At 40.8% G+C, this 102,084-nt stretch overlaps 20 non-coding genes and 1 pseudogene across 20 annotated transcripts; 11 read left to right on the forward strand and 10 right to left on the reverse strand.

The window, feature by feature from the left end:
* Window positions 1-9,629: 9,629 nt before the first annotated feature.
* trnat-cgu (transfer RNA threonine (anticodon CGU)) lies at window positions 9,630-9,702 on the reverse strand. Its single transcript has one exon. It is a non-coding gene; the product is annotated as a tRNA-Thr (tRNA).
* A 13,338-nt stretch (window positions 9,703-23,040) lies between these two features.
* trnav-uac (transfer RNA valine (anticodon UAC)) lies at window positions 23,041-23,112 on the forward strand. The gene has a single exon. It is a non-coding gene; the product is annotated as a tRNA-Val (tRNA).
* A 4,893-nt stretch (window positions 23,113-28,005) lies between these two features.
* trnas-aga (transfer RNA serine (anticodon AGA)) lies at window positions 28,006-28,087 on the reverse strand. Its single transcript has one exon. It is a non-coding gene; the product is annotated as a tRNA-Ser (tRNA).
* Window positions 28,088-33,694: 5,607 nt separating this feature from the next.
* trnaq-uug (transfer RNA glutamine (anticodon UUG)) lies at window positions 33,695-33,766 on the reverse strand. The gene has a single exon. It is a non-coding gene; the product is annotated as a tRNA-Gln (tRNA).
* Window positions 33,767-37,129: 3,363 nt separating this feature from the next.
* On the forward strand, window positions 37,130-37,202 carry trnak-cuu (transfer RNA lysine (anticodon CUU)). Its single transcript has one exon. It is a non-coding gene; the product is annotated as a tRNA-Lys (tRNA).
* A 1,603-nt stretch (window positions 37,203-38,805) lies between these two features.
* Window positions 38,806-38,924, forward strand: LOC116682391 (uncharacterized; annotated as a pseudogene).
* Window positions 38,925-40,906: 1,982 nt separating this feature from the next.
* trnav-aac (transfer RNA valine (anticodon AAC)) lies at window positions 40,907-40,979 on the reverse strand. Its single transcript has one exon. It is a non-coding gene; the product is annotated as a tRNA-Val (tRNA).
* A 241-nt stretch (window positions 40,980-41,220) lies between these two features.
* On the forward strand, window positions 41,221-41,292 carry trnad-guc (transfer RNA aspartic acid (anticodon GUC)). The gene has a single exon. It is a non-coding gene; the product is annotated as a tRNA-Asp (tRNA).
* Window positions 41,293-45,794: 4,502 nt separating this feature from the next.
* Window positions 45,795-45,866, forward strand: trnaw-cca (transfer RNA tryptophan (anticodon CCA)). Its single transcript has one exon. It is a non-coding gene; the product is annotated as a tRNA-Trp (tRNA).
* A 2,756-nt stretch (window positions 45,867-48,622) lies between these two features.
* On the reverse strand, window positions 48,623-48,695 carry trnav-aac (transfer RNA valine (anticodon AAC)). Its single transcript has one exon. It is a non-coding gene; the product is annotated as a tRNA-Val (tRNA).
* A 5,580-nt stretch (window positions 48,696-54,275) lies between these two features.
* On the reverse strand, window positions 54,276-54,349 carry trnan-guu (transfer RNA asparagine (anticodon GUU)). Its single transcript has one exon. It is a non-coding gene; the product is annotated as a tRNA-Asn (tRNA).
* Window positions 54,350-55,922: 1,573 nt separating this feature from the next.
* Window positions 55,923-55,995, reverse strand: trnar-ccu (transfer RNA arginine (anticodon CCU)). Its single transcript has one exon. It is a non-coding gene; the product is annotated as a tRNA-Arg (tRNA).
* Window positions 55,996-57,001: 1,006 nt separating this feature from the next.
* Window positions 57,002-57,074, forward strand: trnam-cau (transfer RNA methionine (anticodon CAU)). Its single transcript has one exon. It is a non-coding gene; the product is annotated as a tRNA-Met (tRNA).
* A 429-nt stretch (window positions 57,075-57,503) lies between these two features.
* trnak-uuu (transfer RNA lysine (anticodon UUU)) lies at window positions 57,504-57,576 on the reverse strand. Its single transcript has one exon. It is a non-coding gene; the product is annotated as a tRNA-Lys (tRNA).
* A 1,530-nt stretch (window positions 57,577-59,106) lies between these two features.
* Window positions 59,107-59,179, reverse strand: trnav-cac (transfer RNA valine (anticodon CAC)). Its single transcript has one exon. It is a non-coding gene; the product is annotated as a tRNA-Val (tRNA).
* Window positions 59,180-61,530: 2,351 nt separating this feature from the next.
* trnag-ucc (transfer RNA glycine (anticodon UCC)) lies at window positions 61,531-61,602 on the reverse strand. Its single transcript has one exon. It is a non-coding gene; the product is annotated as a tRNA-Gly (tRNA).
* Window positions 61,603-62,103: 501 nt separating this feature from the next.
* LOC116682390 (5S ribosomal RNA) lies at window positions 62,104-62,222 on the forward strand. The gene has a single exon (XR_004330422.1). It is a non-coding gene; the product is annotated as a 5S ribosomal RNA (ribosomal RNA).
* Window positions 62,223-85,723: 23,501 nt separating this feature from the next.
* trnar-ccu (transfer RNA arginine (anticodon CCU)) lies at window positions 85,724-85,796 on the forward strand. The gene has a single exon. It is a non-coding gene; the product is annotated as a tRNA-Arg (tRNA).
* A 1,535-nt stretch (window positions 85,797-87,331) lies between these two features.
* Window positions 87,332-87,405, forward strand: trnan-guu (transfer RNA asparagine (anticodon GUU)). The gene has a single exon. It is a non-coding gene; the product is annotated as a tRNA-Asn (tRNA).
* A 7,400-nt stretch (window positions 87,406-94,805) lies between these two features.
* Window positions 94,806-94,888, forward strand: trnal-cag (transfer RNA leucine (anticodon CAG)). The gene has a single exon. It is a non-coding gene; the product is annotated as a tRNA-Leu (tRNA).
* A 1,463-nt stretch (window positions 94,889-96,351) lies between these two features.
* On the forward strand, window positions 96,352-96,434 carry trnal-cag (transfer RNA leucine (anticodon CAG)). The gene has a single exon. It is a non-coding gene; the product is annotated as a tRNA-Leu (tRNA).
* Window positions 96,435-102,084: the final 5,650 nt, after the last annotated feature.

Consider the following 102,084-nt stretch of genomic DNA (forward strand, 5'->3'; position numbering starts at 1 on the left):
GCTTCTTTCAAACAAGACCTAACTGACATATGGAAGTTAAGAATTAATTAGGAAAGAGATTAAATTAGGTGGTGACTTGTACCAGTGTGCTCACATATGGATGGTATTATAATGTTGGCAAAAATTGAAATGTATAAAAAGAATTAAAGGAGTTGGTTTGAAGAATGAAGCTTAAGTCAATTGATTGACACAAAATAGAGTATAGTGCTATAAACGGTGAGTGTTTTCCTTAATCTGAGAACTTCAAAAGATGTGTGGATTTTCCCAGTTTAAGGGAAAAAACAAGTGTCAATATGTTCAATTATGTTTGGTTATTTTAATATGCACCTATCTGGGTATAAATCCTGAAGTTGGTTTCATTTGATAAACTGTTAACTTTTAAAATTCAGAGTTCAGTTTCACTGTTCTCAGAGTTTGACCCTGCTAGTAACCACTTCATCTAATGTGTTAAATTCCTGGATTGGGGAGATTTCATGTGGGTGTGGGAGATTGCTTCTAAGTGGTCCTTAGCAGGCATGCATTGTGGGTTGTTCTCATAAGCTAATGTAATCAAGTCTATTGTAATCCTAACCCGCCCCCTGGGTGTTGCTTAAGGCCAGACACAGCTTAAATAAAACCTCAGTCAAGTCATTTACAGTTACCTGACTGCTAAGACTCTTTGTGTACAGCTGATCTATCTCTAACCCTCTTGATTTGACCATGTCTCTTCTGAGTAAGTATGAATATTGTTGTGTTCAATGGTGCCTCTCATTTTTAAATTATTGTTTTTCTAATCTGCTTTCTTTTTTTCTCTCTTTAGGAATAGAAACTTTCTGGTGTGCAAGTTCTGCTTCAAGCCTCAGCAGAGCTTGCCAGTACATCTTAGGAGAGTCTGTTTGAAGAATGGACCTCCTGAGCTTGTAGCTGAGGTGGTTGCTGAAGCCAAGAAGACTGCTCATAAGCTTCTCATCATGTCTCAGTGTGGAACTATGACGAGCTCAAAAAGATCGTCAGGGATCGCCGAGACCTTGACGTTCTTGTTGCGGTGATGAAAGAAGAGAGGGGCTTTTGTTATTAATGTAACAGATTCCCCTGCAGACCCTTCTTCAGCCGTTCCGCCACCGCTCCATCGTCTCCTCAGCAATCTTTGCTGAAGGCCAGATGGTTCCTTCTGCTGAAGGCCAGATGGTTCCTGTGGCAGAATGCCCGATGCCCAAGCTAGTCAACCTCACCAGGATGACTCCCACAAGGACATTGAAATATCACTGAATAAAAGAAGAAAACTGGGTAAAGCATGTCATGTAATGTTGTATATGGCTTCAAAACCTGTGAATAAAAACTGGGTGGCTGGAAAGCCAAACCTGGGCAAAATGATTGCACTGCTATGCTATAAATCATAGTCAAAAAGTAACACACCTGTTGCCTTTCTGCTGGGACAATACAACGTTCACCCAAATCTTGTAATACAGACTGAAAACAAATGCTAAGAATTACATTGGTGGGGAAGGTGGCTTCCAGTACCAATGAGATACACAATATTGTTCATGAAGGCACATCTGCGGTTTGGTATACTGTGATGTGTTTTGGGTTTGCTACAACTCTTAAAGAAAGTCTCTCGTTGTCGGCAGGATTCAAATCTGCGTAGGGAGACCCCAATGGATTGCTAGTCATCGCCTTAACCACTTGGCCACGACAACCTGAAAAGCCAAATGTTCATAAACTTTCAATTAGTTAGTAGTAGTTACAAGACACGGGCGAAGTGCAAATCAAAGTGCACTGCCTGTGTCTGTGGATCCTCATGGAGGCAGCTTGATTGATTGATGTGCTCCCTTATTTGTACCATAACAGAGATCTAATGTTTTATCAAATCGGGTTGGGCAAGTAAACTTTCTGGTTACTTCTTGACAAATAAAGCAAGTAACCACACAAAGAAAACTACTGCGATGGCTGGGAATCAAACCGAGGCCAACTCCATGGAAGGCAGCTATGTTCACCACTATACCACCATCACTGGACAACACAATATTCACTGAAAATCTTGTAACACATCTGGGCATTGAGACTCAAATGGGCTCTATCACTGAGCTGCAGCCCCTTAAGATTTTCAGATTCTTTGACTTTTTTGTGAGATCACTGAATGAGAGAAGAAACCTGGGTGGAATATGCCATGTTAATGTTGTATATTGCTTCAAAACCTGTGGTAGTGGCTGGAAATCAAACCATGGCAAAATGCTCGCACTGCTATGGTATAAATCATAGTTAAAAACTGACATCACTAAAAAAAAGCAACTGCGATGGCTGAGACTCCAACATCGGTCAACTGCTTGGAAGGTAGCTATGCTGACAACTAAACACCATCACTGGGCAACGTACTGCTCACTGCAAATCTTGCAACACATCTGGACATCAAGACTGACTTTGCATTAATCACCATGAACACAAGGAGATCGCCTTTAATACTTTTCTCTTTCAGAATAATTTTTATCAAAGAATTTTATAGACTGGACAATAACACTTGATGGAGATGCCGGGGATTGAACCCGGGGACTCATACAGCAAAGCATGCGCTCTACTACTGAGCTACATCCTCTGCACATTCTCAGGTTTTTTCTTTTTCAGAGATCATTGAATAAGAGAGAGAACCCTGAGTAAAATATGTAATATTTCGGTTGTATATGGTTTCAAAACACGTTGTTTTGAAACAGGAACTTAATCTTTCAAATATTATCCTTTATCTATCATCTATATCTCCTTTATCCTGACCATTTCCTGACCGGGAATTGAACCGGGCTGCTGCGGTGAGAGCGCAGAATCCTAGCCACTAGATCATCAGGGAGTCACATCTAGCAAATATATCTTTTTAGATGTGAGTTTCCTTTTCACTTACTGGAATGACACATATTGTTTTTAGGCGAGGACTTTAATCTGCCCCAGTGGGCGCTGTAGATTACTGCCTGATGAAGCCAACAGAACCACATCATCTGCAAAGAGCATGAAAGGAATTCTAAGGTGCCCAGACTTGACACGCTCCCACCTCCTGCTGCACCTTGAGACGTGTTGTTCATGTCCAAGAGTTGTGCTCTTTCCATCGCTTGACAGTATTCCCATTTAGGGTCAGGAGTTCTCCCCTACCAACGGTGTCCACCAGGGTGTTGGTGGGTTACCGCCCCTAGAGGCACCTAAGATCCTAAAACCACAGCTCCCTGTCGCAGCTTCAGCAATGGAAACTTTTAACATTGTCCACTCAGGTCCAATGCCCCCAGCCTCCACAGGGATGCCCGAAAAGCTCCGCCAGAGGTGCGAGTTGAAAGTCTGATGGACAAGGGCCTCTTCCGGACGTTCCCAGTTTACCCGTACCACCCGTTTGGACTTACCAGGTCTGTCCAGAGTCCTTCCCCATCCCCTGACCCAATTTACCACCAGATGGTGATCAGTTGACCGTTCCGCCCCTCTCTTCACACTAGTGTCCAAAACATACGGCCTCAGATCAGATGAAACAATTATAAAATTGATCATTGATCTTTGGCCTAGGGTGCTCTGGTACCACGTACACTTATGAGCACCCTGTGTTTGAACATGGTGTTTGTTATGGACAATCCATGACTAGCACAGAAGTCCAACAACAGACAACCACTCTGGTTCAGATCAGGGAGGCCGTTCCTCCCAATCACGCCTCTCCAAGTATCTCCATCATTGCCCACGTGTGCGTTGAAGTCCCCCAGCAGAACTATGGAGTTCTGGAAACCCATACAGGACTCTGTTCAAGGTCTCTAAGAAGGCAGAATATTCCAAACTCTTGTTTGGTGCATATGCACAAACAACAGTCAGAGTTTTCCGGTCCAATAATGTGGAAAAAATAATGTTCCTTAATAAAAATTGATGAGTGGTCCCTGTCCCACATATCCCCCGGCCATAGTTACAAAAGCACACCCAACTTGTGCCATATTTTCCCAGCACATCCTCTGTTTCCCCAAGCCCTCCTTACCTAATACCCGATAATACAATACACAAATCCATCAATCTTTATTTTAAAAAGAATGCTATCCCATTGTTAGTACACATGAGTGTCACTAGTCTAAAGCCTCCTGTCCTCTATCTTGTCGGGATCATTTGGATGCAGCCTTGGCCCTTCACCAGGCGAGGTCGCTGTTACTGAAGCTTCTAGTAATTAACCCATTTTCAAACCAATTCCTCTAAGTGGTTCAATGCTTTACCAAAGCTTAATTTGCCCTTCACAATCAGCACCTAGTTTCTTGACTTTGTAATGCCTTATTTCTACTGTGAAAATCTAAAATGAGTTGGGCCATAATTCACTTTTATTTATATCCTTGCTTTTCCTAATGGGACATGTCAAAATGTCAAAAGGTGCATTGTTTGATAGCCCATCTCTACACATCCATGTTCTACTCCCACAGGTGGTTCAAACGTGCTTGTTGTCCCTTAAATTCACAGTTTATTTTTGTGATTTATTGGTGTTTTTTTCTGTATTTAAAAAAACAAAACAGAAATAATCTGTAAAATTAACAGGAAAATGTACAGATTTTTTTTTAACAGTGTGTCAAGTCCTGACCATTCCCTGACCGGGAATTGAACCCTGGCCGCGGCGGTGAGAGCACCAAATCCTAGCCACTAGACCATCAGGGATTCATCTTTCATTTTTATCTTTGTAGATTTGAGTTTCCCTTTCACTTCCTGGAAGGACTCATATTGTTTTAGGCGAGGAATAGCGCCTGGCTAGAGTTTAAGAAGGCAGGACATGACAGATTACACATCTGTCACATAGTCAGTTTGTAGTCTTAAATACCAAGTCTCTTGCTGTTCCTTGACTAGTTGGCCACCCCTGCTTTACAACCTTGAGGCGGGTGGGCTACAACAGCAGAAGACCCCACCGGGTACCACTCATCTCCACTACAAATAGGAAAAAGAGGCTACAATTTGCAAGAGCTCCCCAAAATTGGACAGTTGAAGACTGGAAAAATGTTCCCTGGTCTGATGAGTCTCAATTTCTGTTGAGACATTCAGATGGTAGAGTCAGAATTTGGCGTAAACAGAATGAGAACATGGATCCATCTTGCCTTGTTACCACTGTGCAGGCTGGTGGTGGTGGTGTAATGGTGTGGGGGATGATTTCTTGGTACACTTTAGGCCCCTTAGTGCCTAATTGGGCATCGTTTAAATGCCACGGCCTACCTGAGCATTGTTTCTGACCATGTCCATCCCTTTATGGCCACTATGTACCCATCCTCTGATGGCAACTTCCAGCAGGATAATGTACCATGTCACAAAGCTCACATAATTTCAAATTGGTTTCTTGAACATGACAATGACTTCACTGTATTAAAATGGCCCCCACAGTCACCAGATCTCAACTCAATAGAGCATCTTTGGGATGTGGGAACAGGAGCTTCGTGCCCTGGATTTGCATCCGACAAATCTCCATCAACTGCAAGATGCTATCCTATCAATATGGGCCAACATTTCTAAAGAATGCTTTCAGCACCTTGTTGAATCAATGCCACGTAGAAATAAGGAAGTTCTGAAGGCGAAAGGGGGTCAAACACAGTATTAGTATGGTGTTCCTAATAATCCTTTAGGTGAGTGTATGTGAGTGTCAAGTAATGTTATTGTTGGATTCAGGTCCAAATTTTGACATTTTAGTGCAATGCAAAGGTGCATAACAGATTGCTTTCTACTTACCTGGAGCGATGCAAAGCAGGGGTGGCCAACTAGTCAAGGAACAGCAAGAGACTTGGTATTTAAGAATACAAACTGACTATGTGACAGATGTGTAATCTGTCATGTCCTGCCTTCTGAAGCTCTAGCCAGGTGCCCTTCCTCGCCTAAAACAACATGAGTCATTCCAGTGAGTGAAAAGGAAACTCACATCTACAAAGATAAATTTCATAAATGTAACTCCCTGATGGTCTAGTGGCTAGGATTCAGCGCTCTCACCGCCGTGGCCCGGGTTGAATTACCGGCCAGGGTGTGGTCAGGACTTGACATCTTCAGGTGTAAGGTTTGTGGACTTGTTTTTTGTTCATTTAGATTTGTCAAATTCTTCCTCATTAGTTTATTGCTAGAAATCTAACACTTTTAAAGACTACAATGTCCTTTAAATCAGCTCCCAAACAGCGGATGTATCCTTTTGTCATCATTGATGGGTCATAAACACTTCATCTGCCTCTATCTCAATAACAATTCTTTTCATTTTTTCAAACAGTAACTTGTAATGAAAAATTTCATTTAACCAATGATTTTCATATTAATTATTTATAATAAGATCTCCAATGCCTCTCAGAGTAAATGACTTCTGTGTCTTTCCTCAGTGTCTTCTCCTTGTAGGAGACAACTGGATTTGCTATGACTTTGCCTTTTCCCACCAAGGTCAAAATGGCCTAAAGTCTGACAGAATCAGTTTTGTGATTATCATAGCAGGTCCCGGGTCAAGACCATAGCCTATCCAAGAGACAAGATGATCTTTTTCAGCTAAGATAGAATGGCCGGTCAACAAATTTGAGGGCTCGCTGATTCCACTCTGAAATCCCCAAAAAAACAAGGAAGCAATTTCAAACAGCGGGGGTAAGTTAAAATTTCAATTCTGCTGAAAGAATGATTTAATTTGGACATTGAGACATTTTGTTTGGTGAGACAAGTACTGACTGTGTACAGGTACAGTCTGTTATGTATAACAGATAAAAAGCGCAAATTGACATCATTCCATCCAATACGGGCCAGACGGGGTTGACAGATAGATTTTAAAATCATTAAAGATAAACAGTCATCGCAGCTGTTTGAAGGATTTCCGCAAAGTTTACCGAGATTAAACTGGGTCGTATAGTGGCGATTATACAAAAAGAGAGAAGTACTTCCACTTGTTGTTACCTGTCGTTGCTATAGGTAACAAGAGTTCACAGTCACACGTTTCCTTAGGGGCCCGTAGTGGATGAAATGGTATAACATTTGGCCCTGGATGCATAGAATGCCTGCCATATTGAGCGTCAAGATGGTGTCCTGAAAAAAGGTTCTTGAACTCTATTTTCCTCACCTCTTTTTTGTTTCTTGTTATGTCTCGGCAAGAAGTATTATGCTTTTGGGTCGTCTGTCCATCTCTACATCAGAATCAGAAAGTCTTTATGGATCCCTGAAGGTAAACTCTGGAAAAGAATGCTCCTTCGAGCCAGATTTGAACCAGCGACCTAAGGATTTCAGCTTTATGACTCTACAGTCCTCCGCTCTGCCAACTGAGCTATCGAAGGGAGCTAGCACATAAACATACACTTCCCATTCTTGTGAATGTGATAACACAGGACCCCCTGGAGGGAATTTCAGTGATAGAGCGCACTTCCAGTCTCAATGCCCAGATGTAGTACAAGATTTGAAGTGAATATTGCGTTGCCCAGTGATGGTGGTATAGTGGTGAGCATAGCTGCCTTCCAAGCAGTTGACCTTGGTTCGATTCCCAGCCATCGCAGTAGCTTTCTTTGAGTGATGTTACTTGCTTTATTTGACAAGAAGTCAACAGAAAGATTACTTGCCAAACCTGGTTTGATTAAACATTGGATCTCTTTGGGCTGCTCGATTATGGCCAAAGTGATAATCACGATTAGTTTGATCAATATGGAGATTATCACAATCATTTGTTGATTTTCTACTCCAAAGTGCTGGAAAGGAAGGTTTCACCAATCGTTGAACCTCAGGTTAACAAGGAACAATCTCAGCAAGGTGATTGATGGATGATTCTAGTTACTTCACCAAGTTCAGGCCAAATGACACAGCTGTAAGAGACCACATTGGTTGGCTTTCAGCTATGTAATATGTGCAAATGGCAGTGGTGGGATTTGAACCCACACCTCCAGAGAGACTGGAGCCTTTATCCAGCGCCTTAGACCACTCAGCCACACTACTTGCAAGTAGCAACTCTCCACATCGTGACAGACACAGGCACCGTAACTAATAGTATGCTTGTTAATGTTATTGGAAAAAACCTTTGCGAGGAAAACGCCAATACTTTATTAAAAACTGCCAATACTTTATTAAAAAATGTTATCACACTTTGTCATTTTTCTCTGGCATTGATTTTAGAATATTGTAACCAGCATTAAGTGAGTAAAAAAACAAACATGCAAAGTCAGAGTCGTTATTTCGAGCCGCACGTTGGGTGGTGGTTCTGGACAGTATCAGATGGCAGTATTGGGGCAGATCGGCTGTCAATCGCAAGATTACCAGTTCCGTCCCAGTATAAAAATCTCTGAAATTTACCAGTCTAAAATGTGCCTGCATTCTATAATCATGGCCTGTGCTGACCTCTTGTTCCTCAGATCAAACTAAAGTCTGGTGACAATGCATGTTTAAATTCTAATACTTCAACCTATTGTTGTAAAACTTCAACCTATTGTTCTAGAACTGCAGCTTAACATTCTAGAACTACAATGTAACCTTTTAGGACTATGAGCAACCTTTTGGTAACGCAACTTATAAAAATTCTAAAACTTCAACCTATTGTTCTTGAATTGCAGCTCAAATTTCAAGAATGAAAGCTTAACTTTCTAGAACTGCATCTTAACATTCTAGAACTTCAACCTAACATTCTAGAACTGCAGCTTAACATTCTAGAATTTAAAGCTAACATTGTAGAATGGCAGCTTAACATTCATTTACTTCAACCTAACATTCTAGAACTGCCAAGTAACATTCTAGAACTGTTACATTTCATAACTTTTAAGTAAAATCTTTGGACTGCAACTCAACACTTAAGAAGCGCCTGGCTAGCTCAGTTGGTAGAGCATGAGACTCTTAATCTCAGGGTTGTGGGTTCGAGCCTCACGATGGGCTGTGGTGTTTTAGAGAATGGGAATCCCTCAGTTCTGCACAGTATCAGATGGCTGTATTGGGGTGGATCGGCTGTCAATCGCAAGATTAGCAGTTCCATCCCAGTGTAAAAATCCCTGAAATTCACCAGACTATAATGTGCCAGCATCATGGTCTGTGCTGACCTCATGTTCCTCAGATCAAACTATAGTCTGGTGACAATGCATGTTCAAATTCTAGAACTTCAACCTTTTGTCCTAGAACTGCAGCTTAACATTCTAGAACTACAATGTAACATTTTAGAACTGTAATTAACAGATTACGACCGCAACTCTTAAAATTCTACAACTTCAACCTATTGTTCCAGAACTACTCACAAACAAAACAACAAACTTACTCTCATTCAGAAGCCATAGAAGAGCGGTGCAAATATTTCATCCGAGTGATGGCTTGTGGTAAGAAATTGGTCCTGACTCTGTTGGTTTTGGCGGAAAGTGCTCTGTAGCGCCTACCAGAGGGGAGAAGCTGGAATAGGTTGTGTCCGGGGTGAGATGGGTGAGAGTGCGCGAGGCCATCCGTCGTCACCTGCACACTTGATGAGTGTCATCGGTGGAAGTCTAAACCAGTAATTCCCAAACTGGCTGACCCTAACAGCCCACCTGCACCTATGAAAGCCAGCATTCCACTCCACTGGTATAGACTGTTTTCAGCCAAATATAATGTTATAAGACAAAATCACATGTCACTTTGGTGCTCTGCAAAATCAGGCAACTGGTAACTCTGTCGCACCGGTTAAGAATCACAAATCATATACACACAATACACTTCATTAAGTGAGAACCAGGCACTGCTGGGATTTGGACCCATGATCTCCTGTTTACGAGACAGGCGCTTTAACCACTAAGCTACAGCACCTTCTACAGGTAATCCTGTCTTGCAAGAATACAACGAGCTAATGAACAGGGTTGCTTCCATCCATCCATCTTAGTCCAGCAGCTTCCGTAGGGGACCCCTACGAACTCTGGACAGTGTCCTTGAGCGACGCCTCAGGACTCACTGTTCATAGGCAGGCCTACCCAGAACATCAGAAGTCCTATCTATGCAAGGTCTTCGAGAGATGAGAGATCCTTTCCCCAAAGCCCTGGTAAAATCCAACCTCCATGCCAGAAGTCCCCTCATCACAAAGGTCATTAACCACTCCCTCCGGTCAGGCCATGTTTCATGGAAAGCCATGAAAAGCTTAAAACACAGTCCTAATTTAGTCCTCCTCAACAGTTAACATAGCGTTTGCTGTGTGGCGTGTCTGTTTTTTAAATATTTCTCTCATGTTAACAGTATTGACCAATACGGTAGGCATTCTAAACTCTGCTGACACGCTCACGGCTTGTAGGCAGTGTGCAGGAGCCCTAAGCTTCCAAGGTAAGACTGAAGAAATTCATGATAATAAAAACTTTATAATTTTCACACTAAAGTTGAAAAAACACCTCCAATAAAAGGCTTTTATTCGCTTTACATGGACACATGTAATGTAATGGTACAAAACAACATCACATGTCACTTTTTTGTTGCACATGTTAAGTATCAGCAACCATGTGTTAACACTTTATTAAGTGATAACCAGGAACTGCTGGGATTTGGACCCAGGACCTCCTGTTTACGAGACAGGCGCTTCAACTACTAAGCTACAGCGCCTCCTGTAGCAAAGTTCTTCTTACAAGAGTACAATGAGCTAGTGAAAAGGGTTCCCTCCATCCATCCATCTTTGTCCAGCAGCTCCAGCAAGGGACCCCAAACTAGTGATGGCCAAATGAAGCTTCGTGAACCAGTGTCTTTATTTTCTGAGCCCACTAGATGGAGCTCTCTGTTCCACAAGTGGTTGAGAACATAGTGAATTGCAATGCCTTAGGTCTTTCTCTTAAAACCAAGAGCGCCATCTAGTGGGCTCAGAAAATAAAAACACTGGTTCATGAAGCTTCGTTTGGCCATCACTACCCCAAACTCCCCTTTGCCGAGCCACATCAACCAGCTCTGACAGGGGGATCCTGAGGCGTTCCAAGGAGATCGGGCTTTCTACTCAGCTTGCCTAGGCTTGGGGGATCAATCCTATCCAGTAGCCAGTCTGCAGAAGAGGTATAAGTACCTGGCAATCCGTGCTGCGCTAGCTATGCCTTGCAGAAGCATGTCTCAGATCACGGTGCGTCTGGAGAAAGCGTCCGGTCATCAGTGGAAAGATGTTTCTATGTGGATAACTGCCTCCTGAGCCTGCCAACATCAAGGAATGCCACACAGCTAGTGAGCAAGCTACAGGTCCTCCGAGCCTCCGGAGGGTTGGAGCTGCGCCACTGGGCCAGTAATGTTTCCAGCGTAGTTAATCACCTGCCAAAAGAGGCCAGATCAGACAACCTTGATCTCTGGCTTACTCAAGAGGTAGCAGAGGCTGCAGTGTACAGCGTACACAGTGTACAAACATACTTAGGCCAAATGAACAGAAATGGCTGATGAATTAACTTTGTGTATAGTGTGGCTTAAACTTGAATTTAATTCATCATCTTTAGTCTGCGTTAACGTAACATGCCTTTTTCATTTGCAACCAGGGTTTAATGGGTAGCAATGATGCAAACAGAGGTAATCTCTGCAACAACAACGTGCTGTTGGGAATTGAACCCAGGATCACCTGTTTACTAGACAGGTACTTTAACCAACTAAGCCACAGCACCTCAGGGTGTGAACCCAGATGCCCGGCCATGTTGGAGGAACTCGGTGTAAACACCTGAACAGATTACAGTGCAGTATTGTCCACTTTGGATACTTTGTGAATGTAGCCATGTCTAAACAACAGAAAAGCATCAAAGATGCAAAGGCATTTAGGGAAGGATGATATTTCGAAAAATTACAGTTTATTGACGGTGCAGATCCTTACGAGTTGGCTCCCTCTTCTTAGATCCATAACGACCCGGTGATTCTTCCTTCAGTTACATATCCCGATATAGTCAACTAATATCAAATTATTTATTTATTAATTTTCATTCCAGCAGCATCAAAGATGTTGAAATCAGGCCTGGAAAAATTACAAGAACAGCTCTCACAATGCAAGTTACAGAGTGACAACAGTTCTGGTTAATACAATCATGGAAAGAAGAATGTCATTACTGACTCTGATGAGTAACGGTTTTAAGAGGGAGGGTGTGTGACGAAGTGGGTTTGCTCACCACTTGTCCCATACAGGTCATTAGTAAAGTAAACACACAGTCACGTTAGTTTCAGTTCCATTTTATTAGGTTGCAAGTTGAAACATGGTTTTCCCTGTATTGATACTTACAATTGTTTGTTCCGTTGTTCAGTTCCACCATGCAAGACAATTGGTTGGGGAGGGGCCGGCCTAAGTATTTCCTGTTTTATAGGAATAGGGTGGTCATGGATGACATCACCGGGCCAAACCAAGTAGAGGGTTTTCTTTTGTATAGGAATGTTTATTTTGGTTGTTTTTGGTCATTGTATAAAAAAGGTATGCAAAATCCTGACCTGTTTTGTAGTCAGCAGGATAGGAGGGAACTGGTGACCAAGTTCCATAGGTTAAGAGATGGCAAGGTATTATGGTTTGGAGTAGATCAACCTGCTTTAGGATGGGATGGACTGAAGCAGTGGGGTGGGAATTGACAACCCTATATAAATGGGGGGATTTCTGCTCCTGGGAGGAGAGAGGGAGGTGAGGCTGCGCTGCGCTGCGCTGCGCTGCGCTGCGCTGCGCTGCGCTGCGCTGCGCTGCCCTGCCCTGCCCTGCCCTGCCCTGCCAGGAACATGTGCCTGTTATTGCTACTATTAGTTTAATGTGCCACTGTCTTTAAGTTTGATGGGTTAATTATCCGTGTACTCACTGCAGACCATGGAAATAAACTAATCACCTTTGAAAATGTGCAATGTTCGAGTCTGCCAACCTGCCGCCATCCTAGCCACTCTGGCTAACTCTCCACGAATGTGTAAAACTAAAAAGAAGACACACAAGACCAAAAACTAACAAATTAACTACAGCTATTCTGACATTCCTGACCAGGCATATGCCTGTTGGCCAGTAACCCCCCCCCCCCATCAGTGTCCCGCATCAAAACCAAAAACAATACACAAGTGCATGAACAGGAATTAATTACAAATGTTTACAATAATACAGTACCAATGCAATAATGAATGGGTACAACATGAACACATGATTTAGGAAACGTTGCTGGTTTTCAGCCCTAAAGTGGATCAGCTGCTGTGTCCTCCTGTGTGATACAGGACGGTATATGTAAAGCACGTAGCGATGTATCATAGACCGGTAATATTAAAATATATAGTCTATGCGATGTATACAGTCCATTTAAGGCAGAGAAATGCGGGACTGTTGTAAAAATCAACGTTAACGTTAGTGGTTAGCGATAGCATACGTTGGCGTTAGCATAGCAAGCTAGCGATTTTTAAAAAGTTTCAGTTAGGAACATGGTTGCAAGCATGTATGGACAGGACTGTATAGACCACAAAATAAGACTTAAATCAATTATTTAAGCCGAAAATACCAGAAATGCGTCTCTCTGGTCGATGCGGCAGCCATTGTTGCCTGTTGCACATTGTATATCGCTACCCCTCGGTTTCAAGTAAGCTGGCGTTCTCCCTTGATTTTTTCATTCATTGTCTATGGTTCCTAGGGCCATACACCCCTTACCCCTCGATCAAAAACATTATTGGGACAGCACTCACGTGAGCGCTCAAGACGTAGGGAAAGGGGTAGGGGTAAGATAGAGAAATGAGATTCAGCCTAAGACCTCTTGTGTTAATCTGACTGATAGGGTTATGGAACATAGTGGTAGACCAAGGCCTCCTGTGGTAATCTGACTTGAAGGGTTTTGGAGCGTAGTGTTAGACTAAGACCTCCTGTGACACAAACTAAGCAGTATGCTCTCCCTTTTATACCTCAGGCTATTGTAGACAGCACAACAACCACTTCAAACATACACATTTTACAGTTTTTATTGTAGATTATCTATACAATATTAATGCTCCAGTTTTAATGGGTGTTACAGCGGGTATGAGCACTCTAATTTCCATTTTAATGGATGAAATAAACATAACATAAAGACTGTACTCTTCAGCAGGAGGAAACATTTTACAAACAGATGCATTGTTAATTTTCAACAGCCTGGGAGTGGACTTTATATGGAGACAAAGCACAGCAATTAGCAGAGGATGGTTTTGATTCATCAACCTCTGGGTTATGGGCCCAGCACGCTTCCGCTGCGCCAAAGCTGGGGAACAATAGTCTGTAAGGGGGGGGGAAGAAGAGGAAAAAGGGGAAGAGGGAGGTAAGAAGGAAAAAGAGGAAAAGGAAGAGGAAAAAGGAGGAAAAAAGAAGAAACGGGGAAAAGATGAGAAAGATGCTAAATTACACACATAGTGTAAGAGTTTTATAGTTTCTATTAAGTCAGATTTTAATTTAATTGCTGAAATTGGAATGTTTCTGGGAAATAAGGGAAGTTTAACGTAGATTCAAAGGTCACAGGTTCGATCCCCACCCAGCACCAGATCTTAGGTTCAATCCCCACCTAGCACCAGATCTTAGGTTCGATCACCACCTAGTGCCAGAAGATCCAATTCCACTGTCCACAACTTTATTGTTCTACTAAACAAAGTTTTGGAGGAATAAGATATTAGTAAGGTTGGGAAACAATTTAAACAAATAATTTATAACGTTTAGATTGACTTTTGAACAATATATCTGATTTTAGTACTGCATACATTTAGTAATTGAGCTATATTTGGTCAATATTAAAAGTTAGTCTTTATAATAAGTATTGTTTAGTAATAAATAATTTTCTCTTTCTTTAAACAATGTATGACAGCTAAAAGCTAGTATGTCTTACAGTAATCATTGCAGGGAAGTAGGGTGTATAAAGGCAAGTCATATGCTCAGCAGTGTGTACACTATAATTTGGAATAATATTGAAATGAAGCCAATTAATATAATACATGCCAACTTTATTACATTATTGATCTCAACAAAACAATATGTCTTTAGGTAACGAATAATATTGTTTAGCACAAGAAATGACTGACTATACAAAGGTTTTTACGCCAGGGAGGAAAATAAGAGAATCAACAAACTAATTATGTACAAAGACTAAAACACACATAACATATAAATCACAATACATCATAGTATTGTATGCATAGTAAAATCTAACTATTTACATTTTCTATTTACATTATACATTTACATTTTTGATTTTTTAATCTGATCCAACCACAACTCTTTTGACAGTGTTTCTGTATTTGGGCAGGAGATAGTGCCTTGATATTGGCTGTGCCCAGTTTCTGCGGTCCTGAATTGTCCACACTTCCTGCAAGTGTCGCACTCCACCTTCCTCTTATTAAACCTTGCCTTAGAGGCAGGGCGACCAATGGCAGGTGGAGGTGCGGATGGAGCAAGAGGGGCAACCGGTATATGGGGGGCACGGTATGCTAGTGTTGGAACAGCAAACAAAGTTCCTGGGGCTTGAGGATAGACAGAGGTTGCTTGAGGGAAGAACGACAGAGGACCAGAAGCAGGAGGCTGTGGAAAAATCTGATTCTGGGCTGATGGCTTTGGCATGATAGCTTGTGGGGCAGCGGTGACAGGGGCAGGAGGCTGTAGAAAAAGTGGATTCTGGGCTGATGGCTTTGGCATAATAGCCTGTGGGGCAGTGGTGACAGGGGCTACTCCCTGCCACCACTTTGTCTTTGCCAACCCCACAGTGCTTGGGGGCAGGTTGTAAACATGTTCAGTGCAGTGTGTTTGAGGAGGAGCAGCAGCGTGGATGTTGGCAGGTGGAAGGGCCTCCGAGGCCACAGCAATTCGGGCAGGTAGATTTATTCCTTGCAGGATCAGTGTAACATCCTGGCGCTTCACCCGTTTATTATGCCACTGCATGAGGGTTGTTTGATTGATCTCAACCAGCTGCAGTGTAGTGCTGTGCAGGATGGCTCCATTACCCAGAATAAGCTGCCGGATTTTGCGGTAATCCTGCAGGACACAAGTCCATCTTGTAGTATAGTCCTGTACTTTACCCTTTACTTTCCTTTTTGGATTCTTGTGTAAATCACAGAGTCTGATACAAATGGCTTCCACCAAGCGGCAGCAGTCTGGCCACTGGGCAGGGGAGGCAATGGATCCCAGCACACACCGCTTCAGGCTCTCCACACCAGGAGTAAACTCTGCCCGTAGTTTTGGAGACCTGAACTTTCCTACTATGAGCCTGTCTTGGTGTCTGGCAGCAAACACCACCCGTTGCTGGTCATATGGCAGCAGGCTCTGCCAGAGGTCAATGATGGTGCTGGCCTGTTGGTTGCTCAAGGTCAAACCAGTATGGCTCTTCAGACCCACCAGATACTCTGCTAGACTGTCCACAAGATCCATTCCCGGCATGTTGTGTTCATCCACAGCCTGAAAAACAACATCAGACCAACGATTAAAAGTTATCACTAATATTACGCACACAATACTATGGAATAATTACACATTTAGGTATTCTTTTTCTTAGCTATTCTTTAATCCCTCTTACTAGTTGTTCTTCAGGCATGGAGACGGCTGCAGGCTGGGTAGCTGGGGTAGACACAGAGGCAGCAGCAGGCTGGGTAGATGGGGTAGACACAGAGGCGGCAGCAGGCTGGGTAGCTGGGGTAGAAACAGAGGTAGCAGCAGGCTGGGTAGCTGGGGTAGAAACAGAGGCAGCAGCAGGCTGGGTAGCTGGGGTGGACACAGAGGTAGCAGCAGGCTGGGTAGCTGGGGTAGAAACAGAGGCAGCAGCAGGCTGGGTAGCTGGGGTAGAAACAGAGGTAGCAGCAGGCTGGGTAGCTGGGGTAGAAACAGAGGCAGCAGCAGGCTGGGTAGCTGGGGTAGACACAGAGGCGGCAGCAGGCTGGGTAGCTGGGGTAGACACAGAGGTAGCAGCAGGCTGGGTAGCTGGGGTAGAAACAGAGGCAGCAGCAGGCTGGGTAGCTGGGGTAGAAACAGAGGCAGCAGCAGGCTGGGTAGCTGGGGTAGACACAGAGGTAGCAGCAGGCTGGGTAGCTGGGGTAGAAACAGAGGCAGCAGCAGGCTGGGTAGCTGGGGTAGAAACAGAGGTAGCAGCAGGCTGGGTAGCTGGGGTAGAAACAGAGGCAGCAGCAGGCTGGGTAGCTGGGGTAGAAACAGAGGCAGCAGCAGGCTGGGTAGCTGGGGTAGACACAGAGGTAGCAGCAGGCTGGCTGGATGAAGCAACACACTGGCCTGGAACAGATGCTGATGTTATTAGGTTCACAACTGTTGGGTCTAGATCCTGGTCCTCAAAGCCTTCATCTTCCTGCTCCTCCTCAATGTTGATATCTTCCAACAGCTCATCTGTCTTCTCAGAGTCTGGGTTCATGTCCTGAATGGGCTGCCCTGTCTGATTATGCAAGTAGTCAACACCAATGAGCTCTCCTGGGAGGTGGACAACATAATAAAGAGAGATCTTATTAGCATGAATGAGCACAAATACATAAATAAACAATAATATGTAAATGCAGAGTTAATGAATGTTGAATAACATGCCTGCTGCTTAACATACCGGTGTATTTGGGCGGAGGCTGGAAAAACGGAACATACTTCCGACCAAGCACCTTCAGACTATTGGTGTTGACCGACTGGACAAGGTCTCCAGAGTAGCTGAGGAGATGCGAGGGTTTGGTGGCAAGAGACTGTGCAGCCCGGTCCTGGTTCCACCTGCTAAGGCCTTCTAGCAGAAACAGCTGAAAGTTTAGGCTGTTGGCCTTTGTTCCTGAAATTAAATTTGAATTCCCTCATTACTGAGAAGAATAGTCAACACTATATTATATTATAATATAATGTAATATAAATTATAACATATATATACACATAAATAAATATACATAAAACAATCACCTGGAATAAACCTGTTCAGGTGCAAATGAAAGGATTCCAGTGATGTTGAGCCTCTTGCACACCTGTAGTTCTTCAGAACAATGCCCTCCTTGGTGGTGATGGAGCCGGTCTCTGTGTAGAGAGCCACGCCTGGCAAATCCTGAATGCACTTAACGTGTCTCTTTTGCACACGCCAGATATGCTCCATTCTGACCCGATCCAGGAGTGGAACACCCAGCAGATCTCTCCCCTTTTCCCCCATTAGTTCCTGCAGCAGGTGGTCTGTAAGATTGATGGTGGTTTCCTGTCCTCTGGTCTTTCTTCTGCAGTGGAGAGCAAGCTCGTATTTAGTGATGTTCTTATCCACCATTGCATCAGTAATACCAGGAACACCATCTTGCTGCATTTGCACTCTCTTGGAACGGCGTAAAACAGCAACATCCTCTGGATCCCACTCAAAAATGCACGTTGATAGACGTGCCATGAAAATGGGGTACAGAGGATGGGCATCTGTGGTACAACCAGCTGCTAGCCGTCGCATGAAGTGGTAGATGTCCAGACGTATGTTGAGGTCTGGCCATCCACCAAATCTTCTCTGGAGTTTGGTCTGTCCATCTGTCTCCATGCAGCAGCCAGTGTCCACATAAATCAGCTTTGGGGGAGGCACACCTGCCTGGCTGTACCTTGTCATGATGCCATCCACCATGGCATCCAGGCCAGGTCCTTCCTGTGCAGTCAGCACACTGACAAGAATCTGACCCAGCTCATTACTGACAGAAGTCATCCACAGTGCCGTCCCCTTTGCTGGCCCTGACAGCTTCTTGGTGATCTGTCATTACACATACAAAACAAAAAGTGATTCATATCTTAAGTAAACCTGCTGTGGCAACTATGATAACACTGCATTTTTTATGTCATGTTGTAATCTAAAAATGTTTTACCTTCTTGGTAGAGTCCATTTTATAATAGACCCAAAGACAGAAGTGATTCTGGCCTTATGTGGTCTATTCTACTCATGATGTCCTTTCCGTAGACTGTCATAAGCCACCTGTGGGTTGGTACAGCTACGGGCTCTGGGGGCTCCTGACAGACTACAGGAAGAAGGCTAGGACGTTCCATGAAGGCTGAACACTCGCCAAGGTACCTGGCCAGGCGCTGCAGCCACTCCTCACTGTGGTTCTCCTTTAATTGCTTGGCCAGGCGGGCCGAGCTGTTCCCAGTGTCCTTTCCCTCAGTAGGCGTATGACACGAATGTCACATGCATACCTACAGTACATAATGCAAAATGAAAATCAAACAGAAATCAAGGGACTGTGACAAGATAAAGTCAAGAGAAGAAGAAAATCACTGAGGCTGGAGAGGAGGAAACGACTGTGATAATTATAAAACAATGTGTGTGGACAGACAGCAGCTCACTTGTGTGTCAAGATGATACGGAACTCTGACCGGTGAGGAAGGTCCAGCTGGTCTAAAATACTGACACCCGAAGACAGGTAGGATGCTTTGCATCCTGAGTTGCTGCACCTGAGGGTCTCCGTGATCATCAAATAGTTCCTGTCGATATCTAGTACCAGTCGTGCCCTTTTGTGACTACCTCCTCCTGTGAGGTGCCCCCCACATTTGGGACAGATCACTCTGATCCTCCACAGGTGGTATGGCATCCACACAAGAAGGCGGTGGCAGAAAAAGCGTTCTGGAGTGGGGACCTGGTGGTAGATCAGGGATGGGGTAGGTGGATCATACCAGAGTTTCAGGTCATCCCTTAGACGCTGGTTTCGCCACAGTGTAGATGAGATCCACTGCTGGTCTTGAACAGGGAGGCTATTTCTCAGTTTGACAGGCAACCAGGATTGACAGGATCCAGATGATGCAGGCAGAGGCACTAGTGGGGCAGATAAAGTAGATCCATCCTAATTGACAGAAAGAAAAGAGATTGGTGTATAAAAGATAGCTATTGTAAATTTGAAATGTTGAATAAAAAGAATAACTTTTGTAAATGTGAAACAAAACATTAAAAAAAGAATTACAGAGCCAGCTGAATCTGAGGGGATATCAATGGCAGGGCGCTTGTTGGTCCTCACAGAGACTGTAGAAGAGGAAGGGGGAAGAGAGAAAGGGGAGATTGTCCTTATGGTTTTAGGATTGGACGCAGAATGGGAGACAGTGGGACTGACAGAGGCCGCAGCAAGGTTTGATTGAGGTGCAGCAAGAGGGATGGTGGTTTTTATTGCAGAGGTGTCAATCAAACTGCCAGATGACGTAGTGGCAATGCTGGAAACAACCTGGAAGATAAGAGAAATTGCATGCAGAGTAGCACGCAAACTATTCTCCCAAAGAGATACAATTTTAAAGTTTCAAGTTTAACACAAGGTCTTTTTAATTCAGTTTATTTAAGAAAAAGGGAGAGCAAACTAATAAAAGGCATTATTAACTAAATGCATTATAATTAAACAATATGTGGCATCCTACCTGAGAAGGTTTCCTGGCCATACTGAGGTTGGGCTTCAGTGTTGCAGTATGTGAGCCACCGAACCGTGGTTTGAATAACTGGGGAAGGATGAAATGTCCCAAGTTACAGTAAATGATCATAGAGTTGTACAGGTCAAAGCAATATACATGTAATTAAAGCTACTGTTGCATTGATTCTGTTTATATGTTTTATTAAATAGTAATGCTGGGTACCATTTCAAGGGAGAATTTGGGTTGCACTGGACCAGCAGAGGGTCCAGCAGCAGTTGGAGCAGCAGGGTCAGCAGCAGTTGACGGAGCTGGGCCAGCTGCAGCAGCCGGTGTGGCTGTCTGCACATTAGTTTTCTAATACAAATATCAAAGAAATCAACAGCCACAAATATAAGTCAATTTTAACAACATACATTATGATTGCATCTTTAGTATTTATCTATCATTTAAATATCCCAATTAACTTTACCTTCTTAGTGTGGAATCCACACGTGCAGACCTGTGCTCCACCGAAAAGAGACGTCTGCCCCCGCTGCTGGAGTGGACACTTCTCTATCTGTAAATAACCAAAATTAAAATGCACCAGAATGTTACATGACATTAATTAATTGTTGATAGTTGTTAAAAAAACATGTAAAAAGCCGTTCCTTAAGATAGAGCTCATGCCATCTCTTTTGCCTCGGGGCTGGTCTATTCCCAGCATCAGTAGGCCAGACCCCTGTAGCGGCAAACGTCCTCAGCCGGGACAGCCATTCATCGTCCCCCATGGCACGATGCCTCTTACCCTTAGATGCCATCTGAGATTAAAACTCAATAGGACAATAGAGCAATAATGTCAATAGTTAGACACTTAATAAGGTCCCTTTATTGTATCCAAAAAGACAAAACTATAGTATAAGATTTAATCAAATAATTATATATTACAGGCATGACCATGGAATAGCTCATTTCTATCATCTATATCTATCTACCTTTATCTTATAGTAAAGCATGATGTAACATTGCTAGTACAGGGGCTTGAGTCATAATTGAGGCTTATTATAATCATTATCAATATTAATATTATTATATTACAATTATATTTTATTGTCAACAAATACTACAGTGGACTGAACTTGGGGTAAACGTTTGAATGCTAATCTTAAAGTAATATAAATTATAAGGGACTGATGTCAATTCAATCAATTTATCATTTCTCTCTCTCTCTCTCTCTCTCTCTCTCTCTCTCTAAAAATTATAAAATATATTACAATAATAATTTTTTAAAATAAAAATTAAATTACAGCTAACGTTAACTTAAGATACTGACTTTACTTAACATATTGATGTTACTTTATACGTAACGAAATACACGTAACGTAGCCTATCCTGTTGACTAACGTTATACTCTTCTCAACTAGAAAAGTGCACCGCAACATGACTTCGCAAGAAAATAAACACATAGCTACATACATTACATGAACATGTAACAGGTTTAATGCACAACATGTGACGGTGACGTTTGGCCTAACGTTACCGTAGCGTTAATACACTAACTACTACTGCTTACAGTAGCATAACGTTATAAGCTTGTTCTTAACTAGCAAAGTGCACAACAATATGACATTGCGGTCAAACAAATACATCAATTACATGAACTTTTGACAAGTTTAATTCATGAGATTTGGTGCCAGTAATAACTTTATTTATTTTCCGTGGAAAAATACCGAGATGAGTCGTCTTCTCTTGCGATTGCGGCAAAGCTGCCATTGAAGCCGAAAATGCGTTTTGATTGGTAGGAAATGGAGATGGGCGTTGCCAAGAGGAGGCGCTTTTTTGATTGGCAAGAAATGGATATGAAGTCTCTCGTGATTGGCAAAAAATGGAAGGGAGCTTTGGGTTTGATTGGTAAGAAAAGGAGATGAGAAAGTGGACAAATACGTTCTGGGTAGCGCCACTCTGCTCTGGAATTTCTAATCAGGGGCTGGAAAGTCTGTGATTCACATTTTGATGGAAGGTGGCAACCAAGGCTCCAACAGTTTACGGGTTGCAAAGTTAATCATTTTGTAGACCTTGCAACTATCTTTTGTGTGAGCTTCCTGATTACTAAATGAATAAAATGGAACTGAATTACCTGGACATCAACTTCCTAGCCTCATAGTTGTTGTTTTATGCCCAGGTTGAGTAGGGAGGGAAATGTAATGCATACTCCTACGTTTTATCTTCATTTAATATTTATCATGAAACGAGGAAGTGATATAGAGCCCTAGTAAACAAAAAGTGAGAAAAACAGCAGTGAGAGAAACAAATCAAGGGACTGAAGAGCAGGAAGAGGGAGAGCCAGAGGAGTTTGGGGAGTTTGGAGAGAGGGCATGTGATGAAAGGGAGGGCTCTGACACAGAGAGGGATATTCCAGAGGGTGAGGAAGATGAAGAAGAGAGTGAGGAGGATGAAGAAGAGGGTGAAGAGCATGAAGAAGAGAGTGAGGAGGAAGAAAACCTAAATGGGACAGAGAGAGGAACAGCCAGAGGGACAGCAAGTGGATCCATGTGGATCAAGTACTGCACCATCAGGTTTGTAATGAAGAAGGTTCTTACTATTTTCAAAGCAGTGCAATTACACTTTCATTGTAGGTCTACTGTGTGTCCTTAAAATGGTGCTTTCTGCTGTCAAATTCTTTTTTTGTGTCAATATGGCTCTGTTTCTTTTTTTAAGTACATACTTGGCCTACATTTTGAAATGCATGCAGGTATACATGCATACAGTGGTATGCATGCGTTTAGGAACCCATACTGATGTTGACCAAAAAGAGGAATAAAAAAATCATCTTTAGGAAATTGAGCTTAATGCCTTAATTTAATAAAAAGGAAAAATCCAATCTTTAAGGACACTGATTACATTACCCAGTGATGGTGGTATAGTGGTGAGCATTGCTGCCTTACTAGCAGTTAACCTGGGTTCGATTCCCAGCCATCGCAGTATCTTTTGTTGTGTAGTTACTTGCTTTTTTTGTCAAGAAGTAACCAGAAAGGTTACTTGCCAAACCCAATTTGATAAAATACTAGATCTCTGTTATGGTACAAATAAGGGAGCATATCAGTCAATCAAGCTGCTTCCTCGAGGATCTACAGACACAGGCAGGACCCTACGATTTGCCAGTGTCTGGTAACTCCTTGTAACCAATTGAAAAGTTTATGAACGTTTGTGCAAACAGGTATAACGCTGCTTTTCAGGTTGTTGTGGCCGACTGGTTAAGGCGATGGACTAGAAATCCATTGGGGTCTCCCCGCGCAGGTTTGAATCCTGCTGACAATGAGAGGCATACTTTAAGAGTGGTAGCAAATCAATGACACAATTTGATAAATCACAGGTTACTGAATTGCAGATGTACCTTTGTGAGCAATATTGTGTTATCTCATAGGTACTGGAAGCCATCAGTCTCCACCAACGTGTTTCTTCTCAGTCTGTTTTACAAGATTTGCAGTGAACGTTGTATAGCAGGGCAATCATTAAAAAGTCAAAAAAATCTGAAAATCTTCAGGGGATGTAGCTCAGTGGTAGAGCTCATGCTTTACATGTATGAGGACCTGGCATCTCCAGCAGGTATTATGGTAGAGTCTTTAAAAGAGCTGCAAAGATATTACCTCCTGTGGTAATCTGACTGGTAGACAGCACAACAAGCACTTTAAAGGTACATGGTACTATTTACAGTATTTTTCAAGTGTAGTGTAATGTATTTAATGTTTTATGCTCCAGTTTTTATGGGTGTTACAGCAGGTATGAGCACTGTAATTTCTATTTTTATGGATGAAAAAAACTTCACATGCTATTAAGTTAAACTTTCAGCAGGGGCAGACATTTCACTTGCGACACTTCGTTAAACATCAACAGACTGGAAATATATTTAGTGCTGATATGAAGCACAGCAATTAGCAGAGGATGGTTTCAATCCATCGACCTCTGGGTTATGGGCCCAGCACACTCCCGCCGCGCCACTCTGCTCTGCTGGTCATGGTCAGGGGCTGGTAAAACAACCCGAAATATGTCGGTCAAAGGCAGAAAGGAACTGTTCACTTGTGGCCATTAACGACAATTAAAAAGACAAACTTGAAAATTAAAACAAATATTATGCATTGTCATGTTTCCTGTATTGAGTATCATTGCCAAACATAACACTATACCTTTTAAAAGCGAGAAGTAATACCCTGTCTCCTTCGTATAGCTCCCAGTTGGGGCAGTGCTGGACACTGCTCTCTGGGCAAATCCCTTTTAGGAAGAAACCTCTGATAGATGGCCGGTTGGGTTTGAAATGGCAATAACAGACTGGCAATAACAGTCACAGTAAAAGATAATGGAACAGTGACTAGAAATAGTAGTTTGTAGTAGTTCATGGCACAGCAGGCAGAGATGGCAAAAGTACTCACTTTCCGTACTTAAGTAGAAGTACAGATACTAGTGTTAAAAAATACTCTGGTAAAAGTGGAAGTACTGATTAAACTTATTTACTCAAGTAAAAGTAACAAAGTACTGGCTTGGAAATTTACTTAAGTAAAAGTAGAAACCACTTTTTATGCTTTTTATATGCTGTTGCCTACATTTTAAATGGATGTCTGCCAAAAGGCCTAAAACATCATATATATGATTATTGTGACAGAGAATGGGACTCCAGGTTAATAAGATTCTGATTAATTTGCAAGAAATGAATTCAGTTTTGATTCTGTGAGAATTCACAGATCCAGTTTCTCTTTTTTAATCTTCCCCTTAACATTTAGAATCTGCATGTATGTGTGCGTGCTCAAACATGGCTTCTGGAAAAAGAAAATAAAGGATAAAATATGAATTACTAAACAGATATTAACTAAGTTCCCCATACTTTTAGAGTTGCAACTAACGGATGGCAGCAGCGTATTAGAAATGAACTGACAGCTAGTAAAGCTTTGAAAATAGAGTGCTAATAAAGGGTAATGTCTATTTTTACAAGTGCTGTAAAAGTTGGAGAAATCACAAATTCAATGTGCATTGTATTACTTTTTTTATTAATATGCAAATAGACAATAGACATCCAGCAAAAGTCAAATGGCAAGTGATGTATGCCCACAAATCTGTAGCTGTACATGGATTTGTCCTGGATCCCTTCAAGAACTTGGGAGCAACAAGGGTATTCAGACCTTCTGTAATGCTTAAAGTGTCATAACTTAATTGTGTGTAGGACAGTGGGTTTTAAAAACGTGTTTTTAGATACTGTATATTTGCACACAAATTACACACTTTTCTCTATAAAATAGCTGGCCAACCACCTTCATCAAACTAAACAAAAACTATCTGTTACACTGGGGAAAAGTCTTGAACAAAAAGGCTTTCCCATTGAGAGCAGGAGCTCAATGTGAAAGAAAAAACTCAGGGACATGGAGAGAGAGACTGCAAGTGATCAAATGTACAGTATAGCTCAAAGTCTGTGTGTGCTTGACGTAGGATGAACATCCAAGACCCTTCAAAACTTGTGGAATAACTTCTAAGGCAACATAACAAACAGAACCTTTTTTTTAATGTGTGTGGGTGTACACACATGGGTATCAGTGTGAATGTGTGTTTGCATGATATAGAGAAAGAACCCAAAACTACCAGAAATCTCTGTTTAGCTTCAAAAGAAGCTGGTTTTCAAAGTTTATGGCATCAACACGGGCCCTTTTTGGTGTAGAAATCAGGCCTGCAGCGCTGAACAGTCTCTCGCAGGCAGCGGAGGCAGGTAGTGCCGTGTTAAGCCTCAATGACAGGTGGCATACTGCTGGGAAAGACTTCAGTACATCCATTGTATCACCTGGACACCCCAGGTAGGTCTCCAGCTGTTTGGTATTTTCTTGGGAACTAGAGTGCTTGATTGCTGAAAAAAAGTCCTCCTCCTACGAAGAATGGGACGTATCCCCTTCATTCACCACAACTTGTTCCTTCAGGTGACTTTTGATGTAGTCAAGGCCTATGGAATACAAAAACCAATTAGATGTCAACACTCAAAGATGATTTATAACATTATTTTGAAAAAAAAATAAAATGATTACATAAATATTGCCATTTTGTTTGCACTAAGTTAGGGATACTTCAAATGCTGGACTATAAACTATTATAAGTGTAAAGTAAACATTGCAAGACATACCCAGTTTTAGGATACATTCATCACTTGTCCAGAAGGTCTTGAATTTGGGGACGAGAATGGCAGCGGCAATTAGCTCTGGATCTGTAAGCATCTGTCCAAAACGTTTTTCAAGCCCTGCTAGAAGTGCTTCAATCAAAGGCCGACAGGACTTTGAGGAAATGCAGAGGTGCTGGAGCTTCGCCTGGAGTAGTGTTATTGTAGGTACCAACCATCCCATCTGTACATTGGCCTCTCCCTGGAGAACATCAAGCGCCTTTGCAACTGTACTCATAGTCTTGGTATACTCTGCCAGAAAAGCAAGCTCAACAGGAGTGAACCTGACAATAAAAACAAAAACAATTAATGAATATAGAATTTCATTCATAGTGGGAATCAAAGTATTCATTAAGAAATTTTAAACCCATCCTTAACTGCAAGACATTATCTAAATATGAAGCTATCTCATATTGCAGTCAATAAATCTACAAAATAAAATGGTAAGTACATACATAGTATCTTTAGCGCACTGCAGACAGCTGTGATTGCTCCTTCTCCTTGTTCCTTAGGATTCTCACAATCCTCTCCCCGGCAAAGAAAAGGGAGTTCCACCGTGTCTCATTTGGCCTCAGGAGCTGAAGTTTGCAGTTATCTTCTATGATTTCAGCAGCTGTGGTAGATCTTGAGCTTTTGCTCCACAGACTTGAACACTTGGAGAATGCTGAACGAGACAGCCGCCTGTACACTGGATTTCCATTTGCTTTCAAGGCATCAGCAGTGGAGATCAGGTTGAGAAGGTGGCATGTACAACGTTGGTGCTTTGGCAGCTGGTATTCCAAGCCATTATCTTCATCCAATATTGTCCCGGCTTCAACAAACTCGACACCTGTGATATCTCCCCCCTCTTCTTCATCACTCTCTCCTCCCGTACTTTCCCTCGCACCCTGAAGTGCAGTATCTGGATTGTTATTTTCTTCCAGCTCACCATAGACTCTAAAGGCCTTTATGAAATTTGAAGCATTGTCAGTTGTTGTGCAAACAATCTTTTCTTGGATGTTGTACTCCACGTGTATATCGTTGAGAGCAATAGCAAGGGCAGAAAAAGTATGCAACCCTTTTAGCTGTTTGCATGCTAGGGCAGCATAGCGCCTCTGCAGAGTTGCACTATCTAGCCAATGCGCAGTGACACCTATAAAACCCCGTCGGTGTGTTGTCCAGCAATCTGTGGTGGTTGCAATAACCTCAACTTTCTTCAAGGCCAATTTCAGATTATTTTTCCTTTTCTTGTGTTGCTTTCTCCACTTTGTTTTACAGAGTGAAGAAGCATCGTGCCATGGGGGACGATGAATGGCTGTCCCGGTACAGGGGTTTGACCTACTGAGGCTGGAATAGACCAGCCCCGAGGCAAAAGAGATGGCATGAGTTCTATCTTAAGGTACAGCTTATTACATGTTTTTTTTTAAACAACCATCAACAATTAATTAATGTCATGTAACATTCTGGTGCATTTTAATTTTGGTTAATTACAGATAGAGAAGTGTCCACTCCAGCAGTGGGGGCAGATGTCTCTTTTTGGTGGAGCACAGGTCTGACCGTGTCCTTTCTGCTGGACAATACAACGTTCACTGAAAATCTTGTAACACAGTATCTATGAAGTAACACAATATTGTTCATGAAGGCTCATCTGCAATTTGGAATACTGTGATGTGTCATTGGTTTGCTACCACTCCTAAAAAACACTTCTCGTTGTCGGCAGGATTCCAACCTGCGCGGGGAGACCCCAATGGATTTCTAGTCCATCGCCTTAACCACTCGGCCACGACAACATTATATGCAGTGCTATACTTGTTTACACAAATGTTCATAAACTTTTCAATTGGTTAGTAGTAGTTACCAGACACTGGCAAAGGGCAAATCGTAGTGCACTGCCTGTGTCTGTGGATCCTCGTGGAGGCAGCTTGATTGATTGATATGCTCCCTTATTTGTACGATAACAGAGATCTAATATTTTATCAAATTGGGTTGGGCAAGTAACCTTTCTGGTTACTTCTTGACAAATAAAGCAAGTAACCACACAATGAAAACTACTGCGATGGCTGGAAATTGATCCCAGGTCAACTGCTTAGAAGGCAGCTATGGTCACCACTATACCACCATCACTGGACAACGCATTTGATGTCCTTAAAGGTTGGATTTTTCCTTTTTATTAAATTAAGGCAATAAGCTCAATTTCCAAAAGATGATTTTTTAATTTCTCTTTTTGGTCAACTTCAGCATGGGTTCCTAAACGCATGCATACCACTGTATGCATGTATACCTGCATGTAAATTAGCCGCATTGACACAAAAAAAGAATTTGACAGCAGAAAGCACAATTTTAAGGACACACAGCAGACCTACAATGAAATTGTAATTGCACTGCTTTGAAAATAGTAAGAACCTTCTTCATTACAAACCTGATGGTGCAGTACTTGATCCACATGGATCCACTTGCTGTCCCTCTGGCTGTTCCTCTCTCTGTCCCATTTATGTTTTCTTCCTCCTCACTCTCTTCTTCATCCTCCTCACCCTCTTCTTCATCTTCCTCACCCTTGTGAATATCCCTCTCTGTGTCAGAGCCCTCACTTTCATCATATGTCCTCTCTCCAAACTCCCAGAACTCCTCTGGCTCTCCCTCTTCCTGCTCTCCAGTACCTTGATTTGTTTCTCTCACTGCTGTTTTTCTCACTTTTTGTTTACTAGGGCTCTATATTGCTTCCTCGTTTCATGATAAATATTAGAAGAAGATAAAACGTAGGGGTATGCATTACATTTCCCTCCCTACTCAACACGGGCACAAAGCCTGTCATTACTTTACACAAATGTAGCTATTTGTTATTGCAATGCAACAGCAAAGACGGATGAAGTTACGTGTTAACATCATATCATTGTGTAGTGTTTTGTCCTCAGATTTATTAAGAATTATTTAAATTTTAAAATGTTCTATGTAAGTCAATTAGATGTGTCGCACTATATGTAGTAAAGTATACGCAGGAATAGTTAGCAGGGACCTTTATTTTGAAACGCATGACAAGCTACATGTTTTACATAGTAGAAGCACTATGCCGGAGGAATCATGGTATCCGAGTTGGACTCTTTATTGATTTTCCCACGACAACATTGGCTGTAAGTTTAGTATTTATTTCTGTCGGTACTACTTGCATTATTCTTGTAGCTGTAAAGTTAGTAAACCTTTCATTCATTCATTATTGAATTCACATCGTTTCTCTGCTAGCAATGCTATCTCGATGTTTATGCTAGCGCTACGTGTGTGAATGTACGTGACGCTATTAGCTTTACTCTGATGTTTCTGCTAGCGCTATGTGTTTTAATGGGTAGTTAGCACATTGTTCATGTGTTGTATAGTTAAAGATAGCTTAGTATGCTATAGCTATTTGCAGTAGAAGAGACTAAGCTTCCGTCTTTTTCTTTCTGTTTAGTTTTTACTCGTCAATTTCACCTGCCTGAAGATAACAAAAGGAGCAAGACGCTCGTTGTCCTGGCTCGTGAATTTGAGTTTGGCTTTCTGTTAAACTGTGTCAACGTACTGGAAGTGCATGACACATAAGGAGAACAGTATAGTCATAATCTCTTGATGCATCACCCTTTCAGAGTGTCTACCATTGTGTCACCAGCAAAACAGAACAGCAGAGGATGGTTTCGATTCATCAACCTCTGGGTTATGGGACCGGCACTCTTCAGCTGCGCCACTCTGTTGATATTCACACCAGATGGGACTTGAATCCACAATCCCTGGCTTAGGAGGCCAGTGCCTTATCCTTTAGGCCACTGGGGCTTTACATTACCCAAGTTCACCAGTTCAGTAGAAATACGTATGTCGGTAAACGATCCGTCCTGCCTCCATGATCCGTTCTGCGCATGTGCAATTTGTTCGTGCACGCGCAGATGATGATCATGATGTACGAGGATTTACCAGGGATGTACGGCACTGCACGATCTGTTCCACAGTGGCGGTCTGCTGTTCGCCTCCACCTGAAAGCTAACAAGGTTAGTTTAGCTAACAGCTAATTCGGCTAGGCAATAAAGCTGGTGTCCTGAAAAGTTGGATTTTTCTCTTTTGTTAAATTATGCAATTAAGATCAATTTATAAAAGATGACTTTTTAAATTCCTCTTTTTAGTCAACATCAGCATGGGTTCCTAAACGCATGCATACCACTGTACGCATGCATACCTGCATGCATTTCAAAATGTAGGCCAAGTACGTACTTAAAAAAAAAGAAACAGAGCCGTATTGACACAAAAAAAGAATTTGACAGCAGAAAGCACCATTTTAAGGACACACAGTAGATTTTCAATGAAATTGTAATTGCACTGCTTTGAAAATAGTAAGAACCTTCTTCATCACAAACCTGATGGTGCAGTACTTGATCCACATGGATCCACTTGCTGTCCCTCTGGCTGTTCCTCTCTCTGTCCCATTTATGTTTTCTTCTTCCTCAATCTCTTCTTCATGCTCTTCACCCGCTTCGTCATCCTCCTAGTCTTCTTCGTCATCCTCCTCACCCTCTGTAATATCCCTTTCTGTGTCAGAGCCCTCACTTTCATCACACGCCCTCTCTCCAAACTCACAAAACTCAATACAACAACAGGCTTACATGAGCTGACAACATCAGTTATACAACTTACAGTTCTCAAGGACGCACACGATCTCAGCTGATTATCCTCTGGACAGCTTGTCTCTTTTTTTATTCTCTCACTTTTATCTTTGTGTGGCATATGCGCCCGCTCGTGGTGTGAGGCGCGTGTCAGCGCTATTCTTCTCACAATCACTCCTGATATACAACCTTTAGTACAAAACTAAAGTAACAAGCCAGTTTTGTAAAATTTAAGGAGAAGAAAGTACCTATGTTTATGTTAAAATGTAAGGAGTAAAAGTAAAAAGTTGCCACAAAAATAAATAGTAAAGTAAAAAATATCTGAAAAATGAACTTGAGTACAGTAATGAAGTATTTGTACTTCGTTAATTCCTATCTCTGATGACCGTAAAGAGTAATATGTCCATGGTTTGGAAAACTGTACCTTCTGATAGACATAAGGCCACTTGGGTTATCTTTGGGCTGCTCTAAGGTCTTCTGCAGAAGGATAAATCCCAGAGTCATCTCCCTCTACGTTATTTAAGCAACAAACATCCCTGGGTGGACTTGAACCACCATCTTTTCGGTTAACAGCTGGCTGCGCTGACCTATTGCGCCACAAAAACTGCGCCTGTCTGATGTTTTATGAGCGGGACCTCGATCTTTAAGCCACAAGCATTTGCTTTATGGCTTTTTGAGGTTGAGCTGCACATGTATGCTTAATCAAAGAGGAAAGTCTTAAGCCTACTCTTACATGTGGAGACGGTGTCTGCCTCCTGAACCCAAACGGGAACCTGGTGAGGAGCTTGATAGCTGAACACTCTGGCTCCCATTCTACTTTTGAAGACTTTAGGAACCACAAGTAACCCTGCATTCTGGGAGCGCAGTGCTCTGGTGGGGTAATAAGGTACAATGAGCGCTTTAAGATAAGATGGTGCTTGAACATGAAAAGCTTTGTAGGTGAGAAGAAGGATTTTAAATTCTATTCTGGATTTTACAGGAAGCCAATGCAGAGAAGCTAAAACAGAAGAGATGTGATCTCTGTTCCTGGCAGAACACGTGTTGCAGCATTCTGGATCAGCTGAAGAGTCTTTATGGACTTTTTTGAGCAGCCTTACAATAAAGAATTGCAGTAATCCATCTGAAAGTAACAAATGCAACAGTTTTAGATTGCAAAGTAACTGTCCAAGATCAAAGACTTCAATGAAATACCTCAAGTGATCAAAACAGTTTGTCAAAATAGGAAAAGTCATGTTTTTTATTGCAAATTCCAGCACATTTCTAAAACTATTCTTTAAAATATGTTCATTTACCATTCAAAAACAAAAGTACAATCATGAAACACATACTACTTAGATATTATTATGACTGAACACTGTGAGATGTATTCTCAAAGTTATATTTTCAGGGGTTTTCCCTTTATTGGAGAGGACAGATGAAGATGTGAAAGGGGAGAGAGAGAGAGAGGGGGCGAGACATGCAGCAAAGAGCCACAGGCTGGATTCGAACCGCTGCGTAGAGGAGCAAACCTCTGTATATGGGCACCCGCTCTACCCACTGAGCTATCTGGGTGCCTTGTGAGATGTATTCTGACCAATCTACTCTGGCAGATGTAGTAGTGTTGATGTAGCTTTGGTAAACAATCAGCAGCTGGTAGATAAATCTCCCCATCGGGAAATCAAACCCCGGTCTTCCGTGTGACATTGTGTGCTGTCATTCAAAGATTTATTAGTATAGCATTTTATGCGTTGGAACATGTTGCACTATTTGTGTAGGGTAAGTAAGTAACTACAGTTCTGATCTAATACAGGACCAATGTCGGAGATCGGAAAGATTTTTCTGCAGACCTTCACAAGTTAAATTCCATGAAAAGCCGTCTTGGTTCATCTTTCCACTGTTCCTACAATCACCACTCTGGTCTGGTTGGAAACTAAAGGATCTAAACTAAAAGGATGTTCCTCTTTAACTAAAAGGTCTATCTCTGTAGGGATCCATCCCATAATGTTGTCACACACTTAGAATAATAATCTGAGTCTGTCAGCAGCAACAACACAACCTTTAGTGGACGCTGACTTTACCTTTAAATTTAAACAGAGACACAAGGAAGAATAAATCCATCAAATCAAGTCCCCAATAATCAGCATGTGGCCTTGTTTTATTTCAGGTAGTCAGCATGGAGCTGTTCCACATTCCCAGACATTTAAAACAAGTCAATCATTGGCGTTATTCTACGAGTCATATGAATAAATCAGCTGTTTGCTATTTGAGCTGCTCTGTTTCCTGCTGCTCCGTCATTCTTTAGTGTCCTCTGGAAACAGGTTGCTGTCCTTTATCTTTCTTTTGGATGACATCATCAGTGTCTTTGCTTTAGTCTGAAGAAACTCCAACAGATTTAAAACCACATGCAGTCACAAAAAATACAAACAGGGAATAGAAAATATCAGACAAAGAATATGAAATGAAAAGTCCCCAAAGTAGGAAAATATAATGTTAATCTACCAAATAACAATAACTGGAGAGCATCCAATTAAACATGGCCGACTTCCAGTATGTCAGTAATGAAGAAAGGAATGTTTGGATATATTACAGATTCCTTTTATTTTTATTTAACCTTTATTTAACCATTGAGCTACAGTAACTCTTCTTCCAGGGAGTCCTGCCAAGACAGAAGGAAATAAGTTTCATTAAAAACAAGGTTCCATATGTTTTCATACTACAATGGTTCCATACTACACCACAAATCTCTATAGATACTACAACACAAACACTTAAGCTAATGCATACATGCAACTTAAAACCAGGTTCCACTGAGATTTGAACTCAGATCACTGGATTCAAAGTCCAGATTGCTAACCATTACACCATGGAACCTTTAAAAGTGTTGCAAGGGTAGTTAAATCAGTACTTCTACTTTTACCGGAGTATTTGTTAACACAATAATGTGTACTTCTACTTGAGTATGGGCAGTGAGTACTTTTGCCATCTCTGACGGTCATTGGTTTGCAGGTCACTTGATGTAATACAAGCAAATAAAAGAGGCCCCACCCAACAGTTTTGAATGCAAGTTTGTCAAATGTTTTGTGTCAAAAGAAGTCAGTCGTAAAATATAATCAGAAAGCTCAATCTGGCAGTGGAGGCAAAAAAAAACCACTACATTCCAAACAAACTACTTGACCATTGCCTTTCGATTCACTGACAGATCACGGCTACGTCAATGCACTAGACCCACAGTACCCAAAGAATCTCGAGCTTACATTCACATTTATCCAAAAAAGTGTGATGTGTCTTGAGGACAACAAACCACTGAAAGGGTGTCTACTGACGCTGAAGAATGATTTGTTCAATGAGTGAATCACTCAGAATGGACTGTTTGTTGAGCTGAGTTGGGGAAGTTTTGTTTTTTTCCGCCTCCTCTTTCCAAATCATTTGCCTCTTCTACCTAAGATTTGAGATAACACTGTTTGCCTCTTCTACTTCAGATTTAATACATTTATTGTTAATAGATAAATATCACAACATTGACTTCTTGCCCAGCACAAGTTTTTTCACTGAATAATTTGTGGGAAACGACTCTTCAATTCATGCACTATACATGTTTAATGTTATGTTGACTAATGCCTACCTTGATGCACTACCTTGATGTTGCCAGTTGAAGTACAGCACAGTAGAAACCAGTAGTTTATTTAAATGTTTTATTTTTTTAAAATTTAGTTGCAGCCTTCTAGTTACAGTAAGTGCTTTATGCACTTAAAATATATGATTTAAGCAGTGGTAAATGGCTCGACATGCTCTTTTTTTAAACACTGCTATTATTCTGAACACAACTGTACGTGTTTCAGTCCCTCCAGCATTTTGCAATGTTGCAATATACAATTCACACGAATTCGACCAATAACAGAGACTTTTTGTGTGACCCCCAATTTTGACAAATTATTGCAACAAATTTGACCAATAACCGGAGTTTCCCGCTACTTTATCTAATCCCAGCAGTCCCATGTGCCAGTCTTTGTCTCAGTATGTGACCACAAATGGTGGATGCAGGAAAAAACTGGAGATGAGATGTACAGGGTGACGTATCATTGCACTTACAATAATGATCGTAGCTGTTCTCAGTTTAGGTTAAAGCCTAACAAATTCATTATCAAACCAAAGGAATGTGTCCAAGGCCAGGTGAGGAATTAAACAATGTAAAGATCAACAAGCCATGTTAAAATTTGATTAATTCAATAAATAATCTTAAATTCTCCAACCATTTTCATATTATACTAACAATCACAGCATCCCAAGCCTTTTTGGTTACTAGGAAAACTTAGCAAGTTTTATTTTCATAAAGTTTTCTTATTGTTAAACATTAAAAAAAGATATTGCAATACAAGACATTGTTACTTTTATCACAAGACAAAAAGCTCTTTACAAAAGCTCCCGCAAAAAAAGACCACAAAATTCTGGAGGGACTGATGTGCTCGTCTGCTGAAAAGTACAACATACGATCCATTACCCCAGGTGTGTGCGCATGTTTATGCAGGAGAGCACAATGTGATCTTTAGCAGGTTCCATGTGTTGGAAAGCTCAATGTTGCCATTACATGAGGTAGTTTGCAGCTGCTGTTCGTATTATTGTGTGTTGTGTGTAAGGGTCTTTTAAATGTAAATGTGCTGTATTTCACCACCAACATTCAGCATTCACACACATTAATACAACGTGGACGAGGCTGCCGTACAAGGTGCTACCTGCTCATCAAATATACACTCACACACATTTACACTCCGGTGCGCAGCATCGAACCACCAACCTTCCAATTGGCAGGCAACAGCTCTGCCACTGAGCCAGAGCCGCCCGGTTTTAATGCGTCTTTACATGTGCTCATCTGCTGTAAAGCACAATAGTGCTCCATTGGACCACCAGGTCAAAATTGACCTAGGAAAACCAAACACTATGTATTTAAAACCCTAAAATTCAATGAAATAAGTAATTTTAATAGCAAATATCATTGATAACCAATTATGTTATTTTTGGTTAATAGAAACTCATTTCTGATAGAGAAACTTAAGTCAAATTTGACCCCAAGACAAAAACGAAAAAAAAAAAAAACAGAAAAAAACAGAGCCCCATGTTGGGTGGTGGTGTTTTAGACAGTTGGAATACCTGAGTTCTGCACTGTATACTGTGGCTGTATTGGGGCAGGTCGTCTGTCAATCGCAAGATTAGCAATTCCATCCCAGTGTAAAATCCCTGAAATTTACCAGACTAAAATGTGCCTGCATTCTACAATCTTGGCCTGTGCTGACCTCCTGTTCCTCTGATCAAACTAAAGTCTGGTGACAATGCATGTTCACATTCTAAAACTTCAACCTATTGTTCTAGAACTGCTACTTAACATTCTAGAACTACCATGTAACATTTTAGAACTGTAATTAACAGTTTAGGACCGCAACTCTTAAAATTCTACAACTTCAACCAAATTTTCCAGAACTGCAACTTAACATTCCAGAACTGCAGGTTAACATTCTTGAAGTTAAACCTAACATTCTAGAACTGAATATTAACATTCTAGAACTCAAACCTAACATTCTAGAACTACAACATAGCATTGTAGAACTGTAAGTAAGATTTTCGGACCATAACTCTTAAAATTCAAAAACTACATCTTATTGTTCTAGAACTGCAACTTAACATTCCAGAACTGCAGCTTAACATTCTTGAACTTAAACCTAACATTGTAGAACTGCAGCTTACCATTCTAGAACTACAATGTAACCTTTTAGGACTATGAGCAACCTTTGGGAATGCAACTTATAAAATTCTAAAACTTCAACCTATTGCAACTCAGATTTCTAGATGAAAGCTTAACTTTCTAGAACTGCATCTTTACATTCTAGAACTTTAACCTAACATTCTAGAACTGTAGCTTAACATTCTAGAATTTAAGCTAACATTTTAGAATGGCAGCTTAACATTCTAGAACTTCAACCTATTGTTCTTGAATTGCAACTCAGATTTCTAGAATGAAAGCTTAACTTTCTAGAACTGCATCTTTACATTCTAGAACTTCAACCTAACATTCTAGAACTGTAGCTTAACATTCTAGAATTTAAAGCTAACATTGTAGAATGGCAGCTTAACATTCTAGAACTTCAACCTAACATTCTATAACTGCCAAGTAACATTCTAGAACTGTAACATTTCAGAAGTTTTAAGTGAAATTTTTGGACCGCAACTCATAACGTGAGAAGTGCCTGGCTAGCTCAGTCGGTAGAGCATGAGACTCTTAATCTCAGGGTCGTGGGTTCGAGCCCCATGTTGGGCGGTGGTGTTTTAGACAGTTCGAATGCCTGAGTTCTGCACTGTATACTGTGGCTGTATTGGGGCAGATAGTCTGTCAATCGCAAGATTAGCAATTCCATCCCACTGTAAAAATCCCTGAAATTTACCAGACTAAAACGTGCCTGCATTATACAATCTTGGCCTGTGCTGACCTCCTGTTCCTCTGATCAAACTAAAGTCTGGTGACAATGCATGTTCACATTCTAAAACCTCAACCTATTGTTCTAGAACTGCTACTTAACATTCTAGAACTACCATGTAACATTTTAGAACTGTAATTAAAAGTTTAGGACCACAACTCTTAAAATTCTACAACTTCAACCTATTGTTCCAGAACTGCAACTTAACATTCCAGAACTGCAGGTTAACATTCTTGAAGTTAAACCTAACATTCTAGAACTGAATACTAACATTCTAGAACTCAAACCTAACATTCTACAACTACAACATAGCATTGAGAACTGTAAGTAAGATTTTCGGACCATAACTCTTAAAATTCGAAAACTACATCTTATTGTTCTAGAACTGCAACTTAACATTCCAGAACTGCAGCTTAACATTCTTGAACTTAAACCTAACATTCTAGAACTGCAGCTTACCATTCTAGAACTACAATGTAACCTTTTAGGACTATGAGCAACATTTTGGGAACGCAACTTATAAAAATTCTAAAACTTCAACCTATTGCAACTTAGATTTCTAACTAAAGCTTAACTTTCTAGAACTGCATCTTTAAATTCTAGAACTTTAACCTAACATTCTAGAACTGTAGCTTAACATTCTAGAATTTAAAGCTAACATTGTAGAATGGCAGCTTAACATTCCAGAACTTCAACCTAACATTCTAGAACTGCCAAGTAACATTCTAGAACTGTAACATTTCAGAAGTTTTAAGTGACATTTTTGGTGATGGTGTTTTAGAGAGTGGGAATGCCTGAGTTCTGCACCGTATAATGTGGCTGTATTGGGGCAGATAGTCTGTCAATCGCAAGATTAGTAGTTCCTTCCCAGTGTAAAAATCCCTGAAATTTACCAGACTAAAATGTGCCTGCATTCTTCGATCATGGCCTGTGCTGATCTCCTGTTCCTCAGATACAACTTAAGTCTGCTGTAAGCTTTTTTTCATTAGCATAAGGCGCTGTGACTTCTTTGCTGGACGCAGAGCTGACAAGGAAACTGTATAGAGGACGTAACTTTTTTTTTTTTGAGGCACCATTCTTATTTAGAATTAAAATAAACAAGCAAAAAAGAGCAAAAAGCAAGTCAACTCCTTGATTCCAAGGTGAAGGTAGTTGAACTACTAGCACATACGGAAAAATGTATACGTGAACTATTAGTGTGATTAAATGTAGTTCAGTATTCCTCAACCCCAACCCTATCCCTAACCCCCTAACACCCTAACCCTAACCCTAACCCCCTAACCCTAACTTCCTAACTACTAGCAAGCTACGGAAAAATGTGTACGTGAACTATTAGTGTGATTACATGTAGTTCAGTATTCCTCAACCCCAAGCTGTTTATTCAACAGTTTTGAAAACCTTCAGGTTTTCACGTCTAGAAATAGCTGGATTTCACCCAATGCACTTGCTTACGGCCACACCACCCTGAAAGCGCCTGCTCTCGTCTGATGTCGGAAGCCAAACAGGGTTGGGCTGGCTTAGTACTTGGATGGGAGACCGCCTGGGAATACCTGGTGCTGTAAGCTTTTTAGTTAGCATAAGGCGCTTTGACTTCTTTGCTGGACGCAGAGGTGACAAGGAAACTGTATAAAGGACGTAACTTTTTTTTTTTTGAAGCACCATTCTTATTTAGAATTAAAATAAACAATCTCACAGTGTTCAACAATTCAAGTAGGAGTTCAAAATACTTGCAGTTTGACCACATCATAAATAAATAATATGTTCTGGAAGACGACAAGTCACCCAAGTCTAAGTAAAGACAGAGGTAAGAAAATTGAGAATTAATTACAGTAATGAAAAATAGAAACTTGGAAATACATGAAAGCATTTATAAGTGTACCAACAGGCTAAATAAATGAATCAATGTGGAACAAAACAAATCAAATAACTCTTGAAAATGTTTCAGAAGTGTTAATTATAGTGCAAAAAAGAGCAAAAAGCAAATCAACTCCTTGATTCCAAGGTGAAGGTAGTTAAAGTACTAGCAAGGTGCAGAAAAATGTATTTTTTAGCGACACACTATTTAGAGTGAGGGTTAAGTCCAACAGACTGAAACCTGAGGCCTTCAGGCTCCAGTACAGAGCAGACCGATAGACCACCAGCAAGTAACACCACTGTTGCTAGCTGCTGCAGACGGCGCTGAAACGCTCACGGCAGGCAGAGGACAGAGAGGGTGCTATGTTTACCTGTTATCCAGCATACTATGAAGTCTACTAGGCAAAGGGCAGGATGTAATGTTGTGTTCACATACACGAAACATAGTCACTTACAAAAATAAAGCCCAACGTGTAGGCTGTTCAACAAAACGGAGACTGACACACTGGGCATTACTTGAAATTGAGACACAACACCAAGCTAGATACCAAACGACTGGACTTGCAACTAAATACGTCTGAAGCACTCTTATGACAAACTCCACAAGCTAGTACTCCGACCATAGACTGTATAAATAAACGATATCACAGATCAATAATAATGTGTTTACTAGCAGCTGACTAAACCACAAAATCCAACGTCCCTCTCTACTGACCCTGAAGCTAGCTGATGTTCACCGTCTCAGGGCACATTGTTGATGCAGAAACAGTTGCTAGTTTCATAGTAAAAATCTGCCAACTCTGCACTAGCCTAAAGTAAACGGCAAAACTCGTGAATCCTCCGTGCATCTATGGTCAAACTGGGGTAACTCTCCTACATTCAGCTAACAAGCGATACCATTAGATTAATGGTCCAGTTACATTTTCCATTTATCTGCCTCTATTTTTGTAAACAAACAGGACCTTAACCATGTTTTTCAATTTTCTCTAAATGCACACGATATATAAGCAGTCTATTTCCTAAACTGCATAATGTGCTTGGATACAATAAAGGAGAGTGCATGATAGTAAGCTGCGCCCACACACACACACACACACACACACAGATACACACGTGCACCGGTCACTGTCACTCCCCCCCAAACGATCCTGTACTGAAGGTGGAGCCTGAAACTGATCGTCCTCCATTAGGTGGTAGTCAGACACTAGAGGCCTGTCCCTGACAGGTTCAAATGCTTTACCCGTGCCATTAAAATGACTTTTTTTGTGTGTATATTATGTGCTGCAGCCGTTGTCTATATACATTCGCAGGTCCTACCATGCCAGTGACGTCATCGGTATTGTCAGTGTTCTAATACTAACAAACGCAATTTTGTTTTTCTTTTCCTGGTTCCTATCAGAACACGTGCTGCAGCATTCTGGATCAACTGAAGAATCTTTATGGACTCTTTTAAACAGCCTGATAATAAAGAATTGGAGAAATCCAGCTTAGAAGTAACAAATGCGTGGACTAGTTTTTCTGCATCAATTTTCGACAGGATACTCCTGAATCTCTGAATGTGATGACTACTGCACTGGGGAAACTTCGGTAGGCCTGGCCACGATTTCACGTCAGGGAGATTTTTCCGTGAATGTCATGGAGAGTTTAACTTCGCAGAGTTTGATTGTGCGAAGTCAATACAAACAAAGAAATGTGTTTCCGCCCTGTTTCGAACAGGGGACCTTTCGCGTGTTAGGCGAATGTGATAACCACTACACTACAGAAACTGACGAAAAGCATTTATTTTGCATGTTTGTGGGAAAATGCACCATTTTTATTTTACTGCAAATGTTCAAAAAGCTACAAAATAGAGATTTTAAACTAGATTCAGTCACAGATGCTTTGTCATGGATTTGAATGATAGCAAATATGAAGTAAACCTAAATATTTCTACATGCATTGACTGTGGTCTGAATGTTGGATTAGCGCCACCTATTTCTTGATGTGCCAAATATTAAGCTTGGGCATTCCTTGTTAGTATAATGGACAGTATCTCCGCCTGTCACGCGGAAGATCGGGGTTCGATTCCCCGACGGGGAGATTTTTCTACCAGCTAACCAATGCAAGGCCTCGAGGAAGTCCCGGCGAACGCGTGGGACTACTCGGGAAAGTGGGCCTTAGCTCAAGCTGTGTTCAGCATGGGAGGAGAACTCCTGACCCTAAATGGGAATATCGTCAAGCGATGGAAAAAGCATATCTACTGGACATGAACAGCACCTCACAAGGCGCAGCAGAAGGTGGGAGAGGTCAATTCTGGGCACCTTATATTCCTCTTCTGCTCTTTCAGATTATGTTGTTCTGTGGGCTTCATCAAACAGTGATCTACAGCACCCACTGGGGCAGATTGAAGTCCAGTGTCAAGCATTCGTAATCAAAGTCAGCCCCTCCAAATCTCAATGCTCAGGATCTCTCCCTCGGGTTGGGAGTCAATTCTGTCCCAAGTGAAGACGTTCTTGTATCTCAAAAGCTTATTTCAAACGTGCAACTTCTTCCAACCAAAAACCACAATAATACTGAAACTTTGGATGGTCGCCTCCACCTCTCACACGGAGACTGGGGTTTTATTTCCGATGGGGAGATCTATCTACCAGCTGCTAATTATTCCCAGGCTACATCGACACTAGTATCATCTGCCAGAGTAGTTTGGATACAAGGCCCAACCATAGCAAAGATATGCATTTTTTAAGAATGTATTATAGCGGATATACTCAAAGAAAGACAACGGTTTTACAAAAAGATTGAGAATGATCCGCTATCAAAGATATGTTTTCAGTGTTCAGTGACGATATGATCACCTACTTCAGGATCCTGGACGTAGGCAGACCGCAGGAACCTAAGACGGATCCAGAATGTAAAACATCAACTATGAGGCTAGGAGTTGAGGTTCAGGTAATTTAATTCAATTCAATTTTATTATATAGCGACAAATCACAACAACACTTATTCATTGTGCTTTCATAAGAGAGCAGGTCCAGACCATCTTCTGTGATGTTATTTACCAGAAACCTGAAAATTCCCACCAAGAGCAAACACTAGGCGAAAGAGGCAAGGAAAAACTGAGCCAGCACTAACTATAAGCTTCATCAAAGAGGAAGGCTCAAGCTACTCTAAATGTGGAGATGGTGTCTGCCTCCTGAACCCAAACGGGAACTGGTTCCACAGGTGAGGAGCTTGATAGCTGAACACTCTGGCTCCCATTCTACTTTGGAGACTTTATGAACCACAAGGAACCTGCATTCTGGGAGCGCAGTGCTCTGGTGGGGTAATAAGGTACAATGAGCTCTTTAAGATAAGATGGTGCTTGAACATGAAGAGCTTTGTAGGTGAGAAGAAGGATTTAAATTCTATTCTGGATTTTACAGGAAAGCCAATGCAGAGAAGCCAAACCAGGAGAGATGTGATCTCTTTTCCTGGTTCCTATCAGAACACGTGCTGCAGCATTCTGGATCACTGAAGAATCTTTATGGACTCTTTCAAGCAGCCTGATAATAAAGAACTGGAGTAATCCATCTTAGAAGTAACAAATGCGTTGGACTAGTTTTTCTGCATCAATTTTAGACAGGATATTCTGAATTCCTGATGTGATTGTGATTACTACTTCACTATGGAAATTGATTTTTGCAATATTACATCGGTGAAAAAAAGCAGCACTAATAATCTAATAACACCATTACAAAGATAAATCCTTTGTCTGAGGCAATTAGACAACTTAACTCTAAATCCTGACTCAAAATCCTCAAATAAGCTGTTGCTATGCAGAAAGTCACACAGCTGTTTGGCGACTGCTTTCTCAAGAATCTTAGAGAGAAATGGAAGGTTGGACATGGGTCTATAGTTGGCTAAAACATCTGGATCAAGGTTGGGCTTTTTCAGAAGAGGTTTAATTACAGTTACTTTAAAGTACTGTGTTACATAGCCTTTAAGTAAAGACCGATTGGTTATATCTAGTAGAGAACTGTTGACTAAGGGTAAAACTTGTTTAAGTAGCCTTGTCGGGATGGGGTCTAATAGGCAGGGTGATGGTTTAGATGAAGACATAATTGAATTAAATTGAAGATCAAGTGAAGCAAAGCAGTCTAAACATGTATCTGGTTTTACAGCTGTTTCTAAGGTTCCAGAGTTTAGAGATAAGTCAGTGCCATTTAAAAGGCAGGTGTTGGTGAATTTTGCTTCTAATTGTTATAATTTTATCATTGAAGAATCTCATAAAGTTGTTACTGCTTAGAGCTATGGGAATACTTCGCTCAGTAGAGCTATGGCCTTGCATCAGCCTGGCTACTGTGCTGAAAAGAAACCTGGGGTTGTTCCTATTTTCCTCTATTAATGACGAGTAGTACGCTGCTCTGGCATTACGGAGGGCCTTCCTATACGTTTTAAGACTATCTTGCCAAATTATACGAGAATCTTCCAGTTTGGTGGAACGCCAACTCTTCTCAAGTTTCTGCGATATTTGCTTTAATTTGCGTGTTTCAGTGTTATACCATGGAGCTAACCGTCTTGGTTTTATCATCTTCTTTTTTAGAGGGGCAACAGAGTCAAGTGTCATTCGCAGCGAGCCTGCTGCACTATCAACAAAATGATCGATTTGGGAGGGACCAAAATTAGCATAGGAATCCTCCGTTACTTTGTGACTTGGGAATGACTTAAAAGCTGATAGAATCACATCCTTAAATTTTGCTACAGCACTATCCGATAGACATCTTGTATAGAAGTTTTTGCCTACTGGCGTGTAGTTCAGCAGAATAAAATCAAAAGTTATCAAACAGTGGTCAGATAAAAAGGGATTCTGTGGGAACACTATCAAATGTTCAATTTCAAAACCATACACCAGAACAAGATCAAGGTTGAGGTTAAACGGTGAGTCGGTTTATGAACACTTTGAGAGAAGCCAATAGAATCTAATAGAGAGATAAACGCAGTACTAAGGCTATCATTCTCATCGTCCACAGTTGACCTCGTCCTGCCAGGCCTGTCTCCTGCTATTGTCCTCCTCTTTAATGGATCCATTGAACCCGTTGAACTCTCAGCTTCAGTGGCGTCTGACTGACTCCGTGAGGTTTTTGTCTTGGACCAACCTTTCCTTAAGAATGTGGATCTTTTCATCCTTGAGTTTCTCGTGGTTCTTTAGGTTTTTCCTCATGGATCTTTCTGACTGTAGAGCCTTGAGGATTTTCCCCTTCTCCTCCACCAGGCCAGCATTCACTGAGACCAGCTCCTCGTTTTGGTTTTGGACCTCCAGAAGGGCTTTTCTCAGGTCCTCAAGCCAGGCGCTGGTTGCCAGGATCCATCCATCCATCTTCGACCGCTCATCCGGTATTGGGTCGCGGGGGCAGCAGCTCCAGTAGGGGACCCCAAACTTCCCTTTCCCGAGCCACATCAACCAGCTCCAATTGGGGGATCTTGAGGCGTTCCCAGGCCAGGTTGGAGATATAATCTCTCCACCTAGTCCTGGGTCTTCCCCAAGGCCTCCTCCCAGCTGGCGTTTTTTGTGGCTATCATGGCAGTTGCCATGATAGTCAAAAAATATTTTTGAAGATATTTTACCAATATTTCTTGCGGTAATAGAGTATCTAGTAGTAATACTGCTGTATTGCAGTTTAGAAAAGTGTTTTAATGTTTGAGCTCTGTTCCAACAAAGATGTGTCTCTTAATGGAGGACAGGGTTCAAGTGAAAGGTTGTGTCTCTCGGTAAGATACAGGGTCTGTGTTCAAAGCCACAGAACGTCATGAAAGGACGTGTTATGTCACACGCTTGTGACATCACACTAAACCTTCTATATCAGTGTCATTAGAGAATGTGTGATGTCACACATTCTAACCCTTCTATGAATCTTAATCTTCTTCATAAAGGACATAAATATTGTTGTTTATTGTTATTGTATTGTTTATTGTTATTGTTTTATTGTTGTTAAAACAATGTAATCAGCAATATTACAGTATAACTCCAAAGAATATTGGAATTACAAGCAAATAGCAAATAAGCTGTGTGATCAAATGTGATTTTGCATGAGCACAAGACACAATAGTTGCCTCCAGCTACTATGAGAAAGATGGAATTAGGTGCTGATAACGTTACTACGGTGACGTTTCCCAGGTTGTAAACCGTTAAGATGGATGTTAAATAAGAATCTGTCTTTAATCACAGAACAGGTTTTGGACCAACCTTCTTATCTATTCCGTTTCGGACTGAGCCAACCTTGGAAGTGATAATTTTAATCTAAAAAAAAGTTGATGTGTATATGCATTAATAAAAAAGAAAGTTGATGTGTATATGCATTAATCTAAAAGAAAGTTGATGTGTATATGCATTAATCTAAAAGAAAGTTGATGTTTATATTCATTAATTAAAAAGAAAGTTGATGTGGATATTCATTAATTAAAAAGAAAGTTGATGTGTTTATGCATTAATAAAAAAGAAAGTTGATGTGTATATGCATTAATCTAAAAGAAAGTTGATGTTTATATTCATTAATTAAAAAGAAAGTTGATGTGGATATTCATTAATTAAAAAGAAAGTTGATGTGTATAGGCAATTATCACTGGACGTCGTGTCGCAACGGTAGCGCGTCTGACTCCAGATCAGAAGGTTGCGTGTTCAAGTCACGTCGAGGTCAAATGTTTAGGAGTGGCAGTAGTTCACTTCTCTGAGTTGATACTTACGAGAACATCTAAAAATGTCTGGCCAAGGAAAAACCGGACATAGACTCGGCTGAGTCTGTTTATCCCCTTCCTCAGGCAGCTCCATACTCTACTAAATTCAGCCAATTTTGGGCAAGATAAAAATTTGTAGGTAATGGCCTAGTGCCCACTTGTGACTACGTGGCAGAAGAGCTTTTATTTCAATCAACATGGGTGAGTCCGACGGACATATGTTCATTTATTGGTTTACCCAATAAAAAAGACTTTGAGCTGGTGTTCTACCAGGAGCCCCCCCTTCGTCGTTTCCTGGAAGACGCAGCAGCAAAGACTAATGAGCCAAAATGACGAGATTGGTGCGTGGAGTCGTCTGTGGCTATAGACACTTTAACGATCGTTGTTAAGTTCTGGACAGGTATAGTTTCTGACTACGATATAGAGCGCTACCTGAAAAGATACTGCGAAATACTCCAGCCAGTTTACAAACCAATAGACAAGTATGAAATATGGTACGGCGTGCGGAAATATAAAGTTCGCATGCAAACCGACACCGCTGGTAACCTTGTACAAATCCCAAATTCCATCTCTCTGGGTCCAGACAACGGCCAAATTATCTACACTGGCCAAGTTACCAAGTGTTTTATTTGCCAAGCAACTGATCACCAAGTTAAAGACTGCCCCACCATTAAGTGTTGGTGATGTGGGAAACTGGGCCACAAAGCCACCTGCCAGAGCGAGAGTGAGTGCTCCCTGTGCGGTGCAAAAGGACACACGTTCTTCAGTTGTCCTGAATCATTCGCTAACAAGACCAAGGGATCCACTCAACAAGGAGACTCCACCGCTCCCCCTTCCCGCGGCGGTCCCCAGCGAGGACCTCCGCCACATCCCGGAGGTCCGCAGCGGCAGCCAGCGAGTCAGCAGCCCGGTGAGAAACCGCAACATCCAACAACTCAGCAGCCCGGTGAGAAACCGCAACTTCCAACAACTCAGCAGCCCGGTGAGAAACTACAACATCCGTCATCTCAACAGCCGGTGAGAAACCGCAACAACATCCATCATCTCGTCAGCCCGGTGAGAAACTACAACATCCAGCATCTCAGCAGCCCGGTGAGAAACTACAACATCCAGCATCTTGGCAGCCCGGTGAGAAACTACAACATCCAGCATCTCGGCAGCCCGGTGAGAAACTACAAAATCCAGCATCTCAGCAGCCTGGAAGACCGAAGCAGCAGCCCCCCGTTCAACCCTCCACCCTGCAGACCAGGGTCGCCCCTTCTGTGGCTCCCCGTCAAACAGGTGAGGATGAGTTGAAGATTAGTGGTATTGATAGTATGAGTGATGATAGTGATGATTATGAGGACAATGAACAGAGTTACGAGAGCGCGAGTGAGAGTCCCAGCTCTGACTTTAGCTCCACGGGACTGACAGCCGGCCAACGAGCAGCAAGCACCCCGCTGCTCTCCGCTGATAAAGAGGACATTGTCTCCGGGGTCAGTAACTCTGGCTCGTTCTCCCCTACACCGGAGTTCGCTGCTCCAGAGTCCCAAACTGAACCCCACATTGAGGTGTTTAAAAAGAAGAAAAAACGGTATCTTGAGACACCCCATAAAAAAGATTGTAAACGCTTGGATGACAAGCCGACGCCATAGGCTCAGCTCTCTCTAAAGTACCATGTCCTGTCTTAAAATTTCTACCTGGAATACCCGGCATCCAGTCGAGTAAATTCAGAGAAACTAAGTTGAAATATCTTTTAGATACAGACTTTGACATCTTATGTACTCAGGAGCTCAGACTGAACACCTATGATGATGTCGCAGATGTTTGTAAAAGGTGGAGTAAAGGGCAGAGTGTGGTATCTATTGGAGAGAGCAGAGCTGATGGCGTCGGGATATTCTTTAAATCTAGTGATGTTGTTCTAATACGTAGAAGAGATTTAATACCAGGTAGACTACTCATGATTGATTTTTATTACAGAGGTGAAAAATATTGCGTGATCAACGTGTATACTGCTCCGGACAGAGTTAGAAAAACTCAATTATTTAAAAGCGCTTTTAACTGTTGGTTATAAACTTATTCTATGTGGTGATTTTAATACAGTTACCAATAAAGATGATATAGTTAGTCCCAACATTTATAAATTACTATCTGAAGGGAAGCTTTTAAAAGAAATTTGTGAAGAAGCTGAATTATTAGATGTGTGTCGCTGTATCCATCCTGTCGGGGTCCAGTTTACTCGGTTCGACCAGAAGACAAACCCGAATAGATAGAATATATATCTCAAAACACTTTAAAGTCCTTCAGTATGGGACAGTACTGAATGAATTCTCTGATCATCTCCTAGTCCACACAGTTTTATCCTCTGGGTCCTCAGAAACCAGAGGCTTCTGGAAGTTAAACTCCCAGTGCCTGAGATGTGATCTCTTTTCCTGGTTCCTATCAGAACACGTGCTGCAGCATTCTGGATCAGCTGAAGAACCTTTATGGACTCTTTTAAGCAACCTGATAATAAAGAACTGGAGTAATCCAGCTTAGAAGTAACAAATGCGTGGACTAGTTTTTCTGCATGAATTTTAAATTTGATATTCCTGAATCTCTGAATGTGATGACTACTGCACTGGGGAAACTTTGGTAGGCCTGGCCACGATTTCACGTCAAGGAGATTTTTCCGTGAAGGTTACGGAGAGTTTAACTTCGCAGAGTTTGATTGTGCGAAGTCAATACAAACAAAGAAATGTGTTTCCGCCCTGTTTCAAACAGGGGACCTTTCGCGTGTTAGGCAAACGTGATAACCACTAAACTACGGAAACTGATGAAATGCATTTATTTTGCATATTTGTGGGAAAATGCACATTTTTTATTTTACTGCAAATGTTCAAAATGCTACAAAATAGAGATTTTAAACTAGATTCAGTCACAGATGCTTTGTCATGGATTTGAATGACAGCAAATATGTAGTAAACCTAAATATTTCTACATGCATTGACTGTGGTCTAAATGTTGGAATAGCGCCACCTATTTCTTGATGTGCCAAATATTAAGCTTGGGCATTCCTCGTTAGTATAATGGACAGTATCTGCGCCTGTCACGCAGAAGATTGGGGTTTGATTCCCTGACGGGGAGATTTTTCTACCAGCTAACTAATGCAAGGCCTCGAGGAAGTCCCGGCGAATGCATGGGACTACTCGGGAAAGTGGGCCCTGGCTCAAGCTGTGTTCAGCATGGGAGGAGAACTCTTGATCCTAAATGGGAATATTTTCAAGCGATTGAAAGAGCACAACTCCTGGACATGAACAAAACGTCACAAGGTGCCGCAGGAGTTGGGAGAGTGTCAAGTCTGGGCACCTTATAATTCCTTTTCTGCTCTTTCCAGGAATGTTGTTCTGTGGGCTTCATCAAACAGTGATCTACAGCACCCACTGGGGCAGATTGAAGTCCAGTGTCAAGCATTCGTAATCAAAGTCAGCCCCTCCAAATCTCAAAGCTCAGGATCTCTCCCATCGGGTTGGGAGTCAATTGCTGTCCCAAGTGAAGATGTTCTTGTATCTCAAAAGCTTATTTCAAACAGTGCAACTTGTTCCAACACAAAAACCACAATACTACTGAAACTTTGGATGGTCGCCTCCGCTTCTCACACGGAAGACTGGGGTTTTATTTCCCGATGGGGAGATCTGTCTACCAGCTGCTAATTATTTCCCAAGGCTACATCGACACTAGTATCATCTGCCAGAGTAGTTTGGATACGAGGCCTAACCATAGCAAAAGATACGAAATTTTTTAAGAATGTATTATAGTGGATATACTCCAAGAAAGACAAAGGTTTTACAAAAGGATTGAGAATGATCCTGCTATCAAAGATATGTTTTCAGTGACGATATGATCACCTACTTCAGGATCCAGGAACGTAGGCAGACAGCAGGAACCTAAGACGGATCCAAGAATGTAAAACATCAACTATGAGGCTAGGAAGTTGAGGTTCAGGTAATTTAATTCAATTCAATTTTATTTATATAGCGCCAAATCACAACAACACTTATTGCGCTTTTCATAAAAGAGCAGGTCCAGACCATCTTCTGTAATGTTATTTACAGAAACCCGAAAATTCCATATAAAACCAAGACGGTTAGCTCCATGGTATAACACTGAAACACGCAAATTAAAGCAAATAACGCGGAAACTTGAGAAGAGTTGGCGTTCCACCAAACTGGAAGATTCTTGTATAATTTGGCAAGATAGTCTTAAAACTTATAGGATGGCCCTCCGTATAACCAGAGCAGCGTACTACTCGTCATTAAAGAGGAAAATAGGAACAACCCCAGGTTCCTTTTCAGCACTGTAGCCAGGCTGATGGAAGGCCACAGCTCTACTGAGCCAAGTATTCCCATAGCTCTAAGCAGTAATGACTTTATGAGATTCTTCAATGATAATATTAGACTATTAGAAGCAAAATTCACCAAGACCTGCCTTTAACTGGCACTGACTTATCTCTAAACTCAGGAACCTTGGAAACAGCTGTAAAACCAGATACATGTTTAGACTGCTTTGCTTCACTTGATCTTTATCAATTTAATTCAGTTATTTCTTCATCTAAACCATCACCCTGCCTATTAGACCCCATCCCGACTAGGCTACTTAAAGAAGTTTGACCATTAGTCAACACTTCTCTACTAGATATATCCAATCTGTCTTTATTAACAGGCTATGTACCACAGCACTTTAAAGTATCTGTAAATAAACCTCTTCTGAAAAAGCCCAACCTTGATCCAGATGTTTTAGCCAACTATAGACCTATGTCCAACCTTCCATTTCTCTTTAAGATTCTTGAGAAAGCAGTTGCCAAACAGCTGTGTGACTTTCTGCATAGCAACAGCTTATTTGAGGATTTTGAGTAAACTCCAAAGTTATCAAACAGTGGTCAGATAAAAAGGGATTCTGTGGGAACACTATCAAATGTTCAATTTCAACATCATACACCAGAACAAGATCAAGGTTGAGGTTAAAACGGGGAGTCGGTTTATGAACACTTTGAGAGAAGCCAATAGAATCTAATAGAGAGATAAACGCAGTACTTAGGCTATCATTCTCATCGTCCACAGTTGACCTCGTCCTGCCAGGCCTGTCTCCTGCTCTTGTCCTCCTCTTTAATGGATCCATTGAACCCGTTGAACTCTGAGCTCCAGTGGCGTCTGACTAACTCCGTGAGGTTTTTGTCTTGGACCAACCTGTCCTTAAGAAGGCGGATCTCTTCATCCTTGAGTTTCTCGTGGTTCTTTAGGTTTCCTCATGGATCATTCTGACTGTAGAGCCTTAAAGATTTTCCCCTTCTCCTCCACCAGGCCAGCATTCATTGAGACCAGCTCATCGTTTTGGTTTTGGACCTCCAGAAGGGCTTTTCTCAGGTCCTCAAGCCAGGCGCTGGTCACCATGATAGCCACAGAAAATATTTTTGAAGATATTTTAACAATATTTCTTGCGGTACTGGAATATTTTGTACTATTACTGCTGTATTGCAGATTAGAAAAGTGTTTTGAGTTTTGAGCTCTGTTCCAACAAAGATGTGTCTCTTAATGGAGGACAGGGTTCAAGTGAAAGGTTGTATCTCTCGGTAAGATACAGAGTCTGTGTTCAAAGCCACAGAACGTCATGAAAGGACGTGATGTCACACACTTGTGACAGCACACTAAACCTTCCATATCAGTGTCATTAGAGAATGTGTGATGTCACACATTCTAACCCTTCTATGAATCTTAATCTTCGCCATAAAGGACATAAAGGACTAAATATACTTTTAGTTTTCATAACAATGTAATCTGTAATATTACAGTATAACTCCAAAGAATATTGGAATTAGAAGCAAATAGCAAATAAGCTGTGTGATCAAATGTGATTTTGCACGAGCACAAGACACAATAGTTGCCTCCAGCTAGAATGAGAAAGATGGAATTAGGTGCTGATGACGTTACTACGGTGACGTTTCCCGGGTTGTAAACCGTTCAGATGGATAATAAATGAGAATCTGTCTTTAATCACAGAACAACGTGGTAGTACAGTGTGTGTGTGTGTGTGTGTGTGTGTGTGTGTGTGTGTGTGCGGGTGTGTGAGTGAGAGAGAGAGACAAATATAAAAAGCTTCAAGTAGACTCTAATAATATAATCATATTATTTCTTCCACTTATTAAAATATCTGACTTTACTGCCACTATCTGTTTCTTCTTCTCTACCATATTTATAGTGCGTGATTTGCATAATACCAATCATAGCCTACATCACATAAAAAACTACCTCTGTCCCTGTTCTGTTTTTAAAGACACAACATTAGGTTTATCAATCAGATTGATAGTCAAACTGGAACTAGAACATTGACAGAGTTCCAGTACATTTCCATCCAACCCTTTGGAGAGGTAAGTCCCACTTTACAGCAGAGCTAAAACTACTTTTACTGAACTGTTTCTGTTTAGTAGAGCTGGATTGTGATGGGGAAGGAGTACATTCACTTCTCTCACATTCTTCTTGCAAATGAATAACTTTTTTATCAGTTATGTTCCAACTAGCAGTACAGTAAGACGTGCTGTGATCAGGAGATGCAAATACACTTTTTCTTTTGGCTCTGTACCAAATTTGGTGAAGTTTGGCCCTTAGGGGGCGCTATCATCACCGTTTATTGGTTTTCTATATATGCGTTGATACGTTGAAACATCAGACACCAGCATGCCCACCACCTTGAAAGAATTACAAAATTAATTAAAAGTATTTACTACACAGAATGTGATTTTTTTAATGTGATTTGGCTCTCCTAAACAGAGGGAACCATACAGATTTGAATTATTCATATGAGTAATATCAATAGGGCCATGTGGGGCCTCTGAGCATCATTTATAGACCAAGTAATTATTCTCAAGTCAATCTTTTTATTGGAAAACACATACTTACATGACCATAGAATATTTTTAGTTTTCTCCTTTTAAGTAATGCATATTAGTATCTCCATACTTCCAGCCAACAATCTCCTATATTACTGACACATTTCATCTCTCCTCCATCTGTACAGGCTTAGCAATATAATTAAAATATAAAAGTAAAAGTAGCCTTATGAATGACAAAGCTCCCTGGACCAGACACATGTTACTAGAGAGCACACTGAGAAACTACAGTAGACATGGAAAAAAGACTCTTTATTCTTTATTCTTTATATGCCATTGCCTACATTTTAAATGGCCGTCTGCCAATAGGCCTAAAACATATGTAAACATATAGCCTATTTATATTGACAGAGACTGGGACTCCAGGTTAATAAGATTCTGACCGAGTAGCAAGATATGAATTCAAGTGTGATTTTGTGAGAAGTCTGTGTATGTTCCAATTTAATTAGATTAAATTTTGTAATGGTAACTCCAGGGAAATTATTTGAAATTTAGTGAGGACTAGATTAGAACTGGATTTAAAGCTGATTGTGGTTTCCAACTTCGGCCCAGGTGTGTCTGTTAAAACACAGACGGAGACAACTCTCTGTTACTGCTTTATTACAATCAATCATCAGTATAAACATGGGGGGGGGCAGCTCTGCTATGAATGTGTGTGTGGTAATAAATGAAATAAACAACATTGTAAAGGCTACCATACACAATGTATAGGAATCATATATGCTAGTAAATAATAACAATAAACCAACTACTAATTACATTATCTTAATGAGCAAGGACGTTCAACAATCGCCATTATATCGAATCAACAGCCAGGTGTAACCTAGGTAACAGTAGAAGAACGTAAACAAGCTAACTTTTAAATGTACCAGAACTACAGACCAATACAACAACAGGCTTACATGAACTGACAACATCAGTTCTATGACTTACAGTTCTCAAAGACGCACACGATCTCAACTGGTTATCCTCCAGACAGCTAGTCTGTTTTTCTTTTCTCTCACTTTTGTCTCTGTGTGCCGTGCGCGCCTGCTCGTGGTGTGAGGCGCGTGTCCTCGCTATTCTCCGACATGGACTCCAAATCACACCTGATAGACAACCTTTAGTACAAAACTAAAGTAACAAGCCAATTTTGTAAAATGTAGGGAGTAGAAAGTACCGATATTGTGGTAAAATGTAAGGAGTAAAAGTAAAAAGTCGCCAAAAAAAATAAAGAGTAAAGTAAAAATATCCACAAAATTTACTTGAGTACAGTAATGAAGTGTTTGTACTTCGTTATTTTGTTAACAAAGTATTTGTACTTCGTTGCTTCCCATCTCTGATGACTGTAAAGATTAATATGTACATGGTTTCCAGAACTGTATCTTCTGATAGACATAAGGCCACTTGGGTTATCTTCAGGCTGCTCTATAGTCTCCTGAAGAAGGATAAATCCCAGAGTTGGCTCACTCCAGATTATTTAAGCATCAAACGTCCCTGGGTGGACTCGAACCACCGTCCTTTCGGTTAACAGCCGACTGCGCTGACCTATTGTGCCACAGAGACTGCATATGTCTGATGTTTTTTTATTTCTGATTCTGATGTAGAGATGGACAAACGACTCAAAAGCATAATACTTCTTGCCGTGACATAACAACAAACAGTAAAAAAAAGAGGTCGGCGAGATAGAGTTCAAGACCCTTTTTTCAGGACACCCAAACTTTGTCTCTCAATATGGCAGGAATTCTATGCATCCAGGGCCAAATGTTTTACCATTTCATCCACTACGGGCCCCTAAGGAACTTTACATGTGTTGACATTAAAGATGCTCACAAAACGCTGCACTTGGAATTGCTTCTCTCATGCACATTCATGTCCTCTTAAATACAAAGAACTGCTAAGTTCTTTATTCCCAATATCAACTCTTAGACATTAGTTCCAAATGAAAATACTAGTTGCCAGAAGTGGGATGTGAACCCACACCTCCAGTGGAGACTGCGACCTGAATGCAGCGCCTTAGACCGCTCGGCCATCCTGACTGATCCAACACATCTTCAGTAGGACCTGTCTCAAAAATTATTATATATTAAATTAAACTTGTCATGATATAGTAGGTTCTCAGTCATGAGAACCTGCTATATCATGACATGTCTGACGGGGCGCTACCTATACCATCCAAAGACTGAGACTGCTTAATGCCCGTATATGTTTAATGTATTCATATTTTCGTTATTTTCACAATGTTTATTCTTCTCATCGGGTAGGATTGCATTTTTCTTAGGCGGCATATTCCCCTGGGCCTGGTGGTATCTGGCTGCACCAGAGCACCTGGGATGTCAGGCTTTAAATCCCCACTTCTGAAAAGTGCCGCTTCTTAGCCGGATTATGTCTGGCCGTGTCATAAATAATAGAGGCGAGGCCTCAAAACTGAGAATATATTGGGGCGTGATATTTAAATTACAATCGTTTCTTGCCGCTGCATTTATCAATGTACGATCATTCTTACGCTCTGATTGGTGTGATACGAACATTTCATGAATCTCACGTGAAGCCTGTCGTACGTTAGGTTAATAAATGAGGGCCATTAGCTCTAAGGATGTGCTTCAATACATAACTGAAGTGGACACACTAATGAGTATCACTATGGTGCAATCTGTTTACCTTGTCATAAGCTAAAGCCTTTTCCCAAGCTAAAAGAAAACAAGGCGCTCTTCTGCAAAAGCACACCTGGGAGTGCTTGAGAGTCCTTTGAGGTGCAGCATGATTTTAGGTGTGTTTTAGGTGTGTTAAGGTGTGAGCCCAAATAGTCGTTGAACGACAAAAACAAGACAGCGATCAGGTGATAGAACCGGGGTATTGATGTCCCATCCGTGCAACCAATGGATATGATCGAAACCTGTAAACAGCCCAACCACATCACTGGAAAGTCAGCATTACTACAGGATCCTGACAGGGTAGTGGAGGTCAATTTTTTAATCTGCCAGAACATGACTTTCCACTTTTCATGGGCTGTCAACAACTTTTCCAGCAGTTATATCATCTCACCATGGAAATCAGAGTTAGCAGAGGATGGTTTCAATCCATCAACCTCTGGGTCAGAGGCCTCAAGACACTTCCATTAGGCCAATCTGCTGAAATTCACCCCAGATGGGACTCTAACCCACAATCCCTGGCTTAGGAGGCCAGTGCCTTATCCATTAGGCCACTGGGGCTTTACATCCCCAAAGCATCCCCATCACCAGTTCAGGAGAAATACATATACAGTTCAGGAGACGTAATGAAACAGTAACCTTGACTTTGACCTCCAAAATCGAAATCAGTTCATCCGCAACTCCTAGTGGTTATGTATGCCAAATTTAAAGTGCTTCCCTCTAGGCGTTCAGGGATATTGCATTCACAAGAATCGGATGGCCAGACATGAGGACACAGTCACCTTGACATTGAACCTTTGACCTCCAAAATCTCATCAATTGATTTGCGAGTTCAGATGAATGTTTTTGCAAACTTTGAAGGAACACAAACATGGGCGTTGTGATAAGATGGTGCTGTCTATTGTTTCTGAGATCAACAATACCTTCTAAAGTGGAACAGCTATGGCGTACCCGGTAATATTAGAGAAGAGCTCTCGTTGGCACTGTAGGCGGACAATCTAGAAAATTAAGTTACTTTAAACTTTAAACTGTTACATCTCTTCTGAATCACCATCTGCCAATTTCCAAGCCTCGTTGGCATGCCGACCACCATCTACAGGAGGTAAATCACTGGCTAGCTATGCATGAGTACCTCATACCTTTTACCAGGTTCAAGTGGTTAATAGTTATGGTCAAATGAAGCTTCATTAAGCTTTCTGAACAAGTTCTTCATTTTCTGAAAGCATTCACTCAGTAGTGTTTTATTATTGGTTGGGCATCTGTGATTGCCCTAGAGGTGCTCTCAGTCCAGCACCTCTCCCGCTCATCTTTGTTAGTTTTACACTGTCCAGCAAAATCACTGACACCATACCTCACACTCATCCATGCATACACCTTGCATACATGTATACAACCTTTGCACACAGTCTTTTGTCTCCCCTTTTCATGGGGTCATTACAAAGCATCTAGTGTTGATCTTAGCCTTTGTGTGAGAACATAGGTCTCCACATACATTGTTTTTATTAAGATTGACGACCAAATTGTTAGTTTTTCTGAGATTTTCCCAACCATTGCAATGTCTTTTATTGCCTCGTTGGCGCAGTAGGCAGCGCGTCAGTCTCATAATCTGAAGGTCGTGAGTTCAACCCTCACACGGGGCAGGTGTTTTAAAAAACAAAAAACACTACTGCTGCTAAAAATACAGTGACAGGTGGTTGAATACTGTCACAAGCACATGAATGGAATTGTCATTCTTTGGTTATTTCTGAGATTGATACAATGAAAGGAATTATTTAAGAGTGGTAGCAAACCAATGAAAAGGGTTATAGAACATATGTGGTATGTCCTTGGACATACTATCCAAGCAGGGAGATGAGTACAGAGATTTGGGTGCTAGCAAGACAGATGTAGGTTGCCCATTGTTCATTTAGACTTACCAGCAACATTGTTATGATACAAACCTTCATGAAAAACAGTCACAATTCTTTTTAAAGACTTGTGCATGGAACACACATGATAGTGTCTGAATTGGTCCATGTCCATACAGGTATGTCAAATGGACAACTCATCTAGCAGAGTGTACAACTCTACGCCTGAACAGGGACTTGAACCCTGGACCCTCAGATTAAAAGTCTGATACTCTACCGACTGAGCTACCCAGGCTTCTAAAACAATGGACTGTGGGAAAAACAATCTCCTGAACTACAAATTAAAGTGCAAGTAAATGAAGACCAAAAAGCTGTTGCCATGATCACGGTCTTCTGGACAGCAGGAGGATAGACCACGATTTGCACATTGCCTGAGAACACCAGATGTTATTGCACAAACTGGTTGAAAATTGGCTAAATTGGCCAAAACTGTTAAAAAGCTCAAAGCTCAAAACTCATCATGGCCACTAGCAGACTGTGAACATACTGCAAACCTGCATGACAGATGACGTTAGCGAGCACTTCATACATATCCCAGAATCAAGCTGTTGCCTTACCAGGGACTTGAGCTGTGGTTTTCTTTTTCGCTGAAAACGTTGATAACCTAATGCAATTTTATGGCTCCAGACAAATAAACTTTACTGCTAGTTGGTACAATAAAACAACTCTCCCTCTTGATCAGCTTCCTCTTGACGGAAAAAATCCACCAGATGACTTGCCATCCAAGCAGGGAGATCAGCACAGAGATTTGGGTGCTAACAAGATGGATGTAGGTTGGCCATTGTTCATTTAGAGATAGCACCCGCATTGTTATGATGCAAACCTGCATGAAAAACCGCCACATTTCTTTTTAAAGACTTGTGCATGTTACTTACATGATACAACAGTGTCTGAAAGTGTTCAGAATTGCCAAAGTGTACAACTCATCCAGCTCATCCAGAACTCTGCCAATTTTGCTCAATTTGGCCTTAATTGTTTCTGGACATCTATTCTTTTTAAACAGTTAAAAAGCAGGCCGGTTAGCTCAGATTGTTTGAGTGTGGTGCTAAAAATGCTAAGCACCGGCAGACACTTTAGGGGTACTAAAATCGCCAAACCCTACGCCCAAGATAATCTGTATCCACCTTTTGTTTGCACAAATCGGCCATTAACGCAAAACAAGTCTCAATCTCTACAGCTCTGCAAGGCCAAAAACATAGAGTTGTAAGGTTGTCTGATCAGTAAGTGCAATATGAGTCACAGGTAACTGATGTGCCTAGCACTCAATCTATTTCCTTCAACAAAAGCTAACTGGCCACCTAATTAGTCTGCCTTTTTTACAATTGTTACGTCAAGCCTAATTTTCAGCTAAACCTTGGCAATTCAGATTTGGAAAAAAATCTTTTGTACAGCCTTGTGGCCTAATGGACAAGGGGTCTGACCTTGGATCAGAAGATTGAGGGTTCAAGTCTGTTTATGGTTTCTAACTCCAGAAACAGAATGGGAGAACGTAGGATCTTGGTTTGGACTCCATAGCTATGCTTTCCATGTCTGTTTTGCAAAGCCAAAAACATATTCAGTCCCTACAACCCATACACGAATGCATGGACTAGTTTTTCTGCATCAATATCAGACATGATTTTCCTGAATGTGACGACTATTGCACTATGGAAACTGCGGTAGGCCTGGCCACGATTTCACGTCGGGAATATTTTTTCCGTGAAGGTTATTTAGAGTTCAACTCAGCAGAGTTTAAATGTGCGAAGTCAACATGAACAAAGAAATGTGTTTCTGCGCTGTTTCGAACAGGGGACCTTTCGCGTGTGAGGCAAACATGATAACCACTACACTACGGAAACTGATGAATAAAGATATTTTGCATGTTCATGGTGAAATTTATAGTTTACTGTAAATGTTTCAAATGCTGTTAGACATATGGATTTAGTCACAGATACTTTGTCATGGATTTGAGTGACAGCGAATATGTAATAAACCTAAACATATCTACATGTATTTACTGTGGCATAAATGCTGGAATAGCGCCACCTATTGATTTTGCCAAAAACAGAGCTTAGGCATTCCTCGTTAGTATAACGGACAGTATATCTGCCTGTCACGTGGAAGATCGGGGTTTGATTCCCCGACGAGGAGTTTTTTCTACCAGTTTAGGCCTCGAGGAAGTCCCAGCAAACACGTTGGACTATTCATGAGGGGAAAGCGGGCCTTGGCTCAGGCTGTGTTCAGCATGGGACTAGTCCGGTCAGGACTGATAGATAAAGGAGTAATATTTGAAAGAGTAAGTTCCTGTTTCAAAACAACAAGTTTTGAAACCATACACAACAGAAATATTACATATTTTACCCAGGGTTCTTCTCTTATTCAATGATCTCAGAAAAAGTAAAAAAATAGCTATCTTCCAAGCAGTTGACCGATGTTGGAGTTTCAGCTGTTGCAATAGCTTCCTTTCAGGGGTGTTAGTTTTTAACTATGATTTATACCATAGTAGTGCAAGCATTTTGCCATGGTTTGATTTCCAGCCACTACCAGGTTTTGAAGCCATATACAACATTATCATTACATATTCCACCCGGGTTTCTTCTCTCATTCAGTGATCTTAAGGGGCTGTAGCTCAGTGATAGAGCCCATTTTGAGTCTCAATGCCCAGATGTGTTACAAGATTTTCAGTGAACATTATGGTGTCAAGCGATGGTGGTATAGTGGTGAGCATAGTTACCTTCCAAGCAGTTGACCTGGGTTCAATTCCCAGCTATCGCATTAGTTTTCATTGTGTGGTTACTTGCTTTATTTGTCAAGATTAGCCAGAAAGGTTACTCGCCCAACTGGATTTGATGAAACATTAGATTTCTGTTATCCAAGCACAGATATTGACTCGTATTCCTCGTATAATACTCGTAATCAGCAAAAGTGCTTTATCTGTACTGGTTCCTCGTTTTAGTCAAGTATCCGGCTCCTCTCTAAGGCTTATATTGCAATCTTGTCACCCTACATGTAGGTGTACCCATATTTAAATAAACACACAGTAGCAAGAAATCTTTGTCCTTTGTAGTTCTATTTTTTTTTCCAATTCTTCTGGTCACACTTTGCACTATTTCACATCTTTTGTCTGTAGTTCTCTATTCTGTCAGGGCTTAACTCTATCTCCCCCAACTCTTTTTTTTGTTTCTTCTTATGTCTAGACAAGAAGTATTATGCTTTTGGGTCGTCCGTCCATCTCTACATCAGAATCAGAAATACTTTATTTATCACCGAAGGAAAATTCTGGAAAAGAGGGCTCCTTCGAATCAGCGACCTGTGGATTTCATCTTTATGTCGCTATAGTACTCCACTCTACCAGCTGAGCTATCGAAGGGAGCTAAAACTTACCTACGCACTTTGTGATGAAGAAGGTTCTGACTATTTTGAAAGCAGTGCAATTACAATTTCATTGTAGGTCTACTGTGTGTCCTTAAAATGGTGCTTTCTGCTGTCAAATTCTTTTTTTGTGTCTCAATACGGCTCTGTTTCTTTTTTTAAGTAGGCCTACATACTTGGCCTACATTTTGAAATCCATGCAGGTATACATGCATGCAGTGGTAAGCATGTGTTTAGGAACCCATGCTGAAGTTGACTAAAAAAAGGAATTAAAAAGAGCATCTTTTGGAAATTGATCTTAATGCCTTAAGTTAATAAAAAGGAAACATCCAACCTTTAAGGACACCAATTGTGTTGTCCAGTGATGGTGGTATAGTGGTGAGCATAGCTCCCTTCCAGGCAGATTCCCAGCCATTGCAGTAGTTTTCATTGTGTGGTTAGTTGCTTTATTTGTCAAGAAATAACCAGAAAGGTTACTTGCCCAACCTGATTTGATAAAATATTAGATCTCTGTTATGGTACAAATAAGGGAGCATATCAATCAATCAAGCTGCCTCCATGAGGATCCACAGACACAGGTAGCACACTACGATTTGCAATGTGTTTAAAGTTTATGAACATTTGTGCAAACAGTGTCTTTCTAGCACTTTGAAGTAGAAAATCAACAATTACTTGTGATAATTTCCATATAGATCAAAATAATCGTAGTTATCACTTTGGCCATAATCGTGCAGCCCAAAGAGATCTAATGTTTTATCAAACCAAGTTGGGCAAGTAACCTTTCTGCTGTCTTCTTGTAAAAAAAAACAACCAAGTAACATCACTCAAAGAAAGCTACTGCGATGGCTGGGAATCGAACCCAGGTCAACTGCTTGGAAGGCAGCTATGCTCACCACTATACCACCATCGCTGGGCAATGCAATATTTACTTAAATAAATCTTGTTGTACATCTGGGCATTGAGACTGTGAAGTGCGCTCTATCACTGAGCTACAGGCCCTGATGAGTCAGAAATTCCATCCAGGGGATCCTGTGTTATCACATTCACAAGAATGGGAAGTGTGTTCATACACATTGTCCCCCTTCGATAGCTCAGTTGGTAGGCTGGAGGACTGTAGAAGCATAATTCTGAACTCCTTAGGTTGCTGGTTCAAATCTGGCTCGAAGGAGCAGTCTTTTCAAGAGTTTCCCTTCAGGGATAAATAAAGTGTTTCTGATTCTGATGTAGAGATGGACAGACAGCTCAAGAACATATTACTTCTTGCCAAGACAGAACAAGAAACAAAAAAAAGAGGTGGGGGAAATAGAATTAAGTCCTGACAGAATAGAGAACTACAGATAAAAGATGTGAAATAGTGCCAAGTGTCACCAGAAGAATTGGAAAAAAAACTAGCTCCTCCTTTCTCTTGTTTGCTTACGGCCATACTACCCTGAACACGCCCGATCACGTCTGATCTCGGAAGCTAAGCAGGGTCGGGCTGGGTCAGTACTTGGATGGGAGACCGCCTGGGAATACCCGGTGCTGTATGCTTTTTTATCAGCAGAGGGCGCTGCTGCTGCTTCTTCTTTGCTGGACGCAGAGCTGACAAGGAAACTGTATAGAGGACGCAAGTATTTTTTTCTTCTTTTTTGGAAGCAACATCTTTATTTAGACCTGAAATAAACAATCTTAAAGTGTTCATCTATTCAAGTAGCAGTTCAAAATGCATTCAGTTTGACCACATCCTAACTAAATAATATATTCTGGATGATGCAAATTTACAGAGACGACAAGTCACCCAAGTCTCAGTAAAGACAGAGGTAAAACCAAGTGAGAAAAAGTTAGAGTAATGAAAAATAGAAACTTGGAAAGAAAGTATTCATGACTATGGCAACAGGTTAAATAAACGAATCAATTTACATACAGACAAACATACATGCACACCTGGACTTAAATTCACACCTGGTCACTTTATCACTTTAACACTGGACTCAACACTGACACTTTAATAATAATTTATGGTCTTTTCTTTGTTTATTTGACGAATGTTCTTATTGTTGGTCTTTTTTCATCCATTTTTTATTTCTTTTTCTTGCTAAAACTGCTGCTGTAACTTTCAATTTCCTTGAGGGAGTCATCCCAAAAGGATCAATAAAGATAAGTCTAAGTATAATACAATGACGGTTCAAGTCCACATGTGGCTGGAGAGATGCCACTTCACCTCCTGGGCACGGCCAGGTACTCTTGAGCAAGGCACTGAACCCCCCCAAAGGCACAGGTCCAGCTGGCAGCCCACTTACTCTGACATCTCTCCATTTGTGCATGAATAGGTCCTGAGCGTGTGTGAGTGTTTTTCAGACCTGTGTGTGTTTACTAACAGAGTGTAAATTGCAATTTTCCCACTGGGGATCTTATGTGATCTTATTAACAAAGAAAGTTGATGTGTATATGCGTTAATCTAAAAGAAAGTTGATGTGTATATGCATTAATCAGCAGACCTTGTGGCGCAACGGCAGTGTGTCTGACTCCAGATCAGAAGGTTGTGTGTTTAAATCACTCGGGGTCAAATGTTTAGTGGTGGCAGTAGCTCAGTCGGCCTTTGCAAGTGCCCGTGTTGACCAAAGTACAGAGTGTGGATTGGTGGCTGGAGAGATGCCAAGGCACTGAACCCCCCCCCCAACTGCTCAGGGTGCTGGTCCAGCCTACTCACTCATACCTCTCTCCATTTGTGCATGGTCCTGAGCATGTGTGTGTATTTCAGGCCTGTGTGTGATCACAAACAAATTGTAATTTCCCCACTGGGGATCAATAAATATTGTATGTTAAATTATGTTAATTAAAAAAAAAGTAGATGTGTATAGATGACATAATGAATTGTGATGATGGCATAATGAATGTTGATGATATAATGAAAAGCATTTTGATGTGTATATGCATTAATCAAAAAGAAAGTTGATGTGTATGTGCATTAATCTAAAATAAAGTTAATGTGTATATATGACAATGAATTGTGATGATGACGTAAAGAAAAGAAAGTTGAAAGTGTCTATGCATCAATCTAAAAGAAAGTTGTGATGATGACATAATGAATGGTGATTATTTAATGAAACGAAAGTTGATGTGTATATGCATTAATCAAAAAGAATGTAACTTATTATTTGTTAATGTAAATTCTGAAAAGCATAGAATTTGTCAAAGTAGCAGGAAATAGGGCTGTTGGTGAGTTTGCAGGTGCAGTGAACATTTCCATGGTAACAGGGAGTTCCACCAATCAGATATGTCACTGTAAAAAATAGAATGTTGGCACATCAAAGGAATGCTTTTGATCCTTTAATGCAGATCAAAGGTGCTTACGATGTTCTGGTTTCAGATCAGGTCCATATTAAATGATTGCACATGTAATGATTTTTTATGACCACTGTGCACTTTGTACTAATGAGTGGCAAATAACTGTTTTTGTCTTTTCTAAGATGTATATTCTGTGATGTCTGAGTAGTTACAGTGTGTAATTTTTCTACCTAATGGATATTTTCTAATGTGTTTTGTTGCCATAAGAGTGTTTTCTAGCTGAAGAAGAAATTATTTGGATTTTCTGTGTACTAACAGGTGGCACCCACATCTTCTACCATATCCATGAATTCATTCCCACAACTCTCAATTGCTCCAGTACAAGATGACACCATGGCTAATGGTACCCAAGCGCAAAATGTGGTTGAAATCAGGTAACCAATGTTGACACTGTATACACATTTTTAAGTATTTATTCATTTATTTATTTATTTGTATACTATTTGATTGTGAGTAATGCCTTTATTTTATTTTTTTTTAATTTAGGCTCTCCAAGAATTGCGAGCTATACGTGCCCAGCAAGACCAGGAGTATAATAAAACTTTGTTAGTGGATCAGGAGAAGGTAATACTTAAAAGTTCTGCTTACGTATAATTCACGTTCTCTTACAGGATGCATACATTCTTTAGAATGTGGTCTTCTTTTAATAGGAGTGGAAGAAACTAGCCTACCAGGCCTGTGAGGAAAGACGTCAAAAGGTTTGTTAGTAATATATTAGTTTGGTAAACTAGCTAAAGGTTTTTTAATTTTATTTTTAAATGAGAAGTCACATTTCAGGCTATTGAGGCAAGACGTCAGCAACTTTCTGCATGTGAGGAACCCTCAGATGGGGTGTTCATCAAATTTAAATATCCAAATGGACACATCAATATGAGGAAATTCAGCTTGTTGGAGCCAATCCAGGTGAAATGTGTTCAGCTTAAGGAAAAATATCAGGTGTCTTCTCAGTGGGTTGGAACACTTGACTAACACTGTTTCACATATTTTAAGATCTTGTGTGACTTTGTGGGACAAGATGATATTGCCAGTGAAATCTTTGTGGTGCAAGAAGCCACATCACCAAGATCAATTGAGAGCACTTCCTCCGGGTCAATAATGGATCATGGCATAAAAGCAACCTCAACTTTATATGTACTTTGGTTTTCAAATCATGATGTACAGGTAAATGTGTGCTGGATTAAATTCCTGTTTCAAATTAAAACAGTGTTTTGGTTTGCAAGCTCATGTATTGTGCATGTTCATATTCAGGAAATTCTGTCGGATCAACAAAATGATGGAGCTTATGCCCTACGCCATACATCTCATGGTCAGTCATCGCTGTGTGAGACCTCCTCCCAGCCAAGTCTCTCTGTGCCCTTTCTCCAGCCACTGCTGTTTGAGACCTCCTCCCAGCCAAGTCTCTCTGTGCCCTCTCTTCAGCCACTGCTGTGTGAGACCTCCTCCCAGCCACTGCTCACTCTGTTCTCGCAACCACAAGAAATCTTGACTCTCCATGATGAACCATCACTTCCTCCTTCATCTGCCCAGGAATCAATCATTATTCTTGATGAACAAGATGAGACAGTATTACAAAATCAGTCTCCTGTTTCAACACATGACCTCAGAGGACCTGATGATGAGTAGGTTTTTCCTCATTAACTTGACTTCACATTTTTGTGTATTTAAAAAATATATATGTATATATATATATCCGGTTATATTTAATCAGGTGTTAAACTTATAAAATATGGTACATATTTGGCATATTAATAAAATGCATGAACTTATTTGGTTGCAGGATTGATCTACAGACCATATTGGAAAAAATGGTCAGCAAAGTTGATGGAAGCTTCTGTCCAACAAGCAACCAAATAAATGTGTGCAGGGATAATGTTTTCCTGTGTAGCCTGCGGGCGTTCAAGGGTAGGTCCTTCAGCCCTGAAGCAAAATTGAATGTTGAATTATTTTTGGTTGGCAGCCTGGTCGCCCAGCGTCTGGTTGGCAGCCTGGTCGCCCAGCGTCTGGTTGGCAGCCTGGTCGCCCAGCGTCTGGTTGGCAGCCTGGTCGCCCTGGTCCGTTCAGGGGCAATTGAACATCTGCAAGTTTTTTAATAGCTGCCTCAGCTTCCACTTCATTGGTTTCCAGTTGTGCTGAAAAATACGTAGAAATCGTTAACTCCCAACTACCCTTGACATTAATACTGTAAATAATTTACCATTAAGGCTTCTTTGTTTTTGATTAAAAACTAAAGTATTAAGACTTCCTTTTAAGACTTGATACCTCCAAAACATTGAATTGGTAATTAGGCCAGTGGAGTTTGTTTACATCATTACAGACTCTGAATTGAGATTAAGCTAGCACAGCAGTTGTGTTCATGTGCTGCATTTACTTGGTTTTGGAAATTCCACAATCTCTACAGAGCTACCTTAGCTTAAGTTGGCTGACTGACTATATAAATGTCTGAATAATTTGAGAAGCCCGCTTTATGCCTACATTGTATGGTCAAAATAGCTCAAATTAAACATGGGTTGGAATCCCCATTCCAAAAGCCAGACAACTTAACCTTAATTTACTACATTGTGCCACAAAGAACCTCAGCTGTAAACACAATTGCAGCATTTTCCCAACATGGTTTCTTAGAACCTGCTCACCTTTTTTAGCGGCTTGGATCAACTTGGACTCCATTGACTGGAGAAGTGCAAAGGCCCTCTTCATGGAGATATCATTGGGAGACATATCTGTAGTACAAAATAAATTCAGTTAGTATCCGTAGATTAGCTCTTGAAAGATTCTGTCACTAACGTTCTTACCTCTAATCATTCTCCTCTGCAGCGCATCATGTCTTTCATTTGTGCCGCCGACTGGCAAACTCAAGCCTAAGGACAATGCAATTGCTGTTAATCAAATGTTTCTGCTCTTTGACGCCACAAATCATGAACTTGCTAAATTTCATTTCAGTAATTGAGTAATTTACCCCACTCTTTACATTCGCTATACTCCACTACATATTTTTAATACAAGCTTCAAACAGAAGAAATGTAACAACCTTTGTTAATCCAAACAGTCAGCGCACAAACAACAAAGACCCAAACAGCTGCCATCACTCCAGTCACCAAGAGAAAACGGTTCCTGTGCTACATGCCAGGTAAAAAACCATCATGCAGGTAGCACAGCTGTTGCTGATCAGCTCTGATTGTCTCTCTCTGCAGAGTCCGTGCTAGTTGAGATTCAGCCCATGAAAAATGGGAATTTGGAAGCAAGGGACATGTACAGACTATATTGTAAAGAAAGTCCAGGAAGTTGTGTTTTTTACAAGAAAGAAAGTCAATGATGTTTGTCTGAACACTGTTAGACTTTTTTTTTGTAAATTTGCGTTAACTTACTGGCAACGTGCTGTAACTTCCTGATTACAGTATCATAACTGTACATGTTTTTTTACAGTATAATACCCTTACTGTAACTTAGTTTTACAGTAGTAAAAATATCCTTGGTTTTACTGTTTAAAGAACTCCACAGTGACAAAGCCCCAGGGATTGATTAAATTCGTTGAGAAATACTGTAAGGAGAGGCTGTCTTGGTTGACATACCTCTTTAACATTGCGTGGAGGTCTATGGCAGTGCCTAAGGAGTGGCAGACCAGGGTGGTTGCTCCCCTCTTCAAGAAGAATGGCATCTGCCCATTACAGGAGTATCACTATGCTCAGGCTCCTTGGTAAACTCTACTCCAAGGTGCTGGAAAGTCAAGTTTAGCCAATCCTCAGCAAGGAGTGTACCAATGTTGACAGTGGTGGGATTTGAACCCACGCCTCCAGAGAGACTGGAGCCTTAATCCAGCACCCTAGACCACTCGGCCACACTACTTGCAAGTATCACTTCCCCAGATCTGACAAACACAAGGAACGTAACTAACGGTATGCTTGTCAATGTTATTGGAACAAAACGTTTGCAAGGGAAAAGCCAATCCTTACATTCTAAAAAACGTTATCACTCTTTGTCATTTTTCTGGCATTGTTGATTTTAGAATATTGTAACTAATAAGTAGGTTTAGGTCTGTGTGAATATGGGCTGAGCATTTACCTGGGCTGAATATGTGAACATCTTCTTTTGCATATTCACTGTAAAGAGCCATTACTCCTCCAACTGCCAACTATTGTTCCAGAGACAATAGGATTTACAGTTTTAGATTGCAAGGTAACTGTCAAAGACCAAAGACTTCAATGAAATACCTCAAGGGATCAAAACAGTTTGTCAAAATGGGAAAGTTCATGTTTTTTGATTAGAAATTCGAGCACAGTTGTTCATCTACCATTCAAAAACAAAAGTACGATCATGAAACACATATAACTTAGATTACCTAACTACAGCTCTGATTCAATACAGGCCAATGTCAGCGATCGTACAGATCTTTCTGCAGACCTTCACCGGCTAAATACCGATTCCCATACCGGGAGCTAAACCTGGGGCACCTGGTTGAAAACCAGGTATCCTAACCGCTAGACCATATGGGACTGACCACATATTAATAACAGGGATTTCATGAATCAACTCATAGTCTGGCTGGAAACAGGCCTTTGCTTGAACGTGAATGAAGACGCTTCTTAAGTAAGTTTTATCTTGAAGCTTTTGAGTGTTCTTTAGGTTTTTATCTGCTTTAACTATTACCGGACAGCGGGGGCACGGAGCAGAGCAGAGCGGCCGTTAGGGAGGAATCCTCCTCCGTGTTCAGCTCCATTTTGAACTGGCGGTGAAAAACTTAACGTCGGAACTTTATGACGAATAGAGATGTTGATAGGTTGATTTCTGTTAATAACAAACACAACTATAGTCAATAGAAAAAGAAAATATTTATATTAAAAGCCGTCTTGGTTCATCTTTCCACTGTTCCTACAATCACCACTCTGGTCTGGTTGGAAACTAAAGGATCTAAACTAAAAGATGTTCCTCTTTAACTAAAAGGTCTATCTCTGTAGGGATCCATCCCATAATGTTGTCACACACTTAGAATAATGATCTGAGTCTGTCAGCAGCAACAGCACAACCTTTAGTGGACGCTGACTTTACCTTTAAATTAGGAGTTTAAACAGAGACACAACAGGAAGAATAAATCCATCAAATCAAGCCCCCAATAATCAGCATGTGGCCTTGTTTTATTTCAGGTAGTCACCATGGAGCTGTTCCACATTCCCAGACATTTAAAACAAGTCAATCATTGGCGTTATTCTACGAGTCAGATGAATAAATCAGCTGTTTGCTATTTGAGCTGCTCTGTTTCCTGCTGCTCCGTCATTCTTTAGTGTCCTCTGGAAACAGGTTGCTGTCCTTTATGTTTCTTTTGGATTACATCATCAGTGTCTTTGCTTTAGTCTGAAGAAACTCCAACAGATTTAAAACCACATGCAGTCACAGAAAATACAAACAGGGAATAGAAAATATCAGACAAAGAATATGAAATGAAAAGTCCCCAAAGTAAGAAAATATAATGTCAATCTACCAAACAACAATAACTGGAGAGCATCCAATTAAACATGGCCGACTTCCAGTATGTCGGTAATGAAGAGAGGAATGTTTGGACATATTACAGATGAATTTTGTTTTTATTTAACCTTTATTTAACCAGGAACAATCCCATTGAGCAACAGTAACTCTTCTTCCAGGGAAATAAGTTTCATAATACATAAAGACAGGAAAATGGTTCCATACTACAACACAAACAAGACATTACACTTAACTTAAGCAGACATACAACTTAAAAACAGGCTCCACTGAGATTTGAACTCAGATTGCTGCATTCAGAGTCCAGAGTGCTAACCATGGAACACCATGGAACCTTTAGAAGTGTTGCAGGGTTATGCTAGACAGTTTCTTTCACAATAGCCACATGTATGCTATTGAAGGTACACAACAATCACAGCAAAGATGAAAAAGCAACAATTACAGGCCACCTTAAGTCATTTAGTTAGCTAAGCGTTCAGAGGATGTGGGAAAAAACAAGTCAAGAACAGGTTTTGAAAGACTGGCCACAGACAGTGAATACAGCAGTAGATATGTCTACTGTGTACAAACACATGGTAACTTTACATGTGTTTACAATAAAATGCTCACAAAACACTGTACTTGCAATTGCGTTTCTTGCGCACATTCATGTTCTCTTAATGTAAAGAACATTGAAAGTCTTAATTACCAATATCATGTCTCAGACATTAGTTCTAGATGAATACACTAGCTGTCAGAAGTGGGATTTGAACCCACGCCTCCAGTGGAGACTGCGATCTGAACACAGCACCTTGGACTGCGCGGCCATCCTGACTGATGTAACTAATGTTCAGTAGGACCTGTCTCAAAAATTATAATATAGTAAATTAAACATGCCGTGATATAGTAGTTTCTCAGTCATCCATGTCATATTAAACAAGGGAAGGTTTCTCAACTGTCAGCCCAAATATATGGGCGTTCATGGAGACATGGAAGAAAGTCACCAGGGTGGCAAACTGTTATGGATCCGTCAAAGATGCTTATGAATCCTACAGCAGAGCTCTACTCGGCATGTCTGACCACAACTCTGTTCATTTGGTTCCGTCTAACAAACCGGCACTGAAGAGAAACAAGCCGAAAAGAAAGTTAGTTCCGGTTTGGTCAGATGAATCAATCCAGTGTCTACAGGAATGCTACTGCTGCACTGACTGGGATCTATTCAAAAACAAATGTAAGGACATTGATGAGCTCAAAGAGATTGTTTCTGCATACATCCCCTTCTGTGAGGACTTAGTCATCCCTCGTAAATCTATCTCCTTATGTCCAAATAATATACCATGGGTCTGCAAATCTGTCAAAAGCATAATTAATCAACGAAATATTATCTTCAACCAAGGTAACATGACTCAATACAGAGTACTTCAAAAACAAGCTAAAAAGGAACTTAAGCTTGCAAAACTTAATTATAAGGACAAAGTTGAGAACATGCTGAGCACAGGCCACTCACGTCCTGCATGGGAGGGTGTGAAAGCAATGATGCAACCTAAGAAGCGTCTGGTCTCCCTCAATGGCATGTCACACCTTGCCCTCTCAAACGATTTTTATAGTAGTTTTAATATTTATGATTTTAGTGAGGAGCTGTCAGATTTTAATAACGTTGCCCCAAAGCTGAAAACAAGAACAGGCTGCAATATATAGTTAAGGTGTGTGGCAAGATTTCTCACAACCCTCTGACTGACTTAAGCTCTGTATATGAGACAAGGTCCCTCAAGAAGGCCCAATCAGTCCTGGCTGACCCTAGTCACCCCCTGAACAGCTGCTTCATCTTGTTGCCGTCTGGCCGCAGATTCGGTCTAAAGCCTAAATGCAGGACAAACAGACACAAAAACTCTTTTGTCCCTGCTGCTATAGGATTTTTAATAAGTCAATGTGAGGTGTGGACTTCCGTGTAGTACGTATTTATTTTATTTCTAGATGTATGGCTGTTGTCTTGTATAACCTGTGTGTTATTTATGTTACATGGTGCTGCACAACAAATTGCCCCCCGGGGATAATAAAGACTCCTTGAACCTTGAAGGGCAACAGGACTTGGTAAAAAGGTCCTCCGCAGAAGTTTTGTCTCTCATCCAAGAGACTTCTTTAGTTGTTGTTTTTTACACAGAAAGGGTTGGACACAGTGCCCACTCCCCTATCCATATCTGACAATTGAAAGCTGTGGGGAAAGGGGGGTTCCAAAGCTAATAGACCATTCAACAAGCAATTCTGATGAACTATACTGGCCCATTCAGGATGAGCACTGTATACTCTGACTGCAGCAACACAAGTTCAAATTTCAGTGATACCTAATTTTTATGGTGACTGAATGCAAAGTGTGTATCCACCATGTAACTCAAAGCCTATCACTTCCAGTCAATACTGTCAAATGTGACGCTCCTTCAAGTTACATTAACAACCAGGTGACTCCTCAACATGCCCCCACCAATGTACTGTTTTCAGTCTAACTGGCCAAGGACATTAAACCTGTAAGCTTACTTTAAACTAAATGTGGAAATTTGAAAGGTTGATTTTTTTTACTTATACTGTGGCTTAAAATAAAATATGTGGCATAAAATATTTGGTGTGTTTTTAAATATTTAAAAATATATGTCCGTCTCTAAAAAAATGCAGATGATAGGCAAACTAAAAAATTCCTTCTATAGCTGCATCTTTGATCATGGCTTGCTGCTCAATTACAGGAGCACTTTCAGTGATAGACTCATTCTCCCAAAATGCACCACAGAGCGCCACAGGAAGTCATTCCTGCCTGTGGCCATCAAACTTCATAACTCCTCCCTCTAAGTGTCCGACAAACTTAGGGGGGTTGAAACTGGACATTATCATCTGTTTTGTGCAATAACACTGGCTTGTAATGTGTGCAATACTCAACTGCTATTATTATTATTATTATTATTATTATTATTTCTTTTCACCATTGCAACACCTTAATTATGTTATTTATGTAAATACTGTATCATAATATACCTTTAACTATGTAAATATCCACACTCCTTATATTTCTTTATTTCTTTATTTATATTTCTTATATTTCTAATATCTGAGCAATTGTAACACAGAGTTTCCCTTCGGGGATCAATAAAGTATTTCTGATTCTGATTCTGATCCAAGTTGCAGCTATAGAAGGAATTTCTCTCCCGACAGAGTTCAAGCATTTGGTTTAGTTTTAAAAAAAATGTCCCCCTTTCATACAATACAAAACAAAATACAATAGAACCGCTGGCGGAAGTGGAAGAAAAATTCAATCGCATCCTGGCCCAAGACCGTGGCAGCAGAGATACGCAGTCGAATGCAGGACGGGTCCCAGAGACCCGAAGGCCGATGCCGCGGTAGTAGAAAACTACAACCGCATTCTGCCCCGGGTCCCAGAGACCCGACAGCCGAGGCCAACAGTCGCTCTCGCCATGCTGATAAGCAGTTGTATTTGCAGCAATGTCCCAGTGAAGTGTGAAAACAATATAGAACATACAATTAAAAAGTCTTGGAAAGCGTGTAACATGTTTATTTTTGTAGTCTTGTTGTGTGTGCAGATCGTGGATTGTTATCCCTCCTCAAAAGGTCCTGCTGTTAGTTGGCAGAAACGGCTGCGTCGCTGATGCAGGTTTCATCAGATGTAGCTACGTTAATATGGAACAACACAAGCATAACATTCAGAAATGAGCAAACTACATGTAGGCTATGGCAAAATTGTTACTTTAACAGTTTTTTTTACGTTTTTCAATTGATAGCAACAAATGTGGTCACGAATTTACCCGTGACTCCATCTGGAAAATTATTCGCGATTTCGAATTCGCATTTTTGACCCTCTGGATTTACCGTTGGACACACCTCCGCATGAGACGAGACCGTATGAGACGGGACGGATGACATGGGTCGCTCCAGGCTGCAGCCATACCCGTCTCCAGTGAGACGGCATATTGTGGTTCTAGCCTCTCGTCTTCAGTCTGGCAGAAGCGAGAGAAGGAAACACACTACTTGTTGCCGGTCTCATCATTTTCCTGTTCTTTTCAGGTTAGTTGCTGATAAAAACACACATTTGTGACCGAAATAAGGTCAACACTTGATAGGAATGCTTTTCCGTGTTTATACTGGATAAAGAGTGTAATTATGAGTTGTTTAGAGAAACACAGAGTAACGTGGTCGGAATGCTAATGCTAAAGCCGAGTAAGCTAGCTGCACTCCCGGAACGTGTCACAGTGGGTATATTGTCCCGTTTTGAGGCTCCTATGTTAGTTCAAGTAATGTTAAGTGCTGTTCAAGCAAGTGTGTATTTGAAAGACTGTGAAGATGTATTGAGTTAACTGTTATCTGTGTAATATCTCACGCCAGCTGTATCATTTTGTTAATATAATTAACAGCATTTTGCTAATCTGTTAGCGCCCAGCCTGCGTGTTGGGAATCATAGTGGTAACGTTGCAGTTATTTAGCTTAATACAGCTATCAAAACTGTAAGCAGCAGACAAGAGAAAACTGGGTTTGAGTTATGTGATGATTATAGTAACTTAAAGATGTTCTGTTGAGAAAAAATGTGAAATTGAGAATACATTGAGAGGACATGTTTATGTGAAAAATAATGTCTGGCAGAAGTGAGAGAAGGAAACACACTACTTGTTGCCGGTCTCATCATTTTCCTGTTCTTTTCAGAACAACATTTTAATCTGACCACAGGCCTCACGCCCGGGGCCTGTTGCAGAGACACTCAGTAAAGAGATGAAGAATCTGCTTGAAGCCGAGCTGAAGAGGGTCCAGCGGTATGCAGTGGATGTGACTCTTGATCCTGATACAGCACATCCTGAACTCATCCTGTCTGATGATGGGAAACCAGTGAATGATAGTGATGTGAGGAAGAATCTCCCAGACAACCCAGAGAGATTTTCTCGTTTTTGTAATGTTTAAGGAAAACAGAGTTTCTCTTCAGGCAGATTTTACTTTGAAGTTCAAGTTAAAGGAAAGACTGGATGGACTTTAGGAGTGGCCAGAGATTCGAGCAACAGGAAGGGAGACATCACACTGAGTCCTCGGAATTGTTACTGGACAATATGGTTGAGAAATGGAAATGAATACAAAGCTGCTGCTGTCCCTTCAGTCCTTCTCTCTCTGAAGTCTCCTCCTCAGAAGGTGGGGGTGTTTGTGGATTTTGAGGAGGGTCTGGTCTCCTTTTATGACGTAGATGCTGCGGCTCTTATCTACTCCTTTACTGGCTGGTCCTTCACTGAGAAACTCTTCCCATTCTTCAGTCCCTGTCCTAATGCTGGTGGTAAAAACTCTGCCCCTCTGATCCTCTCTCCTGTCAGAGGAAACTAATCACTGATCTCATTTCAGGTATTGATTCATTTTCAATCAAGAGAAAAACTGTACATATTCATATATTTTACATCTTATTTTCTACAGAATCTGTTTCCTGTGGTAATTGATTTACACTTTATTCCATTTATTATCATATGTTAAATGATAAGTAATTACTTGCAAATTGAATCAAACGTTATCTTGACGTATTTGGTGTCTTTAGAAACTGATTTCTTCTGGAAGTTATAATAAATGTTTGTGGGTTTAACAGAGGTTTAAATAGATATCGTCCACATAACGTGTGTCATGATGCATCAAATGAATGTGTTGATTATTTAATCAGATCCACATTTACTAGTATTTGATGTGCAGCCACAGAAAACATATTGCTGAATATTTCACTGTGTCATGAAGCTTCATTTAAGAGTGAGGCCTATTCCATCCCATAATGTCTCCAGAACACAGTGTGTGTCCTTGTTATACCGGGTAGAAAAAGTTAATGGATGTGTCTATCTTGTGTGAAAAGTCTTTTGGATAATTACTGGTCACTTTGGCCATTTTTCATTTGTATCATGAATTCTGTAATATGGTTTATGAGTCAAAGAAACATGTAAATATGTGATTGTAGAATAAAAACTGTAAAATAAAGCAGCTGTTGAACACAAGGCCTGAGTAAGCAGTGAGAACTTGTTTACACACAAGTTGGATGTCAGTCGAGGATGATCTTTATTGTTGAGAATAAAGTAGAACTTTCAGTATTAGTGCCAGACATTAAAAGAATAAATCAGAGAAAGAAGTTGTTTTTTGCGTTTTGAGAATAAAATCAAAAGAAGTGAAAGAATAAATCCAATTTTGAGCGTATTCTAAAGTGACTGGAGGAAATGTTCAGTAAGCAGAGCTTTGTCAGCACTGCTGTTCTTTGATAAAAAGTGGTCTACACAACAGGATGGGGACATATTCTAATAAAATCTAGTTCAGATTTCCATAGGAAGAATTACATACAGATATCTGCAATAAATATCCAGTCTAGCTACTAAATATTAAAACAGCCACTTGTACTAATGGGTAATGTAGATATTGCATTAAAGATCAGCCACCCACTCAGATCAGCTGGTATCCTGTCTATAATGGAGTGGTATGGAAATTTTTAAGTGACCCCAAACTTTGGACCAGTAGTGTATCTACATTACCCATTATCACCAACCATTCATTCAATCATCCAAAGGCACATTATGTTTACTAATCTGATATCATTTTAAAAAACTAACTAGAAACACACTGGCAAACCTATTTGCAATTATGTAAGCACATAATGTAATCTGAAAACTGCCCTGGTTAAAAAAACAATGCAACTGATCTCAGCTGGGATTCTGTCTACAATGGAGTGCAATGGAAATTTCTAAGTGACCCTAAACATCTGACCGGTAGTGTATATAGGTGAATTAAGAGTTATTCCAACCAGACCAGAGTGGTGATTGTTGGAACAGTGGAAAGATGAACCAAGACGGCTTTTGGTAGATTTATTTAGTTTCTGTCCACTTTTAATGAAGTGTGTTTTACGATGACAAAAGTAGTGATTATTTACATGGAGTCTGGTGAGACAGTGTGTTTTGTTGTTGTATTTACTTTCATTCATTTATAAGGTCTTTATTTATGTGTGTTTCCCTGTTATGCAACTTAATTAGACTTACAAGGAAGCAGAGATGGGAGACAGGAAGAGTCACGCTGCCCTCTGCTGGTCAGGTCTGCTCACTGCAGCCTCAACATTCCCCCTCAGCTGCTTTATTACTTCATTATGCTTCATTAGTATATGTCTCATTAACATTTGTCTAAAGGTTCATCATAGAATAAAGCAACCAACATGTTGGAAAGAAACAACAATAAAAGGCAAAAGAAAGCAATAAAGACAACTTTTAATGTAAAAAGCACATAAAGCACTGAAAATAATCACCGGGCTCTGGGAGTGTGTGTGTGCGTTTATGTGTTTGTATGTATTTTTGTGTGTGTGTGTGTATTCATGTGTGTGTGTGTGTGTGTGTTTATGTGTGTGTATGTTTATGTGTGTGTATGTGTGTATGTTTTTCTGTGTGTGTGTGTGTGTCCGTTTGTGTATTTGTTTGTGTATTCATGTGTATGTGTGTTTATGTGTGTGTATATATTTTTGTGTGTGTATTTATTCATGTGTATGTGTATGTGTGTGTGTGTGTGTATGTATTTTTGTGTGTGTGTATTCATGTGTATGTATGTGTGTGTGTGTGTGTGTGTATGTATTTTTGTGTGTGTGTCTGTTTGTGTCTCTGTGTGTGTATATATACAGTATATATGTATTTATTCTACTCTGTTAAGTGTCTCTGTAGACGTCCCTGCGTTGGCTGACATCTCCATGCCGGATGTGGCCGTAAGGTTGCCATGGCAACGCTCGTCATCAGCTGATCTTCTTCTTCTCTTGCCAACCACGACGTCTTTATCTCATCAGCTGATCTTCTTCTTCTCTTACCAAACACGTCTTTATCTCATCAGCTGATCTTCTTCTTCTCTTACCAAACACGTCTTTATCTCATCAGCTGATCTTCTTCTTCTCTTACCAAACACGTCTTTATCTCATCAGCTGATCTTCTTCTTCTCTTACCAACCACGACGTCTTTATCTCATCAGCTGATCTCTACCCAGAATCAACGTCCTTACACCAGTCTACAACCATGTATGTATCTGTGTGTGTGTGCATGAAGTATACTTTTTAGTTAAATTACAATTTACACTCTGTTGTTATTACACACATTACACAAAGGCCTGAACTACACACACATGCTCAGTACCTAAACATGCACTAATGGAGAGATGTCAGAGTGGGGGGGCTTCCCATGGAAAGACACCCCGAGCAGTTGGGGGTTCGGTGCCTTGCTCCAGAGCACCTTGGCAGTGCCCAGGAGGTGAACTGGCAACTCTCCAGCTACCAGTCCACCACCAGACTCTGGTCCGTACGGGGACTTGAACCAGCGACCCTCAGGGTCGCGGCCCAACTCCCCACGGACTGAGCTACTACCCCCCCAATTTGTCTGTGTGTGTGTGTGTGTGTGTGTGCTCTGTGTCTGTATGTGTATCTGTGTGTATGTGTTTGTGTGTGTGTATCTTTGTGTGGATGATTGTGTGTCTGTGTCCGTGTGTGTCTGTATCTGTGTGTGTATGTGTATCGTGTGTGTGTGTGTGTGTGTGTCTCTCTCTGTTTGTGTGTGTCTGTGTGTGTGTGTGGGTGGGTGTGTGTATGTGTGTGTGTATGTGTATGTGTTTGTGTTTGTTTGTGTGTGTGTCTGTGTGTGCATGTGAGTCTCTCTGTCTGTGTGTGTGTGTGTGTGTGTGTCTGTATGTGTGTCTGTGTGTATGTGTTTGTGTGTGTGTATCTGTGCGTGTATGATTTTGTGTCAGTATCCGTGTGTGTCTGTATCTGTGTGTGTTTGTGTGTGTCTGTGTCTGTATGTGTATGTGTATCTGTGTGTGTGTGTGTCTCTCTCTGTTTGTGTGTGTCTGTGTGTGTGTGTGGGTGGGTGTGTGTATGTGTGTGTGTATGTGTTTGTGTTTGTTTGTGTGTGTGTGGCTGTGTGCATGTGAGTCTCTCTGTCTGTGTGTGTGTGTATCTGTATGTGTGTGTGTGTGTGTCTATGTCTGTGTCTGTATGTGTGTCTGTGTGTATGTGTTTGTGTGTGTGTATCTGTGTGTGTAAGATTGTGTGTCAGTGTCCGTGTGTGTCTGTATCTGTGTGTGTTTGTGTGTCTGTGTCTGTATGTGTGTGTGTGTGTATCTGTATGTGTGTATCTGTATGTGTGTGTGTGTGTGTGTGTGTGGAAGGTACAGCTTCAGTTCCAGTAACCCCCCCCCCGGTGTGTTTTATCTGTTTTTAAAAAGAAAAACAGATAAAACACCAGAATTAACCCTTCAGACTCCAATCATCTCACTCGGCTGCCAGCCTGGGTATTATTAGTTAAGTGAAGCAGGTTTAAAGGAATCCACTGGTGCTCATGAGTTTACCCCTCCATGCTGAAGTTGACTAATAGTCCCCCCCTCCCCCCATCATAGAGATTAGCATGGTTTTTTAATTCCAAAAGCCAAGAGAACTTTATCAGGATCCATATTATCCTGATCCATGAAATTACTGGTCTTTAATAATAAAAATGTGCCTCTATAGGAATTTAATATAGGGGGGTGTATACTTATGTCCCTGTATTTTAACATAGGGGGGGGTATATACTTATGCCCCCTGTATTTTAACATGGGGGGGTGTATACTTTTCCCCCCTGTATTTTAACATAGGGGGGTGTATACTTATGTCCCTTGTATTTTAACATAGGGGGGTATATACTTATGCCCCCTGTATTTTAACATAGGGGGTGTATACTTATGCTGCCTGTATTTTAACATAGGGTAGTGTACACTTATGCCCCCTGTATTTTAACATAGGGGGGTGTATACTTATGCCCCCTGTATTTTAACATGGGGGGGTGTATACTTTTCCCCCCTGTATTTTAACATAGGGGGGTGTATACTTATGCCCCTTGTATTTTAACATAGGGGGGTATATACTTATGCCCCCTGTATTTTAACATAGGGGGGTGTACACTTATGTCCCCTGTTTTTTAACATAGGGGGGTGTATACGTATGCCCCCTGTATTTTAACATAGGGGGGTGTACACTTATGTCCCCTGTTTTTTAACATAGGGGGGTGTATACGTATGCCCCCTGTATTTTAACATAGGGGGGGTGTATACTGTTGCCCCCTGTATTTTAACATAGGGGGGGTGTATACTGTTGCCCCCTGTATTTTAACATAGGGGGGTGTATACTTATGCCCCCTGTATTTTAACATAGGGGTGTGTTTACTTATGCCCCTGTATTTTAACATAGGGGGGTGTATACTTATGCCCCTGTATTTTAACATAGGGGGGTGTATACTTATGCCCCCTGTATTTTAACATAGGGGGGTGTATACTTATGCCCCTGTATTCTAACATAGGGGGGTGTATACTTATGCCCCCTGTATTTTAACATAGGGGTGTGTTTACTTATGCCCCTGTATTTTAACATAGGGGGGTGTATACTTATGCCCCTGTATTTATTACTCATGCAGTATATATGTTAATATTCTACTCTGTTAAGCGTCCCTGCATTGGCAGGATGTGGCCGTCAGATCACCATGGCAACGCTTGTCATCAGCTGATCTTCTGACTTCTTTATCTCATCATCAGAAAAAACTTTACACAAGTCGAAGGCTGACGTGAGGGTGTGTGTGTGTGTGTGTGTGTGTGTGTGTGTGTGGGTGGGTGTGTGTGTCTGTGTGTGGGTGGGTGTATGTGTATTTTTGTGTTTGTGTGTGTATGTCTCTGTGTCTGTGTGTGTATCTGTGTGTGTGTAACTTTGTGTGTGTGTGTATGTCTGTGTGTATCTGTGTAAGTGTGTGTCTGTGTATGTGTGTGTTGTTTATAATAATATAATGAATCACAAATCACAATCATTATTTATAATGTTTATTATCCAGACAATAGATTATAGATATAGACCAAAATATAATAACATGTTAACAATGTTAACAAAACGTTAATGACACGCTAATAACACGCTAATAATACAATGACAACACTCCAAGATACAACTATTATAAATGCATTAAAGACAATTCAGATTACTTGTATACATCGCATAGTATTAATATACAGACACATACACACACATACACACTCACACACAGACAAACACACACACAGACACACACACACAAAGACAAACACACACACACACACACACACACAGACAAACACACACACAGACAAACACACACACAGGCAAACACACACACACACACAGACACACACAGACAAACACATACACACAGACAAACACACACACTCACACAGACAAACACACACACACACACAGACAAACACACACACACACACACTCACACACACACATAGATAAACACACACACACAGACAAACACACACACACACACACACACACAGACAAACACACACACTCACAGACGGACACACACAGACAGACACACACATTTAAATAAAATGATTAGTAATAATCTCTAAGGTGACAGTAATGTTAAATATATATATATATATATATATATATATATATATATATATATAGAGAGAGATATGTATATATATAGATATATAATATAATATATATAATACATTATAAGTACATATAATATCATCTACGTACACACACCACATACTAATGTCAGGATCAAAGGTTACCTTCTACCATTCAACTTATTATATATTATTATTATATTATTATAATTCTATAATATTATTATAAGACTGTAATATAATTATATTATTATTATCATATTATTTGTATTATTATATTCATATTTTTATATTATTAAAGTAATATATTATTGTATTTATATTATTTTAATATTGTAATAAAATTCATTGAGTATTTATGTCTTATTTCCCATCATTTCTGTTAAATGTCTGTAGTCTCTCCCTTTCTCTCTCTCTCTCTCCCTCTCTGTGTGTGTTTGTGTGAGTGTGTGATCATATTAGTTGTGTGTGTGTGTGATCATATTAGTTGTGTGTGTGTGTGTGTGTGTGATCATATTAGGTGAATGTGTGTGTGTGTGTGTGTGTGATCATATTAAGTGTGTGTCTGTCTGTGTGTGTGTGTGTGTGTGTGTGTGTGTGTGATCATATTAAGTGTGTCTGTCTGTGTGTGTGTGTGTGATATTAAGTGTGTGTGTCATTCTCTGTGTGTGTGTGTGTGTATCTCCTCACAGCGACTACAGCAGCCCAGAGCATCAGCAGCAGGACGCTGAGCACTGAGCATCTCACTTTGAAGAAGGTGGAGTAGACCCCAAAGGGCTCCACGTAGACCACCACCGTCCTCTCCACTGACTCACACTGGTACTCATCATAAAATACACACCAGTACCCCCCCGCGTCCCCCACTGACATATTAGAGACAACCAGGGTCCTGTTAGCATAGTCCTCCCTCACTCTGCTCATGCTCTGACCAGACCTTACATTAAAGACCCGTCCATCTGTTCGCTCTGACTTGATGAACCAAGCATACCACCTACCCCCCCCCCCCTACCTGGGCACTTGAGAGTGACATCATCTCCCTCTGAAAAGAGCTCCACAGCGGGGGGGCCGAATGTGGGACACACCAACATATGATACCATTGCTCTCTCATAGAGACTCTACAGTAGTACAGACCTGAGTGATTTAACATCAGAGATGAAAACACCAGCGAGTAGTTCTGGTCCACTGAAGGATCAGTCTGGTTCAGTAGTCCTGGGGAAAGGTAGGGGGTTAGTTTTAGATTGTACTTCCTCCAGCGGGGGGGCTGTTCATCGGTGGTGTTAGGGACGGTGCACGGCAACATGGCGGTCTGTCCCACTGAGCGGTAGATCACCTCAGACAGGAATCCCAATCGTACAACCCGACCGCCGACACACCGCTGCTGGTCCATCACCAGACATCTGAACCGTCCAAAGTCTGTTACCGTGACGTTGGAAACACAAAGATCTGATGAGTTTGTCCCCACTTGGTATCTTCCTCTAACATCGTCCACCTCTGATGTCGTCTTGTCCCCAAAAACTCTGCTCCATGTCTCCTGCTCATATCCAGAGTCCTGTTTGATCCACTGGACGTCCCGATTAACAGCAGCGGCTCCCTTACATTTCAGGTCCACTGTGTCTCCAAGACTTGCTGGAGAAATGGACTCAAGTCTTGCAAAAGGACAAACCATGATAGTGATGTTGTTGCTATGGGTTACGGTGCCCTCGGTCCAGCACTCCTCTCGGTACGGGCCGGAGTCGGACCAGATCAGGTTGATGATGGTGTAAGAAGAAGTCTTCATATCGCTGAGCAGTCGTTGTTTCAGGGGTGCAGGTACGGAGGACTGGTTGGACCAGAGGTCAGAGGTGTTCCACAGGACCAGGTTCTCCCCACCAATAGACCTGGAGATCAGGCAGGAGGTGGTGTTGTTGGGGGGGGTGAAGGTGTAGTCATATCCTTCCTGTCTGATGAAGATGTGTTCTCCTGCATGGATGCTGCTGATGAGAGAGACCAGCAGGAAGGAGAGCTCTGGGACTGCAGCCATTCTGCTCCGAGGTCCAGGACCACTGACACCGCTGTCACTCACGTAGCTCAGATACACTCTACACCCCCCCCCCCCACTGACACCTCCCAGCTCAGATACTCTCCATCCCCCCCCCCCCCATCAGCTGATCTGGATCTTCTCTTTCCAACCACAAGGTCTTTATCTCCTCACACACACACACTATTTCAGACACAGACACACACACACACACACATACACACACTCACTCAATCACTCACAAACTCACTCACTCACACACACACACACACACACACACACCACACACACACACACACTCACTCACACACACTCACTCAAACACACACACACACACACACTCACAGAACTCACACACACACAGAGTCACAGAGAGAGAGAGAGAGAGAGAGAGAGAGACACACACACACACACACCATACATGCTGAGAGACTAGTGAGGACCAGGCGAGTGAAGAAGAGCAGTTCATTGCTGAGTGTGTCACACAGTATGAAAACTCTGTTAGAGTAGAAATACACATGAATACACAGTATGAAAACTCTGTTAGAGTAGAAATACACATGAATACACAGTATGAAAACTCTGTTAGAGTAGAAATACACATGAATACACAGTATAAATACTCTGTTAGAGTAGAAATACACATGAATACACAGTAGGAATACTCTGTTAGAGTAGAAATACACATGAATACACAGTATAAATACTGTTAAAGTAGAAATACACATGAATACACAGTATGAAAACTCTGTTAGAGTAGAAATACACATGAATACACAGTATGAAAACTCTGTTAGAGTAGAAATACACATGAATACACAGTATGAAAACTCTGTTAGAGTAGAAATACACATGAATACACAGTATAAATACTCTGTTAGAGTAGAAATACACATGAATACACAGTAGGAATACTCTGTTAGAGTAGAAATACACATGAATACACAGTATAAATACTGTTAAAGTAGAAATACACATGAATACACAGTATGAATACTCTGTTGGAGTAGAAATACACATGAATACACAGTATAAATACTCTGTTAGAGTAGAAATACACATGAATACACAGTATGAATACTCTGTTAGAGTATAAATACACATGAATACACAGTATGAATACACAGTATGAATACTCTGTTAGAGTAGAAATACACATGAATACACAGTATGAATACACAGTATGAATACTCTGTTAGAGTAGAAATACACATGAATACACAGTATGAATACACAGTATGAATACTCTGTTAGAGTAGAAATACACATGAATACACAGTAGAAATACTCTGTTAGAGTATAAATACACATGAATACACAGTATAAATACTCTGTTAGAGTAGAAATACACATGAATACACAGTATGAATACACAGTAGAAATACTCTGTTAGAGTAGAAATACACATGAATACACAGTATGAATACACAGTATAAATACTCTGTTAGAGTAGAAATACACATGAATACAAAGTATGAATACACAGTATAAATACTCTGTTAGAGTAGAAATACACATGAATACACAGTATGAATACACTGTGAACCTCTTCTTTTGCATATTCACTGTAAAGAGCCATTACTCCTCCAACTGCCAACTATTGTTCTAGAGACAATAGGATATACAGTTTTAGATTGCAAGGTAACTGTCCAAGACTACACGGAAATACCTCAAGTGATCAAAACAGTTTGCCAAAATTCGCAGCATATAAAACCACTCTTCAAAATATGTTCATGTACCATTCAAAAACAAAAGTACAATCATAAAACACATACTACTTAGATACTGCAGCCGTCCTGATCACAGCCACGGGGGGATCTGCATGTGCTTTCTTACCAGCAAGTTTCTGGAGGTCCAAATAGCATCTTTGATGGCAACAAAGGTTAGCCACTGTGTGAGCCACAAAGTGTATAGCTGTAAATCTGCTCCCTAAAAACAATAACAGGTCTGGCAATCCTTTCCTTCTTTGGCTTCTTGGTTAGCTACTTGAACCACCATCCTTTCGGTTAAAAGCCGACTGCGCTGACCTATTGCGCCACAGAGACTGCACTTGTCTGATGTTTTATGAGCGGGAGTTCGATCTTTAAGCCACAAGCATTTGCTTTATGGCTTTTTGAGGTTGAGCTGCACATGTATGCTTATCAGGCTATTTTCCTGTTACCCAGAAATTGGGGAAGCTGACTCATGTGGAAATGTAGAAGCTGGACGTGCATTGTACTGTTCTTACATGTCAATTGGATTCTGACTTTGAATTCAAATATTTGGCATCCAAGAAAATTCCAGAACTGATGATGTATCAGTCATTTTGCTGGTGGTTTCTTGGTCACAGCAACAAGCTTGATCATTGACATACAGTTGCACGCCACGTATTACAAAAATGTTTGGTGGTGCCTTATGTATTTATACGCAATAGCTATTCAACTTTAGAAGGTATTGTTGATCTCAGAAACAACGATAGACAGCACCATCTTATCACAACGCCCATGTTTGTGTTCCTTCAAAGTTTGCAAAAACATTCACATGAACTCGCAAATCAATTGATGAGATTTTGGAGGTCAAAGGTTCAATGTCAAGGTGACTGTGTCCTCATGTCTGTCCATACGATTCTTGTGAATGCAATATCTCTGGACGCCTAGAGGGAAGCACTTTAAATTTGGCATACATAACCACTAGGAGTCTAGGATGAACTGATTTCGATTTTGGAGGTCAAAGGTCAAGGTTACTGTTTCATTACGTCTCCAGCACTGTATATGTATTTCTCCTGAACTGGTGATGGGGATGCTTTGGGGATGTAAAGCCCCAGTGGCCTAATGGATAAGGCACTGGCCTCCTAAGCCAGGGATTGTGGGTTAGAGTCCCATCTGGGGTGAATTTCAGCAGAATGGCACAATGGAAGTGTCATGAGGCCTCTGACCCAGAGGTTGATGGATTGAAACCATCCTCTGTTAATTCTGATTTCCATGGTGAGATGATGTAACTGTGTGGTGGCAAGTCATGTTCTGACAGATTAAAAAATCCTGTAGTAATGCTGACTTTCCAGTGATGTGGTTGTTTACAGGTTTTTATCATATCCATCGGTTGCATGGATGGGACATCAATACCCCGGTTCTATCACCTGATCGCTGTCTTGTCTTTGTCTTTCGTCGACTATTTGGGCTCACACCTTAACACACCCGAAGCATCTCAGCCTAAAATCACGCTGCACCTCAAAGGACTCTCAAGCACTCCCAGGTGTGCTTTTGCAGAAGAGCGCCTTGTTTTCTTTTAGCTTGGGAAAAGGCTTTAGCTTATGACAAGGTAAACAGATTGCACCATTGTGCTACTCATTAGAGTGTCCACTTCAGTTATGTATTGAAGCACATCCTTAGAGCTAATGGCCCTCATTTATTAACCTAACGTACGACAGGCTTCACGTGAGATTCATGAAACGTTCGTATCACACCAATCAGAGCGTAAGAATGATCGTACATTGATAAATGCAGCGGCTAGAAACGATTGTAATTTAAATATCACGCCCCATTATATTCTCAGTTTTGAGGCCTCGCCTCTATTATTTATGACATGGCCAGACATAATCCGGCTAAGAAGCGGCACTTTTCAGAGGTGGGGATTTAAAGCCTGACATCCCAGGTGCTCTGGTGCAGCCAGATACCACCAGGCCCAGGGGAATATGCCGCCTAAGAAAAATGCAATCCTACCCGATGAGAAGAATAAACATTGTGAAAATAACGAAAATATGAATACATTAAACATATACGGGCATTGAACATATTGCTACAGTCTCAGTCTTTGGATGGTATAGGTAGCGCCCCGTCAGACATGTCATGATATAGTAGGTTCTCATGACTGAGAACCTGCTATATCATGACATGTTTAATTTACTATATTATAATTTTTGAGACAGGTCCTACTGAAGATCTGTTGGATCAGTCAGGATGGCCGAGCGGCCCAAGGCGCTGCGTTCAGGTCGTAGTCTCCACTGGAGGTGTGGGTTCAAATCCCACTTCTGACAACTAGTATTTTCATTTGGAACTAATGTCTAAGAGTTGATATTGGGAATAAAGAACTTAGCAGTTCTTTGTATTTAAGAGGACATGAATGTGCATGAGAAACGCAATTCCAAGTGCAGCGTTTTGTGAGCATCTTTATTGTCAACACATGTAAAGTTCCTTAGGGGCCCGTAGTGGATGAAATGGTAAAACATTTGGCCCTGGATGCATAGAATTCCTGCCATATTGAGCGACAAAGTTTGGGTGTCCTGAAAAAATTGTCTTGAACCCTATCTTTCCGACCTCTTTTTCTTACTGTTTCTTGTTATGTCACGGCAAGAAGTATTATGCTTTTGAGTCGTTTTGTCCAACTCTACATCAGAATCAGAAATTAAAAAAACATCAGACATATGCAGTCTCTGTGGCGCAATAGGTCAGCGCAGTCGGCTGTTAACCGAAAGGATGGTGGTTCAAGTCCACCCAGGGACGTTTGTTGCTTAAATAATCTGGAGTGAGCCAACTCTAGGGTTTATCATTCTGCAGGTGAATATAGAGCAGCCCAAAGATAACCCAAGGCCTTACCTTTATCTGAAGGTAGAGTTCTGAAAACCATGTACTGTACATATTAATCTTTACGGTCATTGGTATGCAGGTCACGTGATGTAATACAAGCAAATACATAAGGCCAGATAGAGACAAAAAGTGAGAGAAAAGAAAAAGAGACTAGCTGTCTAAAGGATAACCAGTTGAGATTGTGTGCGTCTTTGAGAACTGTAAGTCATATAACTGATGTTGTCAATTCATTTAAACTAATGAGGAAGAATTTGACAAATCAAAATGAAGTCCAGGAACTTATTCTTTCAAACATCACACCTGAGTCTGTAAGTCCTGACCATTCCCTGACCGGGAGTCAAACCCAAGCCACGGTGGCGAGAGCGCCAAATCCTAGCCACTAGACCATCAGGGAGTCACAGCTTTCAAATTTATCTTTGTAGATGTAAGTTTTCTTTTCACTCACTGGAATAACTCATGTTGTTTTAGGCGAGGAATGGCTCCTGGTTAGAGCTTCAGAAGGAAGGACATGACAGATTACACATCTGTCACATAGTCAGTTTGTATTCTTAAATACCAAGTCTCTTGCTGTTCCTTGACTAGTCGGCCACCCCTGCTTTGCATCGCTCCAGGTATGTAGAAAAAAAATCTGGTATGCACCTTTGCATTGCGCTATAATGTCAAAATTTGGACCTGAATCCAACAATAACATTACTTGACACTCACATACATTGGTTTTCAGTTAAAAATGTTGGTTAGGGGTTTAGTTACTGCTTGAAAAAATGAAAAGAATTGTTATTGAGATGGAGGCAGATGAAGTGTTTATGACCCATCAATGATGACAAAAGGATACATCCACTGTCGGGGGTCTGCTTTAAAGGAAATGGTACTCTTTAAAACGTTAAACTAATGAGGAAGAATTTGACAAATCAACCAAAAACTTGCTCTTTTAAATCTGTATCTGTATGCTTCTGGTAGTTACTGTCAAACAACCTTTTATTACATGGTAATATTAGAATAACAGAGGTGCAGAGATTAGAGGTGCAGAGATTACCTGGAAATACTTACCATGAAATATGTCTTGTCCTTCACGTACGTAACGCAGTGCAATCTGACCAGCAGCTAAACACCTTCCACCATCAAGCACTGGCGACTGGGATCCTTGTAACACGTTTATTTGAGTAACAAAGGGTGAAACTGGGAGAAAACACAATGACCAGTTACTTAGATAGTAATGAGTCACAGATATTAAACAAATATAATTGTAAAAACAATATAACTACACAACAGACTAGCAAAAATGTAAGATGAAATAAAGAAACACGTAATGTATTGTTATACAGTGTACGTAGTATAACCTATGTTGGGTATCTAAATAAAGTAAGATATACTTACATGTGGCATTACCCAAGATAAAATTGGCAAACTAGCTTACTGAAGTATATCGTCAGTTAGGGCTGAACAATATTGTGTTTTAGCATCAACATCGCGATGTGCGCATGCGCGATAGTCGCATCGCAGGACGTGGTGATGTTGACGCTAATACTTTTTTGCTGCTTGATAGAAAAGTAAACTTTCACCGTTTCTCCTTTACATGATTATTACCATCTGACCATTCCCCTTTAAGACAGGTAGCCATGTGGGCAACGTGTGGATGTGACGTTAGTCCGACGGGGTTTATTGTTATGGGAAGTGAGGCTCTTCGTGTGTAGAAAAGTACCGGAGGCAGCAGCTGCCGCTGATACAGTGATGTCATAGTTTTCATGGGTAGTCAGGGACGCTACAGTAGTCAGTGTTTTATGTTCTCTACAAATACAAACTAAATCCCCTGATTAATGCAACATAATCACAACGTCTCCCGGCCATTTCCCACCGCAGAAAGCTGCTATCAGCCAAGCTAAAGCTAATATAGTTAGCTTAAAGAAACCAGCAGAAAGCTGCTACCAGCCAGTCTAAAGCTAATATAGTTAGCCCAAAGAAACAAGCAGAAAGCTGCTACCAGCCGGTCTAAAGCTAAAATAGTTAGCTTAAAGAAACAAGCAGAAAGCTGCTACCAGCCGGTCTAAAGCTAAAATAGTTAGCTTAAAGAAACAAGCAGAAAGCTGCTACCAGCCAGGCTAAAGCTAATACAACTAGCCCAAAGAAACAAGAGGCATGCAGGTCTGGTCAGTTTATCAAACCGACGAGCTGGCCTCGCTAGTCGACCACAACCTGAAATTTAGAGGAAGCAACATGCAGTCACTGTCATTCACGTTAACCTGGATTGATTATTATATGAATACAACGGTGTCATGCTAGTCAACCAGAGTATTTCTACCTGATGTCCCTCTCCAAAATCACTTCAGAAGAGTAATGTTAGTCACAGCGCTTACTTGCTTTGGTGTTTGTAAAGCAATAAAGTTCAACAAAGAATATGAAGGTAAATATGGTGCAAATGTGAGAGCGCGTAGATGTGATGTGAGCACTTAGAGAATATGATTTGAGAGCTTGTAGAAAAAAATTCTGTACTTGTACTTTATTTCATTTTTTTTTCACTTCAGTCACTTTTCCACAGCGGCGAGTCTGCGCTCTCGACTTTTGCAACACTTCTTGCGATACCTTTGGTGCAAAACTAAGTTGTACCTGTGGACTTAGTCTGTGGAGCTCTGAGCCAACAGGATGGGGGGGAGGGGGCAGCAGGGTTTTTATCCCCAGATGAGGGACAACTCTGTCCGGCTTATTTATGTAGCATGAAAGCTAGCATAAGCTTACTAGCATCCAGCCTGCTTCTAAATACTGTAAATACCTTTTAATTAGCTCAACACTTTTTAACAGTTAAACTGAAACACTGGAGCTCCAGGTGCTGCAGACGCAGACGGCCAGCGGGGAAACATCGCTAGAAATCTCCGCTGCCGACCTCAACGGGATCTGATCTCCAGCGGGACATGGAAAGCTCCAGACCCGATAGCAGCGGCACAACCCCCGATGAGCCCACCGCCAGTGTTGGGGGAATAGCAAGCTAGCGTTAGCAAACTAACCAACCAGCCTGCTTAAAAAAAATAAAAATGTAATTTAAAAGGCACGCATTATACCCATTGATGGCGGTCCGTCCGTGGCTGCAAGACCTGGAGCTCACCGCCAGTGTTTGAGTTTGACTGTTTAAAGTGTTAGGATAATTAAAATGTATTTATTTATAAGCGGTGTTAGTTTGCTAACGCTAGCTTGCTAATCCACCAACACTAGTGGTGAGCGGGTCTGAAGCTATCCATGTCCGTCTGCAGCTGCAGGACCTGGAGCTCACCGCCAGTGTTTCAGTTTGACTGTAAAAAGTGTTGAGATAATTAAAAAGTATTTGTTTGGAAGCAGGCTGGCTGCTAGTTAGCTAACGCTAGCTTCCATGCTACATAAATAAGCCGGACAGAGTTGTCCCTCACAGAAAAAAAACACAGGTAAAATTAAAAAACACTGCATAAGCTTTGCTACAGTGTGTTCATTTAATATAGGTACACTACATGTAGGGTGACGAGATTGCAATATAAGCCTGTATATAAATATTAGGACTATCCATATGTCAAGGGTGTATATTAGGCGGTGCAGTACAGCCCGATCCAGCAGAGGAGAGTTCTAGCCCAACCAGGCTCCTCTCTTTACATTGTAAGCCTCACTGGGTGTCCAAACTAAAATGATAAGAGGCAACTTGGTAGACTCCTTACTGATGTTTATAGCTGTACTCACAATGCCCTTTTTTTTAAAACACCAGCCAATCACAAGTCTTACATGTGAATAATCAATGTGTGAGTAATAAGGGAGCTCAAATAAAAGATAGTTGCAAGGTCTACCAAATGTTTAACTTTACTACCCGTAAGCTGTTGGAACCTTGGTTGCCACAGGGTCCCAAATCTCCCCTCAAAATGTCAATCACAGACACTGAAGCGTGCTGGGCCCATAACCCAGAGGTTGAGGGATTGAAAACATCCTCTTCTAATTCCTGTGCTTTGTATCAGTATCAAGTCTATTTCCAGTCTGTTGATGTTTAACAAAGCCTCTGATGTTGCAAGTGTCTGAAGTGAAATGTCTCCACCTGCTGAAGAGTAAACTTAATGGCATGTTGAGATTATTTCATCCATAAAAAAAGAAACTACAGTGCTCATACCTTTTATTCCCGCTGTAACACCCATAAAAACTGGAGTGTAATACAGTAAATATACTACACTACAGGTAATAAATACTGTAAATAGAAACTGTAAAACATGTACGTTTAAAGTGCTTTCTACCAGTCAGATTATCACAGGAGGTAATATCTTCTGCAGCTCTTTTAAAGACTCTACATAATACCTGCTGGAGATGCCAGGTCCTCATACATGTAAAGCATGAGCTCTACCACTGAGCTACATCCCTGAAGATTTTGAAATTCTTTTGACTTTTTTCTGAGATAGACTTAGACTTATCTTTATTAATCCTTTTGGGATGACTCCCGCAAGGAAATTGAAATATGCGGTGGCTTGAAATCAAACCTGGGCAAAATGCTTGCACTGCTACGATATAAATCATAGTTGAAAAGTAAACACCCGTTGCCTTTCTGCTGGACAATACAACGTTCACTGCAAATCTTGTAACACAGATTGATAAGAAATACATTGGTGGAGACTGGTGCTTCCAGTACCTATGAGATAAGACAATATTGTTTATGAAGGCACATCTGCGATTTGGTATACTCTGATGTGTCATTGGTTTGGTACCACTCTTAAAAAACAGCGCTCGTTGTCGTTGTCTCGTTGGGAGACCCCAAGGATTTCTAGTCCATCGCCTTAACCACTCGGCCACAACAACATGATGAGCCCTGCTAGGACTGTTTGCAGAAATGTTCCTGTAGCACCTCAACACACCATATAATGCCTAAGCTGCACTTGCAAATAGCAGGGTGTTCAAATACTTATTTTCCTCACTGTAAGATTCCTATACATTGTGTATGGTAGCCTTTACAATGTTGTTTATTTCTTTTATTAACACACACACAGCCTTAGCAGAGCTAACCCCCCCCCCCATCTTTATCCTGATGCTTGATGGTAATAAAGCATCAACAGAGAGAAGTTGTCTCCGTTGGTGTTTTAACAGACACACCTGGGCCAAATTGAAAACCAGATTCAGCTTTAAATCTTTTTAAGTCCTAATCTAGTCCTCATTAAGTTTCAAATAATTTCACAGGAGTTAGTTATTATTTTTGATCATCAATACCAAATTGAATCTAATTGGATGGGAACATACACAGACTTCTCACAAAATCCCACTTGAATTCATGTCTGCTACTCGGTCAGAATCTTATTAACCTGGAGTCCCAGTCTCTGTCACAAGAAATAAGCTATATGTTTATATGTTTTAGACCTATTGGCAGACAGACATTTAAAATGTAGGCAATGGCAAATAAAGAATAAGAATAAAGAGCCTTTTGCTGTCTGCGCTCAGCTTCAAACAACAATGTTACAAACAACAGACAAAGCCAGAAATCTTGGTGTAGTCATGGACTCAGACCTGAACTTTACCAGCCACATTAAGACAATAACAAAGTCAGCCTACTATCACCTTAAGAATTATCAAGGGTTAAGGACTTATGTGTCAACAGGATTTGGAAAAACTTGTCCATGCCTTTATCTTCAGTAGACTTGACTACTGTAACGGGGTCTTTACAGGTCTCCCTAAAAATCAATCAGACAGCTACAGCTGATTCAGAACGCTGCTGCTCAGGTCCTCACTAAGACCAAGAAACTGGATCACATCACTCCAGTTCTGAAGTCTTTACACTGGCTTCCTGTGTCTCAAAGAATTGATTTCAAAGTACTCTTGCTAGTTTATAAATCACTTAACGGTTAGGTCCAAAATATATTTCTGATCTGCTACTACACTATGACCCCCCAGACCTCTCAGGTCATCTGGGACAGGTCTACTTTCTGTCCCCAGAGTCAGAACTAAACAGGGTGAAGCAGCTTTCAGTTTCTATGCTCCTCATATCTGGAATAAACTCCCAGAAACCTGCAGATCCGCTGCTACTCTCAGTTCTTTTAAATCAAGGCTGAAGACTTCCTTTTGATGCTGCCTTTCTTTAAATGACTGCTCATTTTTTAAATTTCTTATGCTGCACTGTAACTTTTATTCTTGTGTTTTATGTGTCTATTTTTTTTAACTGTCTATTCATGTGTTTTACGGTTTTTAATGCTTATGATTTTTAACTGTTTTTACTAGTGTTTTATCTGTTTAACTGATTTTGTGTAAAGCACTTGAATTGCCCTGTTGCTGAAATATGCTATACAAATAAGCTGCCTTGCCTTTTCTCAATGTCCACTGAAGTTTCTCAGCGTGCTCTCTAGTAACATCAGCAAGGCTACTTTTACTTTCATACTTTAAGTAAATTTCCAAGCCTGTACTTTGTTACTTGTATTTGAGTAAAGAAGTTAAATCAGTACTTCTACTTTTACCAGAGTATTTGTTAACACAATTAAGTCTACTTCTACTTGAGTACGGGAAGTCAGTACTTTGAACACGTAACTTCATCCGTCTTTGCTGTTGTATTGCGTTAACAAATAACTACGTTTGTGTAAAGTAATCGACAGGCTTTATGCCCAGGTTGAGTAGGGAGGGAAATGTAATGCATACCCCTACGTTTTTTCTTCTTCTAATATTTATCATGAAACGAGGAAGCGGTATAGAGCCCTAGTAAACAAAAAGTGAGAAAAACAGCAGTGAGAGAAACAAATCAAGGGACTGGAGAGCAGGAAGAGCCAGAGGAGTTCTGGGAGTTTGGAGAGAGGGCGTGTGATGAAAGTGAGGGCTCTGACACAGAGAGGGATATTCCAGAGGGTGAGGAAGATGAAGAAGAGGGTGAGGAGGATGAAGAAGAGAGTGAGGAGAAGAAAACATAAATGGGACAGAGAGAGGAACAGCCAGAGGGACAGCAAGTGGATCCATGTGGATCAAGTACTGCACCGTCAGGTTGTGATGAAGAAGGTTCTTACTATTTCAAAGCAGTTCAATTACAATTTCGTTGTAGGTCTGCTGTGTGTCCTTAAAATGGGGCTTTCTGCTGTCAAATTCTTTTTTTTGTTTGAATATGGCTGTTTCTTTTTTTTCTTGGCCTACATTTTGAAATGCATGCAGGTACACATGCATACAGTGGTACTATAACAGATTGCCACCCTGGTGACTTTCTTCCATGTCTCCATGTCTTCATATATTTGGGCTGACAGTTGAGAAACCTTCCCTTGTTAACTATGACATGGATGACTGAGAACCTACTGTATCGTGACATGTTTAATTTACTATATTATAATTTTTGAGACAGGTCCTACAAAGTATTTGTTGGATCAGTCAGGATGGCCGAGCGGTCCAAGGCGCTGCGTTCAGGTCGCAGTCTCCACTGGAGGTGTGGGTTCAAATCCCACTTCTGACATCTACTGTTTTTCTGAGACATGATATTGGGAATAAAGCAGTTCTATGTATTTAAGAGGACATGAATGTGCGCAAGAAACTCAATGGCCACTACAGGGTTTTGTGGGCATCTTTATTGTCAACAGATGTAAAGTTACCATGTGTTTGTACACAGTAGACATATCTACTGCTGTCTTCACGTCTGTGGCAAGTCCTTTAAAACCTGTTCTTGACTTGCTTTTCCCACATCCTCTGAACGCTTAGCTAACTAAATGACTTAAGTTGGCCAATAATTGTTGTGATTGTTGTGTGCCTTTAATACCACACATGTGGATATTATGAAAGAAACTGCCTAGCAACCCTTGCAACACTTTTAAAGGTTCAATGGTGTAATGGGTAGCACTCTGCACTGTGAATCCAGCGGTCTAAGTTCAAGTCTCAGTGGAACCTGTTTCTAAGTCACAGTATAGGTGAAAAAGATCAACCTTTCAACTTTTCACATCTAGTTTAAAGTAAGCTAACAGGGTTATTCTCCTTGGTCATTTAGACTGTAAACAGTACGTTGGTGGGGTCATGTTGAGGAGTCACCTGGTTGTTAATGTAATTGGAAGGAGCTCCAAATTTGACAGTATTGACTGGAAGTGATAGGCTTTGAGAAACATGGGGGATACACACTTTGCATTCAGTCTCGTAATCACCATAAAAATTAGGTATCACTGAAATTTGAACTTGTGTTGCTGCAGTCAGAGTATACAGTGTTCATCCTGATGGGCCAGGATAGTGCATCAGAATGCTTGTTGAATGGTCTAGTAGCTTTGGAACCCCCTTTCCCACAGCTTTCAATTGTCAGATATGGGTGGAGGAGTGGGCACTGTGTCCAACCTTTCTGTGTAAAAAAAACCACTAAAGAAGTCTCTTGGATTAAAGACAAAACCTCTGCGGAGAACCTTTTACCAAATCCAGGTGCCTTGGCATAGTTCTGATCTTTTGGGGTAATAGCATGGATCAGGAACCACACATCTGGACTCAATGTGGACATTGTACGGCAATATTTGACCATTTAGACCATGAAGACAGTTATTAGTTTATTTCCCATTTGGCAGGTGTAATTGTGGACACAGTTGGACATTTTGAAGATAATTGCACAATTGACCAATTGTCAGTCTATTTCCCATCTGGCTGGGACATTTCTGGATTCAGGTGGACATTGTAGACAGAAACATTGGTGGATCTTGATTCCCACCATAGGATTTGGCCTGTATTGCACATTGCTTTCAATCCCGTGCAATGTATTGCCATTGTCAAGCACATTGCACCCTGGTGACTTTCTTCCATGTCTCCATGAACGCCCATATATTTGGGCTGACAGTTGAGAAACCTTCCCTTGTTAACTATGATATGGATGACTGAGAAACTATATCATGACATGTTAATTTACTAAATTATAATTTTTTAAACAGGTCTTACTGAAAGTTTATTGGATCAGTCAGGATGGCCGAGCGGTCCAAGGCGCTGCGTTCAGGTCGCAGTCTCCTCTGGAGGCGTGGGTTCAAATCCCACTTCTGACAACAATTGTTTTAATTTGGAACTAATCTCTGAGAGTTGATATTGGGAATAAAGAACTTAGCAGTTCTTTGTATTTAAGAGGACATGACTCTGCACGAGAAACGCGATTGCAAGTACGCGTTTTGTGAGCGTCTTTAAACCGATGGATATGATTAAAACCTGTATACAGCCCAACCACTTACCAATCACATCACTGGAAAGACAGCATGACTTGAGGGTAGTGGATGTCGATTTGTCAAATAAGCTGCCAGAACATGATTTTCCTCAAGAACATTACTTTTTACGGTGCTGTCAACAATTACGGCAGTTATATCATGATTCATCTCACCATGGAAATCAGGTTGAGGGTCATAATTTCTTGTTGCATCACCCTTTCTGATTGTCTACCCTTGTGTCACCAGCAAAGGAGATTAGCAGAGGATGGTTTCGATCCATCGACCTGTGGGTTAAGGGCCCAGCACGCTTCCGCTGAGCCACTCTGCTGAAAATCACCCAAGGTGGTACTTGAACCCGCAATCCTGGTTTAGGAGGCCAGTGCCTTACCCATAGGCCACTGGGGCTTAACAACAACCAAATACACCAGTTCAGGAGAAATACAAGTACAGTTCTGGAGATCTTGCATTCACAAGAATCGGATGGACAGACATGAAGACGCAGTCACCTTGACATGAACCTTTGACCCCCAAAATCTCATCATTGATTTACGAGTTCTTGTGAATGTTTTTGCAAAATTTGAAGAATACGGCTCGAAGGAACCCTCTTTTCAAGAGTTTCCCTTCACGGATAATAAAGTATTCTGATTCTGATGTAGAGATGGACAGACGAACCACAAGCATAATAACTTCTTGCCGAGACATAACAAGAAAAAAAAAGAAGATGTTGGGGAGACAGAGTTAAGCCCTGACAGAATAGAGAACTTCAGACAAAAGTTGTGAAATAGTGCCAAGTGTGACCAGAAGAATTGGAAAAAAAAACCTTCTCTTTTCTCCTGTTTTGTACACAACCCAAAGTTTTACAAAACAAAAGATAACTTTCACCGAATCCCTCAGTTAAATCACAGTCAATATTTGTCTCACAAACCGTCTCAATGTCCAATTCAAATCATTTATCCAACAGAATTGAAACTTTAACTTACCCCGCTGTTTGAAATTGCTTCCTTGTCGTTTGGATTTCAGAGTGGACTCAGCGAGCCCTCAGTGGTTTCTGACCCTCTGTCTCTCAAAGATGTTTGGCGAAGTTTAGAGGCAGGTGATCATCAGATCCCTGGATGCATGCCCTCATCAGTCACCGGTGGAGTCCCTTTCTGATTCCTCCTTGAAATCCTATTTGTGACGCCAAACTGTAGTAGAAGTTTCTTGTTACAGCAAGGGAGGAATTTGGCTGGAATTAAGACTCTGTATATCATCATCACTATTCATTATGTAATCATTACAATTCATTATGATATCAACTTTTTTTAAATAAATGCATATACACATCATCTTTCTTTTTGATTAATGCATATACACATCAACTTAATTTTAGATGTATGCATACACATATTAACTTTCTTTTATATTAATGCATATACAGGTTAACTTTCTTTTTGATTTATCATCACCATTCATTATGACATCAACTTTCTTTTTAATAAATGCATATACACATCAACTTTCTTTTAGATTAATGCATAAAACACATCAACTTTCTTTAATAAAATGCATATACACATCAACTTTCTTTTAGATTTATAAATATTAGGGGTGATCCGAGTATCCGGCTGAAACGAGTATCCGGTACGGTTAAAGCACTTTTGCCGAGTACAAGTATTATCCGGGTAATATGAGTCAATATCCGTGCTCGGATTGAATAAAACTCCTCAACTGGCCGCGCAGCGTTCTGTGATAATCACAGCGCCCCCCCCCCCCGCCTACAAACAAGCTCGGATCAATCACACACACACACACACACACACACCACACAACACACACACACACACACACACACCACACAGAACATGGAGAAATGCGCTCCCTCTCTCCCTCTCTCTCTCTTTCTCTCTCCTCTCTCTCTCTCTCTCGCTCTCTCCTGCTCCGTCAGTCAATTCGGTCTGCGGATCTGTTCCGTTAACGTTTAGGGTTTCTTCAGCTTCAGGTTTGTTTTTAACTTCGGTTTGTAGTCCTTACATAGTAACCAGTAGATTTCTGGTGAAGTGGGGTTGTAGTCCTTACATAGTAACCAGTAGATTTCTGGTGAACGTGGGGTTGTAGTCCTACATAGTAACCAGTAGATTTCTGGTGAACGTGGGGTTTGTAGTCCTTACATAGTAACCAGTAGATTTCTGGTGAACCGTGGGGTTTGTAGTCCTTACATAGTAACCATTAGATTTCTGGTGAACGTGGGGTTTGTAGTCCTACATAGTAACCAGTAGATTTCTGGTGAACGTGGGGTTTGTAGTCCTTACATAGTACAGTAACATTTAGATTTAGATTTAACATTTAGATTTAGATTCATATTTAGATTTAACATTTAGATTTAGATTTAGAGTTAACATTTACATTTAGATTTAGATTTAACATTTAGATTTAGATTTAATATTAGATTTAACATTTAGATTTAGATTTACATTTAACATTTAGATTTAGATTTAATATTTAGATTTAACATTTAGATTTAGATTTACATTTAGATTTAGATTAGATTTAACATTTAGATTTAGATTTAGATTTAACATTAGATTTAGATTTAGCATATAGATTAACATTTAACATTTAGGTGTAACATTTAATATTTGGATTTAACTATTTAAAATATTTCCAAGTGACAAATATTGTTGTAAATGTGCAAGAAAGTGACCCTCAAAATTTCATACCAGTTTTTTAAACATTATTTAAAGCTAAATGTGACAAAAGTTGCTGTTATTTTCAGCACGAGCCGCTTTACAAACGGCGCCCATTGGCTAGACTGAGGGGAACTGCATCTCATTCACTGCAGAGTGATTGTCACTCAGGATCAGAGGGACAGAAGCTAATCGTTACGTGCTCCAGATGACTCTGAGGTGAGAAAATCTATTAGATCTTTAAGAAGGACCGATATGTAGATGAATTAGATTTTCAGTCACTGTTGTCTCAATACTTCAGTGTCAGTCTACTTTTTCTCAACAATAAATGCTCCAGTTCTTTCTTTGCATTAAACACCAGCCAATCAGAAGTGTTACATATGAATAATCAATGTGGAGTAATCAGGAAGCTCACATAAAAAGATAGTTGCAAGGTTACCAAATGTTTAACTTTACAACCCGTAAGCTGTTGGAGCCTTGGTGCCACCTTGCCTCAAAATGTCAATCACAGATTTCTAACCCCTGAGAGCAGAGCGGGGGAGGTGCTGGGCCCCAACCCAGAGGGTTTGGATCAAAACCATTCTCTACTATTTGTTATGCTATCAGCATGAAGTCTATTTCCAGTCTGTTAACAAATCATCTGTTGCTGCAAGTGTCTGATGTGAAATGTCTCCACTTGCAGAAGAGTAAACTTAATGGCATGTCAAGTTTCAATAAATTAAAAATGGAAGCTACAGTGCTCATAACCGCCATGACACCCTAAAAACTGGAGCGTAAACACAATAAATATATTACAGTACAAGAAGAAGATTTTCAGATTTTTTCATAGATAGACATAGACTTATGTTTATTAATCCTTTTGGATGACTCCCACAAGGAAATGAGGTTTACTGTGATGTGGTTTGCTCTCACTCTTAAAGAATGCCATTCGATGTCAGCAGGATTCGAACCTGGGCAGGGAGACCCCAATGGATTTCTAGTCCATCGCCTTAACCACTCGGCCACAACAACTTGAAAAGCAAATATCTGTTAGCACAAATGTTCATAACTTTTCAATTGGTTAGTAGGAGTTATCAGACAAGGGCAAAGTGCAAATCGTAGTGCACTGACTGAGTCTGTGGATCCTCATGGAGGCAGCTTGATTGATTGATATGCTCTTATTTGTACCATAACAAGATCTAATATTTTATCAATTAGGTTGGACGAGACCTTTCTGGCTAATCTTCACAATAAAGCACGTAACCACAATGAAAACTACTGCAATGGCTGGAAATTGATCCCAGGCCAACTGCTTAGAAGACACCTGCTCACCACTATACCACCATTGCTGGACAGCAAAATCTCACTGAAAATCTTGTAACACATCTGGGCATTGAGACTGAAAATGTGCTCTATCACTGAGCTACAGCCCTGAAGATTTTCAGATTTTTTAAACTTTTTTTGTGTTACACGAATAAGAGAAGAAACCTGGGTGAATGTGTAATGTTTATGTTGTATATGGCTTCAAAACCTGGGTAGTAGCTGCTGAAATCAAACATGGGAAAATGCTTGCACTGCTATGTATAAATCAAAGTTAAAAGTAACATGACTCAAAGAAATTACTGCGATGGCTGGGATCCAACACCGGTCATTGGCTTGGAAGGTAGCTATGCTCACCACTATAACCACCATCGCTGGACAATGCCTGGTGATTGCAAATCTTGCAACACATCTGGTCATGAGACAGATTTTGCATTTTTGCATTTGGTTCATGGTGTAATGGTTAGCACTCTGGACTCTGAATCCAGCGATTTCAGTTCAAATCTCAGTGGAACCTGTTTTAAAGCCACAGCACAGGTGAAAAAGATCAACTTTCAACTTTCCACATCTAGTTTAAAGTGAGCTTACAGGTCAAAATGGAGCTGAACACGGCCCTAACGGAGCTCTGCTGCTCCGTGCCCCCGCCGTCGTAATAGTTAAAGCAGATAAAACCAAAAGAACACTCAAAAGCTTCAGATAAAACTTTTTAAGAAGCTTCTTCACGTTCAAGAGAAGGCCTGTTTCGAGCCAGCCTATGAATTGATTCATGTAATCATTTTCCTGTTATTAATGTCCCATATGGTCTAGCGGTTAGGATCCTGGTTTAACCCAGGTGGCCTGGGTTCAACTCCTGTAATGGAATCGATGTCTAGCCGATGAAGGTCTGCAGCAGGTCTGTGTCATTGGTCTGTATTAAACGAGAGCTGTATTAGCCCTATGCCCTGATATGCATTCCAAACCTAACTCGTGTAATGATATATGTTTCATTGTATTTATATGTATTTGCCCTGTTCCTGGCATATCTATGGATGTATTCATAAAATCATGTTATTATTCAACGTTGTCAGTCCCATATGTCGTTAGACGCTGGATTCTGCCTAAATAACCTTTACATGCATTCTTAAGGAGTCCTCTGGAAACTACAATCAGTAGATCTGAGAAAGCGTTCAGTTGGTTGATTTTACATTCATTTGGCCTAAGTGGTGTCCAAAAGGTCTGGTTGCTGCTCTTAAAGATTTCTAATAGTAAGGAAAACCCTGGTTTTCACCCAGGCCCTGGTTCAGCTCCGGTATGGAATGGTATTAGCTGGTGAAGATCTGCACGATATCGGACCATTGGTCCTGTATTAAATCAGAGCTGTAGTATGTACGTAAAAAGGCAAAAAAAAAGTGGAAGGTTAACTCAGAAGTGTTTAATAACGATTAGCACGTACAGTGTATCTGTATCTGTTCACCATATGAATTATCTTATCTGTATCTGGCCCAACCCGGAAGTGGACAGGATTTAACCTGAAAGTGGGTTAGGTTGTCATGAAA

This window comes from Etheostoma spectabile, unplaced genomic scaffold (genome assembly GCF_008692095.1).
Source record: "Etheostoma spectabile isolate EspeVRDwgs_2016 unplaced genomic scaffold, UIUC_Espe_1.0 scaffold00018787, whole genome shotgun sequence".
Lineage (NCBI taxonomy): Eukaryota > Metazoa > Chordata > Actinopteri > Perciformes > Percidae > Etheostoma > Etheostoma spectabile.